Genomic DNA, 144,179 nt, shown 5'->3' with positions numbered 1-144,179 from the left:
TCCTGGGAGGCCAAAAAGTGAGCGGTACACCCTCTACCTCCAAGATCCGTAACGTATTCTAAAGTCAGTAGTTATGAGTTTTACACTACAACGCTGTAGCATAAAGCTCATAACTAAAGTGTTAAAAAGTACACTAACACCCATAAACTACCTATTAACCCCTAAACCGAGGCCCTCCTGCATCGCCTACACTAAAATAAAATTATCAACCCCTAATCTGCCGCTACGAACATCACCGTCACTAGAATAAACATATTAACCCCTAAACCGCCACACTCCCGCCTCGCAAACACTAGTTAAATAATATTAGCCCCTAACATCGCCGCCACCTACATTATATTTATTAACCCCTAATCTGCCGTCCCCAACGTCGCCGCCACTATATTAAATTTATTAACCCCTAAACCTAAGTCTAGCCCTAACACCCCCTAATTGAAATATAATTTAAATAAATCTAAATAAAATTACTTACATTGTAGCTATCTTAGGTTTATTTTTATTTTACAGGCAAGTTTGTATTTATTTTAACTAGGTAGAATAGTTATTAAATAGTTATTAACTATTTAATAACTACCTAGCTAAAATAAATACAAACTTAATGATAGTAATTTTATTTAGATTTATTTAAATTATATTTCAATTAGGGGGTGTTTGGGTTAGGGTTAGACTTAGGTTTAGGGGTTAATACATTTAATATAGTGGCAGCGACGTTGGGGGCGACCGATTAGGGGTTAATAAGTGTATGTAGGTTGTGGCAACATTGGGGGCGGCAAATTAGGGGTTAAAAAATATAATGTAGGTGTCGGCGATGTTGGGGGCAGCAGATTAGGGGTTCATAAGTATAATGTAGGTGGCGGCGGTGTCCGGAGCGGCAGATTAGGGGTTAATAAGTATAATGAAGGTGTCGGCGATGTCAGGGGCGGCAGATTAGGGTTAAATAAGTATAATGTAGGTGTCGGCGATGTCGGGGGCAGCAGATTAGGGGTTAATAAGATTAGGGGTGTTTAGACTCGGGGTTCATGTTAGGGTGTTAGGTGTAAACATAAAATGTGTTTCCCCATAGGAATCAATGGGGCTGCGTTACTGAGCTTTACGCTGCTTTTTGGCAAGTGTTAGACTTTTTCTCAGCGGGCTCTCCCCATTGATGTCTATGGGGAAATCGTGCACGAGCATGTACGACCAGCTCACCGCTGACTTAAGCAGCGCTGGTATTGTAGTGTGCGGTATGGAGCTCAATTTTGCTCTACCCACACTTCTTGCCTTTTAACGCCGGGTTTGTAAAAACCCGTAATACCAGCGCTGCAGGTGAGCGGTGAGAAAAAACTGCTCGTTAGCACCGCACAGCTCCTAACGCAAAACTCGTAATCTGGCCGATTATTAACACATTATTTGACGTTTTACTTTGTGAATTGAATGTATTTTTTAAAATATGCACTCATTTCAAATCTGATGACTGGGACAAAGGTAATTTAGGACTAATGGCAATGTGACAAGTTGATATAAGAAGGTGATATGAAACAGGTAGGGAAATGGTGTAATCAAAGTATATAAGGAACCTCCAAAAAAGGCCTAGTCCTTCAAGATCAAGGATGGGTCGAGGCTCGCCAAACTGCCAACGGATGTGTAAATGAATAATCCAACACTTTGAAAACAACATTCCCCCCCAAAAATCGGTAGGATTTGGGGCATTTCACCTTCTACATTGCACAATATAATTAAAAGGTTCAAGGAATCCGGTCAAATCTTGGTGCGTAAAGGGCAAGGTAAAAACCACTTCTGAATGCGCTTGATCTCGGATCCCTCAGATGTCACTGTCTCAAAAACCGTCATGAGTCTGTAAGGGATATCCCGACATGGGCTCGGGAATACTCGGGTAAACCTTTGTCATTCAACACCACTCACTGCTGCATCCACAGATGCAAGTTAAGGCTTTACTATGCAAAGCAGAAGCCATACATCAACACTGTCCAGAAGTGCTGACAACTTCTCTGGGCTTGGTCTCATCTGAGATGGACAGTAGCACAGTGTAACCGTGTTTTGTAGTCCGACGAGTCAACATTTCAAAAAGTTTTTTAAAAAAAAACAGCCGTCGTGTTCTCTGGACCAAAGTGAAAAAGGACCATCCAAGCTGTTATCAGTATCAGGTCCAAAAGCCAGCGTCTGTCATGGTATGGGGGTGTCAGTGCCCATGGCATGGGTAACGCACATCTGTGAGGGCACCATTAATGCAGAAAGATATGTATACATCCAGCAGGACAACGCTAGTGCATGTGCTAGCATGGCCTACCTGTAGTCCTGACCTGTCTTCAAATGAGAATGTGTGATGCATTATGAAGCGCAAAATAAGGCAATGAAGGCCCCGTACAGTTGCACAACTGAAGACATGCATTATGGATGTATGGGGGGGGGGGGGGGGAATTCCTCTTGCTAAACTTAACCAACTGGTGTCTTCAGTGCCCAAACGTTTAATAAGTGTTATTAAAAGAAAATGTGATGTTACACATTGGTAAACAGTTGACTGTCCCAACTTTTTGGAGTGTGTAGAAGTCATCAGATTTGAAATGAGAATGTATTTTTAAAAAATCCATTAAATTTACAAAGTTAAACATTAAATAATGTGTTAGTAATGGGGTTTCAATATAATACAGGGTGACTTGAATTTTTCAATTACTTTTTTTTTATTTTATTTTATCATTTTCTATATATCATTTTATCCACAAAATATAGTGTGCTAATTTAAATGAGTAGACTTTATGGGAATGTCTTTTTTATATTGTTATGCTTTGTGTTGACAATTTTGGTCTAATGTGTTATTTAATTGTTATATATTATATACATGTCATTGTCTCTTACTGTACTTTCCCTGTTATGTCATATAGTGATTATATCATTGTTTATCTTAACTTTTTGTTATCATTACATTAAAGTAAACCTCATAAACCCTGTGAAGTGTAATTTCTTTATTTTATACTGTATGAGTGTATAATGAATTCACCCTGTGCGCACATGTATTCATTTTCTTTAAACTGTGGTATTCTCTCATCCTTTGTCCTTCTATACAATAGCTTTTACATACACAGCCTATTGTTTCCACAGCAGATTCAATGCCACATAGAGCTAAATATATCTCTTAAAGGGACAGTATACTGTAAAATATTTTTTACCTTAATGTGTTGCCAATTACTTTTTTTTACCAGTTGCAGAGTATAAAATGCATGAGATTTGCTTTTTAAGGTTTATTTGTGAATAAGCTGATTTTGTGTTTTAAAGCCACAACCTAATAAAATGGGTTGAGCTTTTAGGTATAATCAGATCTCATTACTTTATCACATTGTGTACATCTACACTGTCAGAAAAAAAGGGTACGGTTGGGGTCCGTTTGTGAACACTTAGGGTACAACTGCTGTGGTTGTACCCTCAATAGATCATAATTACACCTTAAGGAACTAATATGTACCATTTAGTGGTAAATAAGGTACAAATATGTTTCCAATTGTCAAAGGGTCCATGTCTGTACCATTTAATCCCCCCCCAAAAAAGGTACAATCACTTGTGTGACTAAAAGGTTGAGGGGGATGGGTGGTTCAAGGCTGCCAAATCCTGCAAGTCCATATAATTTGTACACCTCACTTATTCATAATCATATAACTGGCAGTCACCCAAAATGAATGCAACATACATGTTGTACAGCAAAATAATTATGTTCAATTGTTGTTGGTAATATGCCAGAAGTGGGCAAAGCAAAAAAAAATACTTAAAGTCTACACCAGAATTGTTATTGTTTATAAAGATGGATAATTCCTTTATTACCATTCAACCGTTTTGCATAACCAACACAGTTATATTAATATACTTTATACCTCTGATATTACCTTGTATCTAAGCCTCTGCAGACTGCCCCCTTATCTCAGTGCTTTTGACAGGCATGCAGTTTAGCCAATCAGTGCAGACTCCTAAATAACTACATGAGAGTGAGCATATTAGTATCTATATTACACACATGAACTAGTACTGTCTAACTGTGAAAAACTTTCAAAATGCTCTGAGCTAAGAGGCGGTTTTCAACGGTTTAGAAATCAGTTTGAGTCTACCTAGGTTTAGCTTTTTAAAAATACCACCAAGGGAACAAAGCAAATTTAGTGATAAAAGTCAATTGGAAAGTTGTTTAAATTTTCATGCCCTATCTGAATCATGAAAGTTTAATTTTGACTAGACTGTCCCTTTAATAACCCATATATTCAATAATACTGTGTTGCTGGTTCTAAATGGCACTTAATATTTTATGTTTATATTTAGAGCATCAAGATGTTAACTCTTAAACATAAAGCAAATGTATTAACTAAAATTACAAAGAAAAAAAAATTGTTTTATACTCTATAAAATAAACCAGAGCTGTTTAAGAACCAGTTTTTAAAAAAATAAAATTGTAACCGTTCCCCAGTCACATACTTGGACATTGTGTGACACGCCATAGCGCCATCTGTTGGTTGAAAGTTCCTTGACGTGTGTAACACAGCTCCATCTATTGGTAGCAGGTTCATCACCAAAGTGTGTACTAGGGAAATGTACTCATTTGCATATATTTTGCATAGAGTGACAATTCAATGTATGGTTGTGAGTTTTATCGTTTATCCCTCCCCCGAATCCCCCTTCTTTTTGTTAGAGTTATATTTTATTATTATGTTGTTTTCTATATGTTTTCTATATATTTATGTTTTATGTGGCATGTCACCCTAAATTAAATGGGGTGTTTTTAGAGTCTAGTACAGAGTGATAAACCTCATCTTGAGTAGTTTATTTAAGAACTGGTTGTTTAGCCTTTTGTTTTCAGGTGGTTTTGTAGCAGTCTTTGGAATTGCTACATAGAAATGGAAAGTTCGGTTCATCTGGCTACAGTTATTTATGTATACAAACTAGAGATGGGAAATTCGGTTCTTCTGTGTGAACTGTAGAGCCGCAGATTCGTTCCTGAATCATGAGTCACTGACTGTGTGAGTTGTGTGACTCATGATTCAGTTCAGCTCCTCCTGAGTCCTCACAGCCAGGCAGCGTTGCCTCCTTCACAGATACATACAACACAGTACATATAACAGAGCATGCTGTATGTATACTCTGTTCTATGTACTGTGTTGTATGTATTTTCCTAAGATATGCATATCTTATAAAAGACTTATAATAAAAGTGACAATAGAATATGACCTTAAATTTTAACGGTATTAATGTGTAAACAGCCCAAAACTCTGTATGGCTTATAAATAAACATAAGGGTGAGACCTGCTGCTTCTCTAAGGGTTAATTTAAGGTGCAGTTTGGGGTATATTTGAATCAGTGTACTGTTAACTGACTCCTTTGCAATGAATCGTTCAGTTAACAGTACACTGATTAAAATATACCTCTAACTGCACCTTAAATTAACCCTTACAGAAGCAGCAGGTCTCAACCTTATATTTATTTATAAGCCATACAGAGTTTTGGTTTATAAATATAAGGTTGAGACCTGCTACTTTTGTAAGGGTTAATTTAGGTGCAGTTAGGGGTATCTTTGAATCAGTGTACTGTTAACTGAATGATTCATTGCAAAGGAGTTAACAGTACACTGATTCGTTTGCAAACAGTTCACTTCTTGAATCAGTAACAGTACTGGTAATATGATCCTAGAGTGAGACTGTCTGATTCATTGCAAAGGAGGAGTTAGCAGAAGCAGTACACACTCTAGAATCGTATTACTAGTGCTGCTGCAGACTCAGGAAGTGAACTGTTTGAAACGAATCAGTTCAGTCTGGTGAACTGATTCATACAGTTCACTGAAAAGATCCAGTTCAAATGAATGATTCGTTCATGAACTGGACATCACTAATACAAACATTTTTAAAGCAGCAGGGTTACTATTGTAATACTGCCTGAAAAAGTACACATTGAATGTTATATAATAAATTAAATGGAACAGCATTTGTAATATGCTGTGTTGAGTACAAATTTGCCATCATGAGGTACAAAGGGCTTGTCACTGGGGCAGTACCCTTAAAAGGACAGATTTGCACCATTTTTTAAGGGTACAATATGGTACCATAGGACTGAGGTCCAATCTAGTCACCAAAGGTACATATTTGCCTTTGAAAGGTACAATCTGCAAGGGTACCAATTTGTACCCATTTTAAAGGGTACAGCAGGTGTACCTTTGAGGGTACTGCCCCAGTGACAAGCTGTTGTACCCCTAAAGGTACAATTTTTGCACATTTTTTCTGACAGTGTACCTGCTTCTTTATTTTATATCTGTCCATAAACCAATCACAATTACCTGGAGAGAACAATGGAAAATTATTATTTTATTACCTTATCTCTTTTATAACCCACTGGGAGTGTAATATCTTCTACTGGCTGTGTTCACACAGCTTATCTATAGCTTGGCCCTACACTGTCAGAAAAAATGTGCAAAAATTGTACCTTTAGGGGTACAACAGCTTGTCACTGGGGCAGTACCCTCAAAGGTACACCTGCTGTACCCTTTAAAATGGGTCCAAATTGGTACCCTTGCATATTGTACCTTTCAAAGGCAAATATGTACCTTTGGTGACTAGATTGGACCTCAATCCTATGGTACCATATTCAATTGTACCCATAACAAATGGTACAAATCTGGCCTTTTATGGGTACTGCCCCAGTGACAAGCCCTTTGTACCTCATGATGGCAAATTTGTTCTCAACACAGCATAATACAAACACTGCTTCATTAAATTTAACATATAACATACAAATATGCATACTTTTTCAGGAAGTAGTACAATAGCTACACTGCAGCTTTAATAAAAAGTTTGTATACTTAAAGGGACATAATACTCAGATGCCAAATCACTTGAAACTGATGCAGTATAACTGTAAAAAGCTGACAGGAAAATATCACCTGAGCATCTCTATGTAAAAAAGGAAGATATTTTACCTCACAATCTCCTCAGCTCAACAGAGTAAGTTCTGTGTAAAAAGTTATACTCAGCTGCTCCCAGCTGCAGGTAAAAAAAAAAATGAAGAAATGAACAGCAGCCAATCAGCATCAACAGTGCTGAGGTCATGAACTCTTACTGTGATCTCATGAGATTTGACTTAACTCTCATGAGATTTCATAGTAAGCTTCCTTTACCTGATTGGTGAAATAATACGAGAGTGCACGATGCTCATCCTTTCAGCTGTCCCAGGACAGACACACTAAAATGCTGCTTAAAAATCCTTTACAATTGGAGGTGGCTACTGAGAAACTTTTGAGGTAAAATATCTTTCTTTTTTACATACAGTTGTTACAGGAAATATTTTCTAGTTATGCTGCATCACTTTCAAGTGTTTAAACATTTGGGTATTGTGGACCTTTAACTGTAGCAATTCCAAAGGCTACTACAGAACCAACTGAAAGAACCAAGCTAATCAACCAATTCCAAAAAAGACTACATTATGTGTTTACTATCACTCTGTGCTAGACTCTAAAAACACCCCATTTAATTTAGGGTGACATGCCACATAAAACATAAATATATAGAAAACATATAGAAAACAACGTAATAATAAAATATAACTCTAACTAAAAGAAGGGGGATTCAGGGGAGGGATAAACTCACAACCATGCATTGAATTGTCACTCTATGCAAAATATATGCAAATGAGTCTATTTTCCTAGTACCTGTACACACTTTGGTGATAAACCTGCTACCAATAGATGGAGCTGTGTTAGACATGTCAAGTAACTTTCAACCAACAGATGGCGCTATGGCGTGTCACACAATGTCCAAGTATGTGACTGGGGAACGGTTACAATTTTATTTTTTAAAAAACTGGTTCTTAAACAGCTCTTCTTTATTTTATAGAGTTTAAAACATTTTTTTTCTTTGTACTTTTAGTTAATACATTTGCTTTATGTTTAAGAGTTAACATATTGATGCTCTAAATATAAACATTAAAATGTTAAGTGCTTGTTTGCTATTTAGAACCAGCAACACAGTATCATTAAATATATGGGTTATTAAAGGGACAGTCTAGTCAAAATTAAACTGTCATGATTCAGATAGGGCATGAAAATTTAAACAACTTTCCAATTGACTTTTATCACTAAATATGCTTTGTTCCCTTGGTGGTATTTTTGAAAATCTAAACCTAGCTAGGCTCAAACTGATTTCTAAACCATTGAAAACCGCCTCTTAGCTCAGAGCATTTTGAAAGTTTTTCACAGTTAGACAGTACTAGTTCATGTGTGTCATATAGATAACATTGTGCTCACTCCCATGTAGTTATTTAGGAGTCTGCACTGATTGGCTAAACTGCATGCCTGTCAAAAGCGCTGAGATAAGGGGGCAGTCTGCAGAGGCTTAGATACAAGGTAATCACAGAGGTATAAAGTATATTAATAGAACTGTGTTGATTATGCGAAACTGGGGAATGGGTAATAAAGGGATTATCCATCTTTTTAAACAATAACAATTCTGGTGTAGACTGTTCCTTTAAGTATTTTTCTTGCTTTGTCCACTTCTTGCATATTACCAACAACAATTGAACATAATTATTTTGCTGTACAACATGTATGTTGCATTCATTTTGGGTGACAGTTATGTGAATATGAATAATTGAGCTGTACAAATTATATGGACTTGCAGGGTTTAGCAGCCTTGAACCACCCATCCCCCTCAACCTTTTAGTCACACAAGTGATTGTACCTTTTTGGGGGGATTAAATGGTACAGACATGGACCCTTTGACAGTTGGAAACATATTTGTACCTTATTTACCGCTAAATGGTACATATTAGTTCCTTAAGGTGTAATTATGATCCATTGAGGGTACAACCACAGCAGTTGTACCCTAAGTGTTCACAAACGGACCCCAACCGTACCCTTTTTTCTGACAGTGTAAGGCTAAAAACTTTCAGAATAGGTGGGGATACCGCATGCTTATTCAACTATTTCAAATGGCAATATAAGGGTAAAGGATAAACCTGTAAACAATTTAATACAATCCAGCAAGTAAAGTGGTTCATTGGGAAGACATTTAAGGAAATAATGTTTTGTGAGTAAACTGTCCCTTTAAATATACATAGCCCTGACAACATTGTTTCCAATAAAACACAGCTAGTGCTAACCACTGTCACAGTCTGACACACAGCTGGTATTACTGTAACAAACACACTGGAATAAACATAGATAATGCACAAGCCAATGAACACACACATTGAAGGACAAGAATATCTGTAGCAGTATATTTTCTTGCATTTATTTTTGCACCTACTTTCCTCCAACACCTTTGTCCCCTGGTCCCACTCTGCCTCATATGTTATTTCTGTTGCCTCATTTTCTACGTTTGCGTCAGTTTTTACATCGCTTTCATATTGAGCCTCTGTTTTTCCCCATCTCCTTTATCTGTTTGACGCCTAAAAGGACAGTCAAGTCCAAAAAAAACTTTCATGTTTCAAATAGGGCATGTAATTTTTTTTTTTTTTTAAATATACTTTTTTTATTATAAGTATAAATTATTACAACTCTTTCAAATATAACAAATATTAAGTAAACACAAAAATTACAGGGGTTAAACCCCGCATTAGGGCAGAGAGACAGGAATATTGCATGACATAAACAATTTTTCACCTCTATTTTTTACAATTCTGAGGGTCAACCTATTCTTAAGTGAGAAGTGAAGTGCGGAGTGTGCAGGTGCGTTCACAGATGGGGAGAGTCGTAATCTGCGGGTAGGCTGAAATTGTGGCGATTTCCGCCTTTTTTGAAATGTTGTTACGCTAGTAAATTGGCTATAGTGAAAGTACTGTGTGCAAAAGTGGTTGAGCAATAGCACGGAGGCCAACAAGGGCCACCGCCTAAAAGGAGTCAGACCTAAGTCTAATTATCTTTGCACTGTTGTGGACTAAAGCACCCCCAGGCCATGTAATTTTAAACAACTTTCCAATTTACTTTTATCACCAATTTTGCTTTGTTCTCTTGGTATTCTTAGTTGAAAGCTAAACCTAGGAGGTTCATATGCTAATTTCTTAGACCTTGAAGGCCGCCTCTAATCTAAATGCATTTTGATAGTTTTTCCCCACTAGAGGGCATTAGTTCACGTGTTTCATATAGATAACATTGAGCTCATGCACGTGAATTTACCAGGGAGACAGCTCTGATTGGCTAAAATGCAAGTCTGTCAAAAGAACTGAAATAAGGGGACAGTTTGCAGAGGCTTAGATACAAGGTAATTACAGAGGTAAAACATGTATAATTATAACTGTGTTGGTTATGCAAAACTGGGGTGTGATGAGAGCAGGATGGGATGTCACTAGTTTGGGGGCGGGGCTTAGGTCCGGTAGTCTGTGTCGCAGTTAGTTAGTACAATCAACCTGAATAGATGTATGTTTCTATGCTCTGTAATAAAATAGAGTTATACCATCATTGATGTGCCCTGCATGTGTCCTGCATCTCATGACATGGTGTCAGAAGTTCTGGCCTGCGCTTCTGTTCCTGATCGATGACAATGTCAAAGTTTACCCCACCTGAGCCTTTTGACTTCTCTCAGCCTGCAGATTGGCCCACATAGCGTCAGTGGTTTCAGCGCTTCAGGATTGCTTCCAAACTGAACAAGGAGAGTGGTGAAGTATAAGTTAATTCTCTTTTATACTCTATGGGGAAAGATGTGGAGCAAGTGTTCTATGCTTTTACTTTCCAAGCAGGGCCGGACTGGGAATGAAAAACAGCCCTGGAAAATTTGTAGACCAGCCCTAAATTTTGCCGCGGCCATAGAATGCACATGCCAGATTTTTCACAGCTATTATTAAATGTTCTTTGTTTTCTTTGTATCCTTTGTTGAAAAGCCAGAAGGTAAGTTCAGGAGCGTGCACGTGTCTGCAGTACTACATGGCAGCAGTTGTGCAACAATGTTATACATTAGCAAGAGTACTAGATGGCAGCACTATTTCCTGTCATGTAGTGCTTCAGGCATGTGCACGCTAACTATCAAGATACCTTTTCAACAAAGAACATGAGAACGATTTGATAATATAAGTAAACCGGAAACTTTTTTTAAATTGTATTCTCTATCTGAATCATGAATGAAAAATATATTGATTTATTTTGTTAAATACCTTTAAAGGGACAGTCTAGCCAAAAAAATAAACTTTCATGATTCAGATAGGGCATGTACATTTAAACAACTTTCCAATTTACTTTCTTCTGTTAAGTGTGATCAGTCCACGGGTCATCATTACTTGTGGGATATTAACTGCTCCCCTACAGGAAGTGCAAGAGGATTCACCCAGCAGAGTTGCTATATAGCTCCTCCCCTCTACGTCACCTCCAGTCATTCTCTTGCACCCAACGACTAGATAGGATGTGTGAGAGGACTATGGTGATATATTTAGTTTTTATATCTTCAATCAAAAGTTTGTTATTTTATAATAGCACCGGAGTGTGTTATTCCTTCTCTGGTAGAATTTGAAGAAGAATCTACCTGAGTTTTTCTATGATTTTAGCCGGAGTAGTTAAGATCATATTGCTGTTTCTCGGCCATCTGAGGAGAGGTAACTTCAGATCAGGGGACAGCAGGCAGATTAATCTGCAAAGAGGTATGTAGCAGTTTATTATTTTCTGACATGGAATTGATGAGAAAATCCTGCCATACCGTTATAATGTAAACTCAGCCTTAAATGCAGTAGATGTAGCTGATATCAGGCTGTCATGTATGTATATTTTACACTTCATTTTTCTGGGAAATGGTACTTCTCTGGCTTTTAAACTGTATACATAGACTTAACCTATTTTGCAGGGACTTGCAATAGGTTTTAAATGACAATTAATTATTGAGGTAAAACGTTTTTTTGCTGGCATGTAAAAACGTTTTTTTCTCTGAGGTACTGGGTGAAAAAATGTTTTGGGCACTTTTTTTCCACTTGGCAATAGTTTTGATTTAAATTAGAGCAGTTCACTGATCTCTCTCACTGTTATGTGTGTGGGGGAGGGGCCATTTTGGTGCTTTCACTATGCATCAGAAAAACTCAGTCAGAGGTTCATTTTCTTCCTGCATGATCCGGTTCATCTCTACAGAGTTCAGGGATCTCAAGAGTCTTTTTTGAGGGAAGTAATCATACAGCAGAGCTGTGCTGATTGTATTGACTGTGATATAAAAAACGTTTATTTGTGTATTTTTTTCTGCTGCCTGGGTTAGTTATCATTTGCTGAGGGGAACAATCCTTTGCTAAAACTGTATATTCTGACAAAGATTGACGCTATAACTTAATTATTTTATCTGTTATAATATTTTCTGTGCTTCTTAAAGGCACAGTTCGTTTTCATATTATTTGTAAACTACTTTGAAAAGTATTTCCAAGTTGCTGTTTATTTGCTAGTGTGTTAAACATGTCTGATTCAGAGGAATATCTCTGTGCTATATGTGTTAATGCCAAAGTGGAGCCCAATAGAAATTTATGTACTAAATGTATTGATGCTACTTTAAAAAATAGTCAATCTGTACAAATTGAACATATTTCACCAAACAACGAGGGGAGAGTTATGCCGACTAACTCGCCTCACGTGTCAGTACCTGCATCTCCCGCTCAGGAGGTGCGTGATATTGTAGCGCCGAGTGCATCTGGGCGGCCATTACAAATCACATTACAAGATATGGCTACTGTTATGACTGAAGTTTTGGCTAAACTACCAGAACTAAGAGGTAAACGTGATCACTCTGGGATGAGAACAGAGTGCGCTGATAATGCAAGGGCCATGTCTGATACTGCGTCACAGTTTGCAGAACATGAAGACGGAGAGCTTCATTCTGTGGGTGACGGTTCTGATCCAAATAAACTGGACTCAGACATTTCAAATTTTAAATTTAAGCTTGAGAACCTCCGTGTGTTACTAGGGGAGGTATTAGCGGCTCTGAATGATTGTAACACAGTTGCAATCCCAGAAAAAATGTGTAGGTTGGATAAATATTTTGCGGTACCTACGAGTACTGACGTTTTTCCTATACCTAAGAAACTTACTGACATTGTTACTAAGGAGTGGGATAGACCCGGTGTGCCTTTCTAACCCCCTCCTATATTCAGAAAAATGTTTCCAATAGACGCCGCCACACGGGACTTATGGCAAATGGTCCCTAAGGTGGAGGGAGCAGTTTCTACTTTAGCTAAGCGTACCACTATCCCAGTGGAGGATAGCTGTGCTTTTTCAGATCCAATGGATAAAAAATTAGAGGGTTACCTTAAGAAAATGTTTGTTCAACAAGGGTTTATATTGCAACCTCTTGCATGTATTGCGCCTGTCACGGCTGCAGCAGCATTTTGGTTTGAGTCTCTGGAAGAGACACTTCAATCATCCACACTAGATGACATCACACACAAACTTAAATTCCTTAAGTTAGCTAATTCATTTATTTCAGATGCCGTAGTACATTTAACTAAACTTGCGGCTAAAAATTCAGGATTCGCCATTCAGGCACGCAGAGCTCTGTGGCTAAAATCCTGGTCAGCTGATGTTACGTCTAAATCTAAATTGCTTAATATTCCTTTCAAAGGGCAGACCTTATTCGGGCCCGGCTTGAAAGAGATTATTGATGACATTACAGGAGGTAAAGGTCATGCCCTGCCTCAGGACAAGGCCAAAGCCAAGGCTAGACAGTCCAATTTTCGTTCCTTTCGTAATTTCAAAGCAGGAGCAGCATCAACTTCCTCTGCACCAAAACAGGAAGGAGCTGTTGCTCGCTACAGACAAGGCTGGAAACCTAACCAGTCCTGGAACAGGGGCAAACAGGCCAGAAAACCTGCTGCTGCCCCTAAGACAGCATGAATTGAGGGCCCCCGATCCGGGACCGGATCTAGTGGGGGGCAGACTTTCCCTCTTCGCCCAGGCTTGGGCAAGAGATGTTCAGGATCCCTGGGCGTTAGAGATCATATCTCAGGGATACCTTCTGGACTTCAAATCCTCTCCCCCAAGAGGGAGATTTCATCTGTCAAGGTTGTCAACAAACCTAACAAAGAAGGAAGCGTTTCTACGCTGCGTACAAGATCTTTTATTAATGGGAGTGATCCATCCAGTTCCGCGGTTGGAACAAGGACAAGGGTTTTACTCAAATCTGTTTGTAGTTCCCAAAAAAGAGGGAACCTTCAGGCCAATCTTGGATTTAAAGATCCTAAACAAATTCCTAAGAGTTCCATCGTTCAAGATGGAAACTATTCGAACAATTTTGCCCATGATCCAAGAGGGTCAGTACTTGACCACAGTGGATTTAAAGGATGCTTACCTTCACATACCGATTCACAGAAGTCATTACCGGTATCTAAGGTTTGCCTTTTTAGACAGGCATTACCAGTTTGTAGCTCTTCCATTCGGACTGGCTACGGCTCCAAGAATCTTCACAAAGGTTCTGGGCACTCTTCTGGCGGTACTAAGACCGCGAGGAATTTCAGTAGCTCCGTACTTAGACGACATACTGATACAAGCTTCAAGCTTTCAAACTGCCAAATCTCATACAGAGATAGTACTGGCATTTCTAAGGTCGCATGGATGGAAAGTGAACGAAGAGAAAAGTTCTCTCTTTCCACTCACAAGAGTTCCCTTCCTGGGGACTCTGATAGATTCTGTAAAAATGAAGATTTACCTGACAGAGGACAGGTTAACAAAACTTCAAAGTGCATGCCGTGTCCTTCATTCCATTCAAGAGACCAGAAATTCTCTTCTATGGTGGCTTTATCGGCCACATCTGTCCAGGGGAATGCCATTCAGCAGGCCAGACTGGTCAATTGTAACAACAGACGCCAGCCTACTAGGTTGGGGCGCTGTCTGGAATTCTCTGAAGGCTCAGGGACTATGGAATCAGGAGGAGAGTCTTCTTCCAATAAACATTCTGGAATTGAGAGCAGTCCTCAATGCTCTTCTGGCTTGGCCCCAGTTAGCAACTCGGGGGTTCATCAGGTTCCAGTCGGACAACATCACGACTGTAGCTTATATCAACCATCAGGGAGGGACAAGAAGCTCCCTAGCAATGATGGAAGTATCGAAGATAATTCGCTGAGCAGAGTCTCACTCTTGCCACCTGTCTGCAATCCACATCCCGGGAGTGGAGAACTGGGAGGCGGATTTCTTAAGTCGTCAGACTTTTCATCCGGGGGAGTGGGAACTTCATCCAGAGGTCTTTGCCCAAATACTTCAACGTTGGGGCAAACCAGAGATAGATCTCATGGCGTCTCGACAGAACGCCAAGCTTCCGCGCTACGGGTCCAGATCCAGGGATCCGGGAGCGGTCCTGATAGATGCCTTGACAGCACCATGGACCTTCAGGATGGCTCATGTGTTTCCACCTTTCCCGATGCTTCCTCGATTGATTGCCAGAATCAAACAGGAGAAAGCATCAGTGATTCTAATAGCGCCTGCATGGCCACGCAGGACTTGGTATACAGATCTGGTGGACATGTCATTCTGTCCACCTTGGTCGTTACCTCTGAAACAGGACCTTCTGATTCAGGGTCCTTTCAAACATCAAAATCTAACTTCTCTGAAGCTGACTGCTTGGAAATTGAACGCTTGATCTTATCAAAGCGTGGTTTTTCTGAGTCAGTTATTGATACCTTAATACAGGCTAGGAAGCCTGTTACCAGAAAGATTTACCATAAAATATGGCGTAAATACCTATATTGGTGCGAATCCAAAGGTTACTCTTGGAGTAAGGTTAGGATTCCTAGGATATTGTCTTTTCTACAAGAAGGTTTAGAAAAGGGGTTATCCGCTAGTTCCTTAAAGGGACAGATCTCAGCTCTGTCCATTCTGTTACACAAGCGTCTGTCAGAAGTTCCAGACGTTCAGGCTTTTTGTCAGGCTTTGGCCAGGATTAAACCTGTGTTTAAAGCTGTGGCTCCACCATGGAGTTTAAACCTTGTTCTTAACGTTTTACAGGGTGTTCCGTTTGAACCCCTTCATTCCATTGATATAAAGTTGTTATCTTGGAAAGTTCTATTTTTAATGGCTATTTCCTCGGCTCGAAGAGTCTCTGAGTTATCAGCCTTACATTGTGATTCTCCTTATTTGATTTTTCACTCGGATAAGGTAGTTCTGCGTACTAAGCCTGGGTTCTTACCTAAGGTAGTCACTAACAGGAATATCAATCAGGAGATTGTTGTTCCATCCTTGTGCCCAAATCCTTCTTCGAGGAAGGAACGTCTTTTGCACAATCTGGATGTAGTTCGTGCCCTTAAATTTTATTTACAGGCAACTAAAGATTTTCGACAAACGTCTTCCCTGTTTGTCGTTTACTCTGGTCAGAGGAGAGGTCAAAAAGCTTCTGCTACCTCTCTCTCTTTTTGGCTTCGTAGCATAATTCGTTTAGCTTATGAGACTGCTGGACAGCAGCCTCCTGAAAGAATTACAGCTCATTCCACTAGAGCTGTGGCTTCCACTTGGGCCTTTAAGAATGAGGCCTCTGTTGAACAGATTTGCAAGGCTGCAACTTGGTCTTCGCTTCATACTTTTTCCAAATTTTACAAATTTGACACTTTTGCTTCCTCGGAGGCTATTTTTGGGAGAAAGGTTCTTCAGGCAGTGGTTCCTTCTGTATAAAGAGCCTGCCTATCCCTCCCGTCATCCGTGTACTTTTGCTTTGGTATTGGTATCCCACAAGTAATGATGACCCGTGGACTGATCACACTTAACAGAAGAAAACATAATTTATGCTTACCTGATAAATTCCTTTCTTCTGTAGTGTGATCAGTCCACGGCCCGCCCTGTTTTTTAAGGCAGGTAAATATTTTTTAAATTATACTCCAGTCACCACTACACCCTTGGCTTCTCCTTTCTCGTTGGTCCTTGGTCGAATGACTGGAGGTGACGTAGAGGGGAGGAGCTATATAGCAACTCTGCTGGGTGAATCCTCTTGCACTTCCTGTAGGGGAGCAGTTAATATCCCACAAGTAATGATGACCCGTGGACTGATCACACTACAGAAGAAAGGAATTTATCAGGTAAGCATAAATTATGTTTTTGTCACCAATTTTGCTTTGTTCTCTTGGTATTCTGAGTTGAAAGCTAAACCTAGGTAGCTGCATATGCTAATTTCTAAGCCCTTGAAGGCCGCCTTTTATCTGGACGCATATTGACAGCTTTTCACAACAAGAGGGTGTTAGTTCATGCGTGCCATATAGATAATATTGTGCTCATGCACGTGGAGTTACCTAGGAGTCCGCACTGATTGGCTAAAATGCAAGTCTGTGAAAATAACTGAAATAAGGTGGAATTCTGCAAAGGCTTAGATACAAGATAATTACAGATGTAAAAAATGTATTAATATAACTGTGATGGTTGTGCAAAACTGGGGAATGGGTAATAAAAGGGATCATCTATCTTTTTAAAGGGACAGTCTACACCAGAATTTTTTTCTGTTTTAAAAGATAGATAATCCCTTTATTACCCATTCCCTAGTTTTGCATAACCAACACAGTTATATTAATGTACTTTTTACCTCTGTGATTACCTCTGAAATATAATTCTTTTATTTTTAAATAAAAATTAATACAATTTATACAGTTTAAAAATAATAAAAATACACACTTGAGGCAGATTTTTTAAATTTATGATGGTAAAAATAATAATAATAGACACACTTGATGCAGTTTAAAAAAAAAAATTATGATGGATTTGACCAGCAATTGTAATCAACGTCTGGTTATTAAAGCCATGAATAGTTTTATTTTTTAATCTGCATCAAATATTGTTTATTTGTTTAATATCTACCTATCTTAAAGTAGTCAAATCAGGATAAGATTTGTTCCCCACTTGTAGGAGTTAAAAAGAAGGTATTAAAAATAATGTAAAAACCTTTCTAAGAAAGAGCAGCAGTCAATAATTTACAACAAATTCCCACTTCTAACCTTTTTATCTCACACACAAGATCGCAATCTTTGGCAGGAAGGTTGAAGGGGCAGAAGACACCGGACTGCCTGCCTGATTAGTGAGGGCTCCGGTTCTAACAAAAAATTAATGCAAGTAGTAAATACAGCAAGAGGGGGAGTGACAGGAGCCCGGCAGCTTAAATAAACAGAGAGCTCTCACACTTCGTCTGCAGCCCAGTTCACAGGCAGCCTAAACACAACAGGAGGAAATTTTAGCAAACACACTGTACACACAGTTCTCTAAGCGTAGGGCTCACTGACAGGGGTTCTTACCTTGTTACAATACTGCTCCATCGCTGTGTGATGGCGCCTCTGTGCTTAGTCACCACTGTTCAAGCCACAGGCACTGGCAGTCATGAGAGTGTATTTCCCATCTCCCGCTCAAAATTCCCGCTCTAACTATAGTAAATAACTGGCTGGCGCAACTTTCTCAGCTAACCGGCTCCCTCCTAAAGTATGATGGACAAGGACTGCCACCTTACAACAACATCAAAAAATATGTTTAAAAAAAGGAGAGTGGGCCTGAAGCTGCAGCTCCTCCAGCCCCTACTCCAGCCCTGCTTGCTGCTCTGCTCAAAAAGCCGGTCTGGTCGGCTTGGCCGCTGCACTCCCTGACACAGTCACACTGTGCTCTGCTGCTCTTGCTCTAGTCTCCACACACTGACACACACTGCAGCTGCCCCTGCCGGCCCACCGGGATTTTTCCCGGTATCCCGGCGGCCCAATCCGGCCCTGTTTCCAAGAAGGGGAAGAATTTAACTTTGATATAGTTATGGATAAACTCAGTGCCCATTTTGTGCCCAAAAGAAATGTGATTCATGAGAGAGCTTGTTTTCACAAACGTAATCAGCGTGTGGGAGAATCTGTGAAGTCATTTGTGCGCAGCCTGTATGAACTAGCTGAATTCTGTGAGTTTGGTGTTGCTAAAGAAGAGCAAATCAGAGACAGAATAGTTATTGGAATTGCAGATGCTGAAGTCTCATTGAAGCTGCAGTTAGAGCCTGATTTAACATTAGATGGGGCCATTAGGATGGCCCATCAGAGTGAACTGGTGAAAAAGCAAAGTGCTGATCTGAGGTCTGAGAGTATTGTGGATGAAGTGTAACAGTCCAGGAAAACTGCTAGTGAAAGGCACAGTGTGAGCGGTAGATCTAAAATAATGGATAGGCCTAGAAGTGGATGGGCGCAGCATGCCCGATGCACACGGTGCTACCGTGCCCATGATCAGAGTGTTATATGCCCGGCCAGAGATAAAAGATACAGAAAATGTAACAGAATGGGCCATTTTGAAGTGGTGTGTAAAACTGAATACATTAAGGAGATGCAGGTGGACAGTGACCAGGAGGGTCAGGAAGTGTCTTTTGTGGGGTCCGTTGTGGAACGGCCAAGCTCAGTTGAAGATTGGAAGGTTACTTTTACTGTAATGGGAGTCAAAGTTGATTTTAAGATTGACACAGGAGCAGATATTACTGTAATGTCTTTTGCTGCATTTATAAAACTGCCTCGACAGCCCCAGCTGGCGAAGGTTACTACAAATGTCCATCGTCCCTGTGGCCGCATTGATTGTGCGGGGAAATTTCTTGCCAGCTGTGAGTACAAGCAAAGAAAACTCACCATGTGGGTGCATGTGATTCGAGGCCAGTGTGTTAGCAATTTATTGAGCAGAAAAGCAGCCTGTGATTTGGGCCTCGTGGCCAGAGTAAATGAGATCTCCGAAGATATGTTTGGTGAACTGGGCCTACTGAATTGCAAGCCAGTTCATATAGCACTTAAAAGTGATGCAGTCCCATACAGTATTTCTACTCCCCGTAGAATTCCGTTCCTGCTCATGCCTCAAGTAGAGAAGGAGCTTATGCGCATGAAGTCTATGGGGGTTATTGAAGAGGTTGTTGAAGCAACTGACTGGTGTGCCCCCATTGTTCCGTTTGCAAAGAAAAATGGAAAGGTGCGCATCTGTGTGGACCTGAAAAGGTTGAATGAGGCAGTGAAGAGACAGAGATTTGTGCTGTCGACATTAGAAGACATAGCTCCAAAGTTGACTGGGGAGAAGTTCTTTTCTACATTAGACGCTTCTAGTGGTTTTTGGCAGATCCCCTTAGATCCAAAGTGCCGCAAACTGACTACCTTTATTACACCGGTAGGTCGGTTTTGCTTCTGCAGACTCCCCTTCAGGATATCCTCTGCCCCAGAAATTTTTCAAAGGGAAATGAGTTCTCTCCTAAGTGACCACGTGGGCACGGCAGTCGTCATGGATGACATTCTGATGTATGGGTCTACAGCAGAGGAGCATGATCGGCGTTTAAGTTGTGTGCTGCAGGCTATCAAAGAGTCTGGGCTGAAGTTAAATAAAGAGAAATGCCATTTTAGGAAAACTGAATTATGTTACTTTGGGCAAATCATCAATGGGGATGGCATTAAGCCAGACACCGAGAAAATTTGTGCTATTGAACAGATGAAAAGAGACAGATATTGGGCCTTGTAAATTATGTGGGCAAGTTTCTTCCAGATTTATCAACAGTTCTACACCCTATCACAGAGTTGCTAAAGAAAGACGTTGCCTGGGTCTGGGGACCTTCACAAGAAAAAGCTTTTATGCAGGCCAAGTCCCTGCTGGGGTCTGCCCCAGTACTGGGGTTCTACGACCCTTCCAAAAAGACTGTGGTTAGTGCTGATGCAAGCAGTTATGGGTTGGGGGCTGCTCTCCTGCAGTTAAATGAAAATAAACTACAGCCCATCGCCTACTGTTCCCGCACACTGTCGGCTGCAGAATCAAAATACGCTCAAATTGAGAAAGAGTGCCTGGCTGCAGTTTGGGCCTGTGAGTGCTTTCAGCGTTATCTAGTGGGTTTGGATAAATTTAGTCTGGAGACTGACCACAAACCGCTAGTCCCTCTAATCAACTCTTATGATATCGACAAAACACCCTTAAGATGCCAGAGACTTTTAATGAGACTGCTCAGGTTTAATGTTCAGGCAGTGCATGTGCTGGGGAAACAACTGGTTGTGGCGGATACACTATCCAGGCTCCTGCTGGCTGCTGCTGAAGAATCCTCCACTGAATCTGATGTGAAAGTGTATGTTGATTCAGTTCTGGCCTCTAAGTCCATTTCTTCAAGGAAACTGGAGGAGATAAAGAAAGAGACATATCTGGACACAGATCTGCAAGAGGTTATAAAGTACATAAGAGAAGGCTGGCCCGAGAGCCGGGCAGCCTGGATGTCTTTAAGTTCTTACCAGTCAGAGAGGTCGCAGCTCACGGAGCTGGAGGGGTTGGTACTGTTCCAAGACCGCATCGTAATTCCTGTCAGCATGAGGAAGGAGATGTTAAACAGGATTCACAATGGCCACCTAGGCATTACAAATTGCAGAGAAAGGGCAGCTACAGCTGTGTGGTTGCCTGGGATCAGCTCCGACATTGCATATCACGTGTCTAAATGTGCCTTTTGCCAGGAACGCCGGCCTATTCAGAGAAGGAGCCCTTGATTTCTACTCTGCTGCCTGCGGGGCCGTTGCAGAAAATAGCTGCTGATTTGTGTGAACTGCATGGGAAAAAGTTCCTTGTTGTTGTTGTGATCGACTACTATTCCAGGTATTTGGAAATTGCACCTCTGAATGATATCACAAGTCAAGCCGTTATCATTCGTCTGAAGAGCTTGTTCGCCCGGTGGGGCATTCCAATGGAGCTGGTGAGTGATAATGGTATGCAGTTCGCTTCTACCTAGTTCAGTGCTTTCAGCATGGAATTTGACTTTGTACATTTCACGTCAAGTCCACATTATCCACATGCCAACGGAATGGCTGAAAGGGCAGTTCAAACAACAAAATTGATTCTAAAGCAATCTGAGCCGTACCTAGCCCTCTTGACATACAGGGCGACACCCATTCAAGCCACCAGATTTAGCCCGGCACAGCTGATGCTAGGACGCCAGATTAGCACCACTTTACCCTCAGTGGGTGTCTTCAAGCCGCCTTGCCCTGTTCCTCGGGACGAAGTCCTTAGGAGGGATGAAGAGGCCAAAAAGGGTTATCGTTTCTTCTATGACAGGAGACATTCTGTCAGGCCCTTACAGGAACAGGGCAAAGTGTCAGAATTAAACTGGATGATGAGAAGAAATGGAAGATGCCTGCTACGGTAATTGGACGCTCTCCAGAACCAAGGTCTTATACAGTCCTTACTGATCGAGGGACGGTTACACGCCGTAACCGAAGACATCTTCAGCCTGTACCTGAGAGTCTGGAACTGGATGCCTCAGTACCACCGCCGGTGGGATACCCTGTTCTAAGAGAGGTGCCTTCCCCTCAGCAAGATCACAGAGGGGATATATTGGACTCTTATTCACCATCTTCTGTATCAGAGGACAGTTCATGCAAAGTTACATCAAGCGGAAGAGTGGTGAAACTTCCGGCCCGATATAGAGACTGACTTTAGCTAGAACAGTGACCGGAAGTATGGGCAGAATTATCCCATGGTCACTGTGAACTAGGGTAGTCTACCCCGATGTCCAAGTCAGGATGTAATTTATATGTTTATATTTTCTGAACCTATTTGTTTATATATTGTTAAAAAAAAAAAAAATGTTGTTGTATACTCTGTTCGTATACCTTGTTATTTGTTATATTCAAATGTATGCTTCACCTTTGAAAAAGGGGAAGATGTGATGAGAGCAGGATGTGATGTCACTAGTTTGGGGGCGGGGCTTAGGTCCGGTAGTCTGTGTCGCAGTTAGTTAGTACGATCAACCTGAATAGATGTATGTTTCTATGCTCTGTAATAAAATAGAGTTGTACCATCATTGCTGTGTCCTGCATGTGTCCTGCATCTCATGACAGGGGAATTGGTAATTAAGGGATTATCTATCTTTTAAAACAACAAAAAATTCTGGTGTTGACTGTCCCTTTAACATTTCTGTTTTTTTCATAAATTAATTAGTCTAAACTTGTGTATTTGTATTTATGCTATGCTATATATATATGAGCATTTTTGCTATGTTTTTAAATTTACTTTAACCTTTGCCCACTTTTCTTCTATTCTAGGCTTATTGCAGTCCTCAAAAATATTTAACTTGGTCCCCACTCCCCATCCAGTACAGTATGTCACTAAGGTTGACAATTAAAACACACAATATAGATATTTCTAAATATTGGCTTATACCTTTAATTTACATTCACCAATGACATAAACACACCCCTTAGGAATGTGCAGAATTCTACCCTGCCTATTTTAACACTTGTTTTAAAATTAGACTGGTTTCCTTCTACCAACCTGATCCTCAGTGAATATACAATGAACCTGATATGTGCAGAAAAGAAAGGGAGTTTGGTGAATGTAGTCTTACGGATTTAACCCAATGTATGGAAATGTCTAGTTTTGGTTTTAATTTCCAATCACTTCGTCTCACTCTAAAAAACATTCACCAAATTTATATACAAAGTAATTAACAGAAGGGATGGCATTTTAATAAATAATAAAAAAAGAAATCATGCTGTAAACATAATTAGTTTATGAAACACAGTTGCATGAAGATTTTTCTACCAAAGCCTGTTTCTGAAGACTGATGAACATCCAATTTGTAGTCGCTATGTTAAAGGGACAGTATACACCAAAACAAATAAGGGCTATTTTAATAAAGCTCTTTATGTAAAGTTTGCAATATATATGTACTGTATTAGCTATTTTGCTGCTAAAGGTGGTAAAAATGCTTGAGAAACTTGTTGTTTTTTTCCTTTTCTATTTTGTACAAATGTGGTGAAATCTCACCCCTCCTCGTTTAATTAGCCACTGTAGGGTTAACAATGTAGTGTTCAATTCTTCAGCAGATGTCAATAGGCAGTTCAATTGGCTTAATAAGCAGCAGCGTGGTGAGTACTGAATATAATTATTGTGTAACTCAAGTCCATCTTTTAGGAGGGGGCCTGTATCCTGGACCTCTTTGTGTGGGACGTTCAAAGATAAAAACAACCGCAAGTGTCCATACCCTCTGTGTATCCTCTCTGTTCCCGGTATTCGCCAGACTCTACCTCCAGTACCTTCAGTGTCTCATAACTGCTGCTTGGCATTCCCAACACCGGTGACACAATGTCACCGTGTCACATGATCCACTGCTCCAATCCAAAGGCAGGCTTGCCGGAGTATTAAAAAAGTGCTATAGGTCTGGTACGAGCTTCACAATACAAATTGGTATTTGGAAGATCAAGCTTGAATTTGTAAATGAAAATTATTAGCTTTTGATATTCTACCTTAGTCAGCCTGCAAAAGAAAACACTGTCCAAATTAGCAATGAGAGAGTACAGTTAATTTCTAAATAGCATACACATCACAACAGGAAGATTATTTTAAGAGGTTTACATTGGATCCCGTGCAGGGCCGTCTTTAATATTGACTGGACCCTGGGCAAAAATTTTCTTGGCCCCCCCACCCCGTGCAATTTCGCTCTCCATCCCAACATCCCAAAAAACAACTAAATCAATTTATTTTATAATTGTTTTCAAAATTATTAGCCCAGCAGTGGATCATCACTGCTGGGTTAATCATTTAAAAAAAATGAAATAAATTGTAATATATGAAACTGGGCCTAAGCAGTATTAATAAGTAAATAAATATATAAATGCCTCTACTGTGGATTCATTTAATATTCTTTTGAAAGTGATTCTGGTGTGAGTTTAGCTGGTTAAAGAGATTTAGGGCAGCCAACAGGAGCAAAGCAAGTTAAAGACTGAGGAGGAAGCATGGAGGTGCAGACAAATATACGTTTACTGACTGAAACAGCAGAACTACTATGGGAAGCTGTAAAATCTGAGACAGAGAGAAAACAAAAACTATAAAAATAAACCTTACATTAATGTGTGAAGTATCAGCATGACACTATGCATCAGCCACAGCAGCACATGTCACTTCTTTGCTAGGAACAAGTTCCCTCTCACCCTGCACTAGACAATGCTGCATGGGGAGGGGCATGTGTGAACACAAAAAAAAAAAAGTTCCCTGGGGAGCAAAACCTCTCAATGATTAATCAACCATTCAAATACTTAGCGGTGTGCTTTCTCAGACACTTACCCCCGTCTTCACGGCTTCCCCTCCTAGCGCGGTTTACCTGTAGTAGAGCCCTGGTGGGGTGGCCTGTCTCTGGGCAAATTCTTGTGCCGTGCACGGTGCTTGGAGCCTCCACGCTCAAACAAGCTGTTGAGTCGAACGCCGCCCGCCTCTCTCTCACCTTGGCTCACAGGTATGACGTCACCGCCGGTTGCCGACTCGAAAGGGGGTAAGTTGTTCCCCCTGGTCTGGCTCTTCCACCTCATAACTCTGTATTCGGGTGAAATGTCCTGTTGCTGGGATCGGGTTGCTGGCTCCTTGGTACTCGGCCCAAAAGATGCAAACAAACAAAAGTTCAGGAGCCGCAAAAAAAAAAAAAAAAAGTGAAATTCAGCTTTATTCCATAAAACAGAAGTGATACAAAAATAGACAGAAGACATGCCCTTTAGTGTATAGTTCAGCTTACGCGTTTCAGCATGTTTGCCGTACTCATAGCTTACTATTCCCTTGTAACTACTGGGCTTAATAAAGGGTGTAAAAACATTCAATTGGCTAAAGGGCACATTGCAGGATTAACTCCTTCATTACTAATTAACCTATTATAGGTCTGACAAATCTCTTATACAATGTCTATTTCATAACTTATTAAGTATAAACACTGTTCATACCAATATAGTTCCACTCATAAAGTTCTATAACTGGGATTAGATAGCAATCTATTGAATAGTAATTCTCCTAAATAAAAGACTCATCTAAGTGAGAAAACATTTTATATCAATGAATAAACCCCTATAGATAGACTCATTTAGATGAACAACTCATCTAAATAAAAGAAGAGGCTCATTTGGAGAAACCTTTACACAAAGGAAGGAAAGGGAAGAGTTTATGGAGAAAGCTGTGTATGCTCTATACTTGATTGAGATAATCATATCAAAACCTCTATTACATACATCTTTAGCTTAGATCCTTGAAATGGGGCTTGTGATAATTTATTTCTTATCTAGCAACTACTAGTACATTCCTTTGGCTCTCACCATTTGACATAAACCAATTTTAAAAATGGCCTTAATTGCTCCTATCAGTCACTGTGAGCTAGCTGAAGCAAATTGCCCAAAAATTGGATATTTATTTTTGTCTATCTTTACTATACTGCTATAGCCCCTGAATGTGCTTAATTATATGTTTACCTAACTTGAAGCCTCCCCTCCTATGATGTTACTCCATTTTTACCCTAAAATACCTTTAATGCCAATGATTTATAAGGTCATAGGCTGAATTTAATCCAGTTGGTTGCCTAGTCCTTAATTGGAAGATCCAAAATACCTCTCTTCCAGCCAAAGTGGCTTCTCTGTCCCCACCTCTTCGTCCAGCATCCACAATTTCTATGATAGTCCATTTGAAGAATGCACACTCTTTATTGTGGACCAATTTAAAATGCTGTACGAGTGGGGTAGTCAGAGTGCCGGCCTTGATGCCAGAGAGGTGCTCCCTTATACGTACTCTTGTTTCCCTGGTCGTCATTCCTACGTACTGTAGGTCACAGGCTATACAGCCTGCTAGATACACTGTAAATTTACTTCTGCAATTCATACATTTCTTATGACTATACCTTTTATTAGTGACACTGCTTTTGAACCCCTTGCCTATCAAAAGATGTTCACATGCCTTGCATGTTAAATTACTGCATTTATACACTCCCTTAAATCTAAGCCAAGAACTAGATTCACTTTGTTGTATACTCTTTAATTGTGTGGGGGCAAGCATATTGCCTATTGTAATTCCTCTCCTAAAGGAGCATTTGCATCCTTTTTCCACTGTCTCTGCCAGAGCATCGTCTGCGGCCATTAGTTTAAAATGCTTCTTAACTATTTGGCAAATTTTATGGTATTGTACACTGAAATTTGTTACAAAGAAAACACCTTCCTTCTTGTCCTCCCTTGTAACTGTCTTACTTAGTAAGTTCTCTCTATTCCTCGTTGCTAATTCCTTTCTGGCTTTACAAATATCGTGAAACTTATACCCCCTCTTCTTGAGGCGGTCAGATAATTGGTCAGCATGTGACTCATATTGTTCAACCCTGCTACAGTTCCTCTTGAGCCTTGTAAACTGGCCCTTCGCAACAGATCTAAATACCTGTTGAGGATGACTTCTCCTGGCGTGGAGAAGCGTATTGCCAGTTATTGGCTTTCTATAGACCTCCGTCTCAATATCGACATTGGGAACACCAATCAAGGTGAGATCCAAAAAATTGATCTTTCTTTCGTTATATTCAAACGTGAACTCCAAACCAATGTCGTTATTGTTCAACCAGTCAACAAACAATTTTGCACTCTCTTCAGTGCCCCTCCACACCAGGAGCAGATCATCTATGTAGCGTCTGTAAAATTGAATACTCCCCCTAAAGGGGTTTCCATCTCCATAGATGCGGGACAGCTCCCACCACCCCATATAGAGGTTGGCGAAAGATGGTGCAAATTTAGCGCCCATTGCTGTCCCGCATCTCTGGAGATAAAAAACCCCCTCAAAAGTGAAGTAGTTGTGTGTCAGTAGATATCGTGTTACCCTCAACACATATTCAATCAACTCATCAGTGAAATTATCCTCCCTTGGTAGAAAGAATTCTAAGGCTGCAAGGCCTTTTTCATGGGGTATAGAGGTGTACAATGACTTAACGTCTATTGTGAGCCACATATCTCCTTCCTCCCAATTTAATCTCTCCATTAGTTTCAAGACATGAGTTGTGTCCTGTAAGAAACTCATCAATTTCCCAACTAGAGGCTGCAAAATGGCGTCCAGCCATTGCGAAACCCTCTCTAAAAGTGATCCTATACCACTTACGATGGGCCTACCTGTGACTCCCTCCAAAGTTTTGTGAACTTTTGGTAGATGGTTAAAAACCGGTAGGACAGGGTTGTCCACTAATAGGAAGTCACAGGTAGGTTCATCCAAGATCCCCATCTCGTGACCATCATCTATGATCTGACTTAGTTCCCTTTTGAATCTATTTGTGGGATCACCACTCAACACCTGATAGAATCTCTCGTCTTGTAGCTGTCTATTCGTCTCTGCTACAAATTGTATTCTAGACATTACTACCACCGAACCACCCTTATCTGCATTTCTAATTACCAACTCCTTGTTGATTTGTAACTTCTTCAGAGCTTCTCTTTCTCTGAGACTTAGGTTATGCAGATTATTTGGGGTGGTCTGGTGTAGCAATGTTAGATCTCTTTCAATCCTTTGTTGAAAAATTTCTAATGTATTACCTCTGTAATGTATGGGGTAAAACTTTGAAGGTTCCCTGAACTTTGGTGTGAGAGTAACCGGTGTGTGTCCTTCTGTTGCACCTTCCTGTAACAGTCCTTCTACACTGAGGACATCACACCCCTCCTCAAAAGTCAGCTGATTTATACTTAGATTTGTTTGTCTGTTTTCACTATGTGTAGGTGCAGAATTGGATTCTTCCATACTCTTTTCATGAAAAAACGTTCTTACTGTCAAACTTCTGATTATTTTATTTACATCAATTAAAGTGTTGAACAAATTGAATTTCTGAGCTGGTACAAATCCTAGCCCTAAACTTCGAACTCTAATTTCCATGTAATTTAATGTATAATTCGACAGATTAATCACATTTGTATCACTGTTCATTGGTATTTGCTCCCGCGTCTCCCTCACCTAGTGGATTGGCGGTTCTGATTTCCTGACTGTGCCCCTCTTGTTCCTCTCCCTCCCCCCTCTGGTTTCTTGGGAGGAATGGAAAAAACCTGTTCCAAATCCTGTTTATAACTATGACTAATCTTAGCAGCTCCCTCTATGTTGGATAATTCTATACCGGGCCTATCATCTGGGGTATATTTGGACCCCCCCTGGGGTTGTTTTTTAAGAATAGAGGGTAATACTGTACTTGAAGCTTTTGGTCTCACAGCCAATTGCTCCGAATCTGAAGGAAATGAGGAAATAGTTTCCTCAATCTCCTCTCCACCTGACACTGAGCTTTCATCAAAAGATTCAGCTTCGCTCTCAGAGAATTGGACTTTCCTATCCTTTTCTTTTCCAGACTCTCTCTCATTCTGCTCTTGATAGAAATTGTCCCTACTACTTCTGTTGTTATTATTAGAGAAGCCTCTGCCTCTTCCTCTGCCTCGTGATCTATTATAGGCCCTACGGCCCTCAAGTCTATCCTTTTTGTTCCACAGAAAGACCCTATTCATATCATAATCCGATTGATCTCTAAGATATTTATTATGCTTTGTTGTAATTAACAATACCCTGGACTCCATTAAAGTCTTCTGTAAAATACCATCATACTTAGGATACTCAAGTGCTTCTCTCCTAAGATTCAATTCTATTTGCAATGTCTCTATCTGTTGGTTAATCACATTGAGAGACTTTGTTTTGTAATTAACTAGGAGAAGCATAAGGTGTAGTGAGCAATCAGTTAGAATTATGTTCCATTCATTTATGAATTCACGATCATCTGTCTGGAAAGTTGGGAATTTATTGACCCTCAACCCTCTAGGTATGATTTTCATTTCCTGATATTTATTGAGGGTCATTATATGGGATATAATGACCCTCAATAAATATCAGGAAATGAAAATCATACCTAGAGGGTTGAGGGTCAATAAATTTCCAACTTTCCAGACAGATGATCGTGAATTCATAAATGAATGGAACATAAGCAATTTGCTTCAGCTAGCTCACAGTGACTGATAGTTGCTAGATAAGAAATAAATTATCACAAGCCCCATTTCAAGGATCTAAGCTAAAGATGTATGTAATAGAGGTTTTGATATGATTATCTCAATCAAGTATAGAGCATACACAGCTTTCTCCATAAACTCTTCCCTTTCCTTCCTTTGTGTAAAGGTTTCTCCAAATGAGCCTCTTCTTTTATTTAGATGAGTTGTTCATCTAAATGAGTCTATCTATAGAGGTTTATTCATTGATATAAAATGTTTTCTCACTTAGATGAGTCTTTTATTTAGGAGAATTACTATTCAATAGATTGCTATCTAATCCCAGTTATAGAACTTTATGAGTGGAACTATATTGGTATGAACAGTGTTAATACTTAATAAGTTATGAAATAGACATTGTATAAGAGATTTGTCAGACCTGTAATAGGTTAATTAGTAATGAAGGAGTTAATCCTGCAAAGTGCCCTTTAGCCAACTGAATGTTTTTACACCCTTTATTAAGCCCAGTAGTTACAAGGGAATAGTAAGCTACGAGTACGGCAAACATGCTGAAACGCGTAAGCTGAACTATACACTAAAGGGCATGTCTTCTGTCTATTTTTGTATCACTTCTGTTTTATGGAATAAAGCTGAATTTCACTTTTTTTGCGGCTCCTGAACTTTTGTTTGTTTGCATCTTGAGGGGCATGTGTGCACTCACTTATTCTTCCCACTGACACCTTTCTACAAAGCACTGTTCCCCTAACAAACTTCAGTTAGTTGATCTTAGGGCCACAGCAGAAAGAGCAGGGCTAAGGGGACCAGCAGACTGGATGCTGTCTGCCCAAGGCTGCATGGATACAGTGAGAGATGTGTCATACAGCCTCAAGACTGAAGAGAGCAGTGTATGCAGCTGCACAGATGCTCAAATTCTCATGTGCCTGCCGCTCCAGCTTTCTGCTGCATGTGCCTACAGTCAGCCCTACCCAGAAACAATCCCCACTACCAGAGCAGTTACCTGGTAACAGTGGTAACCCCAGTAGGACCTTTTCTGATGCAGTGGGAATGGCTGGATGCCAAGTTAGGGTTTTGCATTCAGTGCTGCACAGTGCACATCTAAAACAGCACATGGCAATAGCTTGGCATGTCACATGACACCAGCATGGTGTGGCACAGTTTAAAAAATATATATATATAAGTAGAGTACTTTTGACTGTGACAGTATTATGACTGAATGTGTGTGTTCCCCATGTCACATCAGCAGTCTGGTATGAGTTTTTTGGACTCTTGGGCCCCTCAACAGAGACTGGGCCCTGGGCAGCTGCCCCTTTTGCCCTGTGTTAAAGACGGCCCTGATCCCGTGATGTTTTAGACATAATGCATGCCTTACCACTTTGGTGGCTACACCCACTCTTTACTCTTATCTGGTACTTGCAACATTCTCTCAGAAACTTCATGTTTATAAACCTTCATATAAAATAATAATTTTCATTGAAAACTGCAGCTTTATTTTGTCAAATGAGTATATTGTTTTATGTTTATTCTTTTCACTAATTTCCCTGTCCCCCAGAACAAAAGAGCCCCTGCTAGCCAATCACAAACTAATATTCAGATATAGCACAAACTCTGTTTGCACATGTGCAGACTGGTGTAGTCTGCACTTTTGTATTCCCTTAAAGGGACACTGAGCATGCAATTTTAAGCAACTTTATAATTTACTCCTATTATCAAATTGTCTTCATTCTCTTGGTATCTTTATTTGAAATGCAAGAATGTAAGTTTAGATGCCGGCCCATTTTTTGTTAACAACCTGATTGGTGGATAAATTCATTCACCAATAAAAAAGTGCTGTCCAGGGCTGAAACAAAAAAAGCTTAGATGCCTTCTTTTTAAAGGGACAGTTTACTCAAAAAATTTCTCCCCTTTAATTTGTTCCCAATGATCCACTTTACCTGCTGGAGTGTATTAAATTGTTTACAAGTAGCTCCTTTACCCTTATATTGGCATTTGAAATTGTTAATTTAGCATGTGGTATCCCCACCTATTCTGAAAGTTTGTGGCCGCGTGTACCAGCTATAATAAGCTTTGTAAACACAGCTAGCAGAAGAAATTACACTCCCAGTGGGATAAAGCAGAGATAAGGTAATAAAATGTTGATTTTCCATTGTTCTCTCAAAGTATTGCTGATTGTTTTAAGGACAGATATAAGATAAAGAAGCAGGTATATGTGCACAATGTGATACAGTAATGAGATCTGATTATACCTACAAGCTCAACCTATTTTATTAGGCTGTGGCTTCAAAACACAAAATCAGAGCTTTAATATACAGAAATAAGCCTTAAAAAGCTAATTTTCATAAATTTTTTACTCTGCAGTTGGTAAAAAAAGCAATTGTAAACACATTAAGGGAAAAACTATTTTACAGTATACTGTCCCTTTAAATAAAGATAGCAAGAGAACAAAGAAAAATTGATAATAGGAGTAAATTACAAAGTTGCTTAAAATTGCATGCTCTATCTGAATCACAAAAGAAAACATTTGGGTTCAGTGTCCCTTTAAGGTGGTTTAGCACTGATTAAACTTGGTTACTGTTACAAAGAATGATTTTCCTATCATGACTATTGCTACAAACTGATAATCCACCTTTTAAAAGCATGTGACACCATAGAAGCTTAGGAAGGGAGGGAAAAGTAAACAAAAGCTTAAAGTTTTAACCCAAGCCTCCCTGGGAGAAAGTGATACAAACACATTGTTTAGATGTATTTTACAACAAAAGGCTGCAAAATAAATAATGAATGTATATTGCAATAATGTGTCACTTGCAATAATGAAACATTTTATGTGTTGGTGAAATGTCAAGTTTAACCCCTTCGAGACCAGACCACTTTTCCATTTTCTGACCAGGGCTATTTTTAGATTTCTGCAGTGTTAGTGTTTAGCTGTAATTTACCTCTTACTCATTTACTGTAGCCACACATATTATATACCGTTTGATCAAAGTAAAAAAAGGAGAAGAATAAGACCTTTGTCATTTGCTTTAAAATAAACACAGGTAAGCACACATGACTATATCTTTATAGATTTTATTTTTATTTTTTAAATAACTTTTTATATGGTAAGAAGTTTACAATGCTCCAAATAGGGCAATGATACATTTGATTAAAATTAAAGGCCTCTCTGTGGCCCTCTCTGCATCAGAGCAGATTGATGGTGGCATGGGAGGGTTAGGAGGGAGACGGGTGGGCGGCCCATTGTTAGAGGGACTTAAGGAGGGCGGGAGTGGGTGGGACCGCTACGCTACAGAAAAAAAAAACACAGCGTAAGGGGGGGGGGATCCTATGTGGGATCCGATGTGAGAAAGGGATCTAGGAGGGTGTAGGGTAATGAGTGGGGGCAGCTACACTACAGAAAAAAAATGTTTGTTTTTTAAAAAGTAAAAATTGCAGCAAACTGGTTACTGGCAGACAGCTGCCAGTACCTAAGATGGCGCCTAATAGGTAGAGGGGGAAGGTTAGAGAGCTGTTTTTCTGTCGAGAACTCCAACTCATTGAAAACTCTAATCTGACGTCACTTCTGGTGATTCCATACATCTGATTGGTCCGTGTCTCAGTGAGTGACAGGATTCACAACCAATCAGATGGGCACTGTAATCGCCTATCTCCACTATCTATTTTGCCTCCGCCTGGGAGGGCCCATTTTTAGTTCAGCACCCTGGATAGCGCTTGCTTATTGGTGACTGCATCCAGAGTTCTGAACCAATAAAAATAGCTTAGATGCCTTCTTTTTCAAATAAAGATAGCAAGAGAACGGAGAAAAATTGATAATAGGAGTAAATTAGAAAGTTGCTTAAAATTGCATGCTCTATCTGAATCACAAAATAAAAAAATTGGGTTCAGTGTCCCTTTAAATCCATGTAACGAATCAAAATAAAAAAACATTTTTTTTATTTTTAAGGATGACAAGAATCAAATTCCAGTTTACACCACGATCATTAACTGGGATCATCCAAATGTCTTTCTGAAGGACACCACAAATATGGCAGCATCCCTTCCAAGTTCCTTGCACAAGATTGCTCGAGAAGCAATGAACCCATCTATGACTCTGTCATTTAGCCATTCAGAATCTTTAACAGTATTTAAATAATATTCATACAAGCATATGTTGGGTATTGTAGCAACATGACCTTTCTTTTTATATAATTGGGCAAATGTAGCATGATCCCATTGCACTTGTATTTCTGAATAAACTCAGATTCCTCTTTTTCTAACATAAAAATATATTTTAAAACACGTTCCTCTTTAGCAGCTGCTGACAATCGTGCGTGATAGAAGTCAGTAATAGGGTTTTTTTCTTGGATGACCAAGGTCACTTCTAATTGGTGTTGAAATGAATGGTTGGCATGGAAACTGATCATGCATATCAGTTTCTTAAAGGGACACTGAACCCAAATTTTTTTCTTTCGCGATTCAGATAGAGCATGCAATTTTAAGCAACTTTCTAATTTATTCCTATTATCGAATTTTCTTCATTCTCTTGGTATCTTTATTTGAAAAGCAAGAATGTAAGTTTAGATGCCGGCCCATTTTTGGTGAACAACCTGGGTTGTTCTTGCTGATTGGTGGATACATTCTCCCACCAATAAACAAGTGCTGTGCAGGGACTGAACAAAAAAAAAAAGCTTAGATGCCTTTTTCAAATAAAGATAGCAAGAGAATGAAGAAAATGTGATAATAGGAGTAAATTAGAAAGTTGCTTAAAATTACATGCTGTGGGGTTCCGGAGGAGGAGCTTAACCGCAGGTCGTGAAGCGCTAGCTCAGAGTTCTCCTGTCTGAAAGCTGTTGGTGGAGTTTTCCCGCGTCGTGCCCTGAGAGCCAGGGTAGCTACTGGGGCAGCTTGTTACAATGTTACCGGAGCCCTAGCAGTGGAAAACCAACCCACTGCGCTGACATTTTGTCAGCCTTGAAGGACCTGCACTTCACTTGGTCAACTATCCTGCCTGGGGGACTTTTTTTTTGTGAATAAGTTTTTTTATTGAGGTTGTGTAAAATGTTACATAAAGAGTTACCAATATACAATAACTATATTATGATAAGACATACATTTTTAACGTATACACGTATTACAAAAGCAAAGCGATGATAACGCTAGGCATACATTCTGGGGATCTTTGAAACAGTGAAAACACTGCGCCTATGTAGCATGTAGCTTAGTCCATTATTCCACCTATCTGTAAGAGGATATAGCAAGCTACAACATGGAGCTGGTAAGTAGGAGTAATAGTCTAGAATAGTTGGGCTAGTATGTCCAGGGAAATTTTATATAGGTAATTATGGAACCTCGATTTTGCATTATAAGAATACAAATGGACCCCGCATTGCAGTGGGAAAGTATATATTAGCATAACTATTTGAAAAATTTGGAACAAGGGGGGTTAGCTTTATGATTTGGGGAAAGGAAATTCAGCGGGCGAGAGCCGCTCTAAAAGGGGGAGGAATGGGAGGGCGGAGCCAGTTAGGATGTTAGACTTGTAATTACTTTTGGGCCTCTGAACATTTGAGTTTGGAAATGGCAGTGAATTGTTGTACCCCTTATTGTTGTAAGTCTATGTAAAAAAGAAAAATGTAATAATATATGTGTAGTTGGGTGTAAATCAGCAGGCGAGAGCTACTCCAAATTAGGGGGAGAGGGGGGGAGGCGGGCGGGCGCACTAGTTGTTAATATAAGCGATTAGGGTCCCTAAGGCCCTATTCAACTAAATATGGAAGTTTATAGGGCAGAGTATCTGTATGTATAGGAGGTGAGGTACTAGCGTTAACCTATAAGGGAGCTCTCTACATAATTAGACATCCAGAGGAGATTATAGGGGACCACAATAGGTTGCCTCCCTACGATACTAATACCAAGGTCAAGGTAATTTCAAAACCCTAGCATCTATTTACAACCAAATACAAAGAGTGAAGGTTAGAGGAGGCCAGGACTATTGTATGATATAGTATAGAGGACCAAAAATGTCTCCCTAGAAAACCATTAAGGAAGGCTAAATGAATTACACTAGAGCTTATAAATGAATCTCATTTAGCAAAGTCAGTAGAGAACATAAGTTGGGTTCAAAACGTTATTATTTAGAGACATCATAAAGTGAGGGGCTATATGTAGGTTGCAAGCGGCTGAGCCCTAATCTAGCAGAGAAATTAACACATAATATAGGGACATTTATACCCCTTATCTGATTCTTGGGCCTGTAAATGGATGGGATGTGTGAAAGCAGAGGTCAGAAATGAGGGACAAATATAGAATCATTATTTGTATAACAGCAGGGTTCCTCAGTCATCTGGCTCAGGCGTCATCTTGAGTATCTGTTATAACCTACGTAATGAGGGGTTGTTGGTATATTAATAACTAAAGATTCAAAAGGTAGTCTATATGAAACTGAACTGTGGGTGTCTGACTGCCTCTTATTTTATCACATGAAGAGAAAATACTGACACCTTAACTGAGATGAAAACGAACAGGCTCAACAAACTGGAGCTCACTTAAGTTTCCAAAGAATAATCCTTATATATGATCGCCCACATATCTTGAGTGAGAAGTATTCAGGCTAATATGTCTATACAGACGCCAAATATGTAACAGTTTGAATCCCCTTGATATAACTAGTTAAACAGACAGTTCAGTAACAGAAGTTTATACAATTCTCAGTCTCTGGCATGACCCTGTGTTGTCCAGCTGCTCATAAAAGACATATAAATCCCCTACTGTTTAACCATATATACCCACATTAAACCCTACACATATACTAGTGCAAAGCAAACTTGTACATATCTTTTGATCAACAAACACATAGAGCTTTAACTACATATAATGTAAACTATTATTATGCAAGAAACTAAGTATAATGTTAAGGTTGGTAACTGAGGAATTAGTGACATCGAAAAAAAACTTTAGCGAGAATGTTACTAACCAGCAGGAGTCCTTTCTGTATCACCTTGTGTGGACCATAGCTGTAGAACTTTGCCTTTGGTCAGGGAACTTATCCCACCCCAGTTTTTCGTACCGTCCATACAGCATTCATAGGACACTCTGGAGGGACTATTATACGTATCTCTAAGACTGGAGCTTCAGTCCAAAGCGTTCTAGTGCAATTTCTCAGGAAAGGGCTAATTTCTGTGCTAGAGAATCTCTGTGAGCCGCCATCCTCTGCTATTCGAGAAGAAAAAGTTTCCGTCATGTAGACTCCCATCTCATGCCTTTCGTGATCATCTAGGTGGATATAACATGTCCATTTCAGGACCAGACAAGATGACCAATTGATCTCCATAACTGCGTCATTAGTACAGAGTGTGACTAGCGGTCCTTCTAGGGTCAAGGTAGCTCCCACGCTAAGGTCTCGCTCTGGATCTCTATCGGCCTCTGCTGCAGACATATTGTCCTTCGGCAACATCTCAATGCCTCCCTGTTCCCCAAGCGCGGACCGCGCAATAGATTATTCATACTCGGTATCTGCTCCTTTGGCATGTGACTGTGAGTCCGTAGCAGCTTCTTGTGGCCTATGCTCAGCTCCAATCATTTGTTTTGCCAACAACTCACTCTCCAGTAGAAGAGAGGCATTTGACTGCTGTACTCGCTGGTTTTGTGTCTCACGTTCTTCAGAGCTATAGACAGGCTTTGATTCTGGCTTCTCTTGTTGCTCGTTAGTGAGGTATGGAGGGGGGTATATCTTGCCATTATTCGGAGGTCTCTCTTCAAGTCTTTGAAGACTGTATCCAGTGTATTACTAAACTCTTCCATGGCTACGAGTGTGTAGGTCTTGGGATCCGTCTTAGCAGGAGGGAGAATAAAGGTAGATGTCACTTTACTGGAGTTTTGGTGAGATAGTTGAGCCGTGCCACGAGGGTAGGAACATGGCTGCTTACGAATGGCTTCAGCTCCAGACGACTTACTAACAAAGCGCACAACTTGGTTTTCTCATTAGTTTCTAGGTTTAAACTGCGCCGCTAGTTAGATCTAGTATCTCTAGACTCTGGTCCCGTTTTTGGGGTGTTGTTTGAACAGCTGAATAGTCATTTTTATATATAAAGATAAAATATATACGGGAGCTCTAGAAATGTGCGACTATTCTGTTGCAATGCTAGCTCCGCCCCCTGCCTGAGGGACTTTTAATAAAATAACGGCAGCTCTCCCTCCTCGCCCACTGATGCTGCGTGAGAGGAGGGTAGTGTTTTATGCCCTTTCATGGTGAGGCTGGAGAAACACTAAAGTATGTGATTTCTACTCTAAAAGCTGCAACAAATAGGGTCCCTTCCACCTGTGTTGGTTACTCTCTCAGCGGCATAAAACATACAGAGGGCTCTTATTGTCAAAGAGCTATTTGGAATCCTGACTAAACTGAGTACAAGCCCGACTCCTGGGAATACAGTTGACATCAGCTGTGGGAAGCTAATCCAGGCCAAAGTTGTTACTCCCCAGGGAGCGCATTCTTAGTGGGAGTGCACTGGTAAAGCTCCCGTAATTCAAGAGTCGGAGGCATAGAACCAAGCAACTTTCCAGAGGCACAGCCGCTCAACGTTACGAGGAGACGAGACACACACTTGTATTCCCTGAAAGCATTCTTATGCACCGGGATTCGTGACCAGTGGTAGCTGCTGTATGAGGTGTGCTGCACCTCCCTTCGATTCACAAACCGAGGTAATCCAATCCACGGAGTTGACCTGGCACAGCTGTACGCAGGGTCCCCTTAGCTCCTTAGGACTTTGGAAATAAGAGGTAAGGCAACGGCTATTTTCCCTCCTCTCCCACGGATGCTGCGTGAGAGGAGGTCAGTGAAATATCTCTGTCTCTCTTGATAACAATAGGGGCATTTGTTTCAAAACCGGCCTCCAATCTAGAAAGCAGTGAGGCTCCTCCGGACCATTGCAGGTGCCCACTTCAAAACGCTAAAGGCGAAGATACAGCGGACCTCCCCCTGCATAGCTCTGACTGTTTTCGGAGGTCAGAGAAGTGGAGGCATTAAGGCTTGATGACCGGCTACCGCAACAGCGGAATCCGACCAGAGAAAGGTTTGAAGATAATCAGAAACTCCTTCAAATTTAAAAAAGGACAGAAACAGCAGCAGGTTTTGAGCTGGAAGCTATTTTTATTGGAAGGTACTGTACTGCCAGTTTTTTTTTTTTTCTGCTTTTGAAAATAAGCAGATACCCAGAGGAGATAGCCTTTCTCTGTTAAAGGCACTTATATTGAAAAAATTGCTTACTCTAACTCCCCAATTTTTTTTTTTAAATTGAGTCAAAAATACTGCATCACTTTCTATGTGAAATAGTTTTCGAATCATATATATTGTCTAACATACACAGAGGTTCATGCGATACATTTCAGATCTCCCCAAATCAATTGGAGGGTTTAGCTGAAGTGTGACAGATAGCCTCCCTTAACTGCAATTTACTATGCATACGTATATTTGGTAAACAGAGTAGATATAAATTGTCAGATGTGAAACCTGCACTTTCAGTCAAACATTTAACATTGCTAAAAATTAATTGTTGTGATTGATACACTTCATGCTTAGATGCTCAGGATTTTGCATAGCCAGAATTGATTTATTCAATTATTTTTTGAGCTGAATGAGTAACTACTCCTCTGTTGATTTATTTTAGCTGGGTCTAACTCTTTATTGATTGTGCTGATTTAAGCTTTGCTACAAATATACAGAGGATATCTCCTCTGAATTTGTGTTAGCAAACTTTTTACACTGTTTTTCACTAGAGAATGTCATTTTTCTAGGGATAGATCCCACTTAAATAGTGGAAAGGTAAAGGAGTAGAACGATACCCCTTGCAAAACTGTACACTTGTGTAAACCCAAACTTATGTCAGAGGTAGAGTACAGTTGAACCGTTAGGGCTGGAACCCTGTGCTCTGCTATTAATTCTACTTTACTGTTTAAATAATTGATGCTGAGACAGTAAGTGTCTGTTATAATAATCATTACTTCCAGTTTCCTGAGCATTCTGCTACTTTAAAGGGGAAGAGGCTGCTGGAGCATATTTAGTCTATACTAACATACTTTTTATGTAGAACACAGTTGCTATACATATTCTATTTAGAACTCTGAGAGATTCCTCCTAAATAAGACTACTCGGATTCTTGTATAAAACACAATTTAGTAAGGTTCAAAATAATACACGGGGTGCTTACTTCTGTTTCTCTAGGAGGGATAAAAATCCCCTGGTTGCTTCCGGGTAAACCACCATGATCATTGGTACTGCCACTGGCTGGCAGAGTAGCACTAATTATTTTTTCTGTTCCCACTGTCATTAACTGAGCACTTCCTCACGATTCTGCACTTAAACACTTTCTAACTCCCATCCTCACGCTCCCCTCTCCCCCTCACTCCCCCCATTTAAAAAAAATAATAATTTCTTCACTGGAAGGGTTTTTTCCCCTTGATTAATTTTCTTTACACATCATTGAGCGCACGGCACAGGGATAGATTCCTCAACACTTGCACTAGGTTTCCAGCTATGGCAGCCAAGCACAGGGATAGGAAACCTAAAAGCACCCTCGATATCTCTGCAGATATACATCCAGCCCCAGTAAATACAACTCTTACAAATGAAGCCGTGAACATTCAAAATATGGTCACCAATATCTCCGAGGTTCTGACCCCTAAATTTTACACTTTGAAATCTGAAATTAAACAGGATATTTTGGCACTTACTCAGGAAATTAGACAATTATCTAGTAGAATACAAGAAGTGGAGAAAAGGGTTTCAGATCTGGAGGATTTAACTACCTCACATAGTTCTTACCTAGAAGATACAGACACAAAGATGCGTAAAATGCAGATTAGACTAGAGGACCTTGAGAATTGGTCTAGAAGAAATAACATTAGGATTATTGTAATCCCCGAGGAAAAAAAATATGAAAACCTAAGTACTTTTATCTCAGAGACGTTAGTCCAGGTTCTTGAAATTCCCCACACATATCACCAGTTAATTGTCGAAAGAGCACACAGTATAGGGCCACCTCAGACAGATAAAGGTAATAGTAGACCTAGACCTGTGATAGCAAGATTGATGAATTACCAATACAAGGTTGTTATACTCCAGCATTTCCGAAAAAAACCTATTAATATTGGAGGTGCTAAAATACTCCTATTTCAAGACTTCTCAGCTGAAATGGCTATAAAGAGTAGGCAATTGGCACCAGTATGTACCAAATATATACAGCAGGGGTATCACGCTACTATAATCTATCCTTCAAAATTAAAAGTTCTCGTCAAAGAGGGAGTCCATTTTTTTGATAAAGCTCAAGAGGCGGAAAAGTTTCTAAATGAGTTAGATTCTCTTGCATAATAGCTGATCAGATGTGTATATTTTTTTCTTCCTCCTCCTTAATCATTCTTCTCAAGATAAATGGTTAAAAAGGCAGATAAATTCAAGTTAGTTTCCTGGAATGTGGGGGGCATTTCGACCCCCATTAATAGGAAAGCAATCCTTTCCCATATGAGAAATATCCAAGCAAATATAGTTTTCCTCCAGGAAACACATTAAACCTGGAAGAAGTAATTAAATTGAAGACTTCTTGGGTTAAGGAAGTTTTTGCTGCACCCACTTCCAGGAGAAAGAGAGGGGTGGCCATATTGGTGGGGAAGAGGATTAACTCAGAAATTATACACTCTAGGGTGGACCCAGAGGGGAGATTTGTTATGATGAAAGTCAAAATTGCCAAATTGGCTTACACGTTCTGTAACATTTATGCACCTAACGTTTTTGATCCTGAATTTTGGAATGCGCTACAATCTAAAATACTTTCTTATTCTGAAGTTTTCTTGATTCTTGGGGGTTATTTCAACATGGCTCCACAATACCCTCTAGAGTCTAGACAGATTAAAACAGAGCTTCAAACAAATAAAACACAAAAGGGATAACCTAGAATTCAATATGTTCAAAAAAATCATGCAAAATCTAGCAGTGAAGGATTTATGGAGGATTCAGAATCCCGATACAAGGGATTATACATGTTTATCCAAGGCCCATAAAACACTATCTAGAATAGGTCTATTTTTGGTTGAGGAACGGCTATGTACAATGAAAGTGAAGGCAGGACCTATTTTCCTAGAGTTTCACCCTATCTGCTCAAAATCTACACCCTCGCGTTTCATTTTTCCTCACTTCCTAGCAACTGGCCTAAAATTTAAGAGATGTCTTAAGGATAAGTTTGAAGAGTATATTCGTTTTAACTTTAATTAGATAGATTGCCCTGGGATTTTTTGGGAGGCTGTAAAGGCAGTACTCAGGGAGGAAATAATAGCATATACTGCTATGATAACTAGGAAACTCAAGATAAGGGAAAAAGAAGTAATTCAATCAGTGATCAATTCTTATAATCGCTACCTATTGGAAAAATCGCCTTTAAACTGGGCTAAATATATTAGAGCTAAGAATGAAAGAGATACCTTAGTATTGTTTCAAGAAACACAAAAAGATTCCAAGCTAAAATGTACAGATTTGGAAATAAATCTGGTAGACTCTTAGCCAATCTGGTCAAAAGAGAAAAAAAGTTGATTGATAACCTTCAGTATAAAGGGAAAACCCTCTCAAAATCAGAAGATATCTCAGACGCATTTGTAGAGTACTACCAAAACCTTTATTCCTTCAGAAGTGCTGATAAAGCCCAATCTGCTGATTTTTGGAGTAGAATCACTTACCCCACAATATCAGTGGAAGCCGCTGTAAGCCTTAAAGGGACACTGTACCCAATTTTTTCCTTTAGTGATTCAGATTGAGCATGAAATTTTAAGCAACTTTCTAATTTACTCCTATTATCAAATTTTCTTGATTCTCTTGGTATCTTTATTTGAAATGCAAGAATGTAAGTTTAGATGCCGGCCCATTTTTGGTGAACAACCTGGGTTGTCCTTGCTGATTGCTGGATAAATTCATCCACCAATAAAAAAGTGCTGTCCAGAGTACTGAAACCAAAAAAAAAGCTTAGATGCCTTCTTTTTCAAATAATGATAGCAAGAGAATGAAGAAAAATTGATAATAGGAGTAAATTAGAAAGTTGCTTAAAATTGCATGCGCTTTCTGAATTACAAAAGAAAAAATTTGGGTTCAGAGTCCCTTTATTTGCCCGATTTCCGAGAAGGAAATCGAAAAAGCTATCTCTGAATTGTCCCTGAACAAAGCATCCCAATGAGTTTTTTAAGATTCTCTCCCCAGAGATTGTCCCACATCTCTGCACACTCTACAATGACATCTATGTTTTTTTGGGTTCAGTGTCCCTTTAAGTCATATCTTCATATATATATAGTTTTCTCTTGGATTCTTGGAACTTTTCTTTCAGATTTTGTTTCCGTCTTTTGTTTTCTTTTAGTTGTGTCATTAACAGTCTCTTAGGATTTTCTGGCTTATTTGGCATTCCAATAGATTGTTTTTGCTGCAATTTTATGACAATGTTCTTGTGCATGGGCAAGAAAATTTCTCATTAGGGAACAGTCACAACATAATTATTTGCCCTAGTACTCTTAACAACAAACACACCTGTTTGAGGACACAGGGAAATCAAATCTCTTGAAACGGTCATTTCTGCAAGAACCTGTTGGCAAGTCGATGAATGCTTTTCCCTTAAATCCTCCTTTTTGGTCAAATATTCAAAAGGTCAAATATTTGTTCTGGAGTACTAAATATTTCAGGAAAAGTTGCATTTTCTGCGGATTTTGCACATTTGGAGAACTGTTCCATTAAATGATAATTGCCTAAATTACAAATTCCACGTACTAGTTCACATCACGATAGTACACATTTTGCATGTAATATAAAGAAAGAACCATTGCCTCCATTGTCAATTCTTTCCAATCTGAAAGTAGAGTATTTTCATTGCAGTGTTGAAGCTTTCTGAAACATTTGTGGTAATTCCATTGCTCTTATCACATATTATATTTCTTTAGGATAAAGCCAAATGAGTACTCACATACTCTAGAAGCACACTTATGTGCTAGTAGGGGCAGGCTGCAGAATTATAAAGGTGTGACAGCTCACCCATTCAACAGCGCTCTTAGAGTTAAATGCTGGTACTACAGTGGAGACATAAGATACAGGCACCACATGTGCAGACTATTTATGATAAAACCAATAATGATTTCTTAGTATAGAGGGTACTCACATACTCCAGGAGCACACCAATGTGCTTGTAGAAGCAGGCTGCAGATTTAGGTAGGTGTGGCAGCTCACCCAAACAGATGGTATCTTAGTAGTTGTGGAACAAAGGATATAGTAGTCCCAATGTGCTGGCTCGGATGGCAAGCTGATCTCTTATATATCGGTAAGGGCAGATGGTGGGTAGAAGAAGTCCACTCAGTGAATAAAATATCCAAATTTATTAAAAACAAAAAATAAAAACAACACAATAGTTGCTATTTAAAAGTGGATAATGGGGTGTCCAATATTACCCCAATAGTTGCAACGCGTTTCTCGGTTCACAGACCGTTTCATCAGGCATAAAAAACATTGTCAAACAATGTTGATATTGGGATACATTGTCATTATTTTTACTGCCAATAAAACACCGGCACTTCAACCAATCACTAACAAGTCTGAACTGAGCCTGTAGAAAGATAGTGATTGGCCAGTTCGAACACACCCACTATCGAGGGCAATTGAGAGGAAGAGCTTTCCATTTACATATTAGATAATACAAATATACATGACAATATCAGTAGAACGAATATACCAAATAGGCTAATAATAATATTTAGTTATACACCATAGTCTCTAAGTTTACATTTTATTATTTTTTATTCAGTCCACATATGGGATGGCCACGGATATAAAGTTGATGACAATTGTAGGCTCACGAGACGGTTTGCAGTTTTCGGAACTGGGGAGTATTGTTACATTTCTGGCCGGAGATCTTTTCCACCGTGTGTTTTATTTGCGGTGCTGAGGTTGCTTACAAGCGATCTATATGCTGTAAAATCTGAATAATCCAGGGGGCGTTAACTTTGTTCGGCACCTTGTAAGATAACACACTGAGCAATGACGATTGGACAGGGGGTGGAAACTAACCTCCACGTCACGCAACCGCAACCAATAACATATTGAAACAGGAGAATCCACGCTCCTTGAAACATAAACACACAATTTAGATTTTGCTTACGATCTAGACATTTTTAGAAATTAATTAAGAGCTAAATAGATCTTTATGTCATTAGAAGCAGACCTGACTAAGTGAAAAATGTGATCGCTAAAGCTTACACCTATCAATATGAAAGTCTTTATTACTCATGTTATACGCACATCTATAGCAGACAATGAAAAGGTGGAACCTTCCATTAATATCACGGGGGAGTATTACTTGTTCTCCTCTACTGTTTGGGAACCTTTCATATACATCAGCTACCATGGGCAAATATAAATAAACGCTGTTTTGGTTTCACATTCGGGAATGACCATAATGCATAGTGCACGGGTGTCAAACACAAGGCCCGCGGGCCGAATCCGGCCCACCAGACCTTGTCATGTGGCCCGTGTAGCCGCCGCCTTATTATTATTATGCATAGCAGAGTACACCTGCAGAGTACTGACTTGCTGCCTAGCCTGCCTGTGTGCCTCCTCACTGACTGTCACTGCCGCCTCCCGTCCCACTCCTCTCCCTCCCACAGTGTGCTGGCCCGGCCGCCCGGCATAGATAGCCTAATACTGCCTATTGATCATTATGGGGGGGAGGTCCGAGTGAGTGCACGCCGCACCACGCATGCGTATTGTGATTGTGTCAGTGGAGGACTGGTGACCAGGCGCAGCTCACTTGCCTCACGTGACGTCACTCACTCTGAATGAGAGCGGGAGAAAGCAGAGGGATACAGCCATGGCCGCCTGACGTGACGTCTCCAGACAGGCAGCAGGTAGCTCAGTCACGAGTGGAGTCAGACAACTAGTCCAGGTCCACAGTGTCGACCGTCAGTACAGCCAGGTAGGAGAATCTTGAATGGCCAGGCTGGGGATGGGGGGGCCAGGGTGGGCACTGTCTGTCACTGCTGTCTGTCCACAGATTGATTGCTGGAAAATCTTGAATGGCCAGGCTGGGGATGGGGGAGGGGGGGCACTGTGTCACTGTCTGTCCACATATTGATGGGGGTCTCTGAACTTAAGGGAGGGGTCTGGCACTGGCGCCATCTATAATTTATTACTGACTACTCTACTCACTGATTAATTTTATAATAAACCACAACCAGAGGCCCATAATAAGCAGAAGCCAGCAGTTGTTAGCCCTAATGCATTGCTAAGCCTTCCCTAGCTCTTTAAATATCAATACCACCAGCATTATATAATATATATATAGTCCTATACAACCGGCCCTTTGAGGGTGACCAAACTGCTGATGTGGCCCCCGATGAATTTGAGTTTGACACCCCTGGCATAGTGCATATTAGAAATTGCAAACATAGCATTTTTCTCTATATATATGAGAGTTATGTTCTATCCCTAATTCAGAGACTGTGATCACCCCATACAGGTGTACTCCATTAATTAAGAAAGACAACCCACTGAAGGGAGGTAAAATGTTTGTTAGTAAGGTATATAAGGCAGAGGTGGGTAGTAATGTTTTTTTTATGCCTGATGAAACGGTCTGCGAACCGAGAAACGCGTTGCAACTATTGGGGTAATATTGGACACCCAATTATCCACTTTTAAATAGCAACTATTGTGTTGTTTTTATTTTGTGTTTTTAATAAATTTGGATATTTTATTCACTGAGTGGACTTCTTCTACCCACCATCTGCCCTTACCGATATATAAGAGATCAGCTTGCCATCCGAGCCAGCACATTGCGACTACTATATCCTTTGTTCCACAACTACTAAGATACCATCTGTTTGGGTGAGCTGCCACACCTACCTAAATCTGCAGCCTGCTTCTACAAGCACATTGGTGTGCTCCTGGCGTATGTGAGTACCCTCTATACTAAGAAATCATTATTGGTTTTACCATAAATAGTCTGCACATGTGGTGCCTGTATCATATGTCTCCACTGTAGTACCAGCATTTAACGCTAAGAGCGCTGTCGAACGGGTGAGCTGTCACACCTTTATAATTCTGCAGCCTGCCCCTACTAGCACATAAGTGTGCTTCTGGAGTATGTGAGTACTCATTTGGCTTTATCTGTTTTACTTTGTGTTTTCTACTGACGATACCACACATGAGGCGCCCCTCTATTTCTCTTCATTTCTTGTAGTTATACCTGGACCAGCCAGTGAGGAGGAGGTAGCCGATTCAGAAATCACTTCTTATTTGAAGAATATATAAAGGACATTTACACCACCTTAATTATATGTAACAGGACTTTTATATCAGCTCTTAAAGGGACACTGTACCCAAATTTTTTATTTTGTGATTCAGATAGAGCATGAAGTTTTAAGCAACTTTCCAATTTACTCCTATTATCAAATTTTCTTCATTCTCTTGGTATCTTTATTTGAAATGCAAGAAAGTAAGTTTAGATGCCGGCCCATTTTTGGTGATCAACCTGGGTTGTTCTTGCCGATTGGTGGATAAACTCATCCACCAATAAAAAAGTGCTGTCCAGAGTTCTGAATAATAAAAAAAAAAGCTTAGATGTCTTCTTTTTAAAATAAAGATAGCAAGAGAACAAAGAAAAATTGATAATAGGAATAAATTAGAAAGTGGCTTAAAATTGCATGCTTTTTCTGAATCATGAAAGAAGAAAATTGGGTTCAGTGTCCCTTTAAGGTTCTTCATTGTTAAAAGCCGTGATATATTTCATATTTGATAATTTTCTGAGCGCCCCCTTTGTGACTAGGTCACTTTCTTACTATTTCTTTAGGATCCATTTTCCAGCTTTGGTAAAAATTGTGGAATAAAGTTCATTCTTCTTTTCGATTTGTTTAATATCTTTAAATACTCTGCATCTGATTCTGAGTCCAGAAAATCTTCTGTATCTGACAGATACATCTTATCCCTAGATGTTGCCCCATGATTTTTAAGCCAGAATTTTATATCTTGCTGTATGTGATTCCAACATACTACTCTCTTACAATTTGGTAATTGATTATCAAAAGCATTTTCGATTGCGACTTTCCCTGTCTGTTACAACAATTGCTTTCTTTGAATTTAATCCTGGACAGCAGTTTAAAAGGCATTCAATAAATCTGTTCTGATTTTCGTCTTTTCTTCTTTCATGTAAAAGAAAGGCTAATGGTATAACTGGTGATTCCTCAAACATTGTTTGTTGAAATAATAATTGAAGTGAAATAATAATTGAAGTGGTGAGATAAAAGTCACCTAATTTAAAAGTTGAATCGTAAGACAAGAGTACAGGTACATCTGTTTGTAAATCCTCCACAACTTCCGGGCTTCACAATCGAACAGAAAAAAGCAAGCAGCCAGGGTAGCGTTATAAAGATAAAAAACTATTCTTTAATGGTAACACATAAAAACAAGAAGAGCCTCAGCTCTATATTGACAATCCAGGGTCTCTAACGACAACTGCAGACATGTTTCGTGTGGCTCCTCCACACTTGATCACTGCTGTCTGTTGTCGTTACAGAGACCTACTTATACAGGCTAAAACATTTATTCATTCATTTATTTTTACATCTGTTTGTAACTGTATGATGGAATCAAATTCCAGTAAGATATCTTGTAAACACATAATAAGAATTTCAGGAAAGAGAGACAAATTCTTTATAAAGCCTTCTAGGAGTTCAGTAAGCTCATACACATGGCTTATTCGCCTCTTCCTTTTTTCAAAATTTAATTTTATTTCCGATTTGTTCTGGATTTCTTGGTTGTGCTACAGGAATGTGCGCAGAGCTAGGAACTTTAGAATTACAAAGTTGATGGTATATTTTGGAAGGATTATCTTAAATTTCTGTGACTTGATGGCAGGGTTCTTATGTTTGTCCGTTGGATATGTTTTTTTCGGTTACCATGATATAGTGCAGTGTTTTTCAACCAGTGTGCCGTGGCACACTAGTGTGCCGTGAGAGATCCTCAGGTGTGCCACTGCAGACTGACAACAGTGTGACATATTTTTTAAACTTTGCTTGTTTTTTACTCCCAGTGCAGGGGTAGTTTGTAGGAGGCATGGCATAACAGCACAATACATACAGTATGTGTGTGTTTGTGTGTATGTGTATATATATATGCTGTATTAGGCTACAATGTGTGATTTTTTTTTAAATTTTGGGATGGTGGTGTGCCACAGGATTTTTTAATGTAAAAAAGTGTGCCACGGCAAAAAAAGGTTAAAAATCACTGATATAGTGTATTATACTCCTTTTCATCTCCAATATATTGAATAAGAACAATATGGGACAGTTGATCAGCCAACATATATGCATATTGTGTAAACCAGTGTTTCCCAACCATGGTCCTCAAGTACCCCCAACAGTTCTGGTTTTCATTATAGCTGAACCAGTGCACAGGTAAAGTAATCAGCTGATCAGTAACCAACCTGCTCTCATCCATCAGCTGATTATTTTACCTGTGCTCTAGTTCAGCTATAATAAAAACCAGCACTGTTAGGGGAACTTGAGGACGGCGGTTGGGAAACACTGGTATAAACTATCCTGCACCACAGCTGTTTTGGGCCACAACTGAGTTCCCATTTTTATCCAAGTATACTGGTCACATCTCCAGTCTTTTTTTTTGCTGTCACTTCCAGTGTATGAAAACATATAGACATCACCACCACAACGTTTAACTGGTGGAGTAGTACTCACTTTTTAAAGATTAAGATGCTTTAAAATTTTATAAGCCTCTTCTATTCGAAAGGATGCACCTTTTTTGTTTTGCAGTATATAGCCATTATCTTCTTGGAACTTGACTGAATTTTGCTGCTCTTTAACAGAAAATTATGTCTCCAGAAGGAAAAAACAGGGTCATAAAACAAGCACTGGAATATTTTATTTAGCAACTTTGTAGCAAGCAGGGCAGGGTTTGCTGTAACTGTCAACATTTGCATTACCTTAAAGGGACATTAAACACTTTGAGATGGTAATATAAAATGATACATTGTATATAATAAAACAACTCTGCAATATACTTTCATTGTTTATTTTGTCCTCTTTTCCTGTAATTCCATTCTGTAATTGTGAGCTTTTCAGTTCCTGCTGGAAATGGAAGTGCAGAACACTGTTAAATCCAGCACAACCATTGGCTGCACACTCTAGTGACCTATTTATAACTGACCCTAATTGGCCACAGCAGAGAAGGTAACACAAGTTACAAAATGGCAGCTCCCAGTGTTTTATAGACACTAAAACTTTACACTTATTTTGTCACTTTTTAAACAACTAATGAAACTTTAAAAAATACATCTGCATGTTAGTTATGGACTAATCTTTTCTTTGAATGCATCATTCTATCTAGCATGTATTTAGTGTTTAATGTCCCTTTAATAATAATTTATGCACTACTAACGGGACAATAATCACATTAACATAATATTTATTTTACAAAGGACAAGATACAGAAGAATTAAACTACATTTTCTCCAAGAAAAGTTCAAAAGCAACTTGAAATTAAAATAGTGTAAGTATTGTTTATAATGGTCAAAAAAATATATATTAATTTTCTATTATAATATAGGAATGGTATAATGTTATATCAAAGTTGTATTTGACCCTATTTCACAAACTACTGGTATATTTTACAGATCTTTTGTGAACGGTTTATCGATATCCTATATACAAATAGTATGCAAATTGCAGCAGAAGTTTGCAAGTTGCCTTGTCTAGTTCTAGTTTTGTTTACAGTTACTAAACATAAAATTAGACAAGAAGGAAAAAAATTAAGAGACATTCTTCTGCTTTCGGTCAGGGGTATCCAGTCTATTATACTAAATTACATTAAATCATTATTGTGATAACTATATAGTTAGTTTCCTTATTGTCTGCTCTTTTACTTTTGTATTTTGAGCATTGTAAACTTCTTACCATACAAATAAAGTTATTTAAAAAATAAAAACTATATAGTTATAGTAATGTGTGCCTACCTGTGTTTATTTTAAAACAAATGACAAAAGTTGTATTCTTATCTTTGTTAAAGGGACTGTAAACATTTATCTAAATTCATTAATAATAAGCACTTCATGTTCTTAAATACATTTTTATCTTAAATTGCAGAGCATAAGCGCTACGGAAGAGTTTTAAAATAAAGCAAAAAACGTACATAATATTCACTCCACTATCCGCCCATGCAGCCCGGGATTTTTTTTTTTCTGCCCATTTTCTAAACTGGAGCATGCATTCCCACATCCTCTGCACACGCGCAATACTCAGAGTCGGCTCAATCTCAAACACAGAATCTCAATGCACAAAGCACTGAGATTGTGTATATGGCTGTTGGATCGTTTGAGTGCGCATGGCAAGAGGGAATGCCCGCTGTCACAATTAGAGAAGACGGACGTTCACTCCACTATTGGCTACAGGGGCAATGACGACAATTGCTGAAAAAAAGCTTTGGATTCGTAGGCGGCCAAAATATGTGATGTTGGGTAAGTATAAAATAACATTTTGAACTCTTCCACTGCGCTTTTGCTGTGCAAACTTAGCCTTATCTATATTTAAAATATTAAACTTTAATTTAGGGGCTATTATGTATGAACATTTACTGTCCCTTTAAGTGCACCCATACATACTACATACCCCTTTATTTAACAGACAAGCAGGCCCTTGTAATGCTACCCTATTTGAGTATATAAAATAGCAATAAATAGGAATACTGGAAAAAATGGGAAATAATTAATCCTTTTTTTTTTTGGGGGGGGGGAGTTTCCTTTACTACAGTTTCTATAAAACTAATGCATCTAACAAAAAATAAATCCAAATAGATTCATTATGTTGCCTGATTTAAAAAATTACCCATATGTCTAGGTTTCCAAGTAATTTGCTATGCTTGGACTGTAAGCTAAATAGCAGTCACCCATTTCAAAAATGCTACACAAAAGTACATATTTGTAGAATTTAGACACCCTAGAGTATTTATCTGGAGGTATTATCACACATTGGGCTAGATTACTAGTGGAGCGCAAACGTTTGCGCCCCAGCAATCAGGGTTTTTTCACAAGGGTTTGCGCTTGTCGGGCTTACCGCTCATATTACGAGTTTAAAGTAAATGTTATGCTAAAAAGATAACCGTAACTTTAGAGCTCTGGTTAACTGTTTCATGAAACATAAAAAAGTGTCAAAAAACACATCAAAAATATATTAGAAAGTATAGTTACACTCATAATAACACTATCTAATAAAATGATTAAAAAATACACTAAAGTTATAAAGGCTCAAAGATATGAGGTCTTGGGTGTTAGAAAGAAAAAAAAAGGCAGGCAAAGGGCTTTAACATACATACATGTCTAAAGATGGCTATGTATGTAAATATATACAATTCAATAAGCCAGCACTCTCTGTTCCTGAATTATATTCCTAATGCCGGGGTGCCACCCAGAAGTAGATAACAAAATAATCCAGAAGGTGCACTCGCCATTCAACCAAGCGTTTATTAATGCAGAGTTGTTTTCAGGGAATAACCCCCGTCCTCAGACCCTTGTGAAACAAAGTAAAACAGTACTCATCAAGAAGTGTTATAAAAACCTGGAGCGGACAGAGACGCCGTCGACTTCCACACTGCAATGTCAGAGGCGAACCCGGAAGTGTGTCCCATGAAGTCACTGCGCTAGCGTCGCATATATATATGTGTATAAATATGAATTTATGTGTGTATATGTATTTACAGACATACTGTATATACTCAGCACCTGGGTAGCACTTGCTGATTGGTGGCTACATTTAGACACCAATCAGAAAGCGCTACCCAGGTGCTGAACCAAAAATAGTCAGACTCCTATGCTTACATTCCTGCTTTTTCAAATAAAGATACCAAGAGAACAAAGAAAATTTGATAATAGGAATAAATTGTTTATATACACACACTTTATTAAAATAAATCACTTGGTTCTGGTAGGATTTAGATGTTTTTGAAGTGTTTGGATGTGCTTATGTGGAAACACTTTCATATTTCTATGCCTATCTAAATAAGACATGGTGTGTGTGTGTGTGTGTGTGTGTGGAAAACACATTTCTGTGCGTCTGTGTAAATTAGACATGGATCCGGTAGGATCCAGCTGTTTTTCTGTAAAAAAAAAAAAAAATGTTTATTCTGAAAGGACAAAGATGGGTTTGTGTAAAATATTGATGGATCCAGAAGCGTTTGTGTGGAAAACGCTTAAATTTGTGCATATCGGTCTGAATTACACATGGATCGGGTAGGATCTGGCTGTTTTTCTGTAAAACAAAAAAATGTTGATTCTGAAAGGACAAAGATGGGTTTGTGTAAAATATTGATGGATCAGAAGAGTTTGTGTGGAAAACACTTAAAGGGCCACTAAACACAAAATCTTTCTTTCATGATTCAGATAGAGAATAGAAATTTAAACAACATTACAATTTACTTCTATTATTTATTTTGCTTCATTTTTTAAATATCCTTAGTTGAAGAAAAAGCAATGCACATGGTGAGCCAATCACACGATGCTTCTATGTGCAGCAACCAATCAGCAGCTAGTGAGCATATCTAGATATGCTTTTCATCAAAGAATATCAAGAGAATAAAACAAATTAGATAATATAAGTAAATTAGAAAGATGTTTAAAATTGCATTCTCTTTCTAAATCATAAAAGAAAAAATGTGGGTGGCATGTCCCTTTAAATTTGTGCATTTCGGTCTAAATTAGACATGGATCGGGCTGTTTTTCTGTAAAACAAAAAATGTTGATTCTGAAAGGACACAGATGGGTTTGTGTAAAATATTGATGGACCCAGAAGTGTCTAGATGTGTTTGTGTGAAAGGCACTTAAATTTGTGTGTATCAGCCTAAATTAGACATGTACATGTATATTAAATAAATATACAATTTAGTGTCTTACAGTTCCCTCAAATGCTGAAGCATTTATTAAAAAGAGAGGAGGGATACAGAAGCAAGTAAAGGGTCACAGACACTACTACAGTGAAGGATCTAATCTCCCAGTGTGACCGTGTTGCTCCAAGGTAGTTCACCTGTTAAGGGAATAGAGTTTGTCAATAACGGAACTCACAAATTAGCCCGCTCTAGACTTATAGGGGTTACTTTGCTAAGGACGTCCACGAGAGCTCATGTTAATAGGAAACTGTTCTTTGTATAAAAGATGCAGCTCTTTTAGGGTTACAATGTACAGTCACCCCATCCCAACTCTTCAACATGCTACAGTCAAATTTATAAAAAAAAAAGAGTTTACAAGCTGATGGAACTGAGCAATGAAGTACAGACATCCATGTAGCAAGACCTTCAATCTCTTTTGGACACCCAAGAGAGCATAAGCCGATAAAATCATCTAGAACTTATCTCAAGCTCCATTATATCCAACCTGCCTCCGAAAGACCAAAGGCTAAAGACTAGGGACTCTTTACAGCTGAGTCCATAAGCTCAAGTAAGGCATCAGTAATCATGAGGGATGTCGATCTGGCCCATATCTTCACCTTCTGAATGTGGTCTCTTACCTCATCTTCTGACTCTTCTATGTTGCAAACATTTACTCAGGCAGGTGTATACATATTTGCAAGATTCTGGAAAGGAGCCATACACATATCACCCGATTCTCCTATATCAATGGTTTGATATTGCCGAGGCTCTTCAGAAGTAGTAAATAGATGAGGTGCATCAGAGGTCGGTTCTCGCTGAGGATACGATGGTTGCTCTAGCCAGCTGCACCATCAGTGCTGAAAACTCCTGCTTAATGTGTCCAGGGCGACCGCTGAAAACACCATTTCCGCATCCAATGTTGCGCAAAACTTTCAAAAATGCATGTTAAACCCTACACGTCCATCAGTAGTAAATCTTCAGCGATCAATTTAGACTGTTACTGTCTTATCAAATGTTTGTTGCTCAATAAGTGCCGGTCTAATTTACTATGCCATTTAATCGCAAAAATATAGATTTGGAAAATGAGAGCCTATATATAGCTGCCTCATATGTGCTGCATCCAGTGGTGCCATTTAAAGGGACAGTCTAGTATAAATTACTTTAATTATTCAGATAGAACTTTTAATTTTATTCAGCTTTCCAATTTACTTTTATCATCAAATTTGCTTTTTTCTCTTGGTATTCTTAGTCTAAACTAAACATAGGTAAGCTCATATGATAATTTCTAAGCCTTTGAGGGCTGACTCTTATCACATGCTTTTTAAATCTATTTTTAACACAGAGACAGAAAGTACATGTGGGCCATATAGATAACACTGTGTTCAGGCACAGGGGGTTATTTAAGATTTAGCACAAAACAATGCTAATTTTAAGACAATAGATAATAAACAGTCACAGTCATGTGATCAGGGGGCTGGAAGAAGGTTTCTAGATACAAGGTAATCACAGGGGTAAAAAGTATATTAATATAACTTTTGGTTGTGCAAAACTGGGGAATGGGTAATAAAGGGATTATCTATCTTTTAAAACAATAACAATTCTATGGTAGACTGTCCCTTTAACGATAGAGTCCCATAGGAACTCTGCTATAGAGATCACCACCAAAGTAGCAAACTTGAAGAGATCAACCTCATCTACTATGTTAACAATGTAGCATAATAATAACAACGGGATATGTGTCAGGAATTGTGGAGATCCCAAAACAGAGTCTAAAAGATAAGAGGGTGCTGAAGTGCGACACTAAATGATGCCTGGATGTCTAGATCTATATTTAGGCCTTTTGGACGTAGCCTATCTAGTCTCTTAATCCAAAAGGTTTCCCTCTTATCTTTTAGACTGTTTTGTGATCTCCACAATTCCTGACACATATGCCATTGTTATCACCATCTACAAATATTGGATTGGTAACTTTACCCTCTACGAGATTGTCTTGCATTTTAGTATGTTCTTTTCAAATTAATATTTTCTTGTCCTATGAATTAATATAGATGCTACAATATTAATTGTACTATTCTATATTCTGTATTTGCAATTAGAATGTGTTAATGTTTCATTTTTTAATCACTCTTAATTGTACTTGAAAATTTGTGACTTACTTAGTCCACTGATATACTTTTAGGTTAGTGACTAGCAATTACAATAGTGCCGGTTCTTTCATGTAAGAAAATGCCAAAACGAAATCCCTAAATATGCCTTTTATTTTATCACATAGTGAACTAACTATGTACAATGCATAATAAAATAGTTAATGTTAGTAGCATATTTGCCACTCATATAAAGGTGTACACAATATGATATGGCCAATCAATGTTGTCTATACCTGGCAACGGGGGTATATCTAACCGGTCTAAAAGCCCGTTTCTCTATATCCTCTTGAGAAAGCTCCGCCGAGACGGAGCAAAACGTGTTAAGGTTTTCTGCCCCTCCCTGGCTTCCGTACTTGCCATCAATGGCATTCAGCCAGTGTTCTATCAAGAACTCAGATACATCGAAAACTCCAATCTGATGTCACTTCCGGTTATTCCATACATTTGATTGGCCTGTGTCTCAGTGAGTGACAGGATTCACAACCAAGCAGATGGCCACTGTAATTGCCTATCTTCACTATCTATTTTGCCTCCGCCTGGGGGGCAAAACCTCATTCCCCAAGGTTTACTTGGGGTGTGTGCCCCCCAGCCAGAGGCAAAAACATACAGTAAAAATAGTCACTGGAAGTGACATCAGTTTGGAGTTTTAGAGTAATTGGAGTTTGACAGAAAACCGGGTGGGTTTGAAAGACTGTTTCGGATAAACAGCGTTTGCGGATTACAGCGTTTTTCCCTGTTGCAGATGCCCTGAACCTTTGGGCTTTCTTTATTTGAGGACAACTGTGGAGTGTATTCGCTTGCTGCTGCCGCCAGGACTGCAGGCGGTATTCCTTGAACTGCTTTTAAGTGTCCGATGTGCTTGTGAGTGTCTGCTATATAGGGGCATTTTTACCTAATAAATGATAGGTTTCATTTGAGTCGTAGGGGCGCTCTCTTTTTTTAGTTTTGATTCTAAGGATTCCTTTACAAGAGTTGCCCTGCTGAGTTCCTACGCCCCTGAATTTTTTTTAATTCAGGCTTCCTTTGGCGACTATTTCATAAGTGCATTCATCTACACACACTGAACTTTGTTACGATCATGGTTTTTGGTGTGTCCTATTTGTTGAATCTCATTAGGGCAGTACTGTGTCTATTTTTTTAATTGCACTTTTGTTTATTTCACCGAAACTGGTTTCTGTTATATGAATATTTTTTATATAAGCATTTTTCTACCACTTTTCTATTAACCTCTGTTTCTCTCCATATAGGGGTATTATTCATTGCCATTTTTTCTGAATAGATTTATTGGTATTTTTGCGCAACTTTGTACATTTCTGTGTACTATTTCTTTACAATTGTGAGTATCTTTCCAATTCACTTCCATTATCTATATGTATTGTCTCTATATGGACACTTTGAAGCAGCAGCTCAAACTGAGCATGTGCAATAATTCACATTATATAGGTATATGCATTTTGTGATAGGCTGATGGATGTCACATGACCAAGGGGAAGACTTTAGTTGATTTATTTATTGTTTTCAGACAAATTTTAGTCATTTGAAATTCAGACTAAGTGCTTTTGCATTGTCTTTATTATGCATTTGTTAGTCATGACATTTTACTGTATTTAATGGTCCTTTAATTTGATTAAATTTTTTTTAGACTTTCCTGATATATACTGCAAATATATTCTACAACAGAAATGTCTAGTAAGTACAATGTGTTTACTACCTCTTCAAAGTAAAATAATTTTTGGTCATGAAATACTGATCAAAATCATTTTACAAATAACCAGTTACCAGAGGGATAACGTGAGAAATAGGCTAAATGCTATGAGCAATGAATACAAAAATATTAAAATGGACAACACTTCATTTTATCATTTTTATTAACAATGTGTGATCTTATGTTTGCTATACTTGATTACACATAAAAGCTATTTGACAGTAACAAGAATAAAAGCAAATCAGACAAGAACAATCTGGGTAAATAACTTACCCTTACACTCAACATTAGACCTGTGCATTAGCCAGTTTTGCTCAACGCCAAATGCGACAGGCGCATTTTGCTTTTTTTTGGAGCTGGATCCAGATTTGAGTGTCGCACTATCACAAGAATAAAACCAGCTCCGAAGAGCCGAATACCGCGAGCGGACGCATTTGGCAGCAAACTAAACTCCCGAATGCACAGGTCTACTCAACATCAAAAATATATTTTCTGTCACTACCAACAACTCACAACAGTTATAAATATGTACAACTATTTATATTAAAAACCATTTGTATCAAGTGCGCCTCTTACATTGGGGAAATCAGGATATCTTATTGCAGACTTTTCATATCCTTAGAGTCTAAGGCTGAAACGCATCAGGATAATAGTGGCATTTTGTTTATTCTTATACACCAAGGTTTCAATAAAAATATACTGGAATTTTTTTGTCTAATTGAGTAATTGTCCATGTTTAACTTCATAGAAAGTAACATCCACGTGCCACTGTGTTGTGATCACTGTTCACAATGTCAGTCTATGTTGAGAAAATTAAAATTAGCAAACCACAGCTCAGGAGAGAACGTTTAAAAAAGGCAAGTCAATGTGCCACTTGCCTTAGGTGTCCTGCACTTAAAACGCTACAAGAGGTTCTGGCAGAGTTAGATTCAACTTTGTAAAAGAATATATACATTAAATATGTAGGTATGTATAATACAAGCCAACCCAATGAATGTACTATAATAGCAGTATCAGCTCAATCACCAAAGTCCAATGTGCAGAGAAGGAGCAATGTAACATGCTAGGAACCAAGGCCTAGCGCGACGGAACAGAGTTATAGGCAGGTGGCAAGACACGGCGGGAGTTTGCTTTTACCCAAGGATGTTCCATAACACCTTTTAGAGAGAGCCGCTGTGATGAGTTATAACGGAGTAGTTTGCTGATAAGATCCTTTGACCCCTCAGATAAGAATGGGGGAAACTTCAAGTCAACCTGATGGAAGAGAAGAGGCATGTACGGATGTGGTTAGTGAATGCAAGGTAAAATAATGGGGCATGAAGGATCAAACTAAAAAGGTGACCGAAAGAGACTATAGACTTCCAATATCTTGTCTAGCAACTTACGTTTACTATTCTCCGGTGGGTCTCTTGGGCATATGGGGTGTCAAAAGGTGGCATCCCAACCAAAAACTCATAGCAGAGGACACCTGCACACCAAAGATCCACCTTCTCATCATGAGTCTTCCCTTCAATCATCTCTGGGGGCAGATAATCTAGAGTGCCACACATTGTCCGTCGCCTGCAAAAAAGACTGAATGAGTATCTGCACATGAACACTGAACTGTATACATCACATGCTGAGTGCCATAATTACCTGAGGGAGGGAGCATGCACAGACCAACCAAAGTCAGCTATTTTTAACTCCCCCTTGTATCCCATTAGTAGGTTTTCAGGCTTTATGTCCCGGTGAATAACTTTCCTTTCATGGCAATACAGAAGTGCATCAGCCAGTTCCTCCATGAACTAAAGAGAATTAATGTAAGTTAAATTGTACAGATATATTATGCAAGCTTATTGCTATTAACATTTACTGCCAACATACTGTCATTTAAAGGGGCACCAGACCAAAAACAGGTGTTACATTTAAACCCCCCCAAAAAACCCCTCCCATAAAGCGACATTCTACAAAAAACACAACCCAAGTAGACTGTCCCTTTAAAGGGATATTAAATCACAAGTTTTCCTTTCATGATTCAGACAGCATGTGATTAACAACTTTCTAATGTACTTCTATTAGAAATCTTTCTTCATTCTCTTGGTATCTTGTTGAAAAAGCAGGGACGTATGCTTAGGAGCCATTTCTGAAGCACTGTATGGCAGCAGTTTTGCAAGAATGTTATCCATTTGCAAGCGCACTAGATATGGCAGCACCATTTCCTGTCATGTAGTGCTTCAGATGACTACCTAGGTATCTCTTCAACACAGAATTTTATAGGAACAGTAAATTGGGAAGTTTTATTTCCAAATAGTATGCACTGTATGAACCACAAAATAAAATTTATGTTTCATATCCCTTTAAAGGGAATATCAAGTTTAATGAGAAAGTGACCGTTTTTTCTCCAATCATTGTGTGCACCACAAGGCATTCAGCTTGTGAAGCTACGCAATGATTGGAGGAAGCCAGATTTGTCATTACTGTGCCAAGTACAGCAGGAGATGCAGGCGTGGATTGCTGGGCTGTTTTCATAAAAAAAAAAGTAAACCCCCCCCCCATTAAATATAAAGTTTAATGAATGAAAGTCCCTGTTTAAGAGTATTTTTTTAAAAAACGGAGCACTCTCATTAAACAAGACATTCACTTAAGTCAAAATTAAAACCTCATGATTCATATAGTAGTGCATTGCTGCTCCTTTAACAAAGGATACCAAGAGAATGAAGTCAATTTAATAGAATTTGGTTTAATGTCCCTTCAATCAAAGTAACTTCAGCACAGTTTCCCAACCATTTTTTTTTTTTTTTTTTGAGTGATAGGGATGGCCAGTCAAAAGCAGTATTGCTGGCTCAGTTGAAAAAATTGTGTAGGTACTAAAAGCTGCTCAAAGACAAGTAAACAAATCTGCAGACTCTCTGGCACATGCACATAAATTGCAGTAGTGGTCGAGTGGCCGCGATGAATGGTTTATAAAAATTATGGAATTTTAGCAAACATTTTGCATTTGGGTATCCTTGAAAACAGAAGTACTAAAGTAAAAGTTTGTGCATGTTTTACTACCGCCCCCCTCCCCAAAGAAGATGGAGGGCCATTGTCAGACTTTAAGGGATAGGAAACCCATTTTTTTTTCCTTTCATGCTTCAGATAGAGAATTTGATTTTTAAACAACTTTCAAATTTATCTCCTTTATCTAATTTGCTTTGTCCTCTTGGTATCTTGTTTAAAAGCATACCCAAGTATACCATGTATACTTCTAGTGATTGGCTTACCAATGTGTTCAGCTAGCTCCCAGTAAATGCAATGTTGCTTTTCCAGGAAAGGATACCAAGAGAGGAAGCAAAATTGATAAGATGTAAATTGGAAAGCTGTTTACAAAAGTATATTCCATTCTGAATAATGAAAGAAAAATTTGGGTTTTATGTCCCATTAAAGTGAAGGTAAACTTTGATGAATGAAAGCCCGTTTTTAAAATACTATTAAAAAAACAGGGGCACTTTCATTAATCAAAGTTTAGAAAGCAGCCTTTTATAAAATAAAAAAATAAATAAAAATCAAAGCTTACCTCTTTGCACAGCCAGAGCAGCTTCCCCCACCCGGAGATCCTCTCTTCACACGTCATCAATGAGTAATCCAGCTTCCTCCAATCACGGCTTTCCCCCCAGGGTAGTCATTACCTGAGGCCATGCCGTGATTGGAGGCAGCTGGATTACTCATGGATGACGTGTGAAGAGAGGATCTCTGGGTGGGGGAAGCTGCTCTGACTGTGAAAAAAACAAAAATGTAAGTTTTAAATTAAAACGGCTGCCTTCTAAACTTTGATGAATGAAAGTGCCCCCGTTTTTAATAGTATTTTTTTTAAAAACGGGCTCTTTCAAAGTTTACCTTCACTTTAAGGGGACAGTCAAGTGCTAAAATAAATAAGCAGCAGTATTTTTTTTTTTTTAAATATAAACCATTATTTAAGAATATTTTGCAGAGATAATTAGCCACCTGGAGGACAAGCAGGGAGCAGGCATAAATGTGTATGCTCAAAAAAAGACCACATATTCATCTGGAGTAGAATGGGGCGTTCCAGTAGCAATGGTGTATTTATTTTTTTATTTTATTATGTATGATGAAATGCATTTGGTCCCTGCAACAGTCTCCAGGTTATTATAGTTTTGGACACAGCGTGGGACTGCCAGGAAGTGCTTTCGGTTCACAAAGCCTTATAAGTTATACTAACAAGCATTTAGTTTCAGAACAAAAAGATTGCATACAGATCTGATGAAAAGCACTAACTGAAGTTAAGCTCTATATATTTAAAAAAAAACAAAACAAAAAAAAAAACAAAAAAAAAAAAAAACACAAAAAGTACAAGTTCAATGTCAAATGGGAAAAATAGCACAATTAACACTATTTAAAACTAAAATGTTCGATATGATTAGCCAGGGAATATTCAAAGTACAGCACTCTCAGGAAGCTGTGCTGTCTTCAGTCACAGGCAGTTAAAGGAACATTATACACTCAAAAAAATATGGGCTATTTAAATGAAGAATTCAAAGAAGATAAAGTTTGTAATTGACATGTATTAGCCATTTTGCTGCTAAAGCTTCTAAAATTGATGATAAAGTTTAACTACATAAGAATACGTTCGTAGGACACACTAGCTAAAAAGCAAGGCTTTTTTCCTCACTCCCTAGCTAGTGTCCTTACAGCCAGCCCCCATGCTATAGCCGCCAATACATGTAAATTACAATCCCCTCCCTGACTGTTCCACTGTGCAGGGGATCTCACTCACCGTGCCCTGCACCCTGTTTCTCCCTTCCAATTGGCTGCTTGCCTGCTAGCTGTCCCCCTCCGTTTCCAGACTGAGCCCCGCAAGAGTAAAGTTCTGCAGGAGTGAGAAGGGCAGCGGGGACCGTGCAGGACAGCGGGAGTGTAATATTGTGTACCTTGGGGGACAAGCGGATTGGGATATCAGGCATTGAGTGGGGGCAGCTAGATTACATAAGCGCAGCTGTAGTTAGAAGCAGAACTTTAATAAAGATTAATAAAGAGGCACGGTCACCCATGGTCTGCACGGTGTTCAGTGCCCACTGCCTGCTGCTCCTTATGCAAACCTCCCAGAGGCAACAACAGGCTCCGCTATGTCACATAAGGCTGTACAGGCTGTTATGCACAGCCCACAATGCTGAAACACATGAGTATGATAGTATCATAACTGTGCGCGAGTATAATAACAGCCTGTTCATAGCTACAAAGTAATAACACGGCTTGGCATGATAGCGCTTCCGGAAATAGCACATCCTGATGTAGTGGCTGCTGTGCGAGTTTACCTAACTTATTACTTTGTAGCTATGAACAGGCTGTTATTATACTATCATACTCACTGTCACCATTTGGCCATCACTATAGATAGCTGGGCAAATAAGAGTGTGTCTGAAGCCGAATTGGATATGAGCCAGGCTTCTAGGGACACCCGGCGCAGCCTGAGACCTCTTTATCTTTAGAACCTTGTCATATAAATATTATCAGTGATGGATGGACGTTAGTTTCAATTAATGAATTTAATTGTATGTACCTTCCAACTTCTTATCCATGGGATCTTTAAAGGAACAGCTATCCTCTATGGGAATAGTGGTTCTCTTAGCCAAAGAGAAAAATGTCCCTTCCAACTTGGGGAACGTTTGCCAAGACTCCTTTATAGTCAGCTTTTGGAAATATCTTAAAAATTGGGGGGTGGAGAAAAAAGGGATACCAGGTTTCTCCCATTACCTTGCAATAATTTCTGTAGGCCGGTCTGGCACTGGAAAAACCTTCACCACAGAAGGATCGTCAAAGTATTTGTTTAGCTTACTTGACATACGACAGTCATGTCGGAGTCATCCAGGGTGGCCAAAACCTCCTTAAGTAACAACTGGAGGTGTTCTAGCTTAAAACTGAAGGATACAACTTCAGCGTCAGCAGAAGGAATTGCACTGTCCTGAGTCTGAGACTTCACCCTCCGATGCTACCGAAGTATCTTCAGACTTCTGAGTGGGAGCATTCTGAATAGCCACGACTATCAAAAACCTTACTCACCGATTCATTACCGTTCCTCTTGCGCTTCCCCTGCAACAAGGGGAAGGCAGACAGCGCATCAGTTACTGCAGATGATATGTGGGTAGCAGTGTCTTGTAAAGTAACTTCAACTGGAGTGCGAGAGGAAACGCAGGGCACTGCATGTGTGGACGACAACATTTAGAAAACTTGGAGAAAGCTGCGGCATGTCTGGAACAAGAGACTCCTGAACAACCTCCGCCTTAGATGATGGCTCAGTATCAAAAAGTCTATCCCTGTAATGTTCTCTCAATACATGAGGAAATGGGATTGGTGGTTCCACATTAGCCTCAAAACACAAACCACAAGTAACATTTTGCAGGGCATCTTGGGGTCCATCTTTACCCAAAAACAAAATCCCCCAAGCAAAAAAACCTTATTCCACTTTAATTTTTATTAAGAAAAAAAAACAAAAAAGCACACACCTTTACTGGTTTCTTTAAATTTTAAACTGACACTTAATTTTTAACAGCAGAATAGCGACTCTAGAAAAATCAGGCAACCTCTACACCTCAGCAGGCTCTGCTGAGGTGCCCACCTGTCCTGCCGGATTCAATAGCAGTTAGAGATCCGGACCACCACCACAGCTGCACTAGCCGGTTCACAAACGATAGTTGACACCGTCCTTCCGAAGGGCCGAACCGCAACGGATCCTCTACCATCCGATAGACCAGAAGAGGAAAGAAAGCATGCAAAAGAAAATCTTGCTGCCTCAGAGAAAGCCCGTCCATTGTGGGCGTGTCTAAGAGAACCTCCCGGTCGCCATTATACTGCCTGTCCAGGAGACTTTTAACAAAGTTCAAAAACACACCAAAGACTTTACTGAGCCTCAATAAAAATTCCACTATAAGTTTTAGTTCTCCATCAGAGTTGCAGTCTCTAAAAACTTGTAACCAGTGCCCGCACCAAGCTGCCACAATATCAATTACCCATAATATGATGATTGCTTTAAAGTCCAACAGATCTAACTGTTAAAGTGCAAGGATATCCCTTCTTCCTTAAGAGAATTAAAATTGGTACTTACCTCAATGTAAGTCTGCCCGGCAGCTCATCTGGTTTGAGAGGGCTTCCTCCCTCACATGGACCTGTGGAAAGACGAAAGACTGAATAATCTTACCCAGGCTTTCATGTTAGGGCAGCAATAACTGATTGAGAGACGCAGTGGGGATTATATCCCACAAGTTCCCAAATGCTTAAAGTGAATGTAAAGTTTGAGGAATGAGTGCCTTTTTTTTTTTTTAATAATCCTATTAAAAACATGGGCACTTTCATCAAACTTTAAATTACACTGCTTTTGTTAAAATACTTACATTTTCTTTCTGCAAGCCCCTCCAGCCCGTCGCAAGCCTCTTCTTACGTCAGGAATGATGATTCTGGCATCCTCCAATCACGGCTCCCCCCCGAGGGAATCATTGCCTAAAAAATAAACCCCCAACAACCACGCTGTGATTGGTGGAAAGCCGGAATAATCATTTCTGACGTCGGCAGAGGCTTGCAACGGGCGGAGAAAGTGCTGGAGCGGCTTGCAGAAAGAAAAGCTAAGTATTTTAACAAAAGCAGTGTAATTTAAAGTTTGATGAATGAAAGTGCCCATGTTTTTAATAGGATTATTAAAAACCTGGCACCGATTCAAAATTTACATTCACTTTAAAAGCCACCACTGCTCTACTAAAGAGAGTTATGTGGACTACGGCTTGACCCCAGAAAAAAAAACAAACAAAAAAAAAAAAACACCAGAGCAAACCTGCTGTGCTTTAAAATAATAAACTCTTGATTGAAGGATCGTCTTACAGACACCTAAACTTTACCACCTCCTTGCTTTTAACGTAGGCAAAGAGAATGACTGGGGTTGGAGGTGATATTTAACAGCTTTGCTGTGGTGCTTTGCTTCCTCCTGCTGGCCAGGTGTGATATTCCCAATAGTAATTAGAGATAATCCGTGGACTCACTGTGTTATTAGAAAGAAATACAACACAGAAAGTCCAGCACTCGCTTACAAGCTCTCAGCTAAGATTAAAAGCAAAACTGGAAGAGTTAGTCACCACATCTGGCCAAATGGGACAAGCCCAGGTATCTTTCAAAACCCGGGTCCCTAATACAGCTGTACAAATGCAAGCTATAATCAAACAAACAAACTGGGAAAAAGTCAGGGTTCACAGACTTATGTAATCACCATAGACATATACAAAACACTATATAGTAATAGTTATGGGAACCACCATGTTATAACCCAAGTTTCCCTAGGTTATTATCTCTCAGCTGACCCTGGCTACAGACAGTTATGAATGGATATACTACAGTAAACAATCTCAGTGACCCCTTAAGTACAATTAAATCTTGCAATGTCAATGCTTATTCCTCCATGCACTTCTTTACTCACTGTAGCACTTCTCTGCTCATCAAATCGTCCATGTTTTTGCAATTCCTTGTATAGCTCTCCCCGGGGTGCATACTCCAACATTAGGTAAATTCGCTTACGGTCATGGAAGTAGTTATACATGCGCAAAATGTTTGGGTGCCTAAGAAAAAAAATGGAGTTGAGGTTACACATTTATAAAATGACAGGAGTACAGATCAGTGTACTTTACAAGAAATTTAGCCAGCCGGGTTGCAATATAAAGTTACTAGGTGGGGGCAGTGTAATACATTCTAATATTGTTGCCATCTAAAAGCACAAATTGCATAATTTAACATTTAATGATAATTTGTTCAATAAACAGGTAAAATGTTAACACTAGTTAATTATAGCTTAAAGGGACAGTTACTCAAAAAATGTCTCCCCCTTAAATTTGTTCCCAATGATCCATTTACCTGCTGGAGTGTATTAAATTGTTTACAATTATTTCATTTACCCTTATATTGGCATTTTAAATAGTTGATTTAGCCTGTGGTATCCCCACCCATCCTGAAAGTTTTGAGCCTTAGGTCCAAGCTATAGATACATTGTGTAAACACAGCAAGCAGAAGAAATCACACTCCCAGTGGGGTATAGAATAGATAAGGTAATAAAATGTTAATTCTCATACATTTTATACTCTGCAGCTGGTAAAAAAAGAAAAAAAAAAAAGAAAAACACACGAAGGGAACCACAATATACAGTGTACTGTCCCTTTAACATTGTCTAAAATTTTAGCCGGGTGGTCAGTAAAGTCAGCTAGGTGGTGCATCCATTAAAATTGTTATGTGGAGAACACCGCAGATAATGTGAAGTAATCCTAAGAAAATATACAAAACCAGCAAATAAACTAGTCAAAGCTTCATACTATTAAAACACAAAGTTTTCAGGTCTCCATGTAACCAAAAGCTTATTAGAAAACGAGGCATTTGTAAAAATTGAGGGGCGTTACATTTGTTTTTATAAAATTACATCACAGATCATATTCTAACACTTTAGCCCTTGAGCTTTACCTATTTTAAAGGAGCACAAATATCAAATGAATTACTTATCTTCATTGTCTTAGTATCCTTTGTTGACGAGCATACCTAGGTAGCCTTAGGAGTATTCCTGCTTCATGGACACCACATGGAAACAGCCTTTGCACCAATGTATAACACTATGATATACACTGTTGCAATACAAAATCAAAAAGAAGGGGGTTTGAGATAAAATCTATAAAGTGCTGCAGTGAAAATAGACTACTAAAAGTCTCAAGTAAAACAACTGTATCCTACCCCCTCGAATTTCAGGCTAAAAACATGGTGTGTGCATCACGCTGAAGAGCGGTTAACGTGTTTTTGCCCCAAAAGCTGGGCCTTTTATCAGTGTAAGGTGTTATGCTTACTTGATGCCGAGTACAATGTACTATAAAAAAAGTTTTACAAGAATTCATATAAAAAGGGATAGGAAAGTCAAAATTAAAACTTGCATAATTCCGATAGAGCATGTAATTTTAATACACTTATAAAAATTCACTTCTAGTTTAAAATATGCCTTGTTCTCCTGGTATCCATTGTTGAAAGAGTACTCACATATCCTACACTAGTGGAAGCTGCTGCAAATCTGGTGCCTGCACACACGTCACTTGTGATTGGCTGACTAGATGTGTTCATCTTGCTGCCAGTAGTGCAATGCTGTTCCTTCGGCAAAGGATAAGAGAACAAAGCAAATTTGATCATGGAAGTAAATTGGAAAGTTATTTAAAATGGTATGTTCCTTCCAAACCATGAAAGAAAATGTTGGTGTTTCATGTCCCTTTAATATAGAAGGTTTTAAATAACCACCATATTCGGAAACATACGGTGCCCACAAGTTTTAAGATCTATTTTCACTGCATTATTTATAAACAAATAACATCTATAGAGTTAGATGTTTAGTAGTATAGTGCTAAAATCCCCCCTTTTTTCACATTTTAAAAAAGGGATAGCACCAGACCCTGGGTTCGCCAATTGATACGCAGGAGTCCGTACTGCATACGTATATTACCTGATCAAAGCGCCAACGTTAATTTCCAAATAAACTGTTGCAAGGAGCTTAGTTTCAACAAAGGAGATGAAGAGAAAGAGGTAGATCTGATAAAGTCAGTCATGAAAGTGTAAAAGGAAGCTAAAGTAAGAATTAAACGACACTTCAAGATGGAGGGGGAAAAAAAAAAAAAAAAAAAAAAAAAAAAAAAGAGAAACACAGAATATTATGTATGAGCACCTGAGGTGAGACTGGATCTCGATTTCTCTTCGCAACTGGTGTTCTACCGATTCCTTCTCCAGCTGAGATTTAAACAGCACTTTTAAAGCCATAATGAATTTGCTTTGTCGCTCACGGGCCAGGTACACATTCCCAAACTTGCCCTTGCCCAGAGGCCGACCAATATCAAAGTCATTTATGGTAAACTTCCTTTTGGGCCTGGAGAGAAAAAAGTTTATTTAAAAAACAAAAAACACCCAACCGCACAGATAAACAATTGGAGAAGGACCATTCTAATACAGCCTATTAGAAAGGAGATTTAAAGGGACAGTAAAGTTAAAATTAAGACATGAATCAGACAGCAGATCATTTTAAAAGAACTGGTATATTTTATTGAAGAGTAGGCACAGCAAACTACTGGGATCTAGCTGAACACATCTGGTCAATGACAAAAAAAGGCATATATGTGCAGCCACCAATCACCAGCAGAGCATTGCTACTTGTGAGCCTACCTAGACATACCCCTAATCATAGGAGGCCAAGAGAACAAAGCAAATTTGGTGATACAATTAAATTGGAAAGTAGTTTATATTTGAATTTTCGGAGTCGGGTATGTTTAATTTTGAACCCCAATATAGCTATTTACTTTTAGATATTTTGCATCCTCTTCTAGTAAGGATAAAAATGACCTTTTCCAGTTCTAAGAACTCATAGGTTTGCAAGGCCCACCATGTGACCTATCCCTAACTCAAACGACAGAGATAAAAGGGACACTAAACCCAAAATATTTATTTCATGATTCAGGTAGATCATACAATTTTAAACAACGCTCTTATTTATTTCTATTATCTAATTTGCTTCAATCTTTAAATATACTTTGAAGGACTAGCAATGCACATGGGTAAGCCAATCACACGAGGCATCTATGTGCAGTCACCAATCAGCAGCTACTGAGGCTATCTAGATATGCTTTTCAGCAAAGGATAAGAAGCAAATTAGATAAAAGTAAATTAGAGTGTAAATTAAAGTGTTTAAAATTACATGCTCTTTCGAAATCATGAAAGAAAGAAAAAAAGTTAGGTTTTATGTCCCTTTAAAGGGACATAATACTCCTATGCTAAATCACTTGAAACTGATGCAGTATAACTAAAAAGCTGACAGGAAAATATCACCTGAGCATCTATCTCTATGTAAAAAAGGAAAAGATTTTACCTCACAATCTCCTCAGCTCAGCAGAGTAAGTTCTGTGTAAAAAAAAGTTACTCAGCTGCTCCCAGCTGCAGGTAAAAAAAAAAAAAAAAAAAAAAAAAAAAAAATGAACAGCAGCCAATCAGCAGTGCTGAGGTCACGAACTCTTACTGTGATCTCATGAGATTTCATTGTAAACTTCCCTAATCTGAATAGGGAAATATGAGAGTGCACGAGGCTCATCCTTTCAGCTGTCCCAGGACAGACATACTAATATGCTGCTTAGAAATCCTTTACAATGGTATGTGGCTACTGAGAAACTTTTGAGGTAAAATATCTTTTTTACATAGAGATGTTCAGGTGATATTTTCGAGTCAGCTTTTTACAGCTATGCTGCATCACTTTCAAGTGTTTAAACATTTGGGTATTATGGCCCTTTAAGAGCTGTAAAACAATGAAGTTTGCCAACATAATGGCGGAGGCTAGCCTTGACTATTCCACCATCAGATCTCAATTGATTCCTTCAAGTCAACTGGTAGGTGGAGTTTGGCTACAAACAATGGTAAATGGCAGCAAATAATGGGGTAGATTTAACAAGGGCTGAATGGCCTTTGTTCCCCTTTGCCGGAAACAGCAGTTATGAAGCAGCGGTCTAAAGACCGCTGCTCCATAACTTGTCCGCCTGCTCTGATGCTGAGGTCTTCAATACACCCAATCCTGTACGATCGGGCTGATTGACACCCCCGCTAGCGGCCAATAGTGGCATTGCACAAGCAGTTCTGGTGAACTGCTTGTGCAATGATAAATGCCAACAGCGTATGCTGTCGGCATTCAGCAATGTCTGTCGGACATGATACGCTACAGCGTATCATGTCGAACAGACATTAGTAAATCTACCCCATAGTATAAAACAGCCTCAAAACTAAACCAGAATTTTAGTTTACTTGAAGACTGTGGACAAAGTAATTACAAGGCGTTTACTGCTCTTTCAGTTTGTGAGATCCAATAAGATGTAACAGTAGTCCATATGACTAAAACTTGCTCACTAGACTAGTAGGAGTGCTTACCATTCTACAACAGCCGTGCTTTGTGATGAGCTATCAGCATTCACGGCCACTCGTCCAGCAATTCCTTCAAATAGGAGAAATGATACGTTTATGAGAATATATTTATACAAATACCTATGTATGATATAACGGTTGAAAAGACAAATATTGGTTAAAGGACAAAATACCTGAAACATGGGAGGTAGTGGAAGGAGTGATACGAGACATCTGTGTTCTCTGTGCAAGGATGGAATCTGATGGTGTTGTGAACATAGATACAAAAGGTTCCTTCCTCAGGACACGGTGAGCCCCTGAGGCACTAGATGGGGTGGTAAACTGTACAAGCAAAAATTCAATTTTACTAAAGACAACAAAAGACAGCTCCCAGAACCACCCCCCCCCCCCAAAAAAAAAAAAACTGCTTTAGTAAATCCTATACAAAAGATGTAATAAAATAAGAACTTGAAAGTGCCCTCAAAGTGGTGAAAATGCCTTTTAACTGGAGCTTTATAAATGCCCCCTTCAGAACAATGGCCGTCATACCTTGTTAGAACTGGAGAAAGGGATGACATTCTCTTTGTAGGACATCCTAAACAAGAACAGAGATTATTACTAAATGTAGATGGGGGGGAAATATATGGAAAGACAATCGATATTAGGGATTGAGGCTCCAACAGATATTTAGGCTGTACTATTCAGTGGTTTATAACACATGGGGGCCATCTACTGTTAATTTCCTACAGCCAATAACTGTAATTGTGCATTACATTTTAAAGTGACATCATCCAATAATTTCCCCACTACCACACAAGACAGGAAGCGTAATAAATACTTCAGGGGCTACTCACATACTTGTCACCCCATAACCACTATACCTCCATAATCACCCCCCTGCAGAATGGGGTAAATACCTGGAGGAGTCACATAGTAATAAAAGAAAGAAAAAAAAAAAAAAAAAAGTTACACGCTCAGAACATGTCAAGACTATTGCCTGTTTAATCCCCACAAAAGGTTAAACAGTAGAAAATACAGCTCTGGACTCTGAGCACTGCTGGTCCCAAGTGAAAAACGTTGCTGATCCAATCAGTGACACTAGTTCCACATCTGAGCAATGCAAATAGCGCAGATGATTGGATCTGCATCAGTTTCTTATTTGGCATCAGCAGTGCTCTGCGACTCTTAGCAATAATTCTACTATGTATTTAACCCCTTTGTGAGGGTTACTATAATGGCCCTTTAACAAAGCAAAAAATAAATAAAACTGAAGGGTATATCCTCTCTCTCTCTCTCCATACCCCAATCCTCTGAGTCACATTGCATCGGCACATGTACAAGTCCCAGGTACTTCTGTCAGAACAAAATGTGTTTATTGCTGTTGACTGCATAATTTTTCATATACCGAACCCAGAAATATGTACATGTGGCAATGATAAAAATAGTGAGCAATGCAGGTAGCCATGGTCAATGTTATGTTATTTAGAAGTGTTAAAATTAAAGGGCCATGATACCCACATTTTTTCTTTCATGATTTAGAAAGAGAATGCATTTTTAAACATCTTTCGAATTTACTTCTATTATCTAATTTGATTTATTCTCTTGATATTCATTGCTGAAAAGCATATCTAGATATGCTCAGCAGCTGCTGATCGGTTGCTGCACATAGAAGCCTCATGTGATTGGGTCACCCATGCGCATTGATTTTTCTTCAAATAAAGATATCTAAAAAATGAAGCAAAATAAATAATAGAAGTAAATTGTAATGTTTAAATTTGTATGTTCTATCTGAATCATGAAAGAAAGATTTTGGGTTTAGTGGCCCTTTAACACCAGTGGATTTAAAAAACAAATCTAAGTGGCCTCCACGTGGTTTTAAAAATAAAGAGCTGTTGTGTTCCAGCATCGCTTGATGCAATGCTTCAGTTGTTTGTTAGAGCATGAATGTGTTCACCATCAACCATGCACTGCTAATTGTTTAAAGGGGCATGAAACCTATTTCTTTCTGATTCAAACAGAGACTTCAATTTCAAAAAAACTTTCTAATATTTCTATCATCTAACTTGTTTTGCCCTCTGTATTTTTTGTTTTTAAGTGATACTCAGGTAGGCTCAGGAACTGCTAATTGATGGCTGCACATATATGCCTCATGCTATTGGCTCACCCATAGGGTTCGGTTAGCTTGAAGTAGTGCTTTTCTGCCCCTTCAAAAAAAGTATACCAAGAGAATGAAGCAAATTAAATGGAAGTAAATTGAAAAGTTGTTTAAAATGATATTCTCCATCTGAATCACGAAAGTTAAGTTTCATGACCATTTAACCCCCCCAAAAGTTAAAGTGCGGCCCAGGAACCACAGAGAATTGCTGGTTCAGAGTAAAAACTGTTGCTGGTCCAATCAGCAGCTCTAGTTGCATGACCCAGCAGTGTCACTAGTGATAAATGACATGCCCTAAAAAATTAGAGATGCAATTTTTGTGTTCCTTACACACTCAATGTTTTATGTTACCAACAAAAACCTTGCCACACTGTGGAGCATAGCAACCAATCTCTCTCAAAATGTGACATCATTAAAAGGAAGACTTATTTGAAAACCCAACAAAATACGGTCTAATAAAAATAGCCACTACCTAGGGGTGCTCCCTACTGCCCTCACAATGCAGCCATAAGAGCATTAGACTGCAGCCAACCCAGAACCTATATAAAAGCAAATTCAAGAAAAGCGGGGAGCCATTTTAGCAAACATACAAGTTAGTTTTCATACAAACACGCCTAACTTTTTAATCGGAATGTCCCTTTAACAGCTACCAGCCACTATTACAAGGCCAACACATTCTAATACTGATTTCGAGATCAGATAATTACCAGGAAAATAAAGATCATAATTAAAACTTAGGGCATAAACAAAACGTGCTTTATTAAACTCTGTGGGAAAATTATTTTTTGTATTAATTATCGTTTCTGGCCTCCTGAACTCGTAACCGTACAAACTAAACTATAATATAAATTATAAGTGGTTGTGATCGACCCCATTGTTCTGTTGCTCTAGACACAAACAGCCACCACTCGCCTATTACACCGGCTTCCGCTATTACCATAACAATAAATACCCACTATGTAAATATCAACTAACACCTCGGTCACCTCTCAGTCTATAGCATTCTGCCCCACTCGTACAACCATTAGATCACGGAGAGAAACAAACCGCAGCCCCAGTACCTGATAACTTCTCGCACGCTCAATGCAAAAAGGACACCAATTCAAACTAAAACCGCCGCCTCAATGTATTCCTCCGATTGGCAGCTTGACTGGGATAACTTGAACTCCTATTGGATTAACTGACCGTGATGCTTTTCTATTGGTTGTCTGGACAGACACGCCGCCCTCTTTCCATTTGTTTCAGATCATTTCCGTACCAGATGCCACACATAGAAATACCTTACTCTATTCTTATTGGCTATTGAAAATGCTTACTATTCTAATGATTGGCTGTATTGTCCTGCTGTTGTTAGGGATTTAAAACTGACGCACACGCCCCTAAGACGTCATTAAACCTTATCCAATCGGCAAAACAAGGTCTGGGCACCGCCATTTTGTCCTACGAAATGGTGGTTGCGTATGAAAGTGGTATAACATGGGTGTCGTGTAAAATATTACACGTATCATCATTTATCACCTTACAGTTATGTAATAAGTAATTAGTGTGTAGAAACAAATAATTGGGTTGTTTATCCAGGCTTTCCTTTATTTTTTTTGAACATTTTAATTGCCTTAAGGGGAAATGAAACCCAATTTTCTTGTTTGAATTAGAAAGAACGTGCAAGTTTAAACAACTTTCCAATTTACTTCCATCATCTATAATTTGCTTAATTCTCTTGATATCCTTTATTGGATGACATATTTAAAGAAGCTTCTGATTGGTGGCTGTACCATAGATGCCTTATTGCTATCTCTACAACAAAGTTGTTTAAAATTGTATTTTCTTTCTGAATCATAAAAGAAAAGTGGTTTCATGTATCTTATTAACCAAAATTTACAATGTGGATAAGTCACCCTTATAGGGATATTAAAATGATAAATCATATATATAAAAACATTGGACTATACTTGCATTATTTTTTGTCCCCTTTTCCTGTAATTCCATTCTGAAATTGTGAGCCTTTCTGTTCCTGTTAGAAATGGAAGTTCAGAAGACTTATATTCCACACAGCCATTGGCTGCACACTCTAGTTACCTATTTATAACTGTCCCTAATTGGCCACAGCAGAGAAGGTAACCTAAGTTACAACATGGCAGCTCACATTGCTTTATAGACACTAACATTTTACACTTATTTTGGCAATATTTTAACAGCTAATGAAACTTCACAAAATACATCTACATGATAGTCTCATACAAATCAATAATACATCAGACAATCTATAAAGCATCAACTTAGTGCTTAATGTTTATTTAAGATTAGATTATAATAGATCATTAAATAAGAATGCAATGCATTTTATAAACTTGTCTATTATAATTTCTAGTTCCACACAGAACAGTTTATTCTATCATTTTACACTTATAAAAGACGGCAAGGTTAACCTTATCAGAATATCACCCTCGGGATGCGTCGTCATATCCCGAAGGTGTGGGAGATCCGTGTAATCAGATACTCAGCCTCCTCCATTCATCATGTCTGTTACTCCCTAAGGAGGAACAGGTAAGGATTAACCTCACTGATGTAACTAACAGCACTCTCAAAATACGACCCGACCCATAATCATACTTTTTTAGGTTTTGGCGATTTTTAAATTTTAATCGAATTCGACAATTAACTATTCTGTATGTATATATATAGTATTATGTATCTTGTAAATAACAAACCATATACATGTATAAACAATATACATATTGTCATGTTGAAATTTTTACACTCCCAGCAAGCACTGCTATCTAATTTGCATACACGCGACTCATTTGCAATCAGCGTTGTCTTCATTCCTGAATAGTCTCACGTTATCTCAATACTCAATTCTATGCAACGATTTTTTTCCTCCTTAAACCAACTCCGAGTCAGAGGCTATTAGATAAATAGGTCCGCTCATAGAAACTTTTCAACTCCCCACCAAAAAAATTAAAACTTAAAATAATTAAATAACATTTTTTTTCACACCAGGATAGAAAGTGTAACGCTTTCTCATGAAGACGAGGTGGCCGAGTGGTTAAGGCGATGGACTGCTAATCCATTGTGCTCTGCACGCGTGGGTTCGAATCCCATCCTCGTCGATAATTATTTTTATTGCGCGAGTGCTAAATAATTTCCATTGTTTTCACTCAACTTATTTTAGCAGTTCAGTTTCTTATTTATTTAAAGGCAGTTCCATTAACCTTCTTTCATTTTGCAGCAGTTATATTCGTAACCTAATACAATGTGTATATGGCATAAACATGTTAACAAATGTGAATAATTTACTTGAAATAAAACAGAATATGTGTGTGTCAAAGGCACTTTGGGTGTATTCTTACTATAGGCAACTATATCTATAGTTCAGTTTTCGTATTCATATATTATATGAAACATGAACGTTTCAACACTTGTATTTTATTAAATAAAAAAACACATTGGACTAAAATAAAAGAATCAATTGACCCCGACGTGATTTGAACACGCAACCTTCTGATCTGGAGTCAGACGCGCTACCGTTGCGCCACGAGGTCCTTGATACATTAATATGCTTTCTGATACACTTCATGTTATATATACATACATATATCATTTTCTTTACATGTTAATTTGACAATTTGAATGTGTTATTTTTTCTTTTAAAAGTGATAATTTATGTTTTGTGTATGTCCATATAAATGTATATTTTTTGTGGACTGATATTACATTATAATTTGGGTTCGTTATTCCTGCAGTTACAGTAAAACAATACAAAAAAAACAAAACCGCTATTACTCGTGTCATTTATTTAATAGAAATATATAAACATAAAAAAATGGGCTCGTCCGGGATTTGAACCCGGGACCTCTCGCACCCGAAGCGAGAATCATACCCCTAGACCAACGAGCCATGTGACTTTCTTGTGTGATTCTATGCTTAAATACAAGCAAATCTAAAACATATGTTTACGTACTACAAAGATTTTCCTGTAGCTATAACACAATATAGCAGATTTTTTTTTAATATATATATATATATATATATGTAAAAATAAGTCAAATACATTCCTTATAATTCGAACACCGACATTTAAAATGATGCCTTTATTTAAAATGTAAAAAGAGACAGACACAACTTTTTCATAAGATGAAATCTAACTAATAGATCGTGTATTTCCCCATTTAGTAACAATAAATATAAAATACCACTCCAATGTGTTTTATAATTTTTATTCACCCAAAGCAAACAACTTGCAGAAAACAGTAAAGTGCGTCTAATTTTGTAATGTGGAATTACCTGACATATTAGATAAACAAATACAAATGACAGAATTAATATTCATATAATAACCACCTTTCTTATGGCTGCGGTTGTTTTCAATGGCGGGCGGTTGTGTAGGACTGGGGTGAGCAATGTTGGAATCAAAGTGGAGCACCTGTCCATTCACCTTATATTTATTTTATTTTCCCCGTGGAACCTTTAATGGAAGAGGGAGAAACCTTAGAATTCCGGTTATATATATAGCTATCATTATATAAGAACTGTGTACTTGTGTAGCTCTGTATAAGAAGAACGTTTCACAGAACGAATCATGGAAATATAATAAATTTCTACACATTTACATTAAAAGCCGCGGGACCAATAGTTCCTCGAGGTGACGTCACAGCCGGGAGGGGCGGAAGCTGACAAGCACAGTGCAGTGCGAGATTCCGCAGGAAGGCGCAAGTGGGAAGAAACAGCCACACTCACTTCATGTTTAGATGACAACACCATAATAAGTAAGATACCTTACTACATTCCATTTTGTACAATAACGCTACCCGACAGTATTTATTGAACAATGTAACACAATAGACCTTTATGGGAGATGTGTCACAACAAAAGGGATTTTAATTGAATCCTTGTTGTTTTGTTTGTGTCACTCTTACTAATTGTCCATCAGGAATGGGTTGATGTTTTGGGTTTGGCTGGGTTTTGTCTGTGTATGTATCTTCCTATACGTGTTTGTGTTTTCTGTATAATATGTGTGCACATGTATCTGTATGTGCAAGTGTCTGTGTATTTGCGTCAGTTTTTGCATGCATGCTTGAGTATCTGTGTATGTACGTGTCTGTGAATGTGTATATTCGTGTGTCTGCCCTTCAAAGCATGTTCAAGTTTGTACATGTGTGAGTGTTTGCATGTGTGAGTGTCTGTGTATATGTGATATACATATATGCGCCCACTGTCCGCCGCAGCTCGCCTCTGGCAGGCTAAATTTCGCTACTGGAATTCAGCATTGCACACAAGCACTATTTGGCGCTCTCATGCATCCCGCCCCCGCACAGCCAATCATGCGTGGGCAGGAGCTGTCAATGTCCCCGGTCGGACAAGACTGGGGAGATTGAAATTTGCCACCTAAGAGGTGGCGAAAAGGTTAGGGAACCAGCAGTCTGATGACCGCTGCTTGATAAATATGGACTGTAGGTTCTCTTGTGTGAACCTGCAGCCGTAGCGGGGTGAAGGGGTTGATAAATCAACCCCTTTGTATTTCGTCAGGTGGGCATGTTTGCAAGTACTGTAGTGATTTTGGGTGCCTGCAGGGGTAAAATTCTAGGAGCCAGTTGCTCCCTGACTCCTGGGTTTGTCGAGCCCTCTATTTAAGTTTCTCTTTTTACTGTCCATTTAAATTGGTATAAATTGCAGTATCTATAAGCAATAGAAATGTGACCATGAAGTTAATTAAATAAGAATGTCTACATGTTACTTATACCTACACAATGATTAAAGGGTATGTGCATGGTACAGATCCATATTAATATAGATCAACTCGGTAAAATAATTACAAAAATGTAATCAACCATATATACAAAACAATTAAAAATTGGTAACAATGGAATAGAAAGAAGACTTTGTCTATTGGACCACGATAAAACTACCAACGGGTATCAATAACAGGCAACACATTATGAGCATAGTTACATATATACACATTAGAGACAGTCCGGCAAGATGTATGTAATTGCATCAAAAATTATGTGCTTGACACTAGTATCTAGAAAGGTTTGAGAAACATCAGAAAGGCTGTATTTTCACTTAGTGACAAGCGACCCTGCAGCAGTACTCCACGTCCATGAAAGAGGCCAAAGTCTATGGCCATGTTTGAACCTCAATAATTCTCGTACTTCTCAATCATAGTTCTCAGAGAGGATGCACTGTGCTTAAACAATTCGAAGTGGCTTGCCACAGGTTGGTCAGAGGAGCCACTTTTATTGGCCTCTCTGTTTGCAAACCTGTGGCTAGACATCCTTTATGTTAAAGGGATAGTCTGGTCAAAATTAAACTTTCGTGATTTAGATAGAGCATGCAATTTTAAGCAACTTTCTAATTTACTCCTATTATCCAATTTTCTTCATTCTCTTGTTATCTGTATTTGAATGAGCTGGCCCATTTTTGGTTCAGCACCTGGGTAGCACTTGCTGATTGGTGTCTAAATGTAGCCACCAATCAGCAAGCACTACCCATGTGCTGAACCAAAAATGGGTTGTCTCCTAAGCTTTCATTCTTGCTTTTTCAAATAAAGATACCAAGAGAACGAAGAAATTGGATAGTAGGAGTAAATTAGAGTATGCAATTATAAGCAACTTTCTATCTGAAGCATGAAAGTTAAATTTTGACTAGACTATCCCTTTAAATTAGTGGAATTTAAAGGGACATAATGCAATTTGTGTCTTTGGAGAGACCGTTGCATAGACTGCCTACTTGGTTGTGAATTTTTCACCTATATTTGACACTACTAAAGAATGATTGTCAGCCCTATAAGATACTTGTCTTTCACATATATATAATAATTAACCATTTATTTAACTATGTGTTTTGCATAACTTTGTAATAACTAACTCTGCTAACTGTTTTTGTGCTTTCAAGTTTTTTTTCCGCTTAAAAAAAAAAAAGTTCTTTAAAGATGTTGAGAACATATGGTTTTGAATCTGCTTTTTCTATCTTAAAGTTCCAGCTATATATTATTTAAAGGAATATGAAAGTCAAAATTAAACGTTCAGGGTTCTTATAGAGCATGTGTTTTTAAGAGACTTTTCAAATTTCTTCTGCTATCAAATGTTTAAGCTCTCTTAATATTCTTTGTTAAAAAGCATACTTAGGTAGGCCCAGCAGCAGCAATGTACAACTGGAAGCTAACTGGTGATTGGCGGCCGCACACATCACTTGTCATTGTCAGATAGTATCCAACAATAAAGAATCTTCCAGTTAAGCTTATAGCAATACAATTAGAAAGACAACCCATTTATCACGAGTAATCCATAACCCTCAATTGTGTTTCTAGCCAGAAATGTTTATTAAGCCATTTTTAACCCCTTGACAACCAGCAATGTACCGGTAAGTCGCTGTTGTTTCAATGGGGTTTGCTTTTTTAATAGCACGGCTCTCGCTGCCAGCTATTCTAGGCCGGCTGCTTGAGGGAGGTTCTAATAGTGTGGTCTTGCTGCTGGCGAGAAGACCCGTGCTATTAAGGGTCCGAAAAACCCTTAACGACCAGCGACGTACACAGTACGTTGTGGTCGTTAAGGAGTTAAATGCATTTTAGGTATTGGCTATTTTCAATGCTCTTTACTAAAATACATTTTCCACAGTTTTTTTTGTTCATGAACTAATGTAGTTTAGTAGGAAAAAATAATAGAATGTGAGGTAAAAAATAAATATGTTGTAGTAAACCACATGCAGCCCTCTTAAAAAGACATAATTGTGCAAAAAGGAAATGCTTTAAACGGTTTGATGCACATGGCGAACCGTTTTCAGGCCCATCGCGGCCTCTGTGCAAATGACAAGCTCTTACTCATGCAGGAGGAAAGCATGGCAACCCTAGTGGGCGACAACATTGCCTTCAGTGAGAGTGCCAGTGACATCTCCACAAACTTGTGTTGCTGTCACAAAAGGGCAGGGTTAGTACAGCTACAAGTGAATTGGCTTGGTTGGGGATGATTCAAACCTTTCAATCTCAGCTGCCTTAGCAGCTACAGACAAGCAGGACCCATCATTTGCTCTTGATAAACACTAAGCCCCCCAAATGTAAAAATAATAAAAGTCAGAGCATGGGGATGTGTCTGTCACATCACTCTTCTTTTTCTCCTCAAAACTTAAAAGGATGTAAAAGGGCATTAAACTAAAACATATTTTACTATACAATGTTCAATTTTAAAGGGACAGTCAACACTAAAATTGTTATTTTTTAAAAAGATAGACATTGCCTTTACTACCCATTCCCTAGCTTTGCACAACTAACATTGTTAAATTAATATACTTTATAATATTTAAACCTCTAAATTTCTGCCTGTTTCTGAGCCACTGCAGACAGCCTCTTATCACATACTTTTTTATTTGCTTTTCACAACAGGAGACTGCTAGTTCATGTGGGCCATATAGATAACATTGTGTCCACTCCAGTGGAGTTATTTCAGAGTCAGCACAACACAGTACTGATTGGCTAAAATGCAAGTCAATAGATAATACTGTAAATAAAAAGTCATGTGATCAGGGGGCTGTCAGAATATGCTTAGATACAAGGTAATCACAGAGGTAAAAAGTATATTAATATAACTGTGTTGGTTATGCAAAACTGGGGAATGGGTAATAAAGGGATTATCTATCTTTTAAAACAATACAAATACTGGTGTAGACTGTCCCTTTAAGTAATAGTGTACTTGAATTTTTTGCCCACTTTTTCAGTAATATAAATAATAAATCCTCCAGAGGGGAAAATTGAACTTCCTCTAGACAAGTTAGACTGCATCCTACATGATTCTAAAACGGGGCTCAAGCAAACCCAGGGAGCCACTGGCTCCTAGAAATGTACCCCTGCCTTCTAACATTTTGTGTTATTTTCCATATATCTATATACAAATACCACTGTCTGGCTCCTAAATATTATTACTGGCTCCTAAATTTTAAACAGATTTGTCAACCCCTGTCTAAAAAAATGTTTGACTCTGCAACATTATACACAGAATATGAACATAGAAGTTTGTCAAGAGGTATTCACTGGGCTGCAGAAAAAAAAACAAAAAAATATACAAATTTTGCTAACATGTAATTTGCATCCAGACCTCTTTAAGTGCTTGTTTGCTGATATATATTATGTGACTATATAAAATTAGTCTAATGTGCCTTTAAACTTTATCTTTTCTAATTTGGATGTTCCTTTTGACATTACAGCCCATGATGCCTGTTGTTTAGACTTTAGGTTTTAAATATTAATCGGTTGTCGTAATCAGTGACTTCTTCTAACGTTTATGTAGTTTGGGGACACGACCTACAGAACGCTGAATAACATAGTGACGTCTGACTAGTGACCTATAAAGTGACCTTAGCACTTCTCATTTTTCACATATATCTCTTGTCGTTACACAAAGGAAGCCAAGCTAGTTTCCCCTATTGCATTAGCTGTAATTAATCTAAAGCATTCAAAGTTCATTTCATTTGCTGCTGCAGTCAGCAATGTGCTACTTACTAAGCATCCTAACTAATCAACAGAGTGTTTTGCACAAGTTAAAGGGTCATTCAAAAAGCAGTTCTTTAAAGCCGCAAATAAAGATTGCTATGATTAAAAATACAAAATAAAATATATACTTTGAAAAAAAATATATATTGAATTTATTGGATTTAATTCTTACTTTTGTTTCATAAATCTGTTGGCCGCCCTCCCCATTAAAGGGACAGTCTACTGTAGATAGAAAATCCCTTAAAGGGACAGTACACTGTAAAATTGTTTTTCCATAAATGTATTTTAAATGACTTGTTATGCCAACTGCAGAGTATAAAATATTTGAGAAATTGCATTTTCGGGTTTATTTGTGTATATGAAGTAGCTGGTTTTGTGCTTTGAAACCACAGCCTATTACAATGGGTTGAGCTTCAGATAATATCAGATCTCATTATGTTATCACTTTTATGTACACACACTTGCTTCCTTATCTTATATTTGTCTGGAGCACCAAAGCTCAATACATAGAGAGAACAATGGAAAATTATCATTTTATTACTTAACTATCCTGCATCCCACTGGAACTGTAATCTCTTCTGCTGGCTGTGTTTACTTAGGCTATTCAATAGCGTATACGCCAGTATCAAAACTTTCAGTATAGGTTGGGAAACCACAAGCTAAATCAGCTATTTCAAATGCTGAAATATGAGTAAAGGAGCTACTTGCAACCAATTTAATACACTCTAGCAGGTAAAAAGGATCATTGGGAATAATTTAAAGGGGAGAAAGTTTTTGGGTGAACTGTCCCTTTAATTACCCATTCCCCAGTTTTTCATAACCAACATGGTTATATTAATATACTTTTTACCTCTGTGATTACCTTGTTTATAAGCCTCTGCATACTGCCCCCTTATTTCAGTTCTTTTAACAGACTTGCATTTTAGCCAATCAGTGCCCTCTCATAATTAACTCCAAGGGCGTGAGCATAATGTTATCTATATGGCACACATGAACTAACACCCTGTAGCTGTGAAAAACTGTCTAATGCATTCAGATTAGAGGCACAACCTTCAAGAGCTTAGAAATGAGAATATGAGCCTACCCAAGTTCAGCTTTCAACTAAGAATACCAAGAGAACAAAGCATATTTGATGATTAAAGTAAATTGAAAAGTTATTAAAAATTACATGCCCTATCTGAATCATGAACGTTTAATTTTGACTAGACTGTCCCTTTAAGCCTCACCTCTTTGGGAAGTTTTTTTGTAGAAAGTATTGCAGCCGCCCACCCTCTTTTCCTCTTTTCTAAGCTCAAAGCAAGACAATAGAAGTAGCTTGCACACATGAAGCAGCGATAGAGTAAACTTTCATGGATGCGCCGGATGGACAGTCTAAGTAGCATGTGTGACAAGAATTTATATAGCATAGCTTTTAGGAACCAATGACATTTGCTACATGATATGGTGCTTAAAAAACAGTGTACTGTCATTTTTTTCATTCCTTAAATTTTCATATTTTTTGTCATTTGAATTAGTAGATTTTTCCTATTGTATCCCCACCTATAATGATTTAAAGAAAATATAAAAGGTTTAGACAAAATTATGTTCCCTAAATGCATACTAAAATGTTAATTTTCCATTGTTCTCTCTATGTATTGGTGTTTGAGTAAACAAGTGAGAAATAAGATAGAAAAGACTTTGTGTAAATAAATAGGCAGATAAGCTAATTAAGTGTGCTCTCCCTACAAGCTCAGCCCATTTCAATGGGTTGTGGTTTTTATTTACAGAAATGGCGATTTCATATACAAAATATACCTTAAAGTGATAGTAAATTTTGATGCTAAAGTGCCCAGTTTTTACAAATTTGATTAAAAACACGGGAGCTTTAATTCATCAAAATTTACATTTCACTTGTTGTGAAGAAATACTTACCTTTTAAACTTGACAGCAGCTCCAGCTTCCTCCGGTCGTTGCAAGCCATTTCTGATGTCAGAAATGATGAATAGGTCATCCTCCAATCACGGCTTTCCCCCCAGGGGAATCCGTGTCGGATTCAATGCTGTGATTGGAGGAAGCCGGATTCATAATTTTAGACCCAGGAAGAGGCTTTGCGACGGGTGGAGGAAGCTGGAGCTGTTGTGAAGATTAAAAGGTACGTTTTTTTTCACAGCACGAGTGAGATGTAAATTTTTATGAATTAAAGTGCCCCTATATTTAATCAAATTTTTAAAAAACGGGTACTTAAGCATCAAAATTTACATTCACTTTAAGGATCAATTTCCCATATATTTTAAACTCTGCAGCTGTTATAAAGAGTCACTGAAAACACATTTTGGGGAAACTAATTTTACAGTACACTGTAATTTAAATAAAATAAATAAAAGATGACAAGATGTCTGACTCTGAGGGTGGTCCATGGACACCCCTATAGCAAGTTTTAAAAGTGTTTTTTTTTTGTAATTTAATGCATGTGATATTCAAAGCAATTTATCAGGTTAAAAGGGCATTTTTTTAATATCCCTTTAACGACCACCGACATAACAAGCCCCCTTTATTGGGCTTGTTTATAGCGCAGGTCTTGCCAATGTCAGCAAGACCACGCTATATCTGCTTGCCTCTGGTAGTGAGGCTTGCTGTACTAGCACAGTGTTGCTGCTCTTGGAAACCCCTTAACAATCAATCGACGTACAGGGTACGTTGGTCATTAAGGAGTTAAAGAAGATTTTGTTTTGAGATATTGCTAAATTATTTTTCAAAGCTGGCAAGTTTAAAATTGGCATTCAATTAGGATAGGTTGGTAGGACTCTGTTGCATCAGCTTTGGCTCGACTCCCAAAGCAGAGCAAAAATGAGTCAGTGTGTCTGGTCACGTAATATTTTTAATTTAAAAAATAAAATAAAAATCGAACCTTCTACAAGTTACTGAGGACAAACCACATTGCTGCTGGAAAAATGTAGCCAATCTAGATAATGTAATCAGTTAAGATGGCTTGCAAACACAGCCACTACTGTTATGTTAAAGGGACAGTCTAGTCCAAAATAAGCTTTCATGATTTAGATAGGGCAGGTAATTTTAAACAACTTTCCAATTTACTTTTATCATCAATTTTGCTTTGTTTGCTCAGCATTCTTAGTTGAAAGCTAAACCTGGATAGGCTCATTTGCTAATTTCTTCGCCCTTGAAGGCTGCCTCTTATCAGTGCATTTTGATTTTTTTTTTCACAACTAGAGGGTGTTAGTTCCTGTGTGCATATAGATAACATTGTGCTCACGCCCGTGGAGTTACCTAGGAGTCAGCACTGATTGGCTAAAATGCCAGTCTGTCAAAATAACCGAAATAAGGGGACAGTCTGCAGAGGCTTAGATACAAGGTAATCACAGAGGTAAAAAGTGTATTAATATATCTGTGTTAGTTATGCAAAACTGGGGAATGGGTAATAAAGGAATTATATATCTTTTTAAACAGTAAACATTTTGGTGTAGACTGTCCCTTTTTTAAAGCTGAACGATCCTTTCAAGACTATTTTATTCTGTTTTTTTTGTCATGATTGCATGATTTAGCATTTAAAAAAATATTAATTAAAATAATGAAACAAACTTCTTTATTAAAAAAAAAAAAACCCCATCTTGGTTTTGGGTAAAAATGGTGCATGTCCTACACTCCATAAAGAGACTGAAATGCATATTCTGTAGCTTGGTTTCCTCCGAGATGCTACAATGCAATACCTGGTTTAGGCCATACATCATCTAGGCCTAAATCTCTTGGGGCGTGTAGAACAAGCATATTTTTACACAAAAGCTAGAGGTGTTTAAAGGGACTTGAAACCCAATATTTTTCTTTCATGATTCCGTTAGAGCATATATTTTTAAACCATTTGTTTCATTCTCTCTGTACTCTTTGTCGAGGAAGCAACAAAGCACCACTGGGAGCTAGCTGAACACATTGTTGAACCAATCACAAGAGGCATATATGTGCAGCCATCAAACACCACCTAACTCCCAGTTGTGCATTGCTGAGCAAATTAGATATTAAAAGTAAACTGAAAATTTGCTTAAAATTGCATACTCTATCTGAATCCTGAATGTATATTTTTAACTTTACTATCCCTTTTAATGTCACTTGAAACATATTTTACATTAAATAATGTTATCGTCAATCAAATTCCTTTGTTTAAACACATAATAAAATTGTGCTCTTTTTAAATTCCAGATAAGTACAAAGCTGGCAAACAAATGAGAAGCACGCATACATGCATATGCTCCAGTCATTAGCTGTTATAGCTGGAGCAGAATGGGGTGGAAGGAAGTTTTAACTAGGGTTTAAAGGAACAGTAAACACCTTATAATTGCAAGACATTCATGTTGTGTTTCTGTAAAATTATATATCAGCAAGGTCTAGACATTTTTTTTTTTTTAAAAACCAATTAACATCCTTTTTTACTGCGCTTGTTTTTCAATAGTCAAACTTCATTCACCATTTGCCTTTATTTTGAGGAGTAAATCTGGGCTTTAGTCTGCAACAAGGTAGTATAAATGCGTTTGTATTGCAGTTGTTATCAGTTAAAGCCAGTTAGGGAAATATATGTAGCAGGGTTAGTCTTGTGTGTTCAAGCCAAAGCCCTTATAATAACAAAGAGTAATGTCCTCAGATGTCCTTATGTACTGCACAATTTGCATAGACTGCAGGGATCTACCCCTTGAAATAAATAGATATTGCAGGATTGCCACTGGCCCTGACCCAGCTTCACCCATCAGGGTTCAAGCCAGACCTTTCATTTCAGCAAGTGGATACTATAGTTTGTGTCTAATAAAAACTGCACTTTTTATGGCCACCGCAAGCCAACTAATTGACTTTTTTCAAAGAAGAATTTTTTATTTTTCAAATGAAAGTAAATCTGCCTTGGTTAAAAGGATGGGTCAGCTTAAAGGGATAGTAAAGCCACATTTTTTTCTTTCATGATTCAGCTGCAATTTTAAGCAACTTTCTAATTTACTCCTACTATCACTTTTTCTTCGTTCTCTTGGTATCTTTATTTGAAAAAGCAGGAATGAAAGCTTTGGAGCCGTCCTATTTTTGGTTAAGTACCCCGGATAGGGCTTGCTGATTGGTGGCTACATTTAGCCATCCAGTGAGCAAGAGCAACCCAGGTTCTTAACCTAAAATGGGCCGGCTCCAAAGCTTTTATTCTGCCTTTTTCAAATAAAGATAGCAAGAAAACGAAGCAAAATTGATAATAGGAGTAAATGAGAAAGTTGCTTAAAATGTCATGCTCTATCTGAATCATAAAAGAAACATTTTTGGTTTAGTATCCCTTTAAGGGATATTTTATTGTCCAGAAATAATGTGCTGACATATACCCACAGTATACAGGGGAGTATGGACTGCCATGACCATTTATATATTAACCCCTTAATGACCACAATGTACCCTGTATGTCACTGGTCGTTAAGGGTTTTTTCAGGACATAATAGCACAAGTCTAACAAGAACACATTATTAATGCCCTCCCTCCAGCAGGCTTTGTGGAATAGAGCAGTCTCAACACTGGTGGCAAGACCGTGCTATAAAACAATCAAGTCCCAAAAAAAGGCCAGCGACATACAGGGTACGTCGCTGGTCCTTAAGGGGTTAATAATGTATTACTCAATCAAAATTTGTTGTATGTATGTTAGTGACTGAGGATATTGTTTCAATCTATAAGGACAATATACTATTGCTTTCTACTAAATATGCATGGACTTCTTAGAAATAATAATACTCTAAGATGAATCATGTTTGTTAAAAGCCACTACACTTCACCCAACTCATAAATTCAACAGAATATTTTTTTTCAAGTTAAAGGGACACTCTACTTGAAAATTGTTATTGTTCAAAAAGATAGATAATCCCTTTATTCCCCAAGTTTTGCATAACCAACACTTATTATAATACACTTTTTACCTCTGTGTTTCCCTTGTATCTAAGTCTGCAGACTGCCCCCTTATCTCATTGCTATTTACAGACTTGCATTTTAGCCAATCAGTGCTGACTCATGAATAAATCCACATGAGTGAGTACAATGTTATCTATATGACACACAGGAACTAGCAGTGTCTGGCTGTGAAAAGCTAATAAAATGCACTGAGATAAGTGGCGGCCTGTAGTGACTTAGAAACAGGCATCTATTTAGTGATTTGGAGTATATAAAGTATATTAAAGGGATATTAAACCCAAAATGTTTTTTTTTTCACAATTCGGATAGAGCACGCAATTTAAAACAGCTTTCTAATTTACTTCTATTATCAATTTTCTTCATTCTCTTTTCTTTTATTGAAAAGCAGGGACATATGCTTAGGAGCCGGCCCATTTCTGGATCACTATATGGCAGCAGATTTGGAAGAATGTTATCCATTTGCAAGAGCACTAGATGGCAGCACTATTTCCTGCCATGTAGTAAAAGGTTTTGGGTTTCATGTCGTGTTAGTATAACAGTGTTGGATGCTCAAAGCTGGGAAATAAACAATAAAAAAAACACACAAGTTGACTATGCCTTTAAATTTTTAGAGCTTCCGATGCATAAAACAAATAAATGCTATTTGCTGATTGCTTACAAGGAGGTAGCGTGGCCGAGCGGTCTAAGGCGCTGGATTAAGGCTCCAGTCTCTTCGGAGGCGTGGGTTCGAATCCCACCGCTGCCAACATGGTTTTTATTTCATATAGCCTGATAAATGGCAACAAAATTTGAGTTTAACGACCTTGCAAAATATATGTAGTTTCTTAACATATTGATATCAAAAATAGTGACTACTATCTACATTACTTTGAATAAGTATAATAAATCGTGCAATAAAATATATATAAAAAAAAAAAGTATGTAGTTATTAAAAATGTAACTGCAGCTTGGTAAAAAAGAATGTAATACTCACTATAGATCACTATATGTAAGTGGCACTACTGCCTTCATCACTGGTCTAGCGGAGGGGGAGCTGTGATTGGAGAAAGACCGATTCGTCATTTCTGACGTATGAAGAGGTTTATGACGACCGGGGCAATCGCTGGAGCGGCTGTGAAGATTAAAAGGTAAGTATTTGAAGAAAACAAGTGAAATGTAAATTTTTTTTTTATGAATTAAAGTGCCCATGTTTTTAATAGGATTAATAAAAACCGGGCACCGATTCATCTAAATTTACATTCACTTTAACAAAATGTGCACAGTCTTTTTATATTTACACATTTTGAGTCACCAGCTCCTACTGAGCATGTGCAACAATTAACAGAATATACGTGTATACATTTGTGATTGGATGATGGCTGTCACATGATACAGGGGGAGTGGAAATAGTCATAACTTTGACATTTGTAAGAAAAAAAAAAATATGTAAATTTAAAATTCAGACTAAGTGCAAGTGCTATTGCATTATCTTTTTTATCTTGCCTTTGTTGATTATGCAAATCTGTATTTACTGGTCCTTTAAAGGTATGTATTTTTAAAAAAAAAAATCAAGTAGACTGTCCCTTCAATATTTTTAACTTAGTGAGATTTGTATATGAGGTAGCGTGGCCGAGCGGTCTAAGGCGCTGGATTAAGGCTCCAGTCTCTTCGGGGGCGTGGGTTCGAATCCCACCGCTGCCAACATGTTTTTTGTTTAATGTAGCATGATAAATGGCGATAAAGTTTGAGTTTATGACGGCCTGGCTAAATAGATGCAGTTTCATAACAAAATATAGTGACTGCTTTCTACATTACTTTGAAAAAGTATTATAAATTGTAAAAGAAAAAGTATGTAGTTATTAAAACTGTAACTGCAGCTTGGTAAAAGATAATGTAATAGTATAGATCTCTATGTGTAAGTGGCTCTACTGTCTTCATTACTGGCCTAGCTTCTTCACCCATTTAACCCCTTGCACCATAGTGTAGGGTTCCCTACACTACAGAAACAAAATTATGGAGGGAGGGATGGGGCCCTAAGCTACAGAAAAAGATAATCTTACCCCCAGCGTACTGTGTTGAGATAGTACCTAAATCTAACACAGAGGTGCCTGTTGCGGTCCTCGCTGTCAGCTTACACAGCAGGATCCGCAACCAGGGGGCAGAAGGCATCTGCCTTCATATAATACCATATGAAGCCTGATCGCTGATAGTTACAGAGATTAAATTATTTCAGTGAGAAACCCAAAGTTTGTGAAAAAGTTAAAGGGATGGTAAGGTCAGATTTTTTCTATACATTAATAAATATTATTAATAAATTAAATCTTATGTTCAAATACCTTGCGCTGTGCTTTTTGTATCGTTCGTCTGCTATTCCGTATTAAAATAGCTTAAGATTTCCAAACCCACTATAAGACTAATTTTAATTAGCCAATCAAGGTGAGCAACCTGAGTTCTTCCTCCCCTGCAGTTCTGGGTACTTGTGTAAAGCCCACGTATGCGCTCTGATGTTCTAAAACTTAACGCATGCACATTGTAATCCGGAGTTCCATGGCCGACGTCATCTCTCTAGCTTCATTCTCATGTTATTCTTTATTGAAGGGATAATTGGATAGGTAGCGTGCACTTTTCTGGAGCTCTACATGACAGGAACTAGTGCTGTCATCTATTGCTCTTGCTAATGTATAACATTGTTGCAAAACTGCTGCCTTGTGCTTCAGACACGTGCACACCTCTGAACTTACCTTCCTGCTTTTCAACAAAGGATAGCAAGGAAACAAAGATAATTTGATAATAGAAGTGAATTGGAAAGTTGTTTAAAATTGTATGTTCTATCTGAATCGCAAAGTGATTTAAACACATAGTAAAAGTACTGCTCGGGACCCTCAGAGCACTGTTGGTCCCTAGAGGAAACTGACACTGCTCGAATCTGCAGTGCTAGTCGCACCCCTTTTTGAACACATAGCTTTGCCGTGTTGCATGTGATAAAACAACATAAATTAGAGCATGCCATTTTATCACTTTAAGGGCAATTTAAGTACTTTTTTTCATGCACAGTATTTTATGGTGATATCTTTGAATTGGAAAAACAAATTTTCCTGGAATTTATTTATTATTATTATTCTATATATAGTTGTTTAGTTTCGCAGTTGTTACAAAACTGGAAAATTCAAAGGAATAATAAGGATTTTGATATATTTAAAGCAATCCATTCCAATCCATCAACTTCAGATGCGAATAATACATTTGACTTACATTCGGTATTGGTTATTAGGTTTGGCAATAATCACTACAAAATTGGTAAATTTGGTCATATGTGATTTTTGGATTTAACAAGTTCTTTTAACTAGTTTTTCCAATATGTATTTATGTATGTATAAATGTATCTCACACACATTCCCCCCCCCCCCCTTTTGTATTTTATCATTTAGATAATGAAGCCTCCCAAACGCTTACGTTCTGCACCTGTGCGGTATGATACAGGCCCTCTTCGCCTAACCTGGACAACACGAGAAAAACTTGAGCTCTTAAGATGTCTAAAATCCCAGAAAAATAAGAAAGATCCACAGCCCATGGTGAAGGGGCGGAGTCCTGGGGAGGTATTGCTGCAGTTTAATTAACTTATTACCTTTAAAGGGATATTCTGGCCAAAATTGAAATGCACATAGTTTAATTACATCTTTGAATAAAAACATATTTGCAATATACATGTATTAGCAAAAATGCTTCTAGTAAACATTATTATTGTTTTTGTGTTAACATTTTTCTGTGCATGTGAAGGATAGCTAGATATTCTCAGTGCACCAGCATTTTAAAGTGAATGTCCAAGTTTGATGAATCAGTGCCCGGTTTTTAAAAACCCTATTAAAAACAGGGGCACTTTCATTCATCAAACTTTACATTTCACTTGTTTTGTTAAAATACCTTTTAATTTTGAAAGCCGCTCCAGCGCTTCCCCCGCCCATCGCAAGCCTCTTTATATGTCAAAAATTACGAATCCGGCTTCCTCCATTCATGGCGTTGCCTCAGGCAATGATTCCCCTGGGGGGGGGGGAAGCCATGATTGGACAATGCCATATTCGTCATTGCTGACGTATGAAGTGACAAGCAGCAGGAGGAGGAATCGCTGGAGCTGCTTTCAAGAATAAAAGGTATTTTAACAAAACAAGTGAAATGTAAAGTTTGATGAATGAAAGTGCCACTGTTTTTAATAGGATTTTAAAAACCGGGCACTGATTCATCAAACTTCACATTCACTTTAAATACTGCAGCTGTTCAGAGCACCAGTGGGGTTTGTATCATGTCAGCAATTAACAAATTAAGGGCCAGATGTGGAGAGCTAACTATCACTGTCATAAAAGCAATATTTGCACTCCACTGAGTAATACCAGCGCACACTAACGTGATTCCAATGGGAGCCTCGTTTTCATGCCGTGAGACACGACATGAGAACTAGCATATCGAAGACGGTAAGTCTCGCAGAGATGGCAGAAAATTTTAAATATATATGTATATGCTTTTTTACATAAATATGTATGTGTTTATATGTGTATATACACATACGAACACATAAATATATACACTGTATATATTGACTGGGAACACACAGTTCCCATAGACCGCAATGTAACGTCACTTTTCAGTGCCTTTTTGTTTTCTAACGGTTCATACTTAAATACACATTTGAAACAGCTATAGCTTTTTTTAGAATCATTTTTGCTAATACATTTATATTTGAAAAATGCTTCTATTCAAAACTGAAATGCATTCTTGTGGATTCCAGTTTTGGCTGGACTGTCCCTTTAAAGAAGCACTTTGTGTAGAGTGTCACTTAGTCTGATTGTGTCCTTCTGAAGACAAATGTATTTAACTGTTCTTCTGAAATTCCTGCGACTCTAATTATTACTAAAACGCCTCTCTTTGGCTAAACAATTAGCTATGAAAACCTATGTCAGGCAGGTTATGCAAGTTCTCAGTGTATGCTCAAATTGATATGCCATGACATAAGGGCACGGGGCATATGTGTGTAGCCACCAAACACCAGACAGCTACTAGTAGTGTAATGCCACTCCTGAGCCTACCAAGGTATGCTTTTCAACCAAGGATACCAAAAGAACAAAGTACATTCAAAAGTCACTTAAAATTACCCCCTCTATCTGATCCATGCATGTTTAATTTTGACTTTCATGCCCTTTTTATGCAGCAGGGTCACTCTAGGACATCTCAGTCATTTGGAAGATATAGCCCATTGTTTTTAAATGGATGTAGAAATTAACTCTCAGTAAAGAGTCATCAAGATTTTCTTTCATGTTTCAGATAGCTCATGCAATACAACCATCCAGAGCGTACAATTTAGAAAAAAAAAAAAAAAACAACTTTCTAGTATACTCCTATTATCAAATTTACCTCTTTCTCTTGTTATCCTTATCTCTATACCATGAGAGCATACAGAGGTAGGTTAAGGAGCGTGCACGTGTCTTGAGCAGGTGTGTTTGTAACAATGTAATGCATACAATGCACAAGAGACGTGCTTGCTCCTCATCCTACCTGTGATTTGTAAGACGTAGATCTTCTCTATATCTCTACCCTTAGACCTTCTCTCAAGATCTGTCTACCCCATTGTGAAGGGCACCCAGGAATACGTATTTACACCTAACTAGACCAACAGGGAGCTTCTGAATGCACTGCAGTGGGATAATTACACATTTCCTATTGGGACAAAAGGATAATTAGAAGTATAGAAAATGCATACAGCTGGTATGGTAGGGTTGCCACCTCGGCCATGTTTTCCTGGACACTTATGATTTACACATGCTGCAGGGGGGAACATGTATTGCGCATCTGGATATCACATGAATAGTGCTGATAAACAGCACAATACAGGTTCCTCCCTGCACACCCTACAGTATGTGTAACTCATAAGTGTCCAGCAAAACAGGGCAGAGGTGGCAACCCTATGGTATAGTGTGGCGAGCATTGATTAGCTGCTTAGAGAAGTATATAACTGTAAAATATTTGTCACACAGTATATAGGTATTGCCTATCTTTGGTGTATGTAATATAAAGAAAAATCAACACACTATTTTCCAACAAATTGATATCTCGAATAATGTCTTGTTTATAAAGATTTTTTTTATGTTTGTCTTTAAATGTTTACAATGATGGAGTGTAAGGGGTTAATTGCTGCCCAGTGTATTGAATGTACGTGATGTGTATAATACTTTAAAGGGACACTGAACCCAAATTTTTTCTTTCATGATTCAGATAGAGCATGCAATTTTAAGCAACTTTCTAATTTACTCCTATTATCAAATTTTCTTCATTCTCTTGGTATCTTTATTTGAAATGAAAGAATTTAAGTTTAGATGCCGGCCCATTCATGGTGAACAACCTGGGTTGTCCTTGCTGATTGGTGGATAAATTCATCCACAATTAAAAAAGTGCTGTCCAGAGTCTTGGACCATAAAAAAGCTTAGATGCCTTCTTTTTTCAAATAAAGATAACAAAAGAACGAAGAAAAATTGATAATAGGAGTACATTAGAATGTTGCTTAAAATTGCATGCTCTATCTGAATCACGAAAGAAAAAATTTGGGTTCAGTGTCCCTTTAAGGATTATTGGATAATTGATGTTAATGGGTGGATTTTTCCTGTTAAATAGTATAAAGTTGCTAGTTACTATTGAGAGCCATTGACAGTTATATATTCACATACCAAACACGCTTGACTCATGTCTTGCTGTGTGCTGTTTGTTTTTATTAAAGGGCCATTATTGTTGTAAAATTACATGATCTCATTTTTTACCGCATATAATTTTTAGACTAGTGACCCAGCCCCTCTGTGTATTACCCTCACAAAGGGGTTAAACACACAGTATAAGTACTGCTCGGGACCCGCAAATCACTGCTGGTCCGGAATTAAAGTTTCTGCTGAACCAATCAGCAGCACTAGTCACATAACCCAGCTGTGTAACTAATGAAGCTGATTGGATCAGCAATAGTTTCTTCTCGGGACTACCAGTGCTCTGCGGTCCCAAATAGTACTTCTACTATGTGTTTAACCACTCTGTGAGGTTGCTAGTCTTAAAATTAAACCCTCAAATGAATTGGAGCATGTTATTTTTCTACTATAAGGATCCTGTAAGATGAAATAACGATTTTTTTGTTTTTAAACATTGGGCAATCTTATATATTATTGTGCTGCTAGGAGCTGAGTACCGGGGCTGTTTGTGTTTGGAACTTTGTGTCTATTTTGAGTGGTGATGGAACTCTTTTACCCTGGCACTAGCAGCGGTTGTATAGTGGAAGTGGAGGTATCGAATATCAAATGGCGTGAAGAGCACCCAAATCCAAACTGATATTCTGGAGCTCTTTGCTTGTCAATTGTATATCGTCAGAGTGTACACTACACACGTTTATTAATTGTTTGCTTTTTTTTGTACTGCCTGCTGTCCTTTGTGTAGAGCTGTTGATTATGATGTGCATTAGAAATAATTAATGATCATTATACTATTAATAATTAACATTATAAGAAAATATTCATATAAAATACAGGATTCTCAACTGAAGCAGGCTATAAACGGGGGTGTCACGCATAGCCCTTCAGTGCTTTTTTTTATGTGGATCCCCGTTCTACTCTTCCACCTCACTCCTTTTGCAACACACATAGTATTACTTATCTTTAGAACTGGCTCAATTCTGCTCCCACTGTTTTGACCTGTGCACATTTTTTGGGGTATTTGTGCATGTGAAGGTATAATAGCTCAGATTGTTTCTATAGAGGTATATATTATATGTTTGTTTTACTACTTGCTAGCCCTGCAAGGAAAATAAATACAATGTGGTCCCTCATATGAAATAGTTGGATCCATGATTTAAAAATTTGTCATGGCTCTAATTTTTGATGTCCGACAATGGGTGCCACTGAAGATGGACCAGATTTGTTATTTATACCCTTGACAACATTCCTCCAAAACATTTTGGTTATTGTTATAGTTGTCTTTAATTTTTTTTTGTTTGGTAAATATTGTAAACCAGGAAAACCAGGATTTATTTTTGGTAGCCTAAACCATTCATCCCAATCTCTTTCTTGTTCTCTTTTGTCCTGATTTTTTGTATCTGTTTTTTATTCTATGATTGCTGTTTCTATGATTATTCCCACATACTTTCATCTTCAGATCTCCTCATACATATCGTGGCTCCGTGGCCGGACCGCTCGGGAAGCTGTACAAACAGAATATGAGCGTTGGCTGCAGCAGAGAAAAACAAAGGACACTGATAAGCCAGCACTGATTGAAGTAAGAGAGCGGACATTTTCCTTGTTTCTTATAATTTGCTGATAATTATACTTATTGTTTCTAAATCTCTTTTAGCTCTGGACAGATTTAGCATTCAGAATGTCCCAGCCGGCAGAGGAAGCCTTGACTTCAGCTTTTTCCCAGGTAATGAAAAAAAAAAAAGTGTTTTAAGACTTCTTATTATTGATATTTCTACTTAAAGGAATAGTCTACTCAAAATTAAACTTTCATGATTCAAATAGAGCATGCAATTTTAAGCAACTTTCTAATTTACTCCTATTATTAATTTTTCTTCGTTATCATGGTATCTTTAAAAAAAGCTGGAAAGTAAGCTTAGGAGCCGTCCCATGTTGGTTCAGTACCTGGGTAGCGCTTGCTGATTGGATGGCTACATTTAAACACCAATCAGCAAGCGATACCCATGTGCTGAACCAAAAATGTGCCAGTGTCTACATTTACATTTCATCTTTTTAAAATTAAGATACCAATAGAACAAAGAAAAATTGATAATAGTAGTAAATTAGAAAGTTGCTTAAAATTGCATTCTCTGACTCATGAAAGTTTAATTTTGACTAGACTTTACCTTTAATGATGCGCATTATAAGCTGTGGTTTTCATACATATCCACTCCTCTGTGCGCATGAGTACCGTGTGTCATCATCCTGGAGGTCCCCCTTCCGATCTGGATACTGGAGACCCTCCGGCACTGAAGATGGGCACCTGTGGTGATGTCACGAGGGGGAGGAAGTTTCCTGCATGAGCAGAGAGTTCTTTAAAGTGAGACTGGATAGGGTGGGCTTTCAAAGACCATATCTAAGCCCCTAGGTGATTGCCATAAAAATGGTGATTATCTACAGAAGCAGTTTAACCTGAGGGAGGGGAGTTCTAACAAATTATCACTCCCTGTTTGTGGTCTGTCATTTCAGATGAGGGCTTGTCCCTCTAGAACAAACGGGGGGAGCCCCTCAGGTTAAACTATACTATAAATGCTGTAATTGCTTTTTTTAGTTATTGACAATTTTCGGTGGTCATCTGCAATTTACAGACACGAGACCCCTCACTTGAATGATAGATGTCTGCCCTCTCAAATGAGGGGCTGCATGCTCCTGTAAGTTGCAGATCATCACCCTGCAGCAATAACCTGCACTTAAAAGTGCAATTTAACTCGAGGGGGAGGGTGGCTCAGACTGAGCTTCCATCTCCCCCATTTGTGTTAGAGGAGCAAATGACCCCTCATTTGAAAGAGTGTAGTCTTCCCTTTCAAATGAGGGGTCACTTGTCCTGCTAGCTTAAACAGTGGTGGAGGGATATGGGTTCCCTCAGGTTAAAATTCACTTTTATGAAGGACATTAATCACTAAATAAACGCTAGATAGAATGATGCATTCAAAGAAAAGATTAGTCTGAAACATGTAGATGTAATTTTTAAAGTTTCATTAGCTGTTTACACTTATTTTGCTATTATTTAAAGGGACATGAAACACACTTTTCCATCTAAAGGGGAGGAGAGTCCACAGCTTCATTCATTACTGTTGGGAATTAAGAACTTGGCCCCAGGAGGAGGCAAAGACATCCCAGACAAAGGCTTAAATACCTCCCCCACTTCCCTCATCCCCCAGTCATTCTTTGCCTTTCGTCACAGGAGGATGGCAGAGAAGTGGCAAGGATTTGGAGTAGTCTCTTATGGAGGGTAGTACTCTTCGCATTGGGACTGGAGTTTTAATTAGTCCTGTCAGCCTCTCAGTGAGATCCTGGGCAAAAGTTAGAGTCCGGAGATGCAGGGAGAGTCTTTCTGCGAAACCATCCCGACTCATGTTAATAGTTCCATAGGTAAGTACATGTCAGGAGCGAGGCTACTAACCTGTCACACTAGAAGGGCCGTGTTCCTGTTCCATGGCGTAGATTCTGGTAAGATTGTTTTATTTTTTATTCATAATGATAACAAGGAAGACAGGGTCACAGTGTGATGCTTTTTATATTTAAAGAATCAAGGGTTAATATTCCTGGAAAGTGGATTATTGAACAGGGGGGGTTATACATAATATTGTTTATTGTGCCATTGCTGCCTTATGTGCAAGATGAAGCTCTGGCAATGTGTGGAACTTTTAGGTTACTGGCGGGAGTATTGCGCGTTCCTTTTTGGCGCGTTTTCTCGTTAGTGCAGGGGCGGTCCTGGCAGGCATTCCATGTGACCGGGTGTGCCTATCTCTCTTCCTCTGTTGATCAGCGGCGCAGGAGGCAAAACAGTTTCTGTAGCCTGGGACCTAGGAGGTGGTGAGTGCCCTGGCCATTGGAGGTATAAAGGTGCCTATTTATAAGTTAAGCTAGTCCGTAATAAAAGCACAAGCTATGGAGGACTCTGACGCGTTAGAGGGTTCTCCCTCTTTAACAAAGTCTCATTCCTGTGTTTATTGTGAGGAGGTTCTGGTAGATCAGCCTGCTTAACTATGTTCCACATGCCTTGATAAAGTTGCGACATCTAAATGTAAATGGATTTCTAGTACTACTGAGCCGTCCACCTCTGAGGGTTCCTCGTCCCGTGAGGTGCGTTCCCTGCATTCATCTCCAATTGCACATGCAGCACCCCGGGTCCAACCGTTACTCCTTTGGGAGAGATTCGTTGGCCGTCAGACTTTGCGGACCAACTGGAATCGGCGGTTTCGAAAGTGATCCATGCCTTACGACGTTCTGCTAAGCGCAAGTGTAGGGTGTATCAGGGCAGCCCAGCCCAAGGGTTGTCTATGCCGATGGAAATCCCAGAGGCATTATACAATGAAGAGGCCCACTCCGACTCTTCAGGGGAGGCCCCTTCTGGGTTGGAGTCCATGTCATCTAAACCTGCGGCTGCGGAGGAGCCTGATTTTAGGTTTAGGATGGAGAATTTGCGCTTTTTGCTGAGACAGGTGCTTACTACTCTGGAGGTTCTGGAGCCTAAGATTCCGGAGGAACCTTTAATTCCTAAGCTAGATAAGGTATACAAGGACAGGGTAGTACCTCAGACTTTCCCGGTTCCCGTTAAGAAGGCTAATATTATTAAGAATGAATGGGAGCGATTAGGTTCTTCCTTTTCCCCTTCTTCTTCCTTTAAGAAACTGTTCCCCGTTCCTGACTCTCGGCTTGAGCTGTGGGGTACCGTCCCTAAGGTGGATGGTGCTATCTCTACGCTCGCAAAGCGGACAACTATTCCCCTCGTGGATAGTTCGTTGTTTAAAGAGCCCATGGATAAAAAGCTAGAAAACATGTTAAGAAAGATGTTTGAGAACACAGGGTTTGTTTTTCAGCCAGCAGCGGCCATTGCTGCGGTTGCTAGAGCTGCAACATATTGGTGTGGATCCCTGTTTGAAATGGTCAAGGGGGAGACTTCTATCTACGAGATACAGAATAAGATTAAGGCGCTGAAGGTTGCCAATTCTTTCATCTGTGATGCCAATATGCAAATTATTCGCCTGAACGCTAAGTTGTCAGGTTTTTCAGTTTTAGCTCGCAGGGCTCTGTGGCTAAAGTCTTGGTCTGTGGACATGACCTCTAAGTTGAGGCTGTTGTCCCTGCCTTTCCAAGGAAAGATTCTGTTTGGTCCAGGATTGGATTCGATCATATCCACGGTTACGGGAGGCAAGGGAGCTTTCCTACCGCAGGATAAGAATGCTAAGCCCAAGGGATCTACTTTTCGTCCCTTTCGTGCGGACAAGGCCCAGCGCCAGCAGCCTGCCGCAAAAGCAGACCAGTCCAAGGAAACTTGGAAGCCGGCTCAATCTTGGAGCAAGTCTAAGCAGAGCAAGAAGCACGCCGAGACGAAATCAGCATGAAGGGGCGGCCCCCGACCGGTCTCCGGACCAAGAAGGGGGCAGATTATCTCTCTTCTCAGAAGCCTGTTTGCAGGATGTTCAGAACCCTTGGGTTCTGGAAGTGGTCTCCCAGGGTTACAGGATAGGGTTAAGATCCCATCCGCCCCGGGGCAGATTCCTCCTGCCAAACCTATCTTCAAGACCAGAAAAGAGAGAGGCCTTTAACATACCAGTACCCCAAGCAGAACGGGGTCTAGGGTACTATTCCAATCTTTTTGTGGTTCCAAAGAAGGAGGGCACGTTCTGCACGATTCTGGACCTAAAGTGTTTAAACAAGTTTCTGAGTGTTCCATCATTCAAATTGGAAACAATCAGATCTATCCTGCCCCTAGTTCAAGAGGGACAGTTCATGACGACTATAGACTTGAAAGACGCTTACCTTCATGTGCCAATTCATAGGGACCACCTATGCATTTCTGGACCAACACTTCCAGTTTGTGGCCCTTCCTTTCGGTCTGGCGACGGCCCCGAGAGTCTTCACGAAGGTTCTTGGGGTGCTACTTACAGTAGCCAGATCCAGAGGCATTGCTGTGGCGCCTTATCTGGACGACAAACTAGTCCAGGCGCTGTCGCTCAGTCTCGCAGAGGATCATTTGAGGGCTCTTCTTCTTTTGCTCCAATCTTACGGTTGGAAAATCAACTCAGGAAAGAGTTCCCTGGTTCCCAGCAACAGGGCGTAGTTCCTGGGCATGATAATAGACTATGTCCATGAAAATATTTCTCACAGACCATTGGCGCAGGAAGATTGCGTCCACCTGTCTTGTCCTTCAGTCCTCCTTAAGCCCCTCGGTGGCTCAGTGTATGACGGTGATCGGACTCATGGTTTCAAGCATAGACGTCATCCCATTCGCCAGGTTCTATCTCAGACCTCTTCAATTGTGCATGTTGAGACAGTGGAACGGCGATCATTCAGATCTATCACAGCAGATATTCATGGATGCTCAGACTCAGAACTCCCTCTTTTGGTGGATCCGTCCTGAGCAACTCTCCATGGGGACATCCTTCTTGAGACCGTCCTGGGAGATTGTGACCATGGAGGCCAGTCTGGCAGGATGGGGAGCTGTTTGGGGTGCCAGGATGGCGCAAGGAAAATGGTCCCGGGAGGAGTCTCTCCTTCCGATAAATATTCTGGAACTTCGAGCAATCTACAATGCTTTGAAGGCATGGCCTCCTCTGGGGTTTTTCAGCTTCATCAGATTCCAGACCGACAACATTACCTCGGTGGCTTACATCAACCATCAGGGGGGTACGAGGAGCTCCCTAGCCATGAGGGAGGTGTCTTGGATCTTGGAGTGGGCGGAGACCCACAGCTGCTCGCTCTCAGCGATTCACATTCCAGGTGTGGAGAACTGGGAAGCAGACTTTCTCAGCAGGCAATCCTTCCATCCAGGGGAATGGTCTCTTCACCCCGAGGTGTTAGCGGAGATTTGTCTCAGATAGTTGATAAAGATAAGCTCAAAAGTGGACCCAACTAAATGAGAATAAAGGTCTTTTAAACAAAGATTTCTTCTGGTGGCTGAAGTGCTTCGATGTATGATCACTAAGAGTTTTGCACAATATATATATATATATATATATATATATATATATATATATATATATATATATATATATATATATATATATATATATATATATATATATATATATATATATATATATATATATATATATATATATATATATACACATATATATATATATACATATACTATTAAAAGCAGAGGGTACCATACAGAAAATCATATATACTTGTCTATATATATATATATATATATATATATATATATATATATATATATATATATATATATATATATATATATATATATAGGGAGTGCAGAATTATTAGGCAAGTTGTATTTTTGAGGATTAATTTTATTATTGAACAACAACCATGTTCTCAATGAACCCAAAAAACTCATTAATATCAAAGCTGAATAGTTTTGGAAGTAGTTTTTAGTTTGTTTTTAGTTATAGCTATTTTAGGGGGATATCTGTGTGTGCAGGTGACTATTACTGTGCATAATTATTAGGCAACTTAACAAAAAACAAATATATACCCATTTCAATTATTTATTTTTACCAGTGAAACCAATATAACATCTCAACATTCACAAATATACATTTCTGACAGTCAAAAACAAAACAAAAACAAATCAGTGACCAATATAACCACCTTTCTTTGCAAGGACACTCAAAGCCTGCCATCCATGTATTCTGTCAGTGTTTTGATCTGTTCACCATCAACATTGCGTGCAGCAGCAACCACAGCCTCCCAGACACTGTTCAGAGAGGTGTACTGTTTTCCCTCCTTGTAAATCTCACATTTGATGATGGACCACAAGTTCTCAATGGGGTTCAGATCAGGTGAACAAGGAGGCCATGTCATTAGATTTTCTTCTTTTATACCCTTTATTGCCAGCCACGCTGTGGAGTACTTGGACGCGTGTGATGGAGCATTGTCCTGCATGAAAATCATGTTCTTCTTGAAGGATGCAGACTTCTTCCTGTACCACTGCTTGAAGAAGGTGTCTTCCAGAAACTGGCAGTAGGACTGGGAGTTGAGCTTGACTCCATCCTCAACCCGAAAAGGCCCCACAAGCTCATCTTTGATGATACCAGCCCAAACCAGTACTCCACCTCCACCTTGCTGGCGTCTGAGTCAGACTGGAGCTCTCTGCCCTTTACCAATCCAGCCACGGGCCCATCCATCTGGCCCATCAAGACTCACTCTCATTTCATCAGTCCATAAAACCTTAGAAAAATCAGTCTTGAGATATTTCTTGGCCCAGTCTTGACGTTTCAGCCTGTGTGTCTTGTTCAGTGGTGGTCGTCTTTCAGCCTTTCTTACCTTGGCCATGTCTCTGAGTATTGCACACCTTGTGCTTTTGGGCACTCCAGTGATGTTGCAGCTCTGAAATATGGCCAAACTGGTGGCAAGTGGCATCTTGGCAGCTGCACGCTTGACTTTTCTCAGTTCATGGGCAGTTATTTTGCGATTTGGTTTTTCCACACGCTTCTTGCGACCCTGTTGACTATTTTGAATGAAACGCTTGATTGTTCGATGATCACGCTTCAGAAGCTTTGCAATTTTAAGAGTGCTGCATCCCTCTGCAAGATATCTCACTATTTTTGACTTTTCTGAGCCTGTCAAGTCCTTCTTTTGACCCATTTTGCCAAAGGAAAGGAAGTTGCCTAATAATTATGCACACCTGATATACGGTGTTGATGTCATTAGACCACACCCCTTCTCATTACAGAGATGCACATCACCTAATATGCTTAATTGGTAGTAGGCTTTCGAGCCTATACAGCTTGGAGTAAGACAACATGCATAAAGAGGATGATGTGGTCAAAATACTCATTTGCCTAATAATTCTGCACTCCCTGTGTGTATATATATATATATATATATATATAATGGAAATGATCATTGCATTGATTGGATTACACACTTTATCTCTTTGACTAACAGCTATTATCCCCCCATACACCCACACAATATATATATATATATATATATATATATATATATATATATATATATATATATATATATATATATATATATATATATACACACACACAAACCTATACCCCAGCACATAACCTTTCTAAACATAAAACAAGTATTACAGAACTAGATGGCTACCTTTTTTATATTGTTAAATAAAAATGAGCAAAATTAGTCATTCAAATCAGTGTAAAACATGAAACAGCAGCAGTAGAATAGTAGAGGAATAGCAGCAGTCCAGTAATAGAAGAGTTAAATCACCCCAGCAGTAATACAGTAGTGTTTATATTCATAAATAATGCCTGATCAAAAGAAAATGCCACCAAGCAGGATTTTAGAAATGCAATCATGCAGTCAAAATAGCAAACCTTGCATGCTGTTATAAAGCTGGCATTTAGTGAATTAGGATAAACTCGTCACTCTTATGAACTTGTCGCCATAAATCAACCACCTCAGCTAAAAAAATACCAAAGTAATTATCCAGACACTTTGAAGGAAAATAACGTCCCTATTCCTCTGGACATGGAAACTTGATTCATACCATCAGCACGGCACTTAAAGGGACATGACACCCACATTTTTTCTTTTATGATTTAGAAAGAGAATGCAATTTTAAACATCTTTCTAATTTACTTATATTATCTAATTTGTTTTATTCTCTTGATAGTCTTTGCTGAAAAGCATATCTAGATATGCTCAGTAGCTGCTGATTGGTTGCTGTACATAGAGGCCTCGTGTGATTGGCTCACCATGTGCATTGCTTTTTCTTCAACTAAGGATATCTAAAAAATGAAGCAAAATAAATAATGGAAGTAAATTATAATGTTGTTTAAATTTCTATTCTCTATCTGAATCATGAAAGAAAGATTTTGGGTTTAGTGGCCCTTTAACACTGCTGAGTGCCGACACAGCACATGGAAATAGTTTAAAGGGACATAAAACCCAATTTTTTTCTTTCATGATTTAGATAGAACATAACATTTTAAACAACTTTCTAATTTACGTCTATTATCAAATTTTCTTAGTTTTCTTGTCATCCTTTGTGGAAAAGCAGAAATGTAAGCTCAAGATTGTGCACGTGTCTGCAGCACTATATAGCAGCAGTTTTGCAACAATGTTATACATTAGCGGGGCACTAGATGGCAACACTATTTCCTGTTTAGTGCTTCAGGCATGTGCACGCTACCTACCTAGGTATCTCTTCAACAAAGAATAACATGAGAATGAAACAAATTTGATAATATAAGTAAATGAAACTTTTTTAAAAATTGTGTCCTCTATCTGAATCATGAAATACATTTTTTGGGTTTAATGTCCCTTTAAGGGGGAGTTGGACATAGTTTCTCTATGTCCAACTCCAAACCTGCTTGTTAGCGATACTAAGACAATAATGTGGGGCTACACATTTCTAATTGCAGCTCGCCGTCTGTAGCTTCACTATAGCTCTCTGCTATGGATGAGAATGTGATTGATTTTCACTTTCTATAGTCGGCCCACCATGTGCATGTTGTCAGTCTGTTACAGGCATCCAATCATGCCTGATTTCGAGGGGCAGGAAGAGGCTATGAAAAAGCACCCTGCTAAAGACAGTTTTACAGCTGTTTTGCCATAGTACATATGAAATTAAATAGCACTTGTTCACCCCGCCCTGTAGAGCCGCACTCTTCTTAATGTCTCTTGTCCCTCCCTTCACTCTACTGCACTGCCTTGCTTTTCTTAATATGCACACCAAAAATGAAACTGTGCGCTCAAAAAATAAAAAAATAAAAATATGTATGCTTTCCATAGAAGAAATGGTGCTCCTTGCAGTACAGCAGTAGCTCCCCGGGCAATTTTCCGCTTCGCCCGCCCCTAAAAACGGACCTGCCTCTGAGGACTTCTACTTCAGGGTCCCTTCCTCCATCCAAATCTAGATTCTCTGAAACTGACTGCTCGGAGAGTAAACGCCTAGTCTTGGCTAGGCGTGGTTTTTCTGAGAAGGTCATTGATACTATGCTTCAGGCTTGAAAGCCTGTTACTTGTAAGATTTACCATGAGGTATGGCATAAATACCTGTATTGGTGCGTATCGAAGGGTTTCTCTTGGAGTCGTGTGAGGGTTCCTTGCATTCTGTCTTTTCTTTAGGAGGGCCTATAGAAGGGTTTGTCAGTCAGTACTCTAAAGGTCAGATTTCTGCACTGTCTATCCTTTTGCACAAACGTTTGGCAGATCTGCCAGATGTTCAATCTTTTGTTCAGGCTTTGGTCAGAATCAGGACTGTGTTTAAACCTGTTGCTCCTCCCTGGAGCCTTAACCTTGTTCTCAAAGTTTTGCAGCAGGCTCCGTTTGAGCAAATACATTCGGTTGATATTAAGTTATCGTGGAAAGTTTTGTTTCTACTTGCTATTTCATCTGCTCGCAGAGTTTCTAAGCTTTCAGCTCTGCAGTGTGATTCCCCTTATCTTATTTTTCATGCGGATAAGGCGGTCCGTCGTACCAAATTGGGATTTCTTTCCAAAGTGGTATCGGATCACAACATCAATCAAGAAATTGTTGTTCATTCCTATTGTCCGAATCCTCCTTCTGAGAAGGAACGTCTATTACACAACCTGGATGTTGTGCGTGCTCTAAAATTTTATTTACAAGCAACTAAAGATTTTCGGCAGTCTACTGTCCTGTTCGTTGTTTTCGCTGGTAAGGGTCAGAAGGCCACTTCTGCTGCTCTTTCTCTCTGGTTGAGAAATGTTATGCGATTAGCATATGAAACAGCTGGACAACAGCTTACTGAGAGAATTACGGCTTATTCCACTAGGGCTGTCTCTTCTTCCTTGGATTTCAAAAATGAAGCTTCTGTGGAGCAAATCTGCAAGGCGGCCACTTGGTCCTCATTGCATACTTTTCCCAAATTCTACAAATTTGATACTTTTGCCTTGGCTGAGGCTTCTTTTGGGAGAAAAGTTCTTCAAGCGGTGGTGCTTTCTGTTTAGGTCCGCCTGTCTTGTTCTCCCTCCCTTCCATTCTGTGTCCTCTAGCTTGGGTATTGGTTCCCACTAGTAATTGGAATAAAATTGTGGAGTCTCCATGCCATAGGAAAGAAAAAACTAAATGTATGCTTACCTGATAAAATTCTTTCTTTCCTGGCATGGAGAGTCCACGACCCGCCCTTATTACATTTAAGACACACATTTTTGCTATAAACCTCTATACCCTTCGGCCGAATGACTGGTGATTATGGGTAAGGGAAGTGACACTTAACAGCTCTGCTGGGTTGCTCTTTCCCTCCTCCTGCTGGCCAGAGTTAAATTCCCACTAGTAATTGGAATAAAATTGTGGACTCTCCATGCCCGGAAAGAAAGAAATTGATCAGGTAAGCATAAATTTTGTTTTTTCTTACATTTCAAGGTCTGCTGAAAAAGTGGTATAAATGTTAAAATGTATATGTAAATGCAATGAGGGTCAAACAACTAAAAACATCTCCAGCACAGAGTAAATCAATGCTACATAAAAATTGTATTCCGAGCATGCATTAGCTCTATAGTAATCTGTAGCTGCATTTTTTAATTAGTAGTTTAAATATTTTACATATATGTGAAACTTTATAGAATATGAACCTAATTGGTGCCACCATGTTGGACACTAGTCTTTCTCCCATATATCTCTTTTGTTGAGGACAATTTGGGACAGATATAAACCAAATAAATAAGAGTGGGCTAGCAAGACTTTGGAATAAAGGGTTTTTCTCTTGTAAGGTGTATCCAGTCCACGGATCATCCATTACTTGTGGGATATTCTCCTTCCCAACAGGAAGATGCAAGAGGATCACCCACAGCAGAGCTGCTATATAGCTCCTCCCCTAACTGCCATATCCAGTCATTCTCTTGCAACTCTCAACATAGCTGGACTGTCAAGGTATTTGAAATATTATTAAATAATATATAGAAGTATATTTATCTTTATTTAATAAATCTGTGGATGTGCACATGGTCTGTAGACAAAGGTTTGTTTCTAAGAGATCTCCCACACTCATTATGTAAAATTATGCTGAACACACAGGGGGGGACAATGGAACATTTGGCCTGCCAAATTTTAGAACAGTCACTTAGAGGAATGTTGGGGAAGTAATTTTGAAAGAGAACAAAGGTTGTGGCTTGAGACAGGACCAAAACCATTTGCTTTTTAATTAAAAATACAAGCATCCTTTAACCCCATACAGTTAATAAAAACATAAATGTCTAAGGCTGTTGATTTAGGAGATAATGAGATGAGAATCAGCAGACTGGAATCAGGATACCATTTATCTTTCAAACTGAAAAGGTGTAATAGAATCTCAGAAGTAACATGTTTTATGAGAGTTTTCAGCATTTGCACTTAAGTGCAGGGGACCCCATGTAGTGAGTATTAGACAAAAAGTCTGGCAACTGAATACTGAAAGGACAATGGGGGGAAGGTGACACAAATGGAGTTAAGTACATTTTGCAAAGGGAACAATGCCAGTTTTCCATGTATGTTTAAAATGATTCATGCTATATATATTGAAATTAAACACATTATATTAAATAGATAATTGCTGCAGGGGATATTTATATAGGAAATAAATTCAGATATACATAGAAATGATATATATGTTTTGAAAACATAAAAGGTCGTACTTAGCCTCTGGTTTTTAAGAATATTTGTGGACCTAAAAGTAAATGATTAATAATACTTAATCTTATTTCAGATGGACCATAGACATATGAATGCTTAGATCATTTCTAATATTTGTTTCCATTTCTATTGCAGGCATCAATGCATATATGCAGAAATTGTCGGAGACATAGAACATATTATATTAAGTGAAAGAAAACATATTAGAATATATAAATGCCATTAATTTCAGAATAATTGGCAGTATAAACTAATATAATACAATATAAATAATGTTAGACGCATGTCTCATATCAAAATGACCAGAGAGGTAATATGATATTACCCAGCTGCGATTGGTATTGCAAACTTATTAATATGAAGAAAATTATGGTAGTTATTATACATTTTAAAGAAAGATGTTTAAATGTATAGCTGTATTTTCTCTTGTTAAGTGTAGTCAGTCCACGGGTCATCCATTACTTATGGAATATATCTCTTCCTAACAGGAAGCTGCAAGAGGATCACCCAAGCAGAGCTGCTATATAGCTCCTCCCCTCACATGTCATATTCAGTCATTCTCTTGCAGCCTAACTAAAGATAGGTCGCTGTGAGAGGTCTGTGGTGTTTTTTAACTTAGTTTATTTCTTCAATCAAAAGTTTGTTATTTTAAATGGCACCGGAGTGTGCTGTTTGTTCTCAGGCAGCATTAGAAGAAGAATCTGCCTGCGTTTTCTATGATCTTAGCAGACGTAACTAAGATCCACTGGCTGTTCTCATCTGAGGAGTGAGGTAACTTCAGAAAAGGGGAATAGCATGCAGGGCTCCCCTGCAAATGAGGTATGTGCAGTAAATTATTTTCTCCAACATTGGTGTGTCCGGTCCACGGCGTCATCCTTACTTGTGGGATATTCTCTTCCCCAACAGGAAATGGCAAAGAGTCCCAGCAAAGCTGGTCACATGATCCCTCCTAGGCTCCGCCCACCCCAGTCATTCTCTTTGCCGTTGCACAGGCAACATCTCCACGGAGATGGTTAAGAGTTTTTTGGTGTTTAAATGTAGTTTTATTCTTCTATCAAGTGTTTGTTATTTTAAAATAGTGCTGGTATGTACTATTTACTCTGAAACAGAAAAGGATGAAGATTTCTGTTTGTAAGAGGAAGATGATTTTAGCAGACAGTAACTAAAATCGATTGCTGTTTCCACACAGGACTGTTGAGATGAAGTAACTTCAGTTGGGGGAAACAGTTAGCAGTCTTTTCTGCTTAAGGTATGACTAGCCATATTTCTGGTCATGGGGACCAGTAAGCCATTTTCTTAGTTAAACATAAAAGAATAAAGGGCTTCAAAAAGGGCTTAAAAACTGGTAGACATTTTTCTGGGCTAAAACAATTGCTTTACTAGGCATATTATGCAGATTCTAACTAATTATTGGTATTATAATCTTGGGGAACGTTTAGAAAAACGGCAGGCACTGTGTTGGACACCTTTTTCAGATGGGGGCCTTTCTAGTTATAGACAGAGCCTCATTCTGGGACTGTATAGGGGTTAAATGTAAAAACGGCTCCGGTTCCGTTAATTTAAGGGTTAAAGCTCTGAAATTTGGTGTGCAATACTTTTAATGCTTTAAGACACTGTGGTGAAATTTTGGTGAATTTTGAACAATTCCTTCATACTTTTTCACATATTCAGTAATAAAGTGTTTTCAGTTTGAAATTTAAAGTGACAGTAACGGTTTTATTTTAAAACGTTTTTTGTACTTTGTTGACAAGTTTAAGCCTGTTTAACATGTCTGTACCATCAGATAAGCTATGTTCTATATGTATGAAAGCCAATGTGTCTCCCCATTTAAATTTATGTGATAATTGTGCCATAGTGTCCAAACAAAGTAAGGACAGTATTGCAACAGATAATGATATTGCCCAAGATGATTCCTCAAATGAGGGGAGTAAACATGATACTACATCATCCCCTACTGTGTCTACACCAGTTATGCCCACACAGGAGGCCCCTAGTACATCTAGTGCGCCAATACTTATTACCATGCAACAATTAACGGCTGTAATGGATAACTCCATAGCAAATCTTTTATCCAAAATGCCTACTTATCAGAGAAAGCGCGATTGCTCTGTTTTAAACACTGAAGAGCAAGAGGACGCTGATGATAAATGTTCTGACATACCCTCACACCAATCTCAAGGGGCCATGAGGGAGGTTTTGTCTGATGGAGAAATTTCAGATTCAGGAAAAATTTCTCATCAAGCTGAACCTGATGTTGTGACATTTAAATTTAAATTAGAACATCTCCGCGCACTGCTTAAGGAGGTGTTATCTACTCTGGATGATTGTGACATTTTGGTCATTCCAGAGAAATTATGTAAGATGGACAAGTTCCTAGAGGTTCCGGTGCCCCCCGACGCTTTTCCTATACCCAAGCGGGTGGCGGACATAGTAAATAAAGAGTGGGAAAGGCCCGGCATACCTTTTGCCCCCCCCCCTATATTTAAGAAATTATTTCCTATAGTCGACCCCAGAAAGGACTTATGGCAGACAGTCCCCAAGGTCAAGGGGGCGGTTTCTACTCTAAACAAACGCACTACTATTCCTATCGAAGATAGTTGTGCTTTCAAAGATCCTATGGATAAGAAATTAGAGGGTTTGCTTAAAAAGATTTTTGTACAGCAAGGTTACCTTCTACAACCAATTTCATGCATTGTTCCTGTCACTACGGCAGCGTGTTTCTGGTTCGAGGAACTAGAAAAATCGCTCCGTAAAGAATCTTCGTATGAGGAGGTTATGGACAGAGTTCAAGCACTTAAATTGGCTAACTCTTTTGTTTTAGATGCCGCTTTGCAATTAGCTAGATTAGCGGCGAAAAATTCAGGGTTTGCTGTCGTGGCGCGCAGAGTGCTTTGGCTAAAGTCTTGGTCAGCGGATGTGTCTTCCAAGACAAAATTGCTTAACATTCCTTTCAAAGGTAAAACATTATTTAGACCTGATTTGAAAGAGATTATTTCAGACATCACTGGGGGAAAGGGCCACGCCCTCCCACAGGATAGGTCTTTTAAGGCTAATAATAAGCCTAATTTTCGTCCCTTTCGCAGAAACGGACCAGTCTCTAATTCTGTATCCTCTAAGCAAGAGGGTAATACTTCACAACCCAAACCAGCCTGGAAACCAATGCAAGGCTGGAACAAGGGTAAGCAGGCCAAGAAGCCTACCACTGCTACCAAAACAGCATGAAGGGATAGCCCCCGATCCGGGACCGGATCTAGTGGGGGGCAGACTTTCTCTCTTTGCTCAGGCTTGGGCAAGAGATGTTCAGGATCCTTGGGCGCTAGAAATAGTTTCTCAAGGTTATCTCCTGGAATTCAAGGAACTACCCCCAAGGGGAAGGTTCCACAGGTCTCAATTATCTTCAAACCAAATAAAGAGACAGGCATTCTTACATTGTGTAGAAGACCTGTTAAAGATGGGAGTGATACATCCAGTTCCAATAAGAGAACAAGGAATGGGATTTTATTCCAATCTGTTCATAGTTCCCAAAAAAGAGGGAACATTCAGACCAATTTTGGTTCTAAAGATCCTAAACAAATTTCTCAGGGTACCATCGTTCAAAATGGAAACTATTCGAAAGATCCTACCTACTATCCAGAAAAATCAATTTATGACTACCGTGGATTTAAAGGATGCGTACCTACATATTCCTATCCACAAGGAACATCATCAGTTCCTAAGGTTCGCTTTTCTGGACAAGCATTACCAGTTTGTGGCACTTCCATTTGGATTAGCCACTGCTCCAAGGATTTTCACAAAGGTACTAGGGTCCCTTCTAGCGGTTCTAAGACCAAGGGGCATTGCAGTAGTACCTTACTTGGACGACATCCTGATTCAAGCGTCGTCCCTGTCAAAAGCAAAGGCTCATACGGACATCGTCCTAGCCTTTCTCAGATCTCACGGATGGAAGGTGAACAAAGAAAAAAGTTCTCTGTCCCCGTCAACAAGAGTTCCCTTCTTGGGAACAATAATAGATTCCTTAGAAATGAGGATTTTTCTGACAGAGGTCAGAAAATCAAAACTTCTAAGCTCTTGTCAAGTACTTCATTCTGTTCCTCGTCCTTCCATAGCGCAGTGCATGGAAGTAATAGGATTGATGGTTGCAACAATGGACATAGTTCCTTTTGCACGAATTCATCTAAGACCATTACAACTGTGCATGCTCAGAAAGTGGAATGGGGATTATACAGACTTGTCTCCGACGATTCAAGTAGATCAAAAGACCAGAGATTCACTCCGTTGGTGGCTGACCCTGGACAATCTGTCACAGGGAATGAGCTTCCGCAGACCAGAGTGGGTCATTGTCACGACCGACGCCAGCCTAGTGGGCTGGGGCGCGGTCTGGGAATCCCTGAAAGCTCAGGGTCTATGGTCTCGGGAAGAGTCTCTTCTCCCGATAAACATTCTGGAACTGAGAGCGATATTCAATGCTCTCAGAGCTTGGCCTCAACTAGCAAAGGCCAAATTCATAAGGTTTCAGTCAGACAACATGACGACCGTTGCATATATCAATCATCAGGGGGGAACAAGGACTTCCCTGGCGATGAAAGAAGTGACCAAGATAATTCAATGGGCGGAGGATCACTCCTGCCACTTGTCTGCGATCCACATCCCAGGAGTGGAAAATTGGGAAGCGGATTTTCTGAGTCATCAGACATTCCATCCGGGGGAGTGGGAACTCCATCCGGAAATCTTTGCCCAAATAACTCAATTATGGGGCATTCCAGACATGGATCTGATGGCGTCTCGTCAGAACTTCAAGGTTTCCTTGCTACGGGTCCAGATCCAGGGATCCCAAGGCGACCCTAGTAGATGCACTAGTAGCACCTTGGACCTTCAACCTAGCTTATGTATTCCCACCGTTTCCTCTCATCCCCAGGCTGGTAGCCAGGATCAATCAGGAGAGGGCCTCGGTGATCTTGATAGCTCCTGCGTGGCCACGCAGGACTTGGTATGCAGACCTGGTGAATATGTCATCGGCTCCACCATGGAAGCTACCTTTGAGACAGGACCTTCTTGTTCAGGGTCCATTCGAACATCCGAATCTGGTTTCCCTCCAACTGACGACTTGGAGATTGAATGCTTGATTTTATCAAAGCGTGGGTTTTCAGATTCTGTAATAGATACTCTGATTCAGGCTAGAAAGCCTGTAACTAGAAAAATTTACCATAAAATATGGAAAAAATATATCTGTTGGTGTGAATCTAAAGGATTCCCATGGAACAAGATAAAAATTCCTAAAATTCTATCCTTTCTACAAGAAGGTTTGGAGAAAGGATTATCTGCAAGTTCTCTGAAGGGACAGATCTCTGCTTTATCTGTTTTACTTCACAAAAGACTGGCAGCTGTGCCAGATGTTCAAGCATTTGTTCAGGCTCTGGTTAGGATCAAGCCTGTTTACAGACCTTTGACTCCTCCCTGGAGTCTAAATCTAGTTCTTTCAGTTCTTCAAGGGGTTCCGTTTGAACCCTTACATTCCGTAGATATTAAGTTATTATCTTGGAAAGTTTTGTTTTTGGTTGCAATTTCTTCTGCTAGAAGAGTTTCAGAGTTATCTGCTCTGCAGTGTTCTCCGCCCTATCTGGTGTTCCATGCAGATAAGGTGGTTTTGCGTACTAAGCCTGGTTTTCTTCCGAAAGTTGTTTCCAACAAAAATATTAACCAGGAGATAGTTGTACCTTCTTTGTGTCCGAATCCAGTTTCAAAGAAGGAACGTTTGTTACACAATTTGGACGTAGTCCGTGCTCTAAAATTCTATTTAGAGGCTACTAAAGATTTCAGACAAACATCTTCCTTGTTTGTTGTTTATTCTGGTAAAAGGAGAGGTCAAAAAGCGACTTCTACCTCTCTTTCCTTTTGGCTTAAAAGCATTATCCGATTGGCTTATGAGACTGCCGGACGGCAGCCTCCTGAAAGAATCACAGCTCACTCCACTAGGGCTGTGGCTTCCACATGGGCCTTCAAGAACGAGGCTTCTGTTGACCAGATATGTAAGGCAGCGACTTGGTCTTCACTGCACACTTTTGCCAAATTTTACAAATTTGATACTTTTGCTTCTTCGGAGGCTATTTTTGGGAGAAAGGTTTTGCAAGCCGTGGTGCCTTCCATTTAGGTGACCTGATTTGCTCCCTCCCTTCATCCGTGTCCTAAAGCTTTGGTATTGGTTCCCACAAGTAAGGATGACGCCGTGGACCGGACACACCAATGTTGGAGAAAACAGAATTTATGCTTACCTGATAAATTACTTTCTCCAACGGTGTGTCCGGTCCACGGCCCGCCCTGGTTTTTTAATCAGGTCTGATGAATTATTTTCTCTAACTACAGTCACCACGGTATCATATGGTTTCTCCTATATATATTTCCTCCTGTCCGTCGGTCGAATGACTGGGGTGGGCGGAGCCTAGGAGGGATCATGTGACCAGCTTTGCTGGGACTCTTTGCCATTTCCTGTTGGGGAAGAGAATATCCCACAAGTAAGGATGACGCCGTGGACCGGACACACCGTTGGAGAAAGTAATTTATCAGGTAAGCATAAATTCTGTTTTTCTGAGGAATGGAATTGACTGAGAAAATACTGCTGATACCAATGTAACGTAAGTTCAGCCTTAAATGCAGTGATAGCGACTGGTATTAGGCTGATGAGTGTGTGTACACTGAATGTATTTTTCTAAGGAATGGAATTGACTCTGAAAATACTGTTAATACTGAAATAATGTATGAGCCTTAACTGCAGTAAAAGCGACTGGTAGCAGGCTTATTAATAACACTTCATAACTTTTCAAATGTATGTTTAAAACGTTTACTGGCATGTTAATCGTTTTTTGTGAGGTATTTGGTGATAAAACTTATTGGGGCATGATTTTTACCACATGGCTATCTTTGTTTTCTGCATAGAAACAGTTATCTGAGCTTCCCCACTGTTGTAATATGAGTGGGAGGGGCCTATTTTAGCGCTTTTTTGCGCAGTAAAAATTCAGTCACAATCTGTCTACTTCATCCTCCATGATCCAGATCGTCTCTAGAGAGCTCAGGGGTCTTCAAAATTCATTTTGAGGGAGGTAATCAGTCACAGCAGACCTGTGACAGTGTGTTTTGACTGTGATAAAAACGTTAATTATTAAATTGTTATCCGTTTTTGGGTATTAAGGGGTTAATCATCCATTTGCTGGTGGGTGCAATCCTTTGCTAACTTAATACATTTACTGTGAAAAATTGGTTGCTATAACTATTTTGGTTCATTGTTATTTCAACTGTGACAGCTTTTTGTGCTTCTTAAAGGCACAGTAGCGTTTTTTATATTGCTTGTAAATTTATTTAGAAAAGTATTTCCAAGCTTGCTAGTCTCATTGCTAGTCTGTTTAAACATGTCTGACACAGATGAATCTCTTTGTTCACTATGTTTAAAGGCCAATGTGGAGCCCAATAGAAATTTGTGTACTAATTGCATTGATGTTACTTTAAATAAAAGCCAATCTTTACATGTAAAGAAATTATCACCAGACAACGAGGGGGAAGTTATGCCGACTAACTCTCCTCACGTGTCAGTACCTTCGCCTCCCGCTCAGGAGGTGCGTGATTTTGTGGCGCCAAGTACATCAGGGAGGCCCTTACAAATCACTTTGCAAGACATGGCTACTGTTATGACAGAAGTATTATCTAAATTGCCAGAATTAAGAGGCAAGCGCGATAGCTTTGGGTTAAGGACAGAGCGCGCGGATGAGGTGAGAGCCATGTCAGATACTGCGTCACAGTTTGCAGAACATGAAGACGGAGAGCTTCATTCTGTGGGTGACGGATCTGATCCAGGGAGACTGGATTCAGAGATTTCTAATTTTAAATTTAAGCTTGAGAACCTCCGCATATTGCTAGGGGAGGTATTAGCGGCTCTGAATGATTGTAACACGGTTGCAATTCCAGAAAAATTATGTAGGTTGGATAGATACTATGCGGTACCGGTGTGTACTGACGTTTTTCCTATACCTAAAAGGCTTACAGAGATTATTAGCAAGGAGTGGGATAGACCTGGTGTGCCTTTTTCCCCTCCTCCCATATTTAGGAAAATGTTTCCTATAGACGCCACCACACGAGACTTATGGCAGACGGTCCCTAAGGTGGAGGGAGCAGTTTCTACTTTAGCTAAGCGTACCACTATCCCGGTGGAGGATAGTTGTGCCTTTTCAGATCCAATGGATAAGAAATTAGAGGGTTACCTTAAGAAAATGTTTGTTCAACAAGGTTTTATCTTACAGCCCCTTGCATGCATTGCGCCTGTCACTGCTGCGGCGGCATTCTGGTTTGAGTCTCTGGAAGAGGCCATTCGCACAGCTCCATTGGATGAAATTATGAACAAGCTTAAAGCACTTAAGCTAGCTAACGCATTTGTTTCTGATGCCGTCGTACATTTAACCAAACTTACGGCTAAGAACTCCGGATTCGCCATCCAAGCGCGCAGAACGCTATGGCTTAAATCCTGGTCAGCTGACGTGACTTCTAAATCTAAATTGCTTAATATTCCTTTCAAAGGGCAGACCTTATTCGGGCCCAGCTTGAAAGAAATTATAGCTGACATTACGGGAGGTAAGGGCCATGCTCTACCTCAGGACAGGGCCAAGTCAAAGGCCAAACAGTCTAATTTTCGTGCCTTTCGTAACTTCAAGGCAGGAGCAGCATCAACTTCCTCCGCTCCAAAACAGGAAGGAGCTGTTGCTCGTTACAGGCAGGGCTGGAAAGTTAACCAGTCCTGGAACAAGGGCAAGCAGGCCAATAAACCTGCTGCTGCCCCTAAGACAGCATGAAGAGAGGGCCCCCTATCCGGAAACGGATCTAGTGGGGGGCAGACTTTCTCTCTTCGCCCAGGCTTGGGCAAGAGATGTCCAGGATCCCTGGGCGTTGGAGATCATATCTCAGGGATATCTCCTGGACTTCAAAACATCTCCACGAGGGAGATTTCATATTTCAAGGTTATCAGCAAACCAAATAAAGAAAGAGGCGTTTCTACGCTGTGTACAAGACCTCTTACTAATGGGGGTGATCCACCCAGTTCCGCGGACGGAACACGGGCAAGGATTCTATTCAAATCTATTTGTGGTTCCCAAGAAAGAGGGAACCTTCAGACCAATCTTGGACTTAAAAATCCTAAACAAATTCCTAAGAGTTCCATCATTCAAAATGGAAACTATTCGAACCATCCTTCCCATGATCCAAGAGGGTCAGTACATGACAACAGTGGACTTAAAGGATGCCTACCTTCACATACCGATTCACAAGGATCATTATCGGTACCTAAGATTTGCTTTCCTAGACAGGCATTACCAGTTTGTAGCTCTTCTCTTCGGATTAGCTACGGCTCCAAGAATCTTTACGAAAGTTCTGGGCTCACTTCTGGCGGTACTAAGACCGCGAGGCATAGCGGTGACTCCGTACCTAGACGACATTCTGATACAAGCGTCAAGTTTTCAAACTGCCAAGTCTCATACAGAGATAGTTCTGGCATTTCTTAGGTCGCATGGGTGGAAGGTGAACGTGGAAAAGAGTTCTCTATTACCACTTACAAGGGTTCCCTTTCTAGGGACTCTTATAGATTCTGTAGAGATGAAAATTTACCTGACAGAGGCCAGGTTATCAAAACTTCTAAATGCTTGCCGTGTCCTTCATTCCATTCCACACCCGTCAGTAGCTCAGTGCATGGAAGTATTCGGCTTAATGGTAGCGGCAATGGACATAGTACCATTTGCGCGCCTGCATCTCAGACCGCTGCAATTGTGCATGCTAAGTCAGTGGAACGGGGATTACTCAGATTTGTCCCCCCTACTAAATCTGGATCAAGAGACCAGAGATTCTCTTCTATGGTGGCTTTCTCGGCCACATCTGTCCAAGGGGATAACCTTTCGCAGGCCAGATTGGACGATTGTAACAACAGACGCCAGCCTTCTAGCCTGGGGCGCAGTCTGGAACTCCCTGAAGGCTCAGGGATTATGGACTCGGGAGGAGAAACTCCTCCCAATAAATATTCTGGAATTAAGAGCAATATTCAATGCTCTCCTAGCTTGGCCTCAGTTAGCAACTCTGAGGTTCATCAGATTTCAGTCGGACAACATCACGACTGTGGCTTACATCAACCATCAAGGGGGAACCAGAAGTTCCCTAGCGATGTTGGAAGTCTCAAAGATAATTCGCTGGGCAGAGTCTCACTCTTGCCACCTGACAGCGATTTACATCCCAGGCGTGGAGAACTGGGAGGCGGATTTTCTAAGTCGCCAGACTTTTCATCCGGGGGAGTGGGAACTTCATCCGGAGGTCTTTGCTCAACTGATTCATCGTTGGGGCAAACCAGATCTGGATCTCATGGCGTCTCGCCAGAACGCCAAGCTTCCTTGTTACTGATCCAGGGACCCGGGAGCGGTGCTGATAGATGCTCTGACAGCCCCTTGGGTCTTCAACATGGCTTATGTGTTTCCACCATTTCCGATGCTTCCTTGTTTGATTGCCACGATCAAACAGGAGAGAGCTTCGGTGATTCTGATAGCGCCTGCGTGGCCACGCAGGACCTGGTATGCAGACCTAGTGGACATGTCGTCCTGTCCACCGTGGTCTCTGCCTCTGAGACAGGACCTTCTAATTCAGGGTCCTTTCAACCATCCAAATCTAATTTCTCTGAGGCTGACTGCATGGAGATTGAACGCTTGATTCTATCAAAGCGTGGCTTCTCGGAGTCGGTTATTGATACCTTAATACAGGCTAGGAAGCCTGTTACCAGAAAAATTTACCATAAGATATGGCGTAAATATTTATATTGGTGCGAATCCAAGTGTTACTCATGGAGTAAGGTTAGGATTCCTAGGATATTGTCCTTTCTACAAGAGGGTTTAGAAAAGGGCTTATCTGCTAGTTCGTTAAAGGGACAGATTTCTGCTCTGTCTATTCTTCTACACAAACGTCTGGCTGAAGTTCCAGACGTTCAGGCTTTTTGTCAGGCTTTAGCTAGGATTAAGCCTGTGTTTAAGACTGTTGCTCCGCCGTGGAGCTTAAACTTAGTTCTTAACGTTCTTCAAGGCGTTCCATTTGAACCCCTTCATTCCATTGATATCAAGCTGTTATCCTGGAAGGTTCTGTTTTTGATGGCTATTTCCTCGGCTCAAAGAGTCTCTGAGTTATCTGCCTTACATTGTGATTCTCCTTATCTGATTTTTCATTCAGACAAGGTAGTTCTGCGTACTAAACCTGGGTTCTTACCTAAGGTAGTTACTAACAGGAATATCAATCAAGAGATTGTTGTTCCATCACTGTGTCCTAACCCTTCTTCAAAGAAGGAACGACTTTTGCATAATCTGGACGTAGTCCGTGTCCTGAAGTTCTATTTGCAGGCAACTAAAGATTTTCGTCAAACTTCTTCCCTGTTTGTCGTTTACTCTGGAAAGAGAAGAGGTCAAAAGGCTTCGGCTACCTCTCTCTCTTTTTGGCTTTGTAGCATAATACGTTTAGCCTATGAGACTGCTGGACAGCAGCCTCCTGAAAGGATTACAGCTCATTCTACTAGAGCTGTGGCTTCCACCTGGGCCTTTAAAAATGAGGCCTCTGTTGAACAGATTTGCAAGGCTGCAACTTGGTCTTCACTTCACACTTTTTCAAAATTTTACAAATTTGACACTTTTGCTTCTTCGGAGGCTATTTTTGGGAGAAAGGTACTTCAGGCAGTGGTTCCTTCTGTTTAATGTTCCTGCCTTGTCCCTCCCTTCATCCGTGTACTTTAGCTTTGGTATTGGTATTCCATAAGTAATGGATGACCCGTGGACTGACTACACTTAACAAGAGAAAACATAATTTATGCTTACCTGATAAATTTATTTCTCTTGTAGTGTAGTCAGTCCACGGCCCGCCCTGTCTTTAAGGCAGATCTAAATTTTAATTAAACTCCAGTCACCACTGCACCCTATGGTTTCTCCTTTCTCGTCTGGTTTTGGTCGAATGACTGAATATGACATGTGAGGGGAGGAGCTATATAGCAGCTCTGCTTGGGTGATCCTCTTGCAGCTTCCTGTTAGGAAGAGATATATTCCATAAGTAATGGATGACCCGTGGACTGACTACACTACAAGAGAAATAAATTTATCAGGTAAGCATAAATTATGTTTTTTTTGTCATGCTGCATTTTTTTGTGCTGTCTAATTGTAATGCTGCCACCCGGTGTTGCCATGGGAGAACTGCAGCCAGAAAGCCTTTTGGCTGTTAAATATGAGATATTCCAGTTATCCAATAGAGGGACAAGGTTTCGAAGGGCCACCCATATTTCACACCAATGATTACACTATATAGTGGATATGCAGGAAGAGGTAGAGGACACTGGCTGCTGAGTTTTGTAACTGACTAAAGCTGTTTGTGTGGAACACAGTCAAACTATAAAAACAAAGTGGGCCATACTTCTCCTGTTCCATTGCAATTACACTTAGTTTATATGAGGTGTGAAAAATCTTGAAGCTGGATATAATTTTGGTAACGTATATATAGAGTATAAGAAAAGGGCTGCTAATTACATGTGATATTTTAAAGTCACTGCAGTTTAAAGATACAGTTTTCTGGGTTTTGTAAGATAAGTTATATGCATAGTCAATTTGTATTTAATAGATTTAAAGAAGCAGTGTATTTTTCAAGTTAGCATTTCACAGCCTATATATATTGTTTAAATCTGTATCTGAATTGCTAAGTACCTCATCTGTGCAAGTTCTGATATTGTAAGTTAATTCTGTATTAGGGTAAATTGCAGTTAAATAGCAGAATATATATATTATCCTATTGCTTAAGAGCACAATTTAGAATTGTATTGCTTGGATGTTAAAAGATTTGTAAATAAGGTTGTTTTTTTTAAAAATAAGCGTGTATGAATTTTGCATAGCATATTTAAATAGTTTTCAAGCGCATATAATATTATTTAGTTTCCTTTTATTGCAAATATATTTCAATATGTTCATGGATATTAACTAAATAAAAGAATTCAGATATTTATATTAATTGTATGGTCTAGTAGATGCATGGTTGATTAGGGTTTCTATTTTTAAGGAAAATTATTGGTTGTATTGTGTCATAACCCTGCCATAAGCTGATATATATTATTTGGATAGCACTACTAAGATATTCATAAATATACTGACAGGACGTAGTAAGAGGAAAGTGGTGTAATATAGTTAGTTTTTTCTTCAATCAAGAGTTTATTGTTTTTAAATGGTACCGGAGTCGTACTATTTTATCTCAGGCAGCATTTAGAAGAAGAATCTGCCTGCGTTTTCTATGATCTTAGCAGAAGTAACTAAGATCCACTGCTGTTCTCACATATGTCTGAGGAGTAAGGTAACTTCAGAGGGAGAATAGCGTGCAGGGTATCCTGCAATAAGGTATGTGCAGTTTAAAGGTAAGGTAAAGTTTAGTGCTATTGAAAGCCTATATGCATTCTATTATTTAACAACAACGTAGTCGCTAACTTTTTTTTTAATTTTTATTCTATACTTTTGATGTAATTGAATCTTTATTTTTCCTACCGTTTATTTGAATACTCCTCCCCCATGCCACTTCCGTGTTTATCTGTATAATGTCAGAGAGCGGTCTCACCCTCTCTTTACGTCAGTTGAAAGCGCGTTCACGAAGTAGATTTCATCTGCGCATGCGCCACTTGCCGATACAAATGCTTATTCTGAGTGCAATAGTAACAGAGGTAGCACAGAGCATGCGCGTCTCGCGAACGAGCACGGGTGGAACTACGATGATTGTAGTCATACGCATGCGCTCAGGAATCTAGTGACGTACGAATGGATGGGCTGACCCCCTAAAGGGGAAAAAGCTAATTGGACGGTTATATAGATCGAAACTGTCAATCAAAGTTGTAAAAATGGAGGGCGGACAAAGATTGATGTCGGGAGAGTACTTGTAAGGTAGAAATATAAGTAATTACAATAATTATTATAATATTGATGAATGAAACTTATGCTTATTTTTTAATTTAAGTAAGATATCGTTAATTAGTGTGCTCAACTTTACCTTACCTTTAAGTTTTTCTAGGGATGGAATTGCTAGAAAATGCTGCTGATACCGAATTAATGTAAGTTAAGCCTAAATACCGTGATTTAATAGCGACTAGTATCAGGCTTGCTATCAGAGGTATATACTCTGATTAATGTGCAATATAAAACGTTTGCTGGCATGTTTAATCGTTTTTATATATGCTTTGGTGATAAAACTTATTGGGGCCTAGTTTTTTCCACATGGCTGGCTTTATTTTTGCCTAGAAACAGTTTCCTGAGGCTTTCCACTGTTATAGTATAAAAGTTACAGTTGGTGCAGTTAAAATTACAAACTGTGACATTCAGCTTCCCTCAGCAGTCCCCTGCATTCTATAGGACATCTCTGAAGGGCTCAAAAGGCTTCAAAAGTAGGAGCTGTGGCAGTTGTTATGACTGTTTAAAAAACATATTTTTCGTTTTGTTAATCTGTTTTTTGTATTAAGGGGTTAAGTGGGTGCAATGCTCTGCTAACTTGTTACATACACTGTAAACATTTCATTAGTTTAACTGCCTTTTTTAACTGTTATTTCAAATTTTGGCAAAATTTGTTTCTCTTAAAGGCACAGTAACGTTTTTTTTTATATTGCTTGTTAACTTGATTTAAAGTGTTTTCCAAGCTTGCTAGTCTCATTGCTAGTCTGTATAAACATGTCTGACATAGAGGAAACTCCTTGTTCATTATGTTTAAAAGCCATGGTGGAACCCCATAGGAGAATGTGTACTAAATGTATTGATTTCACTTTAAACAATAAAGATCAGCTGTTATCTTTAAAAGAATTATCACCAGAGGATTCTGACGAGGGGGAAGTTATGCCGACTAACTCTCCCCACGTGTCGGACCCTTTGACTCCCGCTCAAGGGACTCACGCTAAAATGGCGCCAAGTACATCAAAGACGCCCATAGCGATTACTTTGCAGGACATGGCGGCAATCATGGATAATACCCTGTCAGCGGTATTAGCCAGACTGCCTGAATTCAGAGGAAAGCGCGATAGCTCTGGGGTTAGACGTAATACAGAGCGCGCAGATGCTTTAAGGCCCATGTCTGATACTGCGTCACAATATGCAGAATCTGAGGAAGGAGAGCTTCAGTCTGTGGGTGACATTTCTGATTCGGGGAAACCTGATTCAGATATTTCTACTTTTAATTTTTTTTTTTTTTTTTTTTTTAAGGGTGCAGGGCATACTTTATTAAGCATAAATCAGTACAGAGAGAATGCAAGTAAAACAATCAGCATAAAAACAAACTTTAAACAATTCTCAAATGTAAAATACAAGGGTATTCATAATACAAAGCTGGCACAAGATTTTGACATAGGAACAATTGCCAACCAATAGGTTACTCTCATTCTTACATCTGAGTTAAAGACGGTTATCTCAAGAGATAGGGTGATGTCCCTTAAGTTATGTTCCGAAATGAAGTCTAGTTTATCGAAATTAATTGGGGAACGTCACAAGAGTCTTTAGCTATGTGTGTTCCTAATGTCTCAATCTATCATTGAATCCTAATATAAAAACAAATAGTCCCTAACAAGTTTAATAAGTAAGGGACATCAAGTTCAAATTAACAGCAAAGATTGGGAAAGAACAGACAGTAGGATGTGGAAAAGAAAAGAAAAAGAGAGAAAAAAAAGGGGGGGGGGGAAGGGAATGGAAGAGAAATCTCAGAGGGATAATGGATCCACCATAGGAACAGAAAGACAATAATAAGTATTTGGGCGTCTAAGGAGGTTTAAGAAACCACCTACTCCAGATCGTCCAATACTTGTCAATACGGTCAGTCGTGTTGTAAAAACCTCTCTCCATAGACGCTAGATAGTCTATGAGTTGAGTGGTCTGAGCTAAAGTTGGAGCTTCAGGTTTTTTCCATGACCTGGCTATGCACATCTTGGTTGCAATAAGAATTGCAGCTCCAAGGATTTGTTGGGGTTTTTGTAGTTCCCTAAGACCGATATGCAGAAGGGCTAAGGCTGGGGATTTAGGCTGTGTGATACCCAAGTCAGAAAGCAGTAAAAAAGTCTCTCTCCACAGGGGAGCGATTTTTGGGCAAGACCACCAGATATGTAGATCTGTGCCCTGTTGGCCACATTCCCTCCAGCATTGCGGAGAGGCTGTAGAATATATCTTAGACAACTTATAGGGGGTTAAATACCACTTTAAAAGGACCTTGAAATAGGTTTCAAGGAAAGTTATGCAGTGTATAGCTGATTTAGTGATCATTGTCGCGTTCTCCACTTCCACCGGTGTGATTTGAGCACCTATTTCACGTCCCCACGCCTTTATCTGCCAGGGTATGATTTCGGTGTAGTCACTAAGAAGTAGCAGATGATGATTTGTAAGTGGTTTTATAGGCTTAGTCCCTGCTTGCCATCATTTCTCCCAAGTAGTACTTTCTCTCAACTGTGTCTTAGGGAAACCCCAAGACTGACAATACTCTAGCAATCTATAACTTTCAAACATTAACCACCGCGGAGCATCTTTCACCTGTGCGACTATTTGTTTAGTTGTTGATAGCCTCTTCTGGGTATAGAGGTCCCCAACACAGATAAAATTCCATGAAAGCCAGTCCTGTCTATGTATATCTGGAATACCCATCATCAATCCCTGGAGACTATGAATAGGTGAGGGATGAGGTGCCAGTCCTTTGTGGTGTCTAAGTCTATGCCATGTCCGGCAATTGTCTAAAATTATTTTATTCGATAGCGCTACGTCAGGGAGCCTATGCTTAGGAATCCATATTAGGTCTTTTAGAAGGAATTTTCTAGGTATAACCTCAGTCTCAAGCAAAAACCATGCCGGTTTCTCTTTCTCATTGCTCCAGGCTGCAATGTGAGTTAACCTGGCTGCGTCATGGTATAAATATATATTGGGAAAAGCTATACCTCCTTTGTTTATCGGTAGTTGGAGAATGCGGCTCGCCACCCTCGGAATCTTTCCTCTCCAAACGTAGTTAATGAATATGGACTGAATCTGAGATAGATAGATTTTTGGTATCGTGTAGGGTATGCACCTGAATAGATACAAGATTTTTGGAAGGATAGCCATTTTAAGAGTAGAGATACGTCCCATCCAAGAGATTTCTCTATAAACCCACCTCTGTAGAAGGTTTTTGATTTCAGCAATCAATGGCTCAAAATTGTATTTAATAACCTTATTTATATCAGGGCCGAGAAGTACACCCAGATGTTTGATAAGGTCTGTGTGCCAAGTGAAAGAGAAGCGGGTCTTGAGTGTGGCGAGAAGCCCGGGATCAAAATTAATTGCTAGGGCTTCAGTTTTGAGAATGTTTACTTTGTAGAGACTGAGAACCCCATAGGATTCTAAGGTCCTAAAAACTTCTGGAATTGAAGAACTCGGGTTAGTTAACAGGATGGTCAGATCGTCGGCAAAGAGGGCGATTTTCTCTAATCGCTCACCTATCTTGACTCCCTCTATGCCTTGAGAATGTCTGATCTCTTGGGCTAGAGGTTCCATAACCATAGCAAAAATCAGAGGCGAAAGGGGGCAGCCTTGCCGGGTGCCATTAGTAATGGGAAAGGCTCTAGATCTGAAACCTACTCCTCTGACCGTTGCAAATGGTGCAGTATATAATGCCTGAACCATGCCAATGAATTGTGGAGGAAAGCCAAAAGATTTAAATACCTGCCAGATATAATCCCATCGGACCCTGCCTTTTCCGCATCTAAAGACAGGGCCACGATGGGAACCTCCAGGTGAGCTGACTCAGAGAACACCTGCAAAAGTTTACGAGTATTGTCTGGACCTTGCCTACCAGAGGTAAATCCAACTTGGTCTATTTGTATAATATCAGAGAGTAGATGAACAATCCTGTTGGCTAAGAGCTTAGAGTACATCTTAACATCTAAATTTATCAATGAGATAGGTCTATAATTGGCACAATAAAGGGAATCCTTTCCTGGTTTGGGGATCGCGATAATAGATGCTTCCAAGAACTCTCTTGAAAAGCTTCCTGCCTCGGCCACCTCATTAAAGAAGGGGCAGAGAAGGGATGATAGATGTTGTTTAAACATTTTATAAAAAGAGCCCGTAAAACCGTCGGGTCCTGGAGACTTATTCGGTTTAAGTTGGGTAATGACATTACAGATTTCTTTAGTGGAGAACGGGTGCAGGAGTGAGTTCCCTACATCTTCTGTAAGTGTAGGGAACTTAAGGGAGTCTAAAAACTCCTGCATCCTGTCGATAGAGGGGGTGTCTAGGTTTTCTGCTTCCGAGAGATTATAGAGTTGATAGTAATAGTCAGCGAAAGCATTTCCAATATCCTCAGGAGCTAAAATTCTAGAGCCATTAATCTCTAGAGCTTGAACCCTAGAGTGGGCAGTTCTTGCGTTAAGTTTTCGAGCTAAAAGCTCGTTTGCCTTATTACCTTTATGGTACAATACTTGCTTAAATTTTGCCGGATTGGCTTTGATTCTGTCATGCTCTTTTTGGAGGATTTGTCTTCTAAGGGCACTGATTTCATCAGAAATTGGGATAGTAGGATTATCCTTGTTGATTTTCTCCATGTCCCTCAGTTTCGTAGCCAGCTGGCCCAAAGGGCCTCCTCTGTTCTTCCGGACTCTAGCCGATTCAGAAATGCAGAACCCCCTTATATATGCCTTAAATGCCCCCCACAAGATTTGGAAGGAAGTTTGGCCCGGTATATTAAACTGTATGTAGTCATTAATTGCTTTTGTGAGTAAGTCCTTAAATCCTGGTTCTTCCCAAAGGAAATTTGGGAACCTCCAAGAATGTCCCCCCTTGTGAGCCCCTGATGGAAATATGTCAAAAGAAACCGCATCATGGTCTGACCATGTACAGATATGTATTCGTGAATTTGTAACCTCATTAAGAAGCCTAGAATCAACTAGAAAATAATCCAGTCTGGAATAGGATTTATGCGGGTTGGAGAAAAAAGTGAAATCTTTGTCCTCAGGGTGGCATGATCGCCAGACATCATATAATTCATGTCTAGCAGATAGAGATCTAAATTTGATTGCTGTAGAACTAGTATAAGGATTAATAGATTTACCCGTTACAAGTTTTTTATCTAATTTAGGGTCCCAAATGACATTAAAATCACCTCCAACTACGATATGACCTTGTCTCACCGCTTTTGCTAAATTAAGGACTTTTGCTAGAAAATGTAGTTGTTGATTTGGGGCATATAGATTAACTAAGGGGAAGAGGGTACCATTAAGTTTACACACACAAATAATGAATCTACCGCCAGGGTCCCTATCCAAGTATATTTGTTCAAACTGGAGGTCTTTATGTAGGAGTATTGCAACTCCTCTTGTCTTATCGGTATGGGAGGCTGTAATCAGGCCTGGGTATAGAGACTACTACTACTAAATTTACTTTTACATTTAAGCTTGAGAACCTCCGTGTATTGCTTGGGGAGGTATTAGCTGCTCTGAATGACTGTGACACAATTGCAGTGCCAGAGAAATTGTGTAGACTGGATAAATACTATGCAGTACAGAAATTATTAATAAGGAGTGGGATAGACCCGGTGTGCCGTTTTCCCCCCCTCCTATTTTTAGAAAAATGTTTCCAATAGACGCCACCACACAGGACTTATGGCAGACGGTTCCTAAGGTGGAGGGAGCAGTTTCTACTTTAGCAAAGCGTACCACTATCCCTGTCGAGGACAGTTGTGCTTTTTCAGATCCAATGGATAAAAAAGTGCGCCTGTCACTGCTGCTGCGGCGTTCTGGTTTGAGTCTCTGGAAGAGGCCTTTCAGACAGCTACTCCATTGACTGAAATACTTGACAAGCTTAGAACACTTAAGCTAGCTAATTCTTTTGTTTCTGATGCCATTGTTCATTTGACTAAACTAACGGCTAAGAATTCTGGATTTGCCATCCAGGCGCGTAGGGCGCTATGGCTTAAATCTTGGTCAGCTGACGTGACTTCAAAGTCTAAATTACTTAACATTCCCTTCAAGGGGCAGACCCTATTCGGGCCTGGTTTGAAGGAAATTATTGCTGACATTACTGGAGGTAAGGGTCATACCCTTCCTCAGGACAGGGCCAGATCAAGGGCCAAACTGTCTCATTTTCGTGCCTTTCGAAATTTCAAGGCAGGTGCAGCATCAACTTCCTCTGCTACAAAACAAGAGGGAACTTTTGTTCAATCCAAGCCGGGCTGGAAACCTAACCAGTCCTGGAACAAAGGCAAGCAGGCCAGAAAGCCTGCTGCTGCCTCTAAGACAGCATGAAGGAACGGCCCCCTATCCGGTAACGAATCTAGTAGGGGGCAGACTTTCTCTCTTCGCCCAGGCGTGGGCAAGAGATGTTCATTGGAGATCATATCTCAGGGATATCTTCTGGACTTCAAAGCTTCCCCTCCTCAAGGGAGATTTCACCTTTCGAGATTATCTGTAAACCAGATAAAGAAAAAGGCATTCTTATGCTGTGTGCAAGACCTCCTAGTTATGGGAGTGATCTGTCCAGTTCCACAGACGGAACAGGGACAGGGCTTTTATTCAAATCTGTTTGTTTGTGGTTCTCAAAAAAGAGGGAACCTTCAGACCCATTTTGGTTCTAAAGATCTTAAACAAATTCCTCAGAGTTCCATCGTTCAAAATGGAAACTATTTGGACCATCCTACCTATGATCCAGGAGGGTCAGTACATGACCACAGTGGATTTGAAGGATGCTTACCTTCAAATACCGATTCACAAAGATCATCATCGGTTCCTAAGGTTTACCTTTCTGGACAGGCATTACCAATTTGTGGCTCTTCCCTTCGGGTTATCTACAGCTCCAAGAATCTTTACAAAGGTTCTGGGATCGCTTCTGGCGGTCCTAAGACCACGAGGTATATCAGTGGCCCCTTATCTGGACGACATCCTGATACAGGCGTCAAGCTTTCAGATTGCCAAGTCACATACAGACATAGTTCTGGCATTTCTCAAGTCACATGGGTGGAAGGTGAACGAGGAAAAGAGTTCTCTATCCCCACTCACAAGAGTCTCCTTCCTAGGGACTCTGATAGATTCTGTAGAAATGAAGATTTACCTGACAGAATCCAGGTTATCAAAGCTTCTAAAATCTTGCTGTGTTCTTCATTCTATTCCGCACCCTTCGGTGGCTCAGTGTATGAAAGTAATCGGCTTGATGGTAGCGGCGATGGACATAGTGCCATTTGCGCGCCTACTCCTCAGACCGCTGCAACTATGCATGCTCAGTCAGTGGAATGGGGATTACACAGATTTGTCCCCTCTGCTAAATCTGGATCAAGAGATCAGAGATTCTCTTCTCTGGTGGCTTTCTCGGGTCCACCTGTCCAAAGGTATGACCTTTCGCAGGCCAGATTGGACAATTGTAACAACAGATGCCAGCCTTTTAGGTTGGGGTGCAGTCTGGAATCCCCTGAAGGCTCAGGGATCGTTGACTCAGGAGGAGAAACTCCTCCCAATAAATATTCTGGAGTTAAGAGCAATATTCAATACTCTTCTAGCTTGGCCTCAGTTAGCAACCCTGAGGTTCATCAGATTTCAGACGGACAACTTCACGACTGTGGCTTACATCAACCATCAAGGGGGAACCAGGAGTTCCCTAGCGATGTTAGAAGTCTCCAAGATAATTCGCTGGGCAGAGACTCACTCTTGCCACCTATCAGCAATCCATATATAACTGGGAGGCGGATTTTCTAAGTTGTCAGACTTTTCATCCGGGGGAGTGGGAACTCCATCCGGAGGTGTTTGCTCAATTGGTTCATCGTTGGGGCAAACCAGAACTGGATCTCATGGCGTCTCGCCAGAACGCCAAGCTTCCTTGTTACGGATCCAGGTCCAGGGCCCAGAAGCGGCACTGATAGATGCTCTAGCAGCGCCTTGGTTCTTCAACCTGGCTTATGTGTTTCCACCGTTTCCTCTGCTCCCTCGACTGATTACCAAAATCAAACAGGAGAGAGCATCGGTGATATTGATAGCGCCTGCGTGGCCACGCAGGACCTGGTATGCAGACCTAGTGGACATGTCATCCTTTCCACCATGGACCCCCTGCCTCTGAGACATGACCTTCTACTACAAGGTCCTTTCAATCATCCGAATCTAATTTCTCTGAGACTGACTGCATGGAGATTGAACGCTTGATTTTATCAAAGCGTGGCTTCTCCGAGTCAGTCATTGATACCCTTATACAGGCACGAAAGCCTGTCACCAGGAAAATCTATCATAAGATATGGCGTAAATATCTTTATTGGTGTGAATCCAAGAATTACTCATGGAGTAAGGTTAGGATTCCTAGGATATTGTCCTTTCTCCAAGAGGGTTTGGAAAAAGGATTATCAGCTAGTTCTTTAAAGGGACAGATTTCTGCTCTGTCTATTATTTTGCACAAGCGTCTGGCAGAAGTTCCAGACGTTCAAGCTTTTTGTCAGGCTTTGGTTAGAATTAAGCCTGTGTTTAAACCTGTTGCTCCCCCATGGAGCTTAAACTTGGTTCTTAAAGTTCTTCAAGGGGTTCCGTTTGAACCCCTTCATTCCATTGATATTAAACTTTTATCTTGGAAAGTTCTGTTTTTGATGGCTATTTCCTCGGCTCGGAGAGTCTCTTAGTTATCTGCCTTACAATGTGATTCTCCTTATCTGATTTTCCATTCAGATAAAGTAGTTCTGCGTACAAAACCTGGGTTTTTACCTAAGGTAGTTTCTAACAAGAATATCAATCAAGAGATTGTTGTTCCATCATTGTTTCCTAATCCTTCTTCAAAGAAGGAACGTCTTTTACATAATCTGGACGTGGTCCATGCTTTGAAGTTTTACTTACAAGCTACTAAAGATTTTCGCCAAACATCTACACTGTTTGTTGTTTACTCTGGACAGAGGAGAGGTCAAAAAGCTTCGGCAACCTCTCTTTCTTTTTGGCTTCGGAGCGTAATACGCTTAGCCTATGAGACTGCTGGACAGCAGTCCCCTGAAAGAATTACAGCTCATTCTACTAGAGCTGTGGCTTCCACCTGGGCCTTTAAGAATGAGGCTTCTGTTGAACAGATTTGCAAGGCGGCGACTTGGTCTTCGCTTCATACCTTTTCAAAATTTTACAAATTTGATACTTTTGCTTCTTCGGAGGCTATTTTTGGGAGACAGGTTCTACAGGAGAAAGGTTCTACAGGCAGTGGTTCCTTCCATTTAAGCCTGCCTTGTCCCTCCCTTCATCCGTGTACTTTAGCTTTGGTATTGGTATCCCACAAGTAATGGATGATCCGTGGACTGGATACACCTTACAAGAGAAAACATAATTTATGCTTACCTGATAAATTTATTTCTCTTGTGGTGTATCCAGTCTACGGCCCGCCCTGTCTTTTTAAGGCAGGTCTAAATTTTAATTTAAACTACAGTCACCACTGCACCCTATGGTTTCTCCTTTCTCGGCTTGTTTCGGTCGAATGACTGGATATGGCAGTTAGGGGAGGAGCTATATAGCAGCTCTGCTGTGGGTGATCCTCTTGCAACTTCCTGTTGGGAAGGAGAATATCCCACAAGTAATGGATGATCCGTGGACTGGATACACCACAAGAGAAATAAATTTATCAGGTAAGCATAAATTATGTTTTAATGTAACCTTATAACAAGGTCTCTACACAGCCTTGGTTGCACACTCTATTATTGCCTATTTTATATCTGTCCCAAATTGTCTTCAGCAGGTGAAAGAAAATGGGTAAACCTAGGTTCTAACATGGCGGTTCCCATTTCATTAAAGAGCTTCAATAAGAATTGAGAAAGGAGACTAAATAAATAATAGAAGTGTATTGCAATTAAAACCCCATAAAGTTTACACATAAATAAGCATTTTACATTATAACCTCAAACTGTTTAATGTCCATTTAATTACACCCTCCTTACAATAATGTTTCCTTTTTTCTCCAGATTCTCACCATTGCAGCCACTGAGCCTGTGAGTCTACAACACTCTATCCCCAGCAAGATTCCCATGGGTACATCTAATCAAGATCTTACAGGAATTCAGGGACATGTTCCCTTGGGATGCACATCCCAGAATAAACCATCATCAGAGCAGGGATCAGAATCCATAGGGGCTATGACTGATGCATCAGAGAAGGGAACTGCTGATGGATTGAAAGATCTGGACTTTCAGAAGATTTACAAGTATCTGTCAAAAATAGCAAGAGGGGAAGAGCTTCCAAAACTGTCTGAGTTGGGTGAGTGGAAGGCACTAGCAAAATCTGTTTTCAATTGGTATGGGGAATTAAAGGGGCATACTTAAGTAGGCTTAAGAGAAGCAATACTGTTCTGGGAGCTAACTGCCGATTGGTGGATGCTCATATATGCCTCTTGTCATTGGCTCACTAGAGGTGTTCAGGTAGTTCCCAGTAGTGCATTGCAGCGCTGAAGCTGACTTTTGCTGTACCTCCTTTGCAGGGGTTAATCACATGGTTAGTAATGTGTGCATTCTGCAGTTTTGTTCACTGACGAATGTGGAAGTTGAAGGCTGCTTTCGGTATTTTTCTCTTTTCAGAGCCGAATATTCTCTTGTGCAAGTGAAACACACTAAGATCTGGATTTGTACAGATCTTAGTGTGTTTCACTTGCACAAGAGGCTATTTGGCTCCGAAAAGAGTATATACTGTATATATATTTATAAAGAAATATATATTATATTAATCACTGAACTGCAAAAGATCTACATAACATTTATTTTAATATAGATTTCAGAATAGGTGCTCTGTATAAGAATCACAGACCCAGCACAGAATATTAATCTAGAACAGTTTAAAGATTTAGCACTCTTTAACTTAATGATTATCTTCTGGGTAACTGGAATTCCCCAATAATTAAAATGTAATTATTATTGCATTAAAACCTAGTTTAAATTACAACAGTTAAAAATGATGTTCTGGTGTGCAATGTGATACTACTGGGAGTATATATATGGCAATCACCAGCTAACTCATGAGACTACCTAGGTATGCTTTTCAACAAAGGATACTAAAAGAACAAAGCAAATTTAGATAATAGAAGTAAATTGGAAAGTTGTTCAAAACTGCATGTTCTGTCTGAATAATGACAGTTTAATTTTGACTTTTCTGTCTCTTTAATTTATGGAGGAATCGATTTAAATGTAATATCCCTTACGGATAGAAGGGAGCTAATCATGATCTGCATTTGTGGTTTGGCAAAAGAGCAAGATTCTTTTTATGTCTTTACTTATTTATGTATTTATTTCTTAGAGTCTGCAGTCCTCCTTCGCCTCTTAGACAGTCTTCCTGACGAGTTGCTGAATTTGGATATCAAGCCACTTGGTGAATACTTGCAACAGAGCTGCTCACGTCTGAACTCACAACCTGATGACCAGGAACCGGCAACATCAGATGAATCTAGGACTGAGACACAATGGAAGGACTTGGGATTCTGTCCCTTAAACCCTTTTCAGATTCCGCTACAGTTTCTGTATCGCAAGGAGCCAGAGTGATATCTGTCCTTCATCTAGATATCGTAGCCATCCCACATGTTGCTATAACCTTTGTTCCCCTCTTTTTCTTGTCTTGTGTTTATTTACTTTTTTACGCTAATAAAATACATTCGAAACTTGAAAGCCAAAAAGTATATAAGTACTGTATTAAAAAGAAGCAATTTTACAGGTCAAGGTATTTTGATATGGGCAAAAAAGTTTAACGTGTTTAACCTCATGATACTTTATAAAGTGTATCTGTTCTAGCTAAAAGAGTATGGAGAATCAGTGGAAATACAGTTTCTCCAAAGATTAAGTGAAACCTTTATAAACTTTAATTGTACCTATTTCACTCTTATGGCTTACTCTTCTATTTGTTTCCTCAACTTTATCTGTTGTCACGGATGTGACTTACTCATTTTGTAAAAAAAGTAGGTTTATTAAACACAGGGACATGTTTTGTAAAACAGCAAAAAGTGGAATATTTTTAATAGCGTTCCGTGTTTCTTTAATGTGTTACAGCATTTTATTATTGCTTGCATATAAATGTATACTGAACCGTGAAAGTTTTATTTTTACTTTTATACAGGTACAAATTCACAAATCCAGAATTCCAAACTTTTTAATTAAAAAAAAAAATATATATATATATATATATATATATATATATATATATATATATATATATTTAAATAGAATGATCAAAAAATACTATTTCTTTCCTATTACATGCAGAGAGTCCACAACGTCATTCCAATTACTGGTGGGATATTCAACTCCTGGCCAGCAGGAGGAGGCAAAGAGCACCCCAGCAAAGCTGTTAAGTGTAACTTCCCTTACCCATAATCCCCAGACATTCTCTTTGCCTCTGTTAATGGAGGTTGTGTGAAGTTGGTCTCTGAAGATATTTTGTCCTTTTATGGGTATTTTTCCCTGCAAGCAAGGATTTGGGGTCTAGCTGTGTCCACGTCAATCTCTTGAGTAAGAGTAGTGGTGGCTTTTAGCAGTTAGAAAGCTGTGAGATAGTCCTTACTTTACTTGTAACAAGTTTGCTACCCCTTTGTAGAAAGCCAGGGTTGGTGACTCTGCTCTTTCTCTTACTACAGGTCCATGACAGGGAGCGCAGTGCCTGTCACACCTATGTAGCTGTTTTCTGCCCTGCAGCCGGATCCACAGGTAAGTGACTCTTACTTTCTAGGTTAGAAAGGACAGCACTTCAGAGGTTAAACCTCTAGTGGATCTAATTATGGGACATAGTTACCCTATTGTCTTTGGGTTACAGTGTTGGGGCACTTTTTTATTGGGGGTCATAGATCCTAAGATATATTTATATTTGGCACTTTATAGTATGAGGACAGATGAGAGACTTAAGGGGTTAATTTCCCTATTTCTTGGCAGAGTGTATGGCTTATTGTTCCTTAATAAGGTATTGGAACATACATGGGAGACAAATTTTAAGTGTACTGGATTTACTAGTTAAATTCAGCAGAGGGAGCTAACAGCTTTTAAAACTTATGCAGCCATTTGTTATTTCACGCTCTCATGTGGGGCGCAGTTTTCTTTTTCCTTGCACTCAAGTGACCTCCGCACTTCTGGTTTTACGGAGCGGACTTTTGTGAGCTCCGCAAGTCGGGTTGAAGGTTGAGGAGAGGTGTCGGCTTAGTTATTTCGCCGTTTGGAGTAACTTCAGTGGCAAATCGTTAAGCTGACAGTTCACAACTTCTGCTTACTAATAGGATTTTCACTCTGGTCCGGTAGGAGCTTCAGATAATTTGTTTTCCAACCTTGTTCTTCACTATTTTTGACAATAAAAGACAGAAAAAAATATTTTTGAATTTTTTTATTTTGGTTCATTGTTCTGGTTATGTCATATATCTTACCCTTCTATTAGAACATCTGAGGTAATATCTGTCCCTTTAAGAATCATGTAGTGGAATACGGGAACACCTATTTAAGGAGGGACTCAAGCACTCTCCAGTTGCTTGATAATTGCAAATGTATGGTGTATGACTTATTGAAAAGATCGTTACCTTACTCCTAAGTAAACCTCTTTCTACTTTTATCTTTACGATTACATCAGGAACCTAAGGAGAGGTTGTAGGAATATTCCCACTGTCAAGCCTCATTTACTGAAAAGACTTATACTTTCTCTCTCACCTATTCATTCCAAGTGCCTTACAGACGGAACATACTATCTCTCTCACAGCCCGCTGACATCATCCGCCAAGCAGCGTGTGGAATCGGAAGTCGGAACACGCTCCACGCTAGAACACAGCTCACAGCGAGTACCTCTGAGCAAACACCTTACCCGGGTCTGAATACCGCAGCTTTAGTAGTCCAGATTGATCCCTCCACCGGATTGTGCTGTCACGCAAGTACTTCGTTTAAAACCTTTACAAGATAAACGTGTTGGTAACAGAGACATTTATATCTTAAGGAATGTATGCCTGTATGATCTGCTGATAATTCCTACACATCTGTTTTCATACGGATTAATCAAACTTTCTCTCGCATCTCTATTTTCATCTGATATAAATTCGGAGTCTTTCATCTAACCATAATCATTCATCTAATTATCACATCATTCATACTGCTTGCTTTGAACTATTTCTACATTAACCTACAAAGTGAAAGTTATATTTATACCGTTACTGAACTACAGCACTGAAGGAATGCTGACATTATATACTTATATCAACTTACTTTAGTGAGTCATATTTGTCCAAGTATATACTAACCTGAATACTTGTGACATTAAACTCATTCCAATCTTTATTATCTTTATATGTTATTCCCAAGAGGTATCAGTTTACATTTCTCATTGAAAACTGCATAAGTAGGAATAACTACACATATATAAATAATATTCCTTAGAGGAGTCTTAGGGATATTGCAGTATTATCAAGCCACTGAAAAATTTAAACATGGATCCTGCACAAATGACCAATGAAATTGGTACACTCAATCAAAAAGTTGAATTACTTGCACAAGGTTTAAATGAATTAAAGACTGAGAATAATACACTCAAACGTTTAATGAACGATTACTTCACTCAGAAACCCATTGATCACCCAGAACCACAAATTAATCCACCACACCCATTCTCAGGGGTTCGCTCAAAATACCGTGAATTTAAGAATTCATGTATGTTGCTATTTACTATGAAACCCAAAACGTATAGTACAGAGAGAATTAAGGTATGCACAACTATCGCATACCTAAGTGGGGAACACAGAGCTTGGGCCGATAGATTTTTCGAGTCTAGGGATCCTATACTGGATTCATAGAAAATTTCTTCGCTGCCATGTCTACTCTATACGAAGATACCAACAAACAAAGTACTGCTGAACAAAACCTGAGATCACTAAGACAAGGAAAACGTGCGGTAGAAGATTATATAGCCGAATTCCAACTCTGGGCTACAGACTCACAATGGAATGTAGTCAGCCTGAAAAATCAATTCAGGCTGGGGTTATCTGAACACCTCAAAGACGAACTTTCTCGTATAGAGCTACCTGAAACTCTAGAAGCTATGATAAAAGTTTGTATCTCAATGGATCGGCGCTACAGAGAACGAAAAATGGAAAGACAACACCCTGAAACCTATTCCAAGAAACATTATCCTATCCATTTCGACAAACCCAGTTCACCAGCGGTGCCTATGGAAATTGGAACCATAAAAGGTCCATTAACTCAGGAAGAAAAGACAAGACGCCGCTTATCAAACCTATGTATGTACTGCGCTAACAAGGACCATGGGGTGTCAGCATGCCATATTCTGCTTCGTCAAAAGAAGGGTAAGACTACTCACATCATAATCAATAATCTTACTGAAATAAATACTCATTTGACCATATCTATGTCTTTGCAGTGGGACCAACACCTCTATCAGAGCGAGGCTATGATTGACTCCGGTGCTTTCGGAATGTTCATAGATCAGAAAATTGTTAATGTAAATAAAATACTGTGTGTGTTGAAAGAAATACCAGTCTACGTTAAGGTTATTGATGGGTCTAATTATTTAAAGGGTCCCATTACACATCACACCATTCCACTACTCACTACAACAAAAACTGGTCACAAAGAATATATCACATATGACATTATTCCAGGTTCCATACATCCCATTATCCTGGGATATCCATGGCTACAAAAACATAACCCCACGATTGATTGGTCAACAAACAAATTAAAATTTGATTCTTCTTACTGTTCATCGACTTGTTTTCCCTATACCCAGATTAACTTAGCTATATCTGCTCTTCCGCAAGAATATGCTGAATTCTCAGACGTACTTGACTTAAAAGAAGCAGAAAACCTACCTCCACATCCACCATATGACTGCCCTATTGATACAAAACCTGGTGCAGTCATACCTTTTGGCAGAATATTCCCCTTATCCCAAAAAGAATTACAGTTTTTGAGGGAATATTTAGATGACAATTTGCGTAAGAGCTTTATTTAACCCAGCACATCTTCAGCAGCTGCAGGCATCTTTTTTGTCACTAATAAAGATGGTACACGACGACCCATTATTGACTATCGTGCTCTCAACTCCATAACCATTAAGAACAGATACCCCCTTCCTCTCATCCCCAAGCTTCTAGAAAGGTTAAGTGAAGCTACAATATTCACCAAATTAGACCTAAAAGGTGCTTATAACCTTGTGGGGATGAATGGAAAACAGCTATTAGGACCCGTTATGGGTTATTTCAGTTTAATGTCATGCCTTTCGGCCTCACCAATGCACCAGCCACATTCCAGTATTTTATTAACAATATCTTTAAAGATCTAATGGATGTGTGCGTGGTAATTTACTTAGACAACATACTGATCTACTCTAGAAATATAACTGACCATATTAAACACGTAAGGTGGGTGTTAGCTAAACTGCGTGAACATCAACTCTACGCCAAGATGGAGAAGTGTTGTTTCCATGTAAAGACTATCAAATTTCTTGGATACATAATTTCACCCACTGGAATAACAATGGACCCTGAAAAAGTATCTGCTATACTCAATTGGGCTAGACCCTCATCGGTAAAATCCTTACAACAATTCCTGGGGTTTGCCAATTTTTACAGACGGTTCATAAGAAACTTCTCTTCAATTGTCAAACCCTTAACTAGGTTAACAGGCAAAAAGAAATTCATATGGGACAAGGAATCTCAAGATGCTTTCCAATTTTTAAAAAGAAAATTCTCAACAGACCAAATTCTACAACTTCCTCATCCTGATTACCAATACACAGTAGAGGTTGATGCCTCTAACACAGGAATTGGGGCTGTTCTCTCCCAACAAAGTTTGACTAATCCTACTCTACATCCAGTTGCCTATTACTCCAGAACTCTTACAAGCGCAGAACAAAACTATTCCGTAGGAGATAAGGAATTGTTAGCCATTAAATGTGCCCTGGAACATTGGAGACATTTACTCGAAGGCACCTCAAAACCATTCTACATCTTCACCGATCATAAGAATCTTCAGTATCTCAGGAATAACAAAACACTCTCATCCAGACAGGTCCGTTGGGCTTTATTCCTCGACAGGTTTGAATTCCTTATAACCTACCGACCTGGTTCTAAGAACGTAAAAGCAGACGCTCTCTCCCGATCCCTCGAAACTGTCATTGAAGAACCCGAGAAAAAATATATCATTGCTCCTCAAAAAATCATTGCTTCTGCTACCACTTTACTCACGGAGATCTTAAATGCTTCAAAGATGGACACGGATATCCCTTCATACTGTGAACTAGATGAAAAAACAGGATTACTGACTCACAACAACAAGACCTACATACCCTCATCACTACGTCAAGAACTCATACGACACTACCACGACACACCACTCTCTGGTCACCCTGGCATTACAAAAACGAAGGAACTCCTCAAAAGAACGTTTTGGTGGCCACAACTTGATCGAGACGTAGTTGAATTCATTACAAAGTGTACTATATGCGCCCGAAACAAAAAAGACCACCATAAGCCATTTGGTCTTATGTGTCCATTACCCATACCTGAGGTTCCATGGTCCATGATAGCTATGGACTTCATTGTGGACCTACCACCCTCCAACCAATTCACCACCATTCTAGTGGTAATCGATCATCTCACCAAATTAGCACATTTTATACCGTTAAAATCACTACCAACTGCCATCACTACAGCTAAGATCTTTCTGTCTCATATAGTGAAATTACATGGACTGCCCACATCCATTGTGTCGGATCGTGGGACACAATTCACCTCCAAATTTTGGAAGGAATTATGTTGAATCCTTCGAATTTCATCAAGAGTCTCTACCGCATTCCACCCTCAATCCAATGGATTAACGGAACGCACCAACCAAACTTTAGAACAGTATCTCCGATGCTATATTTCCCATCTTCAGGATGATTGGGTCGAATGGTTACCCCTAGCTGAATTTGCATATAATAACTCGATAAACACCTCCACCAAAACATCACCATTTCATGCCACCTATGGATACCATCCTATATCACTTCCTGGACGAGATCTTGTTTCCATCAATCCTACTGTTTCAGATTACACCCAAAACATTAGGGCCTCTTTTACCCTATTTAAAAGACATCTCGAAGAAGCCAAAACCACTCAAAAGAAGTATTACGATACCAAGACATGTAAACCTCCAACTTTCAAAGTCGGAGACCGGGTTTTACTTTCCACGAAAAATCTAAGGCTTGCAGTGCCCTGTAAAAAACTTGCGAATCAATTCATCGGACCTTATACCATAATAAAGATCATCAATCCTAACGCTGTCACTCTCAAACTTCCTCCAACCCTAAAGATACATCCCTCATTCCATGTTTCAATACTGAAACCCTTCTTAGGAAACGACTACGGACAACTACCGGTTGACATCCCTTCTGTCGTAACCGAACCGTATGAATCAGAATACGAAATTGAAAGTATCCTTGACTCTCGTATACGTTGGAGAAGAGTTGAATATCTGGTACGCTGGAAAGGATATGGACCAGAAGAAGATTCTTGGGTACATCACTCCAATCTCCATGCTCCTCAACTACTTTCCGAGTTCCATGCTAAACATCCAACTAAACCTGGTGCTAGGGGTGGATGGGAGGGCATCCTGAAGGGGGGGATCTGTCATATATCTTACCCTTCTATTAGAACATCTGAGGTAATATCTGTCCCTTTAAGAATCATGTAGTGGAATACGGGAACACCTATTTAAGGAGGGACTCAAGCACTCTCCAGTTGCTTGATAATTGCAAATGTATGGTGTATGACTTATTGAAAAGATTGTTACCTTACTCCTAAGTAAACCTCTTTCTACTTTTATCTTTACGATTACATCAGGAACCTAAGGAGAGGTTGTAGGAATATTCCCACTGTCAAGCCTCATTTACTGAAAAGACTTATACTTATCTCTCTCACAGCCCGCTGACATCATCCGCCAAGCAGCGTGTGGAACCGGAAGTCGGAACACGCTCCACGCTAGAACACAGCTCACAGCGAGTACCTCTGAGCAAACACCTTACCCGGGTCTGAATACCGCAGCTTTAGTAGTCCAGATTGATCCCTCCACCGGATTGTGCTGTCACGCAAGTACTTCGTTTAAAACCTTTACAAGATAAACGTGTTGGTAACATCTGTTTTCATACGGATTAATCAAACTTTCTCTCGCATCTCTATTTTCATCTGATATAAATTCGGAGTCTTTCATCTAACCATAATCATTCATCTAATTATCACATCATTCATACTGCTTGCTTTGAACTATTTCTACATTAACCTATAAAGTGAAAGTTATATTTATACAGTTACTGAACTACAGCACTGAAGGAATGCTGACATTATATACTTATATCAACTTACCTTAGTGAGTCATATTTGTCCAAGTATATACTAACCTGAATACTTGTGACATTAAACTCATTCCAATCTTTATTATCTTTATATGTTATTCCTAAGAGGTATCAGTTTACATTTCTCATTGAAAACTGCATAAGTAGGAATAACTACACATATATAAATAATATTCCTTAGAGGAGTCTTAGGGATATTGCAGGTTATTGCTTGTGGGACCTGTCCTTTTGAGCTATGGACTCAGAACAGGATCAGCCTATCTCTCTAGATAAATGTTTGCTATGTTTAGAGAATCAGATTGCTCTACCAATGCAGTTTTGTTCCTCATGTTTAGCAAAAACGTCAAAAGTTAAAGAAACAATTGACAGTATATGGTAAGCCTATTACTCTACACTCCAATTGTTTTTAGCGTTATTGCACCATCGTACTTTTTGCTTTTATATCACGGAACACGGCACACAGTAGGACAGTTTTGGATAACTCCAGAATTTTCCAAAATAGGATTAACTTTACCCTTCACCTATCCCTTCCAATAGAACTTTGATCACACACACATTTTTTGGATAGTGGAATTCCATAAATCTCACTTATTCCACACATTGTTCACATATTTTTTGTATTCTTCATTTCTTATTTACAATTTTCCACTTATTTTTTCACCCATTTTTTTTTTAACTCTTTTTAAAATATTTTTTGATTTTTTTGCATATCACCAATTAAGGATTTATTTGTTCAAGGATCATCACCCCCCCCCCCCCTTCCTGGACTAATAGACATTCAGGAATAATTTCAACTTTTTTTGTCTTTATTTGAGCTCACTGTGTCCCATGGATCCACGTTGTATTGTAATATTTTAATTATATAATTTCATTAGTTTCATGTTTTAGAATAAATGTTTACTATTAATGCACATCTTTTACCTTAGCCTTACTTTAGGCGCTCCTTGTTATATTCTTTTAACTGATTCCTTCTGGGGTAGCTAGGTACCCTTTCTAGGAGCTATAGGTATTTCCAACACTTAGCGCTGGGGTTAAACTGTTTATTCAATTTTGTCTTTCAGGATTTTGCTGTGCGTGACATGCCGCAGCTTTCTCCTCAAACGCCCCAAGCCTTAATTGTTTCTCATACTGTGCCTTCTGTGTCCTCTCAACCACCTGGGGGTGTTTATTTACCAGGGGATTTTGCAGCTCAGATTACTTCTGCAGTATCGGCGGCTTTGTCAGCTTTCCCTTTTTCCCTTTCTCCTGTTTTTAAAAAGATGTTTCCTGTTGCTGACTCTATTCGTGACTCATGGCGCACTGTTCCTAAGGTAGAAGGAGCTATTTCTACTCTTGCTAAGATAACCATTCCTATTGACAATAGTTTCTCTTTTAAAGATCCAATGGATAAGAAGCTAGAGGCTTACTTGAAAAAGATGTACATTTCAGAGATTACAGGTGGAAAGGGATCTTTCCAACCTCGGGACAAGAAGAATAGACCTAGGGGTCGACAATCTTCTAATTTTCGTTCCTTTCGCAACTTTAATGAACAAAAGTCTTCCTCTTCTAAACCAGAGCAATCCTTGTCCTCTTGGAAATCCAACCAACCCTGGAACAAGGGAAAACAAAAAGCCCTCTGCTGACTCTAAATCAGCTTGAAGGGTCCACCCCCGATCCGATTGGGGATCAGGTGGGGGGCAGACTTTCCTTTTTCAAACAGGCATGGATTTGTGATGTCCCAGATCCATGGGCGGTGGACATAGTATCCCAGGGTTACAAGATAGGATTCAAATCTTGCCCCCCAAGGGGCAGATTTCTCCTGTCAAGATTATCCTCAAACCAGGAGGGAGGCCTTCTTAAATTGCGTAAAGGACCTATCCTCCCTGGAAGTTATTGTACCAGTCCCTCTAAAGGAACATAGTCTAGGATTTTATTCAAATCTATTTGTGGTTCCCAAAAAGGAGGGAACTTTTCATCCCATCCTAGATTTAAAGTGTCTCAATAAATTCCACAGGGTCCCGTCCTTCAAGATGGAAACTATTCATTCTATTCTTCCATTGGTCCAGGAAAGTCAGTTCATGACGACCATAGACCTGAAGGACGCGTACTTACATGTTCCCATTCAAAGGGATCATCACCAGTTTCTAAGATTTGCCTTTCTGGACAAGCATTTCCAATTTATTGCCCTTCCATTTGGTCTTGCCATGGCTCCCAGAATATTCACAAAGGTCCTGGGAGCACTTTTGTCAGTGATCAGATCCCAGGGAAATGCAGTGGCGCCTTATCTAAATGTCATCTTTTCAACTAGCAAAATCTCATACAAAGATGTTGTCTTTTCTACGTTCCCACGGGTGGAAAGTGAATCTGGTTCTCTAGTTCCGTCTACAAAAGTGTGTTTCCTAGGAACAATCGTAGACCCCTTATCCATGAAGGTTTTCCTGATGGATGTCAGAAAATCCAAACTTCTTGCTGCTTGCCTTTCTCTCCAGTCTGCCTTTCATATAACAGTGGCTCAATGTATGGAGGTGATTGGTCTGATGGTGGCTTCCATTGACATCATTCCTTTTGCTCGATTACATCTGCGACCGCTGTAGCTTTGCATGCTCCGTCAATGGAACAGAGACCATTCAGATTTATTGCAGAGGATAAATCTGGACTCCCTAACAAGAGAATCTCTCTTGTGGTGGATTTCACAGGAACATCTGTCTCAGGGCACTTGCTTCCTGAGACCTTCCTGGGTGATTGTAACTACGGACACCAGCCAGTCAGGC

The 144,179-nt window shown here is 39.3% G+C and overlaps 2 protein-coding genes and 6 non-coding genes across 10 annotated transcripts; 4 read left to right on the top strand and 4 right to left on the bottom strand.

Annotated features, from left to right (window-relative positions):
- Window positions 1-57,518: 57,518 nt before the first annotated feature.
- Window positions 57,519-74,982, bottom strand: AURKB (aurora kinase B). Of its 2 annotated transcripts, none has more exons than XM_053718276.1 (9): window positions 74,858-74,982; window positions 70,826-70,871; window positions 70,471-70,618; window positions 70,304-70,367; window positions 68,070-68,267; window positions 65,808-65,946; window positions 59,009-59,157; window positions 58,759-58,933; window positions 57,519-58,627 (listed from the first exon to the last, which is right to left on the bottom strand). In XM_053718276.1, the coding sequence occupies exons 1-9, from the start codon at window positions 74,890-74,892 to the stop codon at window positions 58,451-58,453; spliced, it is 1,131 nt and encodes a 376-aa protein (XP_053574251.1). In that variant the 5' UTR covers window positions 74,893-74,982; the 3' UTR covers window positions 57,519-58,450. The 2 variants fall into 2 exon arrangements, with proteins under 2 accessions (XP_053574251.1, XP_053574252.1); XM_053718277.1 differs by lacking the exon at window positions 74,858-74,982 and adding an exon at window positions 73,493-73,579.
- Window positions 74,861-74,998, bottom strand: LOC128665361 (U8 small nucleolar RNA). The gene has a single exon (XR_008403119.1). It is a non-coding gene; the product is annotated as a U8 small nucleolar RNA (small nucleolar RNA).
- A 461-nt stretch (window positions 74,999-75,459) lies between these two features.
- On the top strand, window positions 75,460-75,541 carry TRNAS-GCU (transfer RNA serine (anticodon GCU)). The gene has a single exon. It is a non-coding gene; the product is annotated as a tRNA-Ser (tRNA).
- A 360-nt stretch (window positions 75,542-75,901) lies between these two features.
- Window positions 75,902-75,973, bottom strand: TRNAW-CCA (transfer RNA tryptophan (anticodon CCA)). The gene has a single exon. It is a non-coding gene; the product is annotated as a tRNA-Trp (tRNA).
- Window positions 75,974-76,256: 283 nt separating this feature from the next.
- Window positions 76,257-76,328, bottom strand: TRNAP-CGG (transfer RNA proline (anticodon CGG)). Its single transcript has one exon. It is a non-coding gene; the product is annotated as a tRNA-Pro (tRNA).
- Window positions 76,329-77,095: 767 nt separating this feature from the next.
- SNAPC2 (small nuclear RNA activating complex polypeptide 2) lies at window positions 77,096-134,059 on the top strand. Of its 2 annotated transcripts, XM_053718274.1 has the most exons (7): window positions 77,096-77,197; window positions 88,801-88,949; window positions 91,230-91,397; window positions 95,974-96,093; window positions 96,169-96,237; window positions 132,042-132,333; window positions 133,363-134,059. In XM_053718274.1, exons 3-7 carry the CDS (start codon window positions 91,233-91,235, stop codon window positions 133,602-133,604), a joined length of 888 nt encoding a protein of 295 aa, XP_053574249.1. In that variant the 5' UTR covers window positions 77,096-77,197; window positions 88,801-88,949; window positions 91,230-91,232; the 3' UTR covers window positions 133,605-134,059. The 2 variants fall into 2 exon arrangements, with proteins under 2 accessions (XP_053574249.1, XP_053574250.1); XM_053718275.1 differs by lacking the exon at window positions 88,801-88,949 and having other exon boundaries at window positions 77,111-77,197.
- Window positions 88,486-88,567, top strand: TRNAL-AAG (transfer RNA leucine (anticodon AAG)). Its single transcript has one exon. It is a non-coding gene; the product is annotated as a tRNA-Leu (tRNA).
- Window positions 89,421-89,502, top strand: TRNAL-AAG (transfer RNA leucine (anticodon AAG)). Its single transcript has one exon. It is a non-coding gene; the product is annotated as a tRNA-Leu (tRNA).
- Window positions 134,060-144,179: the final 10,120 nt, after the last annotated feature.

Source organism: Bombina bombina, chromosome 6 (genome assembly GCF_027579735.1).
Source record: "Bombina bombina isolate aBomBom1 chromosome 6, aBomBom1.pri, whole genome shotgun sequence".
Classification (NCBI taxonomy): Eukaryota; Metazoa; Chordata; class Amphibia; order Anura; family Bombinatoridae; genus Bombina; species Bombina bombina.
The sequence above is the reverse complement of the archived record's forward strand: the minus strand, read 5'-3'. Positions and strand labels throughout refer to the sequence as shown.

Bases quoted from the DNA above. Each gene is read 5' to 3' on its own strand.
- AURKB (XM_053718276.1), bottom strand. From the start codon at position 74,892: ATGACGACGCATCCCGAGGGTGATATTCTGATAAG. The intron at 70,368-70,470 runs GTATTTTGTCCT...TCCTATTTGAAG, and splicing joins CACTACCTCCCATGTTTCAG to GAATTGCTGGACGAGTGGCC. The intron at 59,158-65,807 runs GTGAGTAAAGAA...AATTCTCTTTAG, and splicing joins ATGAGCAGAGAAGTGCTACA to TTCATGGAGGAACTGGCTGA.
- SNAPC2 (XM_053718274.1), top strand. From the start codon at position 91,233: ATGAAGCCTCCCAAACGCTTACGTTCTGCACCTGTGCGGTATGATACA. The intron at 91,398-95,973 runs GTATTGCTGCAG...TTTCATCTTCAG, and splicing joins AGGGGCGGAGTCCTGGGGAG to ATCTCCTCATACATATCGTG. The intron at 132,334-133,362 runs GTGAGTGGAAGG...TTTATTTCTTAG, and splicing joins TCCAAAACTGTCTGAGTTGG to AGTCTGCAGTCCTCCTTCGC.